This window comes from Bos grunniens, chromosome 25 (assembly GCF_055505025.1).
Source record: "Bos grunniens cultivar Pamir isolate PY7600 chromosome 25, Bosgru_T2T1.0, whole genome shotgun sequence".
In the NCBI taxonomy this organism is placed as follows: Eukaryota; Metazoa; Chordata; class Mammalia; order Artiodactyla; family Bovidae; genus Bos; species Bos grunniens.
This window is the reverse complement of record NC_141189.1, coordinates 4,582,779-4,701,971: the sequence shown is the minus strand read 5'-3', so window position 1 is coordinate 4,701,971 and position 119,193 is coordinate 4,582,779. Positions and strand designations below refer to the sequence as shown.

Sequence of the window (119,193 nt, the reverse complement as noted above, 5' to 3'; positions counted from 1 at the left end):
CCAAGGGTTGAACCGGAATCTCTTGCATTGGTACGCAGATTCTTTCCCACTGAGCCCCCAGGGAAGCCCTATTAGAATCTTTACAAACTAAAGTGTGTCTCTTCATTTAGATAGTCTTCCTTTGGGTCTTGCATGTTTTTCAAGCTTATTATTTATTCTTTAGTATTTTGTTTAGCTCTTGAGAGTATTTTTTTCTATTTTTCTAATTTGGATATTGCTATATATAGATTTCAGGCTCCCCAGGTGGCAATGGTGATAAAGAATCTGCCTGCCAATGCAGGAGACAGAAGAGATGCAGGTTTGATCCCTGGGTCAGGAGGATCCCCTGGAGGAGGGCATGGCAACCCACTCCAGTATTCTTGCCTAGAGAATCCCATGGTCAGAGGAGCCTGGTGGGCTGCAGTCCATTTGATGCACAGAGTCAGACATGACTGAAGCCACTTAGCACGCACACACGCATATATAGATTTGACTTTTTTATTGTGGTAAAATATATATAAGATTTATCATTTTAACCATTTTCAAGTGTATAGTTCAATGGCATTAAGAAAATGCACATGCAATTGACTTTATTTTTTTTGCAATTGACTTTTTAAAGTCATATAAATCAGTCACTTTTCTGAAAACTCTTCAACAGGTCTTATGTATTTTCTTTTATCCCCAAAGAGAAGTATAACATGCTAATGAGAATAAGGTTGTCTCCACTCGAATACAAATATCTTGCTTTGATGGTGGGGAGGGGCAGACTTCCAAAACCACGTTTAATCATTGTTTAGGATAGTATGCTTTCTTTTTTACAAAAATTTCTTAATATTTATTTTTGGCTGTGTTGGGTCTTATAGTTGTGGCTCATGGGCTTAGCTGGCCCGAGGCATGTGGGATCGAACGTGAGTCCTCGGCACTGGAAGTCTGTCTTAACCACTGGATCAGGGAAGTCCCAGTGAGGTCCAATCTTAGTGATCGGTCTAGCAGCCAGGTGAGGCTTTGGGGCAGATCCTGGAGAGCGCATGGTCCTGTGGGGTACCTGCCTCCTTCGAGGCTTCTGCGTGGTCTTCAGGTCGTGGGGGTGGGATGGGAGCGGGCCTCTTCTACAGGCCCCAGAGCTTCAGATGAGTCTGAGGTTCTACCACTTAGGTTTTCATCCTTAGTCTCAGGGTCCCACCTCTTCCTTATCAGAGCCCTGACTGTGGTGTTGGCGAGTAACCATGACTAAGAAGTTGACCATTTCTAAAGTTCAGCTCCTTTTTAAAAAAATTATTTTTAATGTATTTATGGCTGTGCTGGGTCTTCGTTGCTGTGTGAAGGCTTTCTCTAGTTGTGGCGAGCAGGGGCTACTTTCTGGTTGCGGTGCTCCGGCTTCTCACCGTGGTGGCTTCTCTTGTTGCCGAGCACAGGCTCTAGAGCACGGGCCTCAGTAGCTGTGGAAACACCGGCTTAGTTGCCCCGCAGCACATGGAGTCTTCCGGGCCAGGGATCAAACCCACGTGCCCTGTTCTGGCAGGCGGATACTCAACCACTGGACCACCAGGGAAGTCCCAAAGTTTTAGCTCCTTTTCTGTGAGCCTGAGCCTGGTCCTCAGAACTCTCTGCCCTCTGACTGCAGGTGACTGCTGCTTAACAGGCTGCTAAGCAGATCCTTCTGGCTTTGCTGTATATTGGTTAAGAGAGTGCCTAGAGGCAGTTGTTTTGCCTCTTTCAAGCATCAGTAGCCACCTAATTTCTGTTTTAAAAAATTTCCCCCACGTCCTCAAACACCAGAGAGATTGAATAAGCCAATGCACCCCCATCTACCACTCTCCCATCCACCTCCCCCAAGATAATGGTCATCACACAGCTGTCAGCATCCTAGTAAGCACCTGAAATCCTATCCTTAGACTCTGCTTCTTAGGACCACACCGGGTACCAACTCTTTTAAGCTGAGCCACCGAGAAGCAGGGCTTGAGACAATTCCAGTGCCTGCATTTCATGGAGGGGGAGTGTTTGGGGAGAAAGGGAATGGAGGAAGGACGGTCAGGAAAAGGAGTTAAATAAGGATGCAGTCTCAGGGAGATGAGCTTGCTTCTGATTTCATTGGCTCTGGAATGTCAACTGTATCCTAAGGTTGGTCACTGTTTGAGGCAAGGTCTTTCTGAACCCTACATCAAGTGAGCCACTGGCCTAGGCTAAAAGGGGGAGGTATGTGGGCTTAACTTGCCCACGAGACAGCCCCGCATCAGCCAAGAACAGCTGTCAGAACTGGGTAACTCTGCGTTCTTAGCGGCCAACACACAGAGCAGCTGGGAGTGGTCGGGCAATAACAGCACCCACCACAGGCTCCTTCGGTATCTAGAGGCCCTTGGAAAACCTAATTTATTCCTTTGAGACACTTTTTGCTCTTTGATCACGTGATCACCTGGACTGGGAGGCGGAGCACTTGGTGTCACTTTCTGTGCGTGCGCTCAGTCGTGTCCAGCTCTTTGCGACCCCATGGACTGTAGCCCACCAGGCTCCTCTGTCCATGGGATTCTCCAGGCAAGAATACTGGAGTGGGCTGCCATTTCCTACTCCAGGGGATCTTCCCGATGCAGGGATGGAACTCAGGTCTCCTGCACTGGCAGGCAGAGTTTTTAACCACTGAGCAACCTCGGAAGCCCCTGGTGTCAGTTTACCTCTGGCGTAAAGACAGCATTGGTCAAGAAACTAGCTAAGTAATTTGTGTAGGTCCCACAGCTTGTAAGAACAGAGGCAGAGTGAAATTTCCTTCCAGCAGCATTCACTTTGGGTTGAACTCTGGTCTGGAGGAAAATGAGTTTCTGTGGCAAAAGCCAAAGACCTGGCTGTTTGAAGGCAGGGGCTTCCTAACATCCTTTGTCAACCTCTGCACTTACATCATAGGTTTGCTACAGTAAGTGGCCCTGAAGTTCTTTAGAGGAGTAGGGCCTCTCTGTTTGTTTTCAAGGCATAGAGGAAGGAGGAGGTAGGAGAAGGCCATGGGACAACCCCGCATCTCAAAAAAATTCTGTTCTAGAGAATGCCAAAGGATTAAAAAAAAAAAAAAAAATCCCTGGGGCGAGAGAGGATGAGATGGTTGGATGGCATCACTGACTCAATGGACATGAGTTTGAGCAAACTCCTGGAGATAGTGAAGGACAGGGAAGCCTAGCATGCTGCAGTCCATGGGGTCACAAAAAGTCAGACATGACCGAACGACTGAACAACAATTCTACTATATTAAGAGGCTGGTGGCAGGGGCAGTTTGTCAATAGGATGTGAAATGGAAGATGAAATCAGAAGCCAGACTTCTCATGTGGCTTCCAAAGAAAGCATTTTGAAATAATCACAAAGCTCAGGTGACAGGCACTTGACTCCTTAATTCCTTTTCCTTCTGTATTTAATCACCTGAAAGTCATCTGGAAAAGGCAAGCAAATTACTGGCTCCATCCCTATGGCTGGTCTGTTCTTACAAATCTCTTAATAGTGTTGCCAGGACCATGCAGGTGAAATTTCATAAGCATTCTTCATCAGGAAGTAAATTGTGGTGTTAATCCCCAAGTAAAGTTGCTCAATCCTGTCCGGCTCTTTGCAACCCATTAGACTGTAGCCCGGCAGGCTCCTCCGTCCATGGGATTTTCCACGCAAGAATACTGGAGTGGGTTGCCATTTCTTTCTCCAGGGGATCTTCCCAAACAGGGATCGAACCCGGGTCTCCGGCATTGCAGGCGGATTCTTTACCGTCTGAGCCACCAGAAAGATCTTTAATCCCCAAAGTGGGTCCTGAATTTTGGAGGCTTGAAATTCACTTTTTCCTTTCTTGTTTCCTCAAACTTCAGTGTTCTGATTCCAAATGCACAGCTGATCACTTGAGTGACTTCTTTCTTAACAGTAAAATTAGAGCTACTTAGATATAGGGGGAGCAGTAAGATTCTGAAGGGCGGGGTGGGGGAGGGGCGCTAATGGAGGAAGAGGCATGGAGCGGGATGTTTGTAGGCAGTTTCGGCTGGGCCCTAAGAGCAAAGGGAACTGGAGGCCTTCCGTGCCAGGAAGAGCAGACTTTTCTGTGGGTCAAGAAAGTAGCTAAAGGCTCTTAGGAAAGGAGCGACATCTGACCTGTGTTTTTTTAAAAAGAGGATCCGGGCCACAAGTGTGAAGGTTTGAAAGTGGACAGCAGGGTGACTGGAAGGAAGCGAGCGGCCAGGCTAGGAAGGGACGAGAGTCCCCCTGGGTAGGTTCAGGTGGAAGTGACTTGGTGTAGTAGGGTCGGGAGAAGGAGAGAGACAGAGGAAGCACTCAAGTTAGTGCAGTAGAGGGCCGCGTCTGCTCATCAAAGCAGGGAACCACACGGGGAGGAGCAGGCTGGTGGTGGTGGAAGGCAGATGCCACAATCAATTCTGTTCTCTGCTCGGCCTCGCGGTGGAGACATCCAATAAGCGGCTGGATCTGGCCCTCGGGAACAAGAGCCGGTCTAGCTGCCCCCACAGAAGGCGCTCGGCTCGGAGCTGAGATGATCCCGTGGCGGGATGGGTCGGGCCGGGGTGGTGGTTGGGGGTCTGCCTCTTCTGGAGCCCGGGTGGAAAATTCTCCGCTTGCAGGAACACGGCTGGAGAAGTCCGAAGGTCCCCCGCTGGCTCCCGCGTCCTTAAATGCCGGGTCGCTAGGCTGAGGAGAATCTCTCCCGGAGCCCTGCCGTTTTAGGGTGGGGGGAACCCAGGTGTCCCCGCGTGGTCGCGTCCCCCCGGCGCGGGCCAGACAGGGCACACGCCGGGCTGAGGCGGGGGGCGCCCTCGGGCCTCACCTCCCGCCCTGCGGCCGCTGGGGAAGGACCTCAGCGCACCCGCGCCGCGCGCGCAGCCCGGCGCCGCCAATCAGCGCGTCGCTCCCGCGGCCGCCCCGGCGCTCCAGTGACGCGCGCGCCAGCCCGCGCCCGCGGCGCTTTGGGCGACGGCCCCTCCCACGCCCGCCCGGCCCGTTAGCTGCGCGCCGCGCCTCTTGTGCGACGGCCCCTGGGCGGCGGCGGCGGCGGCGCGTGCGGGGCGCGGCCTTGGCGCGCCCCCTGGCGGCCCGGCGGGGCGCTGCGGGCGCGGCGCTGACCCGGAGGCGGCGGCGGCGGTGCCCGGATGGAGGCACGTCATTGTCCCCCGCCGGGCGGCTGGGCTGTGTGCGGCGGCGGCGGCGGCGGCGGCCGAGGGGGATGGAGCGAGCGCCGAGCCGGGTCAGGTAAGCTCCCTCCTCCTCCCCGCCCGCCGCCGGCCGGCGTGGGGCCCGCGGATCGCCCGGCTCGCCCCGGCCGCCGCCGGCCGGGCCGCCTCTCAGCCGGCGCGGCCCGCCGGGGGACTGGCGCGGCCCCTCGCCCGCCGGCCCCGCTCCGCAGCGGGCCGGGCCGCCCGGGACCCCGCCGCGCGGGTGGCAGCGCCGCCGCCGCCGGCCGGCCGGGGCCAGGCCCGCCGGGGAGGGGGGCGGCGGCCGGGGCGCCGCGGGAGCCGGGCTGCGCGGGGGAGGCCGGGCTGCCCCCCGGTTGCCATGGACACTGCCCTCCCGGCGCCCCCGCCCGGCCCAGCCCGCCCCCTCAGGCCGTGGGCCGGGTCCGGGGTGGCCGGGCCGGCACCGGTCTGTCCCGGGTGGGCGTGTGCCGGGCGCCGGCCGCGGAGCCCCCCCCACCCCGCATGGCTGCCACCTCCCGCCCCCCTCCCTCCGCCCCGAGCGCCCCCCGGAGCCCCGGGCTCGCCTCCCTGGCCCCTCAGAGAGACAAACTTTCCCACCGGGTCGGCCCGCCGCGCCAGCGCTGGTCCGCTCCGCCCTCGCGGGGCCGGCCACCTGGCCGGGTCCCCGCCGGGCGTCCCGAGTTGCGCACGCCGGCCGCCGGGCGGAGCAGGCACCCACTCGCGGGGAGAGGAGGGGGCCGGCCCGGCGTCGCGGTCCCCTTCACTCCCCAAAAGCGCGTGTGCCGGGGTCCTAGTCTTTTATCTTCGGGGCAGGAAGAGCCAGCTTACCTGGAGAGGGGGTGGCGGGAGAGGGCAGTCAGATGTTTGAGAAGATTTGGCGGAACCCGAAGTTTTTACGGTCTTACTACTTTAACCTCGCTTTATGATGAATGCACTCGAGATCGTTTTTGGTGAATAGCTCTTTTATTTTCCGGGAGGCCTATAAGGAGGGCTGACTTGTTGATGGGAAAAGCACGTTGGTTGGTTAAATAACACTCAAATAACAGGAAAACTGGTTGAGAAACTCTTTAGTTAGCACCTGTTTTTCAAAGTGAGCCCCACTGTTTTAGCTTCTTCCACGTGTTAGTGGAGTCTCAAATCTTAACTTGTATATTTGAAACACCATTCTCCTCTTTTGACTGTATTTATTCATTCAAAATGGATTGGTGATAATGAATCATCTGTCTCACTTGTTTGTATTTAGAGCCAGTTTCACTTTCTTTTCTGTGTCATTGAATTAAGTCTACAGAGTTTAGTTTATAGAAGTTTAAAGATAGTCGATGTGTTTATTTACAAGTAATTAAAATACAGGTTGTCTTTTTAAAGTATATGTTTGAAAATGGAAATACAGCTAGAAGGTGGATTACATTGTCAATATATTAAAAGCAGAATGTAACAGTTTCTTTTTGCATGTGTTGATATTATTACCACAATGTATGAGGAGAGCCATAATGTTTAGAGATATGCTTATTTTTCTAAAAATGAAAAAGTAACATATATTCTATCCTCTAGTCACCACAAGGGAGAAGACATACCATAGGAGGGACAGCATTTTAAGACTTTCGAGTAAAACATTGTACTTAGAGCGAGTTACACTCAAAGGAAACACTTGTGAAGTCACCTTGTCTCATTCCTCCACACACCATCCAACCTTGATTCTTGTTACCCAATTTTTTTCAAACATGCTTTTGTAATTTTTTTTATCTGTCATCAGAAGATGTTGAGAGAAGTTTAAACTGTTCATTGAAGTAGTTGCTTAAAAGTCCTGAGATTATAGTAGTAATGTTTAAAAGCTTTACTGAGAGTAAAGAACACATAATATCTGAATCCTACACAGCATAGTTTGGCTTCCAGAAAGGTTTCTCCGTAGCAGATGGAATTCAGTTTAATGCCTGATGGTTTCAGGGTAAGAATTCATTGGCTGAATACATATAATGAAGGAGAATGGATGGTTTGGGTTTTCCCAAGTTATAATGCTATTTGGTTGTCAATGACTGAGTTGTATGTTTTACCTTTTTTTTTTTTTAAGAGTTGTTCCCCCCACCCAAGAAAAAGGCAACTGCAGCAAGTAAAATGGTTTTATTAGGTCATTAGTGAATGATTGTCCTGAAAGGGATGTTCACCCCAGAAAATCAAGGTTTTTGCTATTTAACATTATTGTAAATAAGCCTAGGTTAATTTGCTTCTTCCTTTTCTTCCTGCTCTACTCCTTCCTCTCTTGTTTTCTTAGTCTTGCTTCTTGTTTTGTAGTTTCTTTTGACTGTCAAATGAGGAAAGTGTAATTTTTATTTGGATAATGTTGCTCCGGCTTTCTTCCTGAGTAAGGATCCTGTACTGTATTTTACTTATATTGACTTAACACTTCAATTCAGTTTTTCTTTTTGTTAAGATCTAATTAACATCTTTTCTATTTCTACGGAAGATCCCCAAATTTTTTCTTTAAGGTTGTACTTTTTAGAGAGGTGATAATCTTGCTTTCATGTAAAATCACAACAAAATCAAAGCTTAAAAAAAACCCTTGTTGTGAGTAGACAGTGCATCATAACATTTGTTAAAGTGTCATATGCATGGGATTTATTTCACCGTTTTGAATATTTTTTGAAACAAGTTTTAATTCTACGTCAGAGTCCTTAAGGATTAAATGAGATACTAATCAGTCACCTGCAGCCCGGTGCTAAGAGCAGACACTGGTTTCATTCTCTCTTCACCGCTCATTCGTCTGTTCAGCACGTGTGGGGAGAGCTTTCCCTGTGCCAGGTCAGGGTGTACAAACAGGAACATGAGGGAGAGGAGCAGGGCAGGCTCCCCCAGAAACCAGCAGGGGTCCCCCCCTCCGTGCTGGGGAGCTTCCAGGAGGGGTTCTCAGCGCGTCTTAGGGGAGGGGGCTGTCCAGGCAAGTGTCCCGGAGGAAATGCCTTCCAAAGGAAGCGAGGGAGTGTTCACTGGCTGGAGGTGGCAGGGTGGGAGAGACCTGGGGGAAGACCAGCCCGTGCAGAGCGGGAGCCAGCAGCTAGGAGAGGGCCACACGTGCCTGGGGAGGCTTCCTGGGGAGGCTTCCGGGGCTGGCAGAGCGGGTGCAGGGGTCGGGGAGCTGTGAGGGGGCGAGGCTCACCTGGAGGGTCACCTGCAAGGCAGTGGCCTGCTTGGGTTGGCCGCCACTGGGCAGTCTTGGGGCATTCCTGGAGGGCTGTGCTCTGGGCCTTGGTGGAGCCCGAAGGAAGCCCAGCCAGGAATGTGGAGCCTGGTGCCTGTGCCCAGAGGTGACTAGTTTGGGTTAGGGTTGCCCCATTTCGTAGGCCCGGTGGATTCTGTCCAGTCTCTCGTAGGTCCTTACAAATATTAAGTTAGTGACTAACACAATGCCCAGCAGGTAAAGTGCTCAATTAATGGTGGTCCTAAGATTTTAGTAGGGTTCAGAGAGAAAATTATAGTGAAGTACTTTTATAACATGTGTTTGTTTTCCCGTTTGATGTCAGAAATGCCTTAATGGGCTTCATTTTAAAAAGTCATGTATACCAAATAAATGAGCCTCTTCAGAAAATATGTTTCAAAAGTGAGACTTCCTATATTTTTTTTCTTATATTTTTTAAAAAAGTAATATAGTTCAAACAATGTCATTTTGAACTTGAAGCTTAAAGTTAGGTTTTCTTTTCAGCTAGTTGAGCCTTTTCCCTGAGGAATTATATATGAATTGAAAATTGAGCCAAAAGTATTAGTGCATTTCACATTCTAGGTTTAAGCAAAAGAGAGAAAAAGATACTTCGTGAATGTAGAGAATTGGAAATTGAGGTACTTGATTGTAAATCAAAATATTAGATTTTCAGAGGGCATGAAATAGAATGACACGATCTAATCAAATACTTCACTGATGATGTTATGATGAAAAATTGTTGGCATGTGCAGATTAACACAGTGGTAAATACCCCATGAAAATTACTACAGAGCTAGAAAGATACTGTTGCTTTTATATTGGAGTGATTGATTGGAAAGTTAGCCGAACTGCTTTTAATTATTTTCAAAGATTTAATGGTAGAATAAGTAGATTACTTTTCTTGACCTTATGAAGCAAATGTATGCTTTTTGTGTTTTACAGAGTTGAACAATGACCATAGTTGACAAAGCTTCTGAATCTTCAGACCCATCAACCTATCAGAACCAGCCTGGCAGTTCTGAGGCTGTCTCACCTGGAGACATGGATGCAGGTTCTGCCAGCTGGGGTGCTGTGTCTTCGTTAAATGATGTTTCAAATCACACACTTTCTTTAGGACCAGTACCTGGTGCTGTAGTTTATTCAAGTTCATCTGTACCTGAAAAATCAAAACCATCACCACAAAAGGATCAAGGTATTACTTTTTAAAAGACGGAATCACTACAGGAAACTCCTGTATAAATACTGTCCATAAGTTGGTAGTTTCAGAGAGGGGCTTATTTTGCAAGATAAATTATTGCCACCTGAGTGGCCAGCAGAGTTACATTATTTGACGGGCTTCATTTTCCTCTGCTTCTGCTTCATGATTAACATACGTATCATAACAGGGTAAGATTATTTTTAGTTACTATTAATTTCTTTAATTATCCTAATTTTTTGAAGGATAAACTTTATTCTGGTGAGAATCGAGATGGACAAGCGTTTTGTTAACTTGTCAATTAACTACCGTGCCCTAAGTAAATGTCTGCCTCTTAAAAATTTAAAAACAGTTGACTTTTGACAAGTGAGCTCTGCCCAACATTATTTTCAATTTTTTCTTTGTTTTTTTTCCCAGTTAAAGTCATCTGTAGTCATAAAGCTCTTTGAAAGAGAGCAGATCACGTAAATATTACATTATGTATCAAACCATATAAATGTGGTTACATGTGTTAAAACTCATCCAGATAAGTAAGATGTGGACACTTTAGCTGGCGCTCCTAAAACTTGGGGATTTGATAGCTTTGAAGTTGTAAGAAAAGATTGATTCCCATTCAGGACATTGTTCACGGAGGATGGCTTGGCCCTCGGATTGTTTGAGTCCTCTTGGTACATGTGATGCTGTGATGTGGGCTGGGGGGTGCGATTTGCTGAAGGTGTTTGGTGGGGACTTAGTCTCACAGAACAGTTTTCCTGACTGTTGTCCAGAGAGGTTTAGAGACCTTTATAAGCAGGACTCTGCCACAGGACGTCTTCTCGCAGACCCAGCCTCCTCTCGCCTTGCTGGGGCCCCTCTCTCCCTCAGGACTGACTTGGTGTCGCCCCACCCAGCCCTTTTTTGGGGCCCTTGCCACACGTTTTCAAGGCTCATGTCTCTGTTCCTAATTTGGCTCTCCCTTCTTCCCGAAGCTGAAGCCTGCCTTTTTGCGTGCTTGAAATGCTCAGTATCGCTGCTGCAGGCCGAGAACCATCTAGCGTGCGTCTTGGTCTTTGGTGGCACTGAGGAACCGGCAGACTTCTGAAGGAGCGCTCTGGCTGTGGATGATTTTGGCCTCTCCTAAATAAGTTGTGTTTGAGCTGCACCTGAGTTTTATTAGCATAGTTGTCAATTCGCCATTTGCGCCTTAAAAGTATTTTTTAAAATTGTTCGTGTATAGTATCTTTACGAGTATGTTATCCTGGTGCCTGAAATCCCACTTCCTTTCTGGTAAAGTTGGGATGATGTCACTACCAGCCTCTAGAATCGAGACTGACCGTCAGCGAGTGAGGACTCGGTGAGACGGGAGGGCGGCACTGGCGGGCCGGGCGGTCCGCGCCCGCCGCAGGTGTCACCGCGTCGCCTTCCCTGCCCTTGCTGCTGTGGTGGTGTTGATTTAAGTAGACATAAAAGAGGATAACTGTAATGAACTCTCAGGCGCCCTTCAGTCAGTGTTGTTTATCGACTCCTGGCCACTCATACCTCCACCCACTTAACTCCTCTCCTCACTTCCCAACCGTTTAAAGCAAATCTAAGAATTTCTATTTCATCTGTAAATATTTTAATGTGTTTATCTAAATCATTCTTTTCTGAAAATTAGAATGTTTTCCTGTGAAAAGTCCAGTCAATATTAAGATGTCCCCGGTCGTCATAGAATGGTTTTTAACGGTTGGTCATTGAAACCAACTTCCAAACAAGGTCTACCCTTTGCATTTGGTGAAAGTCTTTTTTTAAGTTTTTTAAAATGTGTTAAATACTGTCCCGCCTCCCACACACACACTGTTGCCCTTGAAATTTATTTATCAGAAAAACCCAATCGTTTAGAATTTCCCGCATTCTGGGCTTTCTTTTAAAATGTCCCTTTCTCCCCTGCGTTTCTGGTTAGCTGGTCATAAGAATCTTGGTCAGATTCAGGTGTGACTTGTTGTTATTTAGCTTGAGAAATGTACAAAGCTTCCGTTTTAAATGTTTATTTTTCTAGCCCTAGGTGATGGCATTGCTCCTCCACAAAAAGTTCTCTTCCCATCTGAGAAGATCTGTCTTAAGTGGCAGCAGACTCACAGAGTAGGAGCTGGGCTCCAGAACTTGGGCAATACCTGTTTTGCAAACGCAGCACTGCAGTGTCTAACTTACACGCCGCCTCTCGCCAACTACATGCTATCACACGAGCACTCCAAGACATGTAAGTGTCCTGTGTCACGCTACGCGTGTGGTGATGCAGTATGCTAACCTACTTGCATTTTTTTCTCTGAAATGAAAGTGAAGAATTAAGTCAAGAATTTGGTCATCACTAAGTTGGTTTCTTTTAGAAACCACAAAGGAAGACTCAAAGGTTTGCATTCGGGTTGCATGAAAAACATTTTGCATGTAATTTAGTCTGTGGAATTATTTAAAAAGAAACGTGTTTTTTTTTCGGCATTTGGCGTTTCTGAATACACTGCTGACTTTCTACACTTGCTAAAAATCGTGCCATAAATATGTACTGCCAACAGCTTGGGACAAGAAGAGTTGAGTCTTGCCTCTCCTGGCGTCCATCCTGTGTCGAAGGCTTGATTCATTTACAGGCTTTAGGCATAAGAGGCCGGAGAAGGCAATGGCACTCCACTCCAGTACTCTTGCCTGGAAAATGCCATGGATGGAGGAGTCTGGTGGGCTGCAGTCCATGGGGTCGCTGAGGGTCGGAAACGACAGAGCAACTTCCCTTTCACTTTTCACTTTCATGCATTGGAGAAGGAAATGGCAACCCACTCCAGTGTTCTTGCCTGGAGAATCCCAGGGACGGGGGAGCCTGGTGGGCTGCCGTCTGTGGGGTCGCACAGAATCGGACACGACTGAAGCGACTTAGCAGCAGGCATAAGAGGAGCCTCTGGTCACAGCTCCTAATCCCTGGAAATTTGTGCAGGACTTTCCCTTTGGTGTGTGAGCTCAGTTTCCAACCTAGAGGGCAGAAAATTCGTTAAAACATGTAATGTCTTTAAAAGCATGTTATGTCTTTCAAAGAGCATGTTTTACTTTAACTGGGGGAGAGTCAACTCAGTGGTCAACTAGTGCAATTCAGAATTTAGAATGTATCCATTTTTGTTGAGGTTTTGAACTTGTACATGTAGTATTATAAACGCCCTTCATCTTTTATAAATGAAACTCCCTGTTCTTGGATCTACATTAATGTGTATGTGAATATTCAGGTGCCAGGCCTTCATTATTGGGGTGAAAAAAAAAAAAGCCCTTAATTTCTTTCTGAGTAGTTCTTTACTTTTTGTGTGTGTGGCTTGTGCGATCTTAGTTCTCCCACCAGGGATTGAACCCGGGCTCTCGGGAGTGAAAATGCTGAGTCCTAACAACTGAACCACCAGGAAATTCCCGAATAGTCCTTTACTTGATGGAGAATTTAGACGCATTCTTCTAAAACTTTTCCCCCCGCAAAGAGCAAAATAATGGCTGTGTAAAGAATTTGGAAAGTACAGAAAATTTTAAAGTAACCAAAGGAAAATCACTGAGACTGTCGACCACCAAGAGGTGTTTGCTCTCCATGGGGTTCAGATTACAGAACGAAGGTCTCTTTGCCCTCATTTTTTCCTTTTCCCAGTCCATAGTTGATCATTATGTTAATATATAATAATTGACATAACACAGACAGCTTTCTGATCATTTTTGCACTTAATAAAACGGGGGTGTGAATGAGAGTCCCGCACTGGCACCTGGACCTCGAGAGAGAGGGATGGAGACAAAGATGCAGCTGCCTGGGGTTCCAGAGTCAGGTGCCCGTCCTTTACAGGCCATCGGTAGTTTTCCCTCGTTATCAATGAACAATAAACTGCATATACTTAAAATACACAGTCCGATGCATCTTGACGTTTGTGCGCGCCCATGAAACGACTGCCACAATAATGAACTCTTTCATCGCCCCTGAAAGTCTCAGTGTGGCTTTGAAATCAGTCCTTCCAGCCCTTCCTGCCCCGCATCCCTTCCAGGCCATGCAGCCACTGATGGGCTTTCTGTTTTACTGCAGATGAGTTTGTATTTCCTAGAATGTCATATATGGGGGATTGCACAGTAATTGTGTTTATAACGCCTGGCTTTTTTCACTCAGCAGTTATTTCAGTATCATCCTGTGTTGCTGCTTGTATCGGTAGTCACTTTTTATTGCTGAGTAGTATTCCATTGTATGGATTAATGGACCCCAGTTTGTTTCTCCATTCACCTGTTGACGGACCTTTGGGTTATTTCCCTTGAGGGGCCATCACAAGTGAAGCTGCTGGGAGGTTTTCGTAAGGACGTGTGTTCATTTCTTGTGAGTAAGCATCTAGGAGAGGAATGGTTTGGTCCCATAATATGGGTACGCTTGACTTTAAGATACTTACAAACTGGGAAGCGGATTATGAGATTTTACATTCCCACTAGCAGTGAATGCGGAGAAGGCAATGGCACCCCACTCCAGCACTCTTGCCTGAAAAATCCCATGGACGGAGGAGCCTGGTGGGCTGCAGTCCATGGGGTCGCAAAGAGTCAGACACAACTGAGCGACTTCCCTTTCACTTTTCACTTTCATGCATTGGAGGAGGAAATAGCAACCCACTCCAGTGTTCTTGCCTGGAGAATCCCAGGGACCGGGAGCCTGGTGGGCTGCCGTCTATGGGGTCGCACAGAGTTGGACACGACTGAAGCAACTTAGCAGCAGCAGTGAATGAGTTTCATTTTCGCCACATCTTCCCTGATCCTTGGTGTGGTCAGTCTTTCTGATCTTAGCAACTCTTAACAGGTGTGTAGTGTGATAGTCTCTTACCGTGGTTTGAATTTGCATTTCTGTAGTGAATAATGGTGTTGAACATCCCTCTATATGGTTCTTCAGCAGCTGTGTGTTTGCCTTGCCCAAGTGTTTGCTCCTATCTTTGGCCTGATTTAAAATTGGGTAATTCTCTTCTTGTTGAATTTTGAGAGTTCTTTATATATTCTGGATAGAAGTCCTTTATCCAGTACATGATTTGCAAATGTTATTTCTCAAACTGGAGAAAATAGTCTCTTCACACTGTCTTTCAAATAACATGTTTTATTTACTTCAGCGTTTTTCTTTTTTTGTTGGTTGTGTGCTCAGTGTTGTATGTAAGAAATCTTTGCCTAACCAAAGGTCGCAAAGATTTCCTCTGTTTTTTTTTTTTTTTTTTAGCAGTCTTATGCTTTTAGTTTTTATGTTTAGGTCAGTGATCCATTCTGAGTTAATTTTTGTCTGTGGTGTAGAGTTCATGTTTTTCAATATGGATATCCAATTGTTCCAACGCTGTTTTTTCAAAAGATGGTCCTTTCTCCACTGAATTATTTTTGTACCTTTGTCAAAAATCGATTGATTGTATCCATATGGATCTGTTTCTGACCTGTTTTGTTACACTGATCCACTTCTGTCTTGACTCCATAACACAGTGTCTTTTAAACAGATTCTTTCTTTTATTTATTATTTGCATTTTTGACTGCACTGGGTCTTCATTGCTGCACCGGCTTTCTCTCTTTGCAGCGAGCGGTGACTGCTCTCTTGGGGTGCGGGTGCTTCTCATGAGGTGGCTTCTCGTTGCCGAACACAGCTCGAGGGCCCTCGGGCTAAGTTGCCCCACAGCCTGAGAACAGCAGTGTCTGGTTACTGTGTATTTAAAAGTTTCGAAACTAGGTAGCTTTTCCAACTTTGCTCTCCTTTTTCAAAGCTGTTTTGGCCATTCTTGGTCTTTTGCATTTCCAAATTAACTTTGAAATCGGTTTGTCAATTTCTACAAAAAAGCCTCCCGAGAGTTTGCCTGGGATTGTGTTGAATCTGTGCATCAGTTTGAGATGTGCAGCATCTGAACAGTGTTGTCTTCTGACCCACAAGCACGGTGCGCATCTCTGTTTATTCAGGTTCCCTTTGGCTTTTCTTACACTGCTGCGTAGCTTTCAGTATACAAGTATAGTGTGCACATCTTAAAATCCGATTTATTGCCAAGTATTTCATATTTTTGAAAACTATTATAAATGATAATATATATTTTGACCTTCCAGTTTTGATTGTTTATTGCTAGAACATAGAAATGCAACTGACTCTTGTTTATTGATCTCGTATTCTACAAGTTTGTGAGCTCCTTAATTTTGTATTTATTATTATTATTTTTTAATACAGTTACCTGATTGGTTACCCATGTGATTGCTTAGAGGCATGTCATTCAGTTGCCAGATGTTTGGGGATTTTTCAGAAATTGTCCTGCTACTGATTACTAATTTAATTCCATTGTGGTCAGAGAAGATATTTTTATTGTTTGAATCCTTTGAAACTTGAGACTTGTTTTATGCACTAGAATGTGGTTTAGTTTGTTAAATATTCCATGTGTACTTAATAAGGATGTGTATTCTGCACTGGTTGGAGTTTCTGTAAATGCTGATTATGTTTAGTTAGTTGATAATGTTGTTAGTTGATAGTCTTTTATGTCCTTACTGCTTTTCTGTCTACTTGTTCTGTCAAATTTTGAGATAGATACATTGAAATAAAATACATGGAATAAAATTCTTATAAATAGCCTATAGTTCTTATTTTTTAATCCAGTCTTACAGTCTCTACCTTTTATTTTAGAGTGTAGATCATTTATATTTAATGAGAGTATTGATATGATTGGGTTTTTTATTTCCCATCTTGCTATTTGTCTTCTGTTTGTCCTGTATTCTTTGCTCCCTTTTTCATCTGTTTCTGCCTTCTTTGGAATGAGTGATTCTATGATATTTCCTCTGCTTTATTGGCGTATCTTCTCAACTTTGTTTTCTCTTTATAGTGGTTGCTTTAGGGTTTAACATATATCTTTAACTTATCGCAGCTTCCTTTAAAATACGATTCCATTCCTCATGTTTTGTAAGGACTGTATGACAGTGTACTTTCGTGAGCTCTCCCTAGGCATTTGTGCTATTGTTGTCATACATTTTATTTTTGCTTATCTTGTTACCACATAGTATGTTGTGTTATTTTGCTTTAAATAAAAGTTGAAAGTTTTAAGAGGTTTGTTGAGGTTTCTTTACAAATCTTTTATATTTTCTTACTCTTACCATTTCCGCTGTTTTTAATTCCTCTGTGTAGATGCAGGTACCATCTGGAATTTTCTTATGCCTGGAGGAATTCTTTTAACTATTTTTGCTAATTTTTGCTTTGTTTTTTATTTTTGGTCCAAAATGTCTTTATTTTGCCTTTTTTGAAGTTAAGCTTTTTATTTTGAGGTAAGTTTGGATTTCCACACAGTTGTAAGAAATCACACAGAGACATCTTGTGTACCTTTTCCCAGTTTCCCCGAGTGGTGAAACTGCAGTTCAGTCTTGCAACCAGGATATTAATACTGATACAGTCAAGGTATGGAACATTGCCGTTCCTAAGGAAATGTTTCCCTTTTATAGCCAAGCCCACTTCCCTCAAGGCCCTACATCCTCCTTAATCCCTGGCAACCACTGGTTTTCAGTTATGTTACTTTGTTATTTCAAGAATGTTGCATCTATTGAGTTATGTAATAGGGAATTGGCTTCTTCACTTAAGCCTACGTCTTTGTATATTTCTTCACTTTGTTGTGTACATCAGTAATTTGTTCCTTTTTGTTGCTGAGTCGTATTCCACGGTATGGATGAACCACAATTTGTTTAACCATTCATCCGTTAAAGGACGTCTGCGTTGTTGTGAATAGAGCTGCTGTAAACATTACTGTGTAGAGCATATGTGTGATCACAAGTCTTTATTTCTCTGGAATAAGTGCCCAGACTGCTGTTGCTGGGTCACGAGGTAGTTGCATATTTGGTTTTATAAGGAATTGCCTACTTGTTTCTTAGACGGCTGACCATTTTGCATTTCTGCCATCAATGTATGAAGAGTTCCAATTGCTCTTCATTGCTGCCAACATTTGATGTAGTCACTGTTTTTCATTTTAGCCATACTTTAATTATGCATACAATGATATCTCATTGTGGTTTGAATTCAGATTTCCTTAATGCCTCAAGGTCTTGAACTCCTCTCCGTGTGTTTATCATCTGTATATCCTCTTTGGTGAGATGTCTTTCTGTGTCTTTTGTTCGTTTTCAGTTGTGTTCTTTTGTTCTTATCTTATTGTTTTCTTCTTTGTGTATTCTAGATAGTAGGTCTTCTGGGTATGTATTTCCAACATTTCCTGCCAGTTTGAAGCTTGTCTTTTTATCCCCTTACCCTTAGCAGGATCTGTCACAGAACAAAAGGTTTAAATATTGGTGAAGGTGAGTTTTTCCTTTTATGGATTGTGTTTTTGCTGTCGAGTATAAGATCTCTTTGCATAGCCCTTGACCCTAAAGATTTTCCCGTTTTTTGTTTTTTTTTTTTTTGTGAAAAGTTTTATAGTTTTATATTTTACGTTTAAATATATGATCCTTTTTATTTCAGTTTGTTCTTTTGTTTGTATGTTTGTGGACGTTCAGTTGCTCTACCACCGTTTGTTGAGAAGGCTAGCTTTCCTTCACTGAAGAGCTTTCATACTTTTGTGAAGTCACTTGGGTGTGGGTCTGTCTCTGGGCCCCCTGTTCTGTTGTTAGTATCTGACCCTCAGTATGGTCTTTTGTTATTGTGGCTGTGCAGTAAATCTTGACATCAGATAGAGTGATTCCATCCACTTACTGTTTTTCAAAATTGTTTTTCTCTATTCTAGTTCCCTTGTTTATCTATATAAATTATTCAATAATCTTGATTGTATTTACAAAATAACTTACTGGGATTTTGATAGGAATTTTTTTAAACCTATATCTCAGTTTGGGGAGAATTGACATCTTTATTGTGCTGACATTTCCAATCTGTGGATGTGGAGTGTCTCTCCATTTATTTAGATCTCTAAGTAACACTGTGTTACTTAGTTAATCAGTGTTAATCAGTGTTGCATTAGCGATCAGTCACTCAGTCGTGTCCGACTCTTTGCGACCCCATGAATCGCAGCACGCCAGGCCTCCCCATCCATCACCAACTCCCGGAGTTCACTCAGACTCACGTCCATTGAGTCAGTGATGCCATCCAGCCATCTCATCCTCTGTCATCCCCTTCTCCTCCTGCCCCCAATCCCTCCCAGCATCAGAATCTTTTCCAGTGAGTCAACTCTTCGCATGAGGTGGCCCCAAAGTACTGGAGTTTCAGCTTTAGCATCATTCCTTCCAAGAAATCCCAGGGCTGATCTTCAGAATGGACTGGTTGGATCTCCTTGCAGTCCAAGGGACTCTCAAGAGTCTTCTCCAACACCACAGTTCAAAAGCATCAATTCTTCGGCGCTCAGCCTTCTTCACAGTCTGACTCACACATCCATACATGACCACAGGAAAAACCATAGCCTTGACTAGACAGACCTTTGTTGGCAAAGTAATGTCTCTGCTTTTGAATATGCTATCTAGGTTGGTCATAGCTTTCCTTCCAAGGAGTAAGCGCCTTTTACTTTCATAGCTGCAGTCACCATCTGCAGTGATTTTGGAGCCCAGAAAAATAAAGTCTGACACTGTTTCCACTCTTTCCCCATCTATTTCCCATGAAGTGAAGGGACCGGATGCCATGACCTTTGTTTTCTGAATGTTGAGCTTTAAGCCAACTTTTTCACTCTCCACTTTCACTTTCATCAAGAGGCTTTTTAGTTCCTCTTCACTTTCTGCCATAAGGGTGGTATCATCTGCATATCTCACGTTATTGATATTTCTCCCGGCAATCTGGATTCCAGCTTGTGTTTCTTCCAGTCCAGCGTTTCTCATGATGTACTCTGCATAGAAGTTAAATAAGCAGGGTGACAATATACAGGCTTGATGTACTCCTTTTCCTATTTGGAACCAGTCTATTGTTCCACGTCCAGTTCTAACTGTTGCTTCCTGACCTGCATACAAATTTGTCAAGAGGCAGATCAGGTGGTCTGGTATTCCCATCCATAGAAGAATTTTCCACAGTTTATTGTGATCCACACAGTCAAAGGCTTTGGCATAGTCAATAAAGCAGAAATAGATGTTTTTCTGGAACTCTCTCGCTTTTTCCATGATCCAGTGGATGTCGGCAATTTGATCTCTGGTTCCTCTGCCTTTTCTAAAACCAGCTTGAACATCAGGAAGTTCACGGTTCACATATTGCTGAAGCCTGGCTTGGAGAATTTTGAGCATTACTTTACTAGTGTGTGAGATGAGTGCAATTGTGCGGTCGTTTGAGCATTCTTTGGCATTGCCTTTCTTTGGGATTGGAATGAAAACTGACCTTTTCCAGTCCTGTGGCCACTGCTGAGTTTTCCAAATTTGCTGGCATATTGAGTGCAGCATTTTCACAGCATCATCTTTCAGGATTTGGAATAGCTCCACTGGAATTCCATCACCTCCACTAGCTTTGTTCGTAGTGATGCTTTCTAAGGCCCACTTGATAGGCAGTGTTGCATAGTTATCAGCATATTTTGTTTTGTTAGTTATACATCTAATTCTTTTATTTTTTGAGGAATCAGAGGCATCGTTATATTTTTAATTTTGGTGTTCATGTGTTTATTGCTGGCATATAAAAATACATTTCATTTTTGTAAATTTTTATATACTGACTTTGCTGACTTCACTTACCAGTTCTAGGCTTTTTTTTTTTTTTTTTTTTGGTGGAGTCCTTGTATTTTTCTATCTAGAGAATCATGCCATGTGTAAATAGGGGCATTTTTAATTACTTTTTACTGATCTGTATCCTTTTTTCCCTTTTCTTGCCGTATTTCACTGGCTAGAACTTCTAGCACTGTGTTGAATCAGTGATCAGAGGTGACATCCTTGCCTGATTTCTGATCTTAGGGGAAGAGCATTCAGTTTGATATTAGCTGTAGGTTTTTGATGTATCCTGTTTATCAAGTCAGGGAAGTTCTTCTCTGTTTCCTTTTTTCCCCCTGTTTTAAAAAGTTCCTGCTTTTTATCATGAAATAGTGTTGATTTTTGTCAATAGCTTTTTCTGTATCAAATTGATATGATCATGTGAATTTTTTCTTTTCCTTATTATGGTAGAATATTCTGGTAGATTTTCCAGTATTGAGTCAGCTTTGTATTTCAGGAATAAACTACATTTGGTCATGATGTTTAATGATTTTTATATTTTGCTGAATTTGTATTAAGGGTTGTTACATCTGTTCATGAGATGTATTGGTCTGTAATCTTTTGTTTTTATACCACCTTTGTTTGGTTTTGGTATTAGGATAATACTAGCTTTATAAGATGGGCTCAATAAAGGACAGAAATGGTATGGACCTAACAGAAGCAGAAGATATTAAGAAGAGGTGGCAAGAATACACAGAAGAGCTGTACAAAAAAGATCTTCACGACCCAGATAATCACGATGGTATGATCACTTACCTAGAGCCAGACATCCTGGAATGTGAAGTCAAGTGGGCCTTAGAAAGCATCACTACAAACAAAGCTAGTGGAGGTGATGAAATTCCAGTTGAGCTATTTCAAATCCTGAAAGATGATGCTGTGAAAATGCTGCACTCAATATGCCAGCAAATTTGGAAAACTCAGCAGTGGCCACAGGACTGGAAAAGGTCAGTTTTCATTCCAATCCCAAAGAAAGGCAATGCCAAAGAATGCTCAAACGACCGCACAATTGCACTCATCTCACACACTAGTAAAGTAATGCTCAAAATTCTCCAAGCCAGGCTTCAGCAATATGTGAACCATGAACTTCCTGATGTTCAAGCTGGTTTTAGGAAAGGCATAGAAACCAGAGATCAAATTGCCGACATCCACTGGATCATGGAAAAAGCGAGAGAGTTCCAGAAAAATATCTATTTCTGCTTTATTGACTATGCCAAAGCCTTTGACTGTGTGGATCACAATAAACTGTGGAAAATTCTTCTATGGATGGGAATACCAGATCACCTGACCTGCCTCTTGAGAAACCTGTATGCAGGTCAGGAAGCAACAGTTAGAACTGGACATGGAACAACAGACTGGTTCCAAATAGGAAAAGGAGTACATCAAGGCTGTATATTGTCACCCTGCTTATTTAACTTCTATGCAGAGTACATCATGAGAAACGCTGGACTGGAAGAAGCACAAGCTGGAATCAAGATTGCCAGGAGAAATATCAATAACGTGAGATATGCAGATGACACCACCCTTATGGCAGAAAGTGAAGAGGAACTAAAGAACCTCTTGATGAAAGTGAAAGTGGAGAGTGAAAAAGTTGGCTTAAAGCTCAACATTCAGAAAATGAAGATCATGGCATCCAGTCCCATCACTTCATGGGAAATAGATGGGGAAAGAGTGGAAACAGTGTCAGACTTTATTTTTCTGGGCTCCAAAATGACTGCAGATGGTGATTGCAGCCATGAAAGTAAAAGACGCCTACTCCTTGGAAGAATAGTTATGACCAACCTAGATAGCATATTGAAAAGCAGAGACATTACTTTGCCAACAAAGGTCTGTCTAGGCAAGGCTATGGTTTTTCCAGTGGTCATGTATAGATGTTAGAGATGGACTGTGAAGAAAGCTGAGCTCCAAAGCATTGATGCTTTTGAACTGTGGTGTTGGAACAGACTCTTGAGAGTCCCTTGGACTGCAAGGAGATCCAACCAGTCCATTCTAAAGGAGACCAGTCCTGGGTGTTCATTGGAAGGACTGATGCTGAGGCTGAAACTCCAATACTTTGGCCACCTGATGCGAAGAGTTGACTCAATGGAAAAGACCCTGATGCTGGGAGGGATTGGGGGCAGGAGGAGAAGGGGACGACAGAGGATGAGATGGCTGGATGGCATCACCAACTCAATGGACGTGAGTCTGGGTGAACTCCGGGAGTTGGTGATGGACAGGGAGGCCTGGTGTGTTGCAATTCATGGGGTTGCAAAGAGTCGTACACTACTGAGCGACTGAACTGAACTGATCTTTATAAGATGTGTTTGGGATATGTTAACTGCTATTTTTTGGAAGAGATTGTATAGAATATTGATGTAAATTTTTATGTAAACATTTAGTGTAGGATCCATCCGTGAAAATATTTTGGCCTAGAGATTTCTTTTTTGGGGGAGTTTTAAAGTTGCAAATTTAATTTCCTTAGTAAGTATAGGGCTATTCAGATTATTTTATTTTCGATGGGTTATGGTAGTCCACTTTTTTGAGGAGTTGGTCCGTTTCTCTTAGGTTGTCAAATTTACACGTTTCAAGTTAATTACAGAATATATATATATTCTCTTGTTTTTCTTTTGGTGTCTGCAGGGTCTGTGTTGATTTACTTGTTTTTGTTTCTGATATTGTTATAAGTGTAAATTTCCCTTTGGACACTGCTTTAACTGTGTCTCCAAACTTTTGATATGCTGTCTTTTCAATTTTTATTTTAACCCTTCAAACCACGGGTTGTTCAGAAGTGTTACTCAGTTTCCAGGTATTTATAGACTTTCTTGTATTCTCTCTATCACTGATTTTTAGGATTTTCCATTCCGCATTTTTTATGATTTCTGTTGTTTTATCTTTTGAGGTTTGTTTGTGGCCCAGGATATAGTCTGTGTTGGTGTATGTTCTGTGAGGCCTTGAAACACATGTGTATTCTGTTGTTGGGTGGGGTATTCTATAAATGTTGATGGAATCGCATTGGCTCTTGGTGGTGTCGAGTTCTCCTTGCTGGTTTTCTGGTTACTTGTTCGGTTGTTGACAGAAGGATGTTGAGGTTTCCAGCTGTAGTTGTGGATTTCTTTGTATGCATTTTCAGTCCTGTCAGAGTTTGAGTCATGTATTTTTCAGCTTTGTTGTTTGGTACAAATACATTTAGGATTGCTTGTCTTTCTGATGGATTGATCCTTTATATAACGTCCTTTTCTCTGATAGCTTTCTTTGCTCTGAAGTCTACTCTATCTGCCATTCATATAGCCATTCCTGCTTTCTTCGGGTTAGTGTTTGCATGACATATATTTTTCCATCTTTTTTCTTTAAGCCTGTTTGTATCACTACATTTGAAGTGAGTTTCTTACAGGCAAAATAGTTGAATCATGTTTTTAAATCTGCTTTATTAATTTAGATCTTTTAATTAGTAAATTTATTAATATTTAAGGTAGTCGTTTATACATTAGGACTCAAGTTTGCCATTTTGTTTTTGTTTTCTGTTCAGTTATTCATTTGTCCTGTCTCTCTGCCTACTCGTGGGTTACTTGAGTATTTTAAACTTACGTTTAAAATTTGTTTTTGTGTTTATGAGTGTATCTCTTTATAGTCTTCTTAGAGGTCCCTCTAGGTTTTCATTATGTGTAGCTTTTCACAGTTTACTCATGGTGTCATTTTACCAATTCAAGGGAAATGCAGAAACTTTACTTTTGTCTCCTTTATTCTTCCCTGGTTACCGTGTAATTAAATATTTCCTTTACGTACATTTAGAACCACATTTAGAGACAGTGTTATAATCCTTATTTCAATTGTCACATAATTTAGAAAACCCAAGAGAAGGAAAGTGTATTTGTCTATATTTTTGATTACCATGTTTTTTTTTCTTCCTTCTTGATGTTCCAGGGTTGCTTTAAAAAAAAAAAAACAAAAAACCAAAAACCCAAATCACTTCCTTTTTGTTTAGAGAGCTTCTGACTTAAGGAAGTCATTCATTAAGTCGTTCCTTAAGTCATCCTTTTAGGGTAGGTCTGCTGGTGACAGATTGTCCTCGTTCTGCTTCTCCTGAAAGCGTCTTAATCTCATCTTACTCCTGAAGGACGTTTCCGCTGGCCGTAGCATTCTGGGTAAAGTCCCTTTCTTTCAGCACTTGAGAATTTTTGTGCTACTTCCTCTGTCCTCCATGGTTTTTGGTGTGAAATCCATTTCTATTCAAGTTTTCTCTTACAGGTAAGGTGGTGTTTTTCTACCACTACTTCCAAGGTATTTTTCTATGTCTTTAGTGTTCGCAAGTTTGATGTGATGTGTCTTGGTGTCTATTTCTTTGTTCTTTTTCCTGTTTGGTGTTTGAATGCTTCTTGAATTACATCCTTTGCCAAGTTTGGGGAAATTCCCGCCCTCGTTTCTTACACTGTGAACCCAGTCTTCTCTTGTCTCCTCTGGGACCCTGACAGCATGTGCGTTAGATCTTCTGTTGGAGCCCCGCAGGCCCCTGGGCTCTGGCCGCTTCTCTCTCCCAGTCTGTTTTGCTCTCTCGTTTAGAGTGCACGAGTTCTGTGTGCATGTTCACTGATGCTTTCCTCGGTCAGTTCCAGTCTTCTCCTTAGCTCATCCACAGAGCTTCTTACTGCGGTTACTGTGTTTTTCATTTCTAAACTTTCCATTTGGCTCTCTCTATCTTTTGTTTCTTTGTTGAGTCTTTCTATGTTGCTTTATTTGTTTCTGGTATATTCATAACTACCTGTTTAGGCATTTTTGCCATGGCTGCTTTAAAACCTTTGTTACATAATTCTAACATATCTTATTATCTTAGGGTTGGTATCTATTCATTGTCTTTTATTCACTTCTCCAGCATTCAGAAGTTCTTGGTTCTTAGTATGAGTGATTTTCAGTTGAAACCGGGACATTTTTGTGTTATGCTATTAAATATTGGATCTTATCTGACCTGTGTTTTGGCTGGCTTTCTCTTGACACCATTCTGGCAAAGGAAGAAATATTAGGTGGAGATAGAAGTCCAGATTCCACACTCAGCCTCTGTTGACATCTGAGGTGGGGGTGGGCTCCACGTTCTTGCTGGATGGGAGCAGGGCTTTCCACTCCCCCCGCCCCCGCCCCGGTCTCCAGGGAGACTGCAGTGGCTTTTTACCACTGGCTGATGGCGAGAGTCCTAATTCTGACACTACCCAGTGGGAAGCTGGACAGATGCTTCTTTCTTTCCCTCTCTTTCTTTCTCGAGGTATAATTCATTACAGTGTTACATGTTGTTGTTCAGTCACTAAGTTGTGACCAATTCTTTGCGACTCCACGGACTGCAGCACCCCAGGCTTCCCTGTCCTTTACTGTCCCCCGGAGCTTGCTCAAACTCATGTCCTTTGATTTGGCGACGCCATCCAGCCATCTCGTCCTGTGTTGTCCCCTTGTCCTACTGCCTCCAGTCTTTCCCAGCATCAGGCTCTTTCTGAGTCAGCTCTTTGAATCAGGTGGCCAAAGTAGAGCTTCAGCTTCAGTTCAGTCATTCCACTGAATATTCAGGGTTGATCTCCTTTAGGATTGACTGGTTTGATGCAGTCCAACGGACTCTCAAGAGCCTTCTGCAGCACCACAGTTCAAAAGCATCAGTTCTTCCGTGCTCAGCCTTCTTTACCAGGTGTACAGTATAGTGATTCCCAATTTTAAAGGTTATGCTCCATTTATAAGCACACTTGTACACTATCCTTACAGCTTATTTTATGTATAATAGTTTGTACTTCTTAATCTCTTACTGCCGTCACGCCCTCCCCTTCTCTCTCCCCACAGGTAACCACTAATTTGTTCTCTGTAGCTGACTATGTTACCTTTTGTTGTATTCACTAGTGTGTTGTATTGTTTTGATTCCACATGTGTTACCATAACAGCGTTTGTCTTTCTGTGTCTGACTTACTTAAATTTAGCAGAATATGGAGGGATGCTTCTTTACTACTGGGTTTGGGGGTGGAAGTCCAGGCCCCTCTTTTGATCCTCACTGATGTTGTGAGGTGGGGGTGTGGTTTGTTATCACTCAGCATGGATTAAAGTTCCCATTCCTAATCTCCCTTTTTTTAACTCTACGCCAGAAGCTTTCACTGTGGCATCGTTCCCTGCTTTTATTGGTATTTCCAGGTTGGTGGCTCCTTCTGCTCCAAGTCGGAAATATATGAAGCAGAAAGAAAACCAGAAAACTCACTGCCATGTCATTCCTTGGGCTCTGAAACTGTGAATTTGTCTTTTTCTCTCCACCTTTCCCAGCTTTCTTATGTCTGCTTCATATGCAATGTCCAGAGGGTTTGTTGTTGTTGTTGCACTTAGTGGGAGGAGTAGGAAAAAGTACCACTAGTCATCTGAGAAGTGGAACGGCTCATCTTTGTTTTCGAAAGATGTCTTCCTGGGGGATGGAAATCCTGTGTGACACTTTTCTCTCTATGCGTGAGAGTTGTCGCTCTGCGCTCTTCTCTTGCTCGTTTCCAACAAGTCTCTTGTCAGGTTTACCTTTGTTCTTATACACGTCATTTATTTCCACCTGCTTTAAATGTTTTGTTTTTATCACTGTTATAAGTAGCCTTCTGTTTGGGTTTTGTTGAAGTTGATAGAACTTAAATTTACTCTTTGCGTTTGTATGCCTTTTCAGTCATTAAAAAAAATGTTTATTATAATTGTGCTAAGTCACTTCAATTGTGTCCAACTCTTTGTGACCCTGTGGCCTGTAGCCCACCAGGCTCCTCTGCCTGTGGGATTCTCCAGGCAGTAGTGGAGTGGGTTGCCATGCCCTCCTCCAGAGGATGTCCCCAACCCGAGGGCCGAACCCGTGTGTCTTACAGCTCCTGCGGTGGCAGACAGGTTCTTTACCGCTAGCATCACTTGGGAAGCCCCCATATTTATTAACATTAATAAATTAACATTTGTAAGAATTATTATAATTACTATATGGTTAACGTCTTTACTGTACATTCTGTTAATTTGGGGGGTCAGTTTTATGAGTTTTAATACAGGTACAAGTCCACGTAAACCACCACCTGTCAGAATGCACGACTGTTCTGCCGCTCTTAAAACTGCCTTGCGCTGGCCCTTGGAAAACAGTCATCTCTTAAAATATTTGTCCTGTCTCTTCTCCTTCAGACTCCAATTGCATGTGTACTGGGGATAGCTGGAGGTGGTCCCATAGGTCACTGATACGCTTTTTTGTTCTTGTTATTTTGAGAGGTGTTCTTTTTTTTTGAGGCTTGTGTTCCATAATAGAGAACCTCTGCTGCTGAGTCTTCACGTCTGCTGGTCTTTCCTTCTTTTGTTTCTAATCTGTTATTAAATCTACTTGTTGTGTTTTCCATCTCAGAAACCCTACCTTTCATCTGTAAAGTAGATTTGGTTTTATTTCTGTGTCTCTCCTTAACATGCCCTTTTTTCTACATCCTTGAGCATGGAAATACATATATATATATATATAAACTGTCTTTTTTTATTGTCCTTGTTTTGAGGACATTTCCAGGTCTGTTTCTGCTTATCTGCTCCCTGTTATTGGTCTTTACTGCATTATTGCATGCCTTGTGCTCTTCGGTTACAATTTTATATTGCTGGGTGCTAGATTTTCTTTTTATTCCTGTAAATATTTTTGAGCTTTACTCTGGGACGCGGTAATGTTAACTGGAAATAGTTTGGACCTTTTGAGACTTTACAAGCTGTGTTAGGCAGGACCGAGCTGCCTTCAGTTTTAGGCGTTTCTTGAATTCAGTGTCATTGGCTTTTGGGGCCGCATGATTCTTCATTGTAGAGGCTGCTTACTGTAGGGTGTTGAACAGCATTTGTGGTCTCTGCCCACTAGATGCCAGCAGCACCACTTAGTATGAGCTAAGGTGGTTTTCATATTTTTAAAAAGCTGTTAAAAAATTACAACAGAGACCTCTGTATGTGGAAAAGCTAGAACACTTGAGATTTTGAAAGGAGACATTCCTTTACTGTTTGAGACAAATGGTAGCATAAGGAAAGAAACTTCTAACTTCTCTAGTATAGACAATAGTTAAGAGCACAGGCTTCAAAATTAGAAGGGTATGATTTGAGCCCAACTATGTGCCTGCCCCTTAATCACTATTTGGCATTGGGCAAATTTTAACTCTCTGAACCTCAGTTTCCTGTCTTGTAAAATAGAGCCAATATACATTTATCACTTAGGTTTGTTGGAGAATTAAATGGAAATGAGTAAAAGTATATAGCTCAATAACAGGACACATAGTTCTGTTATCCTTGTTTCAGGAGTGTGCTTGTGTTATTTATAATACCCCTTGGTGTACATACAGTGTCATATTTTGCTAACTTGGAGGATTATCATCTGTTATCTTTCAGGTCATGCAGAAGGATTTTGCATGATGTGTACAATGCAAGCACATATCACCCAGGCACTCAGTAATCCTGGGGATGTTATTAAACCGATGTTTGTCATTAATGAGATGCGGCGTAAGTATCCTCTGTAGTAGTTCATATGAATATTTGTTAGCCAGTTGGTCTTAATGATCTGACTGGTGAATGATGAGCTCCTTAGGTATTGCAGCAAACAGTTTATTGTGTATGAATATGTCTTTAACAAATAACAGGTTTTTAGCAAACCATTTATTATGTCAAAACATTTTGAAACCTAAAGCAAAAGATGACAATATAGTAAAGAAGGTGGTATTCAGTTTGATATATAAACAAAATAAAAATTATAAAACCCATAAATTTGTTAATAAAATTGATAACTTTTGTAGCATTTTTCCTAGATATTTGGATTTCTATGCTGAGTAATACTAACTAACTATTGTCCCACCGATTTCTTTAAATAGTTTTCAGTTAGCTTTAATTCAATAAATAAGTATTAACTATACATAGTGACAGGAATTATCAAAATAAAGTTAATTATATTCTTAAATAACATTTTATACTCAGAACTTAGCAGATTTGTGGATAAATTTCACAAGTTTCTATATAATTTTTAATGACTTTACAATCTCCTCTTGCATTATAATGATTCTGATAGGTTGCATGAAATTTTTTATGCACTTTCTGCATGTTTTTTGCAGTAAGCTTTTGTATTATTTTAATTAACTGAGTTGGAATAAAAAATGCTTAAAAATAAAAACCTGACTCTTAATCTGGTATCTAGCTGGGTAATTATAGGGATGGATAATTACACAGTGACAATTTATAATCCTTTTGCCTAAAAAGCTGCTGAGGATAAAGAAGTGTTATCTTGGCCTTTGGTACTATTAACAGGCTAGAGAAGACCATGAAAATTTTTTTTTAAACATTGCTGGGTCTTAGCAAAATTTTAGCCAGGGGTGATTTTGTTTGTTGAATTATATGTCTATATTACATATACTGATATGCACATGTATACAGACATGGACACATATATGGCAGACATAATTAATTTTTTTAAACCTAGTTCTTTAAGAGAATGCTATTGGTGTGTGTATGTACATACATCTACGGACACACCCCCCCCCCAACTCTAGACATATATGGTTAAATAATGAAATTGTCATTTTTGTAGGTCAGAATTTGTGGGATGTGGTCAATTTCATATGATTCAAGTTAATACATATCTATATATTCGTTCACATAAAATTATATGAATATTTATACATCTGTATTGTTTTTCATTGTCATTTTGGCTTGTGGCTATTTAGTCAATTAGAAATAGGACTGAGATGTTGCTGTGCAGTGGAGAATATAATATGTTCTCTAGGTTATTGGAATAGAATTAGGTAGGTTCACACTTTGTGTTTTATATAGATTCTCTTAGGGAATTCTAGCACCCAAGTTAAGATATGTGCACTAACATAACATTTGAGACAAATTTTTGAAACAATAACAGCTAAAGTTGAGTTTATTCAAGATCATTTTATTGCTGAAGACAGTCTCTGGGCTCTCAGAAACTCCAGCCCATGTGGGCTTTTAGCGGTCTGTAGGGCTCATCCTAGGTGTTCTCAGGGGGAACTTATTAATGCTGTTTCCTCATAAAATAGTTATCTAACCAGTATACTGTCATAAGATACAACCTCGAGGGGGAGGACAGCCTGCGCGTATGATAGGTGATGATAAGGCTTTGTCTTTCCTCAAATTCTACAGGCATAGCCAGGCACTTCCGCTTTGGAAACCAAGAAGACGCCCACGAATTCCTTCAGTACACTGTTGATGCTATGCAAAAAGCATGTTTGAACGGCAGCAATAAGTGAGTCAACACAGCATCAGTCGCCCGCCGCCCCACCCCGGCCGCCCTGCTGGCTGGCGGAACTCAGCGCGGCCTTCCAGGAGGGGTGCGCCGCTCCCTGTCAGCTTCACCTTTAGACTTTGTGCAGCCTCTTCCTCAAGTGGTTTGCCTTATTTTCAAATGGTTGAAAGTTTAAAAGGTGTACTTCCTATCTCTAGCCTTTGAAATCTGTGTTTGTTCCCTTTGTCATTGGGGTCAGTTACCAATCCCTGCAGTTTCTTCTTTAAAATCTAAACGTGGGCTCAGGAGAAGGATGGAGAAACAGACACGTCGTAGCCCACTTGCTGTTGCTTCGACACCCCTGGCAGGCCTGCATTCCCTTCCTGCGGCTGAGGGGCCGGGCGCTCAGTGTCTGGATGGTGCTGGGCTGCAGAGCAGGGTCCTCACACTTGGGTCCCAGTCCTGCTCTGGGTGACTGCCTCTTGCTGCCTGCTTCAGGGCCAGAGTCCTGCCCTGATTTCCGAATCCCTTCTTAATACCATCCGACCGCTTCTCCTTGCCCCAGACATCTTTGATTGGGCAAGGCTGTTCTCTGGCTGTCCCCATGTCGTGCGACTCTCTTGCGTGAATTCTCATTCTTTTATGGATGTACATGGTTTTAGCATCAGTTACAGCACCTCTTATTTTTGCAGAATGCTTCTCTCATCTCACTCTTTGATTTTTTTTTTCAGATTGGACAGACACACCCAGGCCACCACACTCGTCTGCCAGATATTTGGAGGCTACCTAAGATCTAGAGGTAAACTCTTGGTTTTAAAGGTTGATAACTGTGGTCTGGCATGTGGTGTAAAAGGATGCAAGGGCTCCGAAAGGCTTAAGAAGGGCCCGTGTGTCTCCCTGCTGGCCCAGACTCCCATCCCCATCCTCCGTCAGCCCCTGGCCCAGCCTGTGGTTATCCTCCCAGGAGCTTCTTGTGCTTGAACAGCCTGGGTTCTTCTCACACCGGAAGCTTTCTAGCGTTTTCCGCACACGCAGGTCTAACACGGCCTTTCGCGGTTGCAGTAGTGCTCCGTCCAGTCACCAGGGAGCTGTGGGTGGTTTCTGACTGTCGTCGTCGTCACCACTAGTGCTTTATCGAGCACCCGCGTCTACACGTAGCTTTACGTGCACGTAAAAGTGTACGCACGACAATTAGTTACAATTTTTGTATCGAAGGATATGTGATTTCAAATTCTGGTTTTGCCATATTGCTCTTCCAAGAGGTTATACCGGTTTACACTCCGGCCAGCAGTGTGCGTGCACCAAATCAGTGGCTCCCACTGTGTAGTAGGAACACGTTTTGCCCAGTCTGATAGACGAGAAAAGTACCTTATGGTTTTTGTTTTACAAGTGTGTGTGTGTGTTCTGTCATTTCAGTAGTTGATATTGCCATGCTGATTATACTTTGCTTATCCTTTGTGTTTTATTTTTATTTCAGTCAAATGTTTAAATTGCAAAGGTGTTTCAGATACTTTTGATCCCTATCTCGATATAACTTTGGAGATAAAGGTAAGTTTGGTAGTTGTGGTGGTAGTCAAGTTAAACAAAAATTAGTCATAATTTATTTATAGTTTATTTATTTATAGTTCTCTTACAATTTAGACTACACTTGTTAGAGAATATGAATTGAAAACTTTAATATGCTAAGACTTAATTAGAGGAGCTTATTGAAACTTTGTATTAGGCATCATAAAAAACTTAAAACATTGAATAATTTTATTAAATGTTTGACCTTTATTAACATTAAAGGGTTAATGTTTATTAACCCTTTGACCTTTAATCTTAATAAAACCAGATTATGATGCCTATATCAGCCAAATTTAGGTGGTGGTTATTTCTTTAGAAACTGTCTTTTGCTTCTTGCATTTTCCGAACTCTCCCATTTTTTGTTGTCTGAAACTTTTGTTTTTCTGATCTCAAGTGTGGTACATGCTAACGATAAAAATGAGAAACGCTGCAGAGACATGTGTGAGCCTGTCCCCCAGAATGAACACTGCTAACAGTGTGATATAAACTGCTCCAGAGCGTCTGTTTGCTGTTGGCACTGACGGGATTACCCCTTCAGTCTGTTGGGCCACTTGCTATTTTCACTCCATTTTGCTGGGCCTGCTGCGTGTCGTGCGTCAGCCAGTTTCCATGCCTGTTTCCTTCCTGGTAGATACTTTGATTTTGTCCCTGTTTTATGCTACTGTAAATAATGCTGCGGTGGGCAACCTCTGTTTTTTTGTTTTGGCCACACTGTACGGCTTGCAGGATCTTAGTTCCCTGACCAGGGATTGAACCCAGGCCCTCGGCAGTGAAAGCACGGAGTCCTAATCACTGGACCACCAGGGAATCCCCTGTTGTTTTTTTTTAATTGGGGGTGGGGAGGGCAATAGCTTGGTGTGCACATGTGTAAAACTGAACACTATAATGAAAAAAGCCTTTTTACATAAAATTTGCGCTTGGCTTTATCCTCTGGAGGCCTCTCTTCTTTTGCTGACAAGCGGCGGTGAGTGGTCACGTGCTCTCGGTGCTCTTCTGTCCCCAGGCTGCTCAGAGTGTCAACAAGGCCTTGGAGCAGTTTGTAAAGCCGGAACAGCTCGACGGAGAAAACTCGTACAAGTGCAGCAAGTACGATGGCGGTGCTGGCGGGTGGGGAGGGCAGGCTTGGGGTGACAGGGCTTGGCGTGTCTGCCTGACCGGCAAGGTTCCTGTGAGCTTCCAGGACCACCTGAGAGGACCCTGGCTCTGTTCCCCGAGGGCCAGGGCACCCGAGTCTCAGTGTTAACACTCCTTAGACCCGGGGGAGGCGGGGCCTCAGTCCTGGGGAGCTGGGTGGAGGGGAGGGGTAAGACCATCCACACGTTAGTGCCCCCGCGTGTGAAGGTGCCTGGGGTGGCACGTGTGTGTCACAGCATCTCCAGGGACCCCGGTGTGAAGGGTTGGGGCGGGTGGAGCATTGCTTTCTCCCAGAGCAGTCAAGGATCTCTCTCTTTCATGGTTGTTTCCCAGGATTTGGGGCAGTACCTGCCAGAATCCTCAAGTTTGAGTAGTTCTGTTGTTTCCCCATGAAGTCAAGAGGGCCTATTTTAAGAAAGCCCTGTTTCTTATGGTTTAAGTAGATGTTCCCTTTAAGGGATGGCCGCGGGTTTGGTTCCAGACCAGCACAATAAAGCAAATCTTGCAGTAAAGCGAGTTGCATGAATTTTTTTGTTTCCCAGTTTATAGAAAAGTTACGTCTACCTTATACCGTAGTTTTTAAGTGTGCAGTAGCATTGCGTCTAAGAAACAGTGTACAAACCTTAATTTAAAAATACTTGTTTAAAAATGCCAAAATAACTAGAAGAGTAACATCAAAGGTCACCGATCAGAGATCATCATAACAGATACAGTAATAATGAGAAAGCTTGAAATATTGCAGGAATTACCAAAATGTGGCACAGAGACCTGAAGTAAGCAAATGCTTTTAGAAGGATGGCCCAGTAGACTTGCTCCACGCAGGGGTGCCACAAACCTTCAGCTTGTGAAAAATACAGTATCTTCATAGGGCAGTAAAATGTGGTGCCTGGGTTCACTGTTTTGGGGAGAAGGCCCCCTTTCCTCCTAAGACCAGAGGGATGCTTCCTTTGTTTTAAACCTCACGGACGTTTCTAGGCTTTTCCTTGCTTCTGTATCTGGGCTTTGTTTTCACAGAGTTCTTCTATCAGCCGGTTTTTCAGTTTGTTTTGAATTGAGAGAAACTTCTATAAATCTAATTTTTAAGATGTCAGTGGCCTGATATTTCAGAACTGCCCTGTGGCTTTCACTCATGCTAATTAAGCCATCTCCCAAATTTCAAATTTTAATATTTTCACTGTTGGATGAAAAGGGTGGTATTTCTCATCCAGTACCCTTCTTTTGGACACTTAATTTAGACTGTTGTAGAGAAATAACAAGGGTAAGACGAAAAAAACAAAAAACAACCAACCCACATGAATCTTCTTAAACATCTGTTTTTGTTTTTTTCCCCAAGGTGTAAAAAGATGGTTCCAGCTTCAAAGAGATTCACTATACATAGATCTTCTAATGTTCTTACTCTTTCTCTGAAACGTTTTGCAAATTTTACTGGTGGAAAAATTGCTAAGGTGGGTAGATAATATTATTAACAACTGTTTATGCTGAGCCTTTCAAGGCTTAACTGTCCAGCAGCTACATGGAAGTTTTATTACCTGATTTTCTAAGTTCTTCCAGCACTTGTTAGTGGAATAAAATGTCAAAGAACTGAGCTCAAAGTTTGCTGTGTGTGTTTACAGAGTGTGTGTGTTTTCGTCTGTATCCCTTAGCTGACTAGACTTTCTGAAGGTCACACCTGGTGCTTATTATCCGCGTTTGGGCGTCATAGTTGGTGAAGGTGCTGAGTGGGTTCAGGGAACGCTTATGGCATTTCAAGTCCAAAGATTTCCCAGCCAGACCTTGCCATTCTTTGACCAGAGTTTGTTTGCTTGTTTATTCGTTTGTTTTCTGATTGGTAGTATACTGACCTTTCCCATTTTCTTCCCACTTTCTGAAACTGAAAGTGGTCAGAAATCCAGTAACACGCGGAAGAAATAACCTGCTCCTGAATTGTTAAAAATAAGCAATGACTTCAAGTCCAGACTTGTGATTGTTAACTGTCCACTTTGATGGGTTTGGAGAACTCACATAGTCTGGATCCTTACTTGCGTAAAGAAAACGAATACAGGGGGATTGCACTAAATACACGTAGAGTCAGGCGTCTCCGGGTTAGGTCTGTCTTCCAAAATGAGGCCGCGGTGTTGGGTCCCTGCTGGAGCACCACAAGGCGCCATGTGCCCTGAGCCTCCCGCCCTGCCCTGCGTGTATGGACGGGATGATCTGCACCTTCAGAGATGATGTTCCTTTTTTCTCTCTTCATACTTGTGTAGGATGTGAAATACCCTGAGTATCTTGATATTCGACCGTACATGTCTCAACCAAACGGAGAGCCGATCATTTATGTTCTGTATGCAGTCCTGGTACACACTGGTTTTAATTGCCATGCTGGCCATTACTTCTGCTACATAAAAGTAAGTTGTGTGGATTTTCTTACTCTATTTACAGTACACTGTAAGATACCACTGGCATTCTTGGGAGGGAAGGGGGGCTTTTCCAGTTGACCTGTGGTAGCCCCTTTTTCTTACAGGTCTCTGGATTGAGGTTCCTCATGTACCTGATCGAATCTGATATCTCTTTTGTTGGCTGTCTTACAGGCTAGCAACGGCCTCTGGTACCAAATGAACGACTCCATCGTGTCTACCAGTGATATCAGATCGGTACTCAGCCAGCAAGCTTACGTCCTCTTTTATATCAGGTATTGTCAGGAAAGTGCACTTCCACCTTTTCTGTTAAGTCAGAAAGAATGCTTTACTTCATCAGCATGCTTAAATTCCATTGTTTGGTTAAACAGCATCTCGGTGGTGGGGAGAGTAAGGAAGGTATATTTGAGAGTGGGCCATGCGTTTACTGTAGCTCTCAGCTCTTCGGCAGGTTAAAGAAATGCACAGAAGAAGGGACGGGAGAAGCCACAGAGGGCTTCTGCTGCTGGCAGCAAATCGGGTGGGCTGGCAGGCCGGGGAGGCAGTGAGCAGAGGCCCTGTAAGGGGACTCCTGAGTGCCCGGTGTGGTCATCTCTCAGCCCCGGGCACCAGCAGCCAGCCATGCCCCCGGCCAGGCCCGGGCCTGCCCCCGCCTGCTGCTGCGTGTTACTGATTCGATAATTCCTCCTGGAGATGTGGGGCCTTGGGGCAGTCCGTTGAGTGCTCCAAGGTATATCCATTGGTAGTAACTGGAAATTCAGAACATCCTCAAATTGCCAACAATAGCAGATCACATAAATGGTAGCGTGTGCATGTGACGAAATACAATGCAACTGTTAAAAGTGGTTTTTATGATGTTTTTTAAAATGCTATGAGAAAGTGCTCTATATATGGAGGAAAAGCAGTTTGAAATTTTACACGCTGATGTTGAGGAGATCAGTCCAGGCTAAAGCCTGGAGGAAAATCCACAAAATCTGGATAGCAGGTTCCTTGAAGGGGTGAGGGGAGGCAGAATGTCTTTGTTTCTTTCTGACTTTTCAGGATAGCACAGATCTCAGTGATATGTATTTAGAATTAGAAAAATGGAAAACAAAAGAAAAATAGCTTTAAAAAAATTACCCCCCCCCCCAAAAAAAAAACCTTTCAGCTAGAATACATAGATATCAGATCAGAATCCACAGTGGCCCTTTGTCTGCTGACCTGAGCTCCCAGTGCCAGCCTGGGCTGGGCCGGGACTCTGTGCACTTCCCCAGGTCGCGTCTCCTGTTGCCGAGGGTGGGGTGTGCGTGAGCTCTTTGGGGGGTGTCCCATGTTACCCTGAGCATTGTCACTCTCTGTCCCCAGGTCCCACGATGTGAAAAATGGAGGCGAACTTACTCATTCCGCCCACAGCCCCGGCCAGTCCTCGCCCCGCCCGGTCATCAGTCAGCGGGTTGTCAACAGCAAACAGGCAGCCTCGGGATTCATTGGCCCACAGCTCCCCTCGCACATGATGAAGGTAACCTCCCGAGCAGAGGGTCCAGCCCTCTACTCAGTGCTGCAGTGGTGGCCCTGACCTCGTCCACAGCTGAGTTTCGTATCCACGAAAATGGATTCAGGCCGTTTATTAGAAAATACTTCAAACGTAGGGGAAATCTCTGAGGACGAACAATGTGATCCAGAAGGAAGTAGGGGTGTGAGTCTGTCTAAACACTGGGGATTTGATCTCCCACCCTGGACTCCGTTCACTTCATGGAGTAAATATTGAGGGGTTCTCGATTCATGCTGGCCTCCAGGAAGAGATGCTTGTACAGAAAGAACACTCGCGTTGCCTCCATTTAGCCCTTTCAGGGGTGTGACGTTTTCTGCCTGCTGTCTGGCTGGGCCCTATCACACCCCTGAGGGCTGCTCAGAGCGAGCAGAGGGTATGCTCTCTGGTTCCTGTGACATCAGCGTCCTCAGTGGAGGCCTGGCTTTTGCTTGACGTAAATGTTGAGACCGCAGACGTGTTGACATAGCTTGTACACACCGTGGAATAATCCTGCCACCTGTGCCATGGTGTCATAACAGCCTTTCAGTTTGACAGGGAGCCACAGCCTCAGTGCTGTAGGGAGCTGGCCAGGCAGCAGGTCCTGTGCTGGGCTCGGCCTGAGTGACGTGGGACAGGCCAACTGCAGAGCACCTGCCCTGTGTGGAAGGGCGGCTGCTGCTGCTGATTTGTCAGGAAATGTTTTTGCTTAACTATGAAGCCTTCCCTTGTAGCTCAGTTGGTACAGAATCTGCCTGCAGTATAGGAGACCTGGGTTCGATCCCTGGGTTGGGAAGATCCCCTGGAGAAGGAAATGGCAACCCACTCCAGTATCCTTGCCTGGAAAATCTCATGGACAGAGGAGCCTGGTGGGCTGCAGTCCATGGGGTCTCAAAGAGTTGGGTACAAATGAGCGGCTAAGACTTCCAGTGTGAAAGTGAGTCACTCAGTCGTGTTTGACTCTTTGAGACCCCATGGGCTATACAGTCCATGGAATTCTCCAGGCCAGAATGCTGGAGTGGGTAGCCTTTCCCTTCTCTATAGGCTCTTCCCAACCCAGGGATTGAACCCAGGTCTCCCACACTGTAAGCAGATGCTTTATCAGCTGAGCCATTATCCAGTGGTAAGTTAGCAACTAATTCAGATACTTAAGAAAACATTTTGAAGGCCAAACAAAGTTCCTCTGTGAGGCAGAATTCACCCATGACCACCGGTGTGCAATTTCTGGGTTTTAGCAGCAAAAGCTGGGATGTGGAGTGAAATAACTACTTGAGTAAGGGTGGGAGGTCAAAGAGGCAGGGATGGCTAAGCGAGCGTGTCCGTCCACATGACTGTCGCCGCATTCCTGGGGCCCTGGGAAGTCCCCGGGGCTGGCCTCCTCCTGCCTGAACTGCCAGGGGCTCCCAGAACCACGAAGGAGAACCTGTGTGACGCCATGCCCAGGAGGACCTGCTGCTTTCTGCCAGAGCAGTTGTTCTCCGACAAAAGCCATTGTCCCTGTTTACCAGAAATGAACTCCCAGAAAACTGGGGCCTGTGAAAGGTCCGGGGCGGACAGGCCCGCGTGAGAGGGCGGTGTTGCTCATTCCTTGTAGAGAGAGAAAAGAGGGCCAGAGTGGGAAAGGCCCGCCGCCTGAGGTCTTGAGTCTGGTGGTTTCTGGAGCTCTCACCTGACTGTGGTCTGCTTGTCCCCAGAACCCCCCTCACCTGAACGGGACGGGACCACTGAAGGAGACACCGAGCAGCCCCATGTCAGGCCCCAGCGGGAACTCCAGCGTCAGCAGGACTGGTCCTGTGAGCGCCTCCCCGTCTGTTCAGAACTGGTCAGTTAACAGGCCCTCAGTTATTCCAGAACACCCCAAGAAACAGAAAATCACGATCAGTATTCACAACAAGTTACCTGTGCGCCAAGGTCAGTCTCAGTCTAACCTTCACAGCAATTCTTTGGAGCACCCCAACAAGCCCGCCCCCTCTTCTACCATTACCACTTCTTCTGCAATACAGTCTACCTCGAGTGCCCCCACGCCGCCCGCCTCTAGTAAGGTCCCAAAGCAGATGGCCCCGAGGGAGGCCTGCTCCAGGCCCATGATGAACGGCAGGCCCAGGCTGAGCGCTGGCGTGCTGGTCCCCTACGGCGCCGAGTCCTCCGAGGAGTCTGACGAGGAGGCCAAGGGCCTCGGCCAGGAGAACGGCCGCGGGCTGACCGAGAGCGCGTGCTCCCCTGCTCCGGACGCTGAAGACGGCGACGCCTCCCCGCACGAGCTCCAAGAACCTGTGGCTCTAAATGGTGCTACTGGTCTGGACAGCGACCCGACGGAAAACGGCCTGCCCTCGGACGGGGCCCCTTGCCCAGGCCAGCCCGCGCTGCACTCAGAACACCCCTTTCCCAAGGCAAACGGCCTCCCTGGGAAGGTGAGCGGCTGTGGGGTGGCGGGCAGGCGGGCTTCCCTTCTGCCCTCGTGTCCAGCGGGTCACATGGCTGGGTTACAGGAGGCAGAGGCGTGGCACTCACTGCTGAAAAACATCTTTTTTTTCTATCCTAGTTGATGCCTGCTCCTTTGCCACCTCTTCCAGAAGACAAAATCTTAGAGACCTTCAAACTCGGCAGCAAAGCCAAAGGCTCGGCAGAGGAGACTAGGTAAGACGGCTGTCCCAGGGCAGCAGGATGTGGGACCAGGGTGCATCCACTCGCAGAAGGCCTGGAATGAGCCTTCTTGAATAATCATCTGTAGAACTCGTTGATTTTCCTGGTGGGAAAGTCAGGTAAACAGTTATCGGGGCCTGTTAGTCCAGTGCCCACCTCCTCTCCCGCAGAGCCTCCCCCTGCCGGGGCCTTGTCGGTACATGTCTGACCAGCCAGCACGTCCCACTCAGCGCCCCCAACAGGCGCCCGAGGGTGTGCAGAGGGGCTGGGCAGGGAGTCTTGCTCTGTTCAGGAGCAAAGGCTTTGTTATGCTCTCTCTAGAGCTCTGAGATTAAATTAAGGGTCAGTGTGGTGTGTCTCCATGCTTAAAAAACACACGTCAGTGTCTTGACCTTAGCGTACATAACATGATGGGAGTAAAGGCAGGGCCGTGAGGCGGCGGCTGCGATCACCAGATGGACAGCCCGGGAGCTGGCACCTCATGTCAGTGCCGTGACGGCCTCCTGGAGGACAGCTCTCGGCCAAGGTGTGACTGTCTTTAGCTGGACACCTGGGGGTGTCTGTGAAGCAGCCAGTAACAGAGCTGAGGTTTTCTCCACATGGACCTCAGGCTGTGGGCGCCTGGCTTGTTCTGCAGAACTGCCTGCCTCAGCCCCTCCCTACTGGTGCTGTGGTCTCCCCCATCACAGGGACAACCCCCATGCACCCCATGTCAGAAGGGCCCTTGCGGGGGACATGCCCTCAGCAAGAATCCCAGTCAGGAATGTTCCCAGTCGAGCCTAAAAAGGGGGCAGCCTGAGCACTCAGTCCCTGGCACCACGGCTGTCCTCGTCTCTCCCCTCATCTGGTTCAGCTTGTCTTCAGATGGAACGTGCGTGAGCAGAACAGATGACCTGTGACGGTCACACCCCAGCCACGTGCGCCCCAGCCATGCGCACCCCAGCTGCACATGCGACCTTGAGCCTCTGTAGTGACCTCGCGTGTCTTCTCTCTCCCAGACCAAAAAGGGGGCCCGCTTTAGGGTTTTTCTTGTTTTCTGGCAGCTTTCCTTAACTTGAGGAGTCCGTCAAAAGCATAGCAGAATTCGTTTACTGCAGCAGTGATTCCTCAGTTTATTGGTAATTCAGGGAGCTCTTGGCTCTGTTGGGAGGTAACTACTCTGCCTCTGAGGCTCCAGGAAAATTTGGAGAAAAGGGATCCAGAGAAAAAGTAAGCGCCCTGTCATTATTTGACTTTTTTGATGGTCTGGACTTAGTTACTGAGAAGAATTAGAAAAATATTTGAAAACCAGAGGCACTTAGAATTGCAGAGTTATTAGTGAAAAATGAAGTAGGCTTGATAGAAATTTTTACATTTATGTACAATGAGAAAACTTGAAGTTTCCAAAAATGATAAGCCCAGTTTTAGGTTTCAGCCAGATACAGTAAAGCCATAAAATATTTAGTAAATAAATGAAGTGTTTGTCCCTGTAGCCCATTGACAAAAACCCAGAGAGCAAATGAGTAAATGACCCCTGTCCTTCTCTGTCTCTGCGGGGCTGCAGGACACCTGGCTCAGAGGAGAGGCCTCTGGAGCATCCGGAGGCGGAGCTGGAGGCTGGCCGCTCCCCTCCCGGCGATGCCCGGGACAACCTGGAGTCTGTCTCGAATCTCAGCAGCAAATTCAAGAAGGCTTCGCCGCCCTCGGACCCCAGCATCAAACCTACCAAAGAAGAAGTCTCTGAACGTGTTTCGGCAGAACCTGAGGAGGCTGTACAGAGTGCCAGCACCTTTTGTAACCCCGACAAGGACGCCCTCGGGGACGATCAGCTTTTGGCACCCTGTGACCCTGGGAATTTAACAGACGATCAGAGCAAACCGTCCCCGGATGTGGGAGGGACGTTACCAGAGCGGCCCCAGGACCCGGTGGCTGCGGAAGCCGCAGGGAGGCTGAGCCCGGGTCCCTCTGTGCCTTCTGAGGGCGACCATGAGCCCGAGCCCTTGGGTCACAGCGGTCGGGACAGAGGCTCGGATGCGGAGGGTCCCTCTAAGAGCACGGGGGTGTCCACAGATGAGGCGCCTTCTGCGCAGCTAGACACGATCACAGAAAACCGTCCTGAGGGGCCCCCCGAGCGCAGCAGCAGTGAGAGAGGGGAAGACAGTAAGGCCGGGCAGAAGGCCCCAGAGCCGTGTCTGGTCCAGGAGAAGGTCAGCAGCCTGAGAAAGGTCGACCGAGGACATTACCGCAGCCGAAGGGACCGCTCGTCCAGTGGCGAGCATGCACGGGAGAGCCGGAGCAGGACCGAGGTGCAGCATCGGCGGAAGCGGCCCCACCGGGAGCACGAGCGGCCGCGGCCTGAGCGGCCCCGGCCGGAGCCCTGCGCCCTGGCCCCGCAGCCCCCCTGCCCCAGCTCCCTGGCCAGGTCAGGCCACCACCACTCCCGGAGCAGGGGCGCCCCTGACCAGGAGTGGGGCCGCTACCACCACGCCGAGGGCGAGCATGCCTGGACCCGGGAGAAGTACTACCCGGACAGGCTGCGCTGGGAGCGCTGCCGGTACCATCACGACAGGTCCCCCCTGTATCCCAGCCGGGAGCCCCGGGACTGGCGGCCCTTCCACGCTGAGCGAGAGTACGAGCGGGCCAGGCCCTATGGCGGCCGGCCTTACAAGGACCACTACAGAGGCCGCAAGGGCTACGAGCTGGTGGCCAAAGAGAGGGACCGGCACCGCTTCAGCAGCCCCCGGGCGGGCATGGCCCACGCGCCCCCTCCACACCCTGCCGCCAAGTACACCCACGACAGGCTCAGCTTCGGGGCTGAAGACGGCAGCTGCGACCTGGCCGCACGGTTTCATGAACATGACAACATTAAGTCACGGAAACGGAGATACGATAGCCTCGAGAATGAGAGTCACGTAGAAAAGAAAGCCTGGAGAAGCTTACAGAAGGACCCTGTAGAGGAGCCCAAAGTGAAGAAGCACAAAAAGTCGAAGAAGAAGAAGAAATCCAAAGACAAACACCGGGACCGAGACTCCAGGTGAGGGGCGGCTATGCGTGGGGGGCGCGCCCTCCACACCCAGCCTGGGGATGGGTGAGGGCTGTGTCGTGCGTAGCTTTCATCTCGGTGGGTTTGGGACTGCCCTGTTTTTATAGATTCCTTAGCTCTGTTTTAAGCTGTATCTTATTACGCGGTTTTAGAAAACACCTAAAAACTTGGTCTTTCAAGATGTTGCTGCGTTCAGTTGGTGCTTTGTAACTGAGTACACGTGCAGCATTCGGGAGGTTAAAGCTTGGGATTCTCCGACTTCACGGTGGTGGTGGTGGTTAGTTGCTCAGTTGTGTCCGACTCTTTGCGACCCCATGGACTGCAGCACTCCAGGCTTCCCTGTCCTTCACCATCTCCCAGAGTTTGCTCAAGCCCATGTCCATGGAGTCTGTGATGCCATCCAGCCATCTCATCCTCTGTCGTCTCCTCCTCCTCCTGCCCTCAATCTTTCCCAGCATCAGGGTCTTTTCCAATGAGTCTGCTCCTCACATCAGGTGGCCAAAGTATTGGAGCTACAGCTTTAGTATCAGTCTTTCCAAAGAATATTCAGGGTTGATTTTCTTTAGGATTGAGTGTTAACCTATTTATTCACAGATGTAGTTATAGTTCTGTGTCTGTTGATAATCTCCAACAAACTGTCCAATGAGATTTCAAACTGAGTTTCCATTTCTCAGTTTGAAATTTCATTGGGAAGTTTGTTCTCGTATTTTTTAAAAGCTAAATTGGTCAGCAGTTTTCTGGAAAATGACTTCTCCGTGATGACAGGACTGAGCACAAACACAGTTACTATACACTGGTGTCTCTTAAGATCGAAACCCTGGGAAGAGATTACCAGAAGCCACAGGTGAAGAGTGGTTACTTGAAGGAAAAGGAAATCAAACCTCCTTCCTCTGTGTGCCTGACACACCCAGCAAAGATACTTTTTCCTTCAGCCACTAACTAGTTTCAGGATAAGTTGGTGGAGTCCTTTCTTCCTCTGGTGTTTTGGCCAGAGCTCTTCTCCCCAAAGTTGAAGGTTGCGGTGGGGACAGGTTGAAACTGGTGAGTTTATGACCCTGGACTTAAATTATTACAGTGAAAACCGCATGTTTAATTAGGAAAGAGTTTCACTTGTGTGTGTGTAGTGAAGGTCCACAGAACGGGGTGTGAGTCAGAGAGGACCAGTTCTCCTTGGGGCGGTTTGCTTTCCTGGTGGTCCTAGTCCTGGCTTTGTCTTCGACAGGCATCAGCAGGATTCAGACCTTTCCGTAGCGCACTCTGACGCTGACCTCCACAGACACAAGAAGAAGAAGAAGAAAAAGAAGAGACACTCGAGGAAATCAGAGGACTTTGGGCGAGATTCAGAACCGCGCTTGCCCAAGGCAGCCAGCTGTGAGACTGTGGACCATTTCCGGAAAGCCGAGGGCGCCTTCCCCCTCGCAGACGGCCTGCCGCTGGAGGGCGCGGCACCCTTCTGTGAGAAAACCAAACACTTCAGGATGGAGAGCCGGGAGGTCAGGTGTCGTCTGTCCCAGTGCGACCAGGGTAAGGGGGCGCGCTGGGAGAGCGGCAGTGGTGAGGGGCGCGCTGGGAGTGGTGGCCTCAGGCGCCCTTCCCTTGGGGAGGAGGCGGTCGCTCGGGGGAGGAGCCTCACAGGGCGGAGCAGCTGTCAGTCTCGCTGAGCCCCGCCTCACGTCCTCACCCGGCTCTCGCGAGGCCTCCGCGCGGCCCCTCGAGGCTGGTGGGAAAGCTGAGCGAGGTAGAGCCAGGAGGCTGTGCAGTGTGTGGCTCTGGGCGTCTGATTGGGGACAGAACTGTTCATACGCCATGTTTGACAGAAGTGTTGTGGTACCTCCTTTCTCTCCCGGGTCCTGAACCTCTGCCCGTTGTGAGGAGACCCTGGAAGTCTGTCTGGTGACCGGTGCGCAAGCATCACGCCTCGGGCCCGGGTGTCGGGCACTGGCTCCCGGTGGGGTTCCCAGGTGACCGCAGGCTGCCGAGCGCTGGGATTCTTGTCTGCCCTGCAGGGCTTGGCCCACTTGTAACTTCCTAGTCTCTCCTGCTCTGACCGCTCTGGAGGCAGCCCTTCTGGCTTTCTCAGGTGTTCCCCTGACCTTCGACCCTAGAAGGAGTGCTGAGCCTTGCAGGGGGCCGGGCCGAGGGCGGGGCGCCGCTTTCACGTGGCCTGCCGGTTGGGAAGGATTGGACGTTTTTAAATGGTTGCTGCTGCTGCTAAGTCACTTCAGTCGTGTCCGACTCTGTGCGACCCCATAGACGGCCGCCCACCAGGCTCCGCCGTCCCTGGGATTCTCCAGACAAGAACACTGGAGTGGGTTGCCATTTCCTTCTCCAATGCGTGGAAGTGAAAAGTGAAAGTGAAGTCGCTCAGTCGTGTCCGACATTTCACGACACCATGGACTGCAGCCCACCAGGCTCCTCTGCCCATGGGATTTTCCAGTCAAGAGTACTGGAGTGGGGTGCCATTGCCTTCTCCTTTAAATGGTTGGAAGAGTCCAAAGAAGACTTTCATTTCACATGAAAATTTTGTGAAATTGATGTGTCAGTAAAGCTGCGCTGCAGCCCAGGCCCCGTCCGTGGCCCTGCGGAGCTGGCGGAGCCCGGCCTGGGCCTTCCATGCGTACCCCCCACCCACCCCGACCCCCGAGGTGCCCCCTTGTGACCCTGCCTGCCGTCTGGGAGCCCCAGAGGCCATGGGTTCTCTACCGTGTCCTGGACCCAGGGAGGAGTCATGCTGGTTCGGGGAGGACCCCCTCCAATGGCCCACAGTCACGTGATGGTTGGTGGAAGAGGGACAGATGGCCGCACAGCGCACTGGCGTTTGGGAGAAGCAGAGATCATGAGAGGTGGGGTGTTTGGGGAGGGGTGGATGCCGGGGATGCTTGGAGCAAATGAGAAGACTCGTGGGGCCGTTAGGAAAGGGAAGCTATGTGTCCTTTGCTCTGTTTGTTAAGATGGCAACAGTGTGCATTTCCACCTTGGTTTCCACAAACATTTCCGCAGTTTGGGGCGGGGGCTGGGTGAGATGAGTCCCTTCTGACTGCGTGGGGTGAAGTGGTCCGGGCAGGTCCTCGGGAATTCTGCCTGAATCTTCCCCTTCAGGCTGCAGGTCTGTGGTGAGGAACACAGCCAGAGGCCGCCAGCCCACCATGGGCGTGGCTCACCCACAGAGCTGGCTCAGGGGACAGTAGGTGGCACGCGAAGCCCAGTAGTGGACATGTGGTGGCCCACATGCAGGTCTCCAGGGGCTGCAGGCGGGGGGACCCTTTCCTGTCTTCGATCTGATGGCATCTGATGACGCTTGGACGCCCATACTGTCCTGACCTCCTGGCAAGGGCCACCCCCGAGGGCCCAGGCTCAGCACCGCTGTCAGCTTTCAGAGGACGGACCTCTTTGCCTGCCTGCCTGCCTGTGCTGGCGCCTTGACCACTCTCCTTTCCTCCAGACTCCTGTTCTGTGGCATCATCAAGCTCTGGAGGTCTTTGACCCAACGTGAAATGCTGAATGGTTTGCTGGGATCAGATTGGGCTGTTCCCACGGGGACGTGGCCCTCAAGTCACCATGTAAAAGCGTTTTCAGTGAAACCCTTGGAAGCACAGCTCGTGTAGGACTGACTTCAGGCAACAAACCTGTTTGAGAACTGCTTCTAAGTTAATGATGTGATACGCACAGAGCACAGGCACTAAAATTTTTGCAAAAACATTATTAAAATGTTTCCTAACCTTTGCTTTCTAGGTGATTGAAAACTTGGCCTCAAAACAAAAACTTCACTAGTTATGGTGAGCTCTTTTCCTCTCTGCATGTTTGTCCTGACCGTCTGTGGAGCCGCTGAGGGGCCTGAGGAGGGAGCTTGGGGCTGCAGGGGAGCAGGTGGGGAGTCAGCCCTTGAGGGGGGTGAGGTTCAGGCCCTTAGACACGTTCTCCCTCGCTGTAGAAAACGAGGGCAGGTCAGAAGCTTAAGTCATTTGAAAGATGGAGAAGTCATTTCTTCACACAGCCCTACCTGAGGGCCTGAGGGAGGGGGCCCTTCCCAAGACCCCTGTCCTTGAGCTTTGGGTGCCCCGCTCCTCCCCACCCTGCACTTGTTTCAGACAGTAAGGGCTTGGCTTGATCTGAATGAGGTTTGGGTGCTTTTTTACAGCAAATCAAAGCCTCTAGCCTCATCTCCAGGCCTGGTGCTCAGTGGCCCCGGTGGGGGTGGGGGTGGGGAGTGGTCATGGGGAATGGGGAGGGACTTTCGTCCAAATGTGTGACTTCTCAGCGAGGTGAGGCTTGAGTGAACTGTCTACAGAGGACCACCGTGCGGTCAGTGAACACTTAGCGAGTCCTCAAGGGGAAAGCCCTGAGGCCCGTTAAGGAATTCGCAGACTTTCTTCCTAGGGCTGCGGCTCCGAGTGCCCAGCAGAGGGCGCTCTCCCCGCTGGCCTCCCAGCTACTGCCTGCAGGGAGGCCAGGGGGCTTTCCTAGAGACCTGGGGCACCTGCAAAGGGGCGGGAGGACGGGAATGGAAGAGACAGCCCACCTGGGCTCACCAGGCCCTGGGTTCCACTTCCTGCCTCTGGACCACTGACGCGGCTGCCTCTTGTCTTTCAGATTCACCGTGTTCAACAGAAGCCATCCCCAACCCAGCTTAAATTATAAATAGAGAAAATAACTTTGTTCAAATCTGCGTGGTGCTTCTTTAGTAAATACTGTACAGATTTTACCATGGAGGACTTTTTTTTTTAGTTTTTACCTTTTCTTAATTACCCTTATTCCAAACGGATGAACACTTTCTACAACTGCTGACCATTGTAAAATACTGTGTATATAAATCACATTGAAAATAACGCCCTGGACTAGAACATCTCAAATGCTGCTTAATCACAGACTCAGGTTGACCACTCGTATTCCATGCAATGCTCCTCCAAGGTAGACATCCGGTGCAAGGCCAACCGGGAAACCGTGGGATTATTAAAAGTACAAACTGACAGCGTGTATATTTAATTTAAAGACGTATTTAAAGATTCACAAGCTCTCGACCAGACTTTTGAGAGCAGCCTGTTTTCTGTAATGTCTGATACTAGAAACTAATTTGCTTCATATTTTAGTTGTATTCAAGATTTGAAGATGTATTTTATAGACAAGTTCTGTTTTTGAACTTTGTGGAACTATTCAAATCAATTTACCAGTTATGATGAGTATTTACATTATGAATGTATAATCCAAACATTATTTGTAAGGCCTACAGTATGTTTTTATTACATAACACTTTTTTATACAGTGTCTCGTCTTGACTATGATATTGGAGTCTGAGTTGTCAGCTTGGTCCCTTAAAGTTTCTAGTTACAGACAAAATCATACTGTGATTTTATTTTTAATATGGATATGCTATCAAACTGTGATACACTTATAATTCACTGGTCCTGCATCAGGAGACGGAGTGGGGAAAACTGTATTTAATACAGTTTGTATCTGAATAATCTGTATGGTTTATACAGTTTGTGTTGTTCAGAGATGTCTAAAGTTTGATCTTTGTTTTTTTAAAGATTAAAAAAGCACTTGCCCCACTGTAAATATACAGCATGTAAAATTTATATAGTATATAAATGGCAGCAAATTAAACCTTTTGTGTCTTATTTTTTTACTGCTGTTTCCGCATGTGCTTGCAGACACTTCTCACCGACTTCTTTCTCTGCATTTACTTTCTTAAAAACTTCTAAAGCTCCAGCCATGGGCTCTCAGCCCCGCTGGTGAGAGAGAGTCCAGCGTGGGCTGCTTCACCCAACAATCCCCCCGTTTTAAAGAACCCAGCTGTGAGCAATCTTATTTTAACAATGTGTTTTTATTTAATGAACACAGTATTTGTCATTTGACAGCCATACACTCTCCAGGCTTACCATTCACTTTACAACAAAATTATCAATAGATAAAGGATATTTCTTCATGCACATTGTAGGAGTATATACATTGTAACAAACACTCCAGAAGTCAACATATATGTACATTATTTACATATTAACTATTTACCGTAAATAGAAATGTTTTCTAAGAAAAAATAAAACGAGAAATCACAATGTGTGGTTTCTGGTCTACAACAGACCTAACTTCTCAGCAAAGCACATCTATGTAGATATATGCATTTTAGCTTGAAAAATATGCATTGCTTTATATGCAGCATTAAATGCTGCTTCATCTATACATAGCTCCTATTTGGACTTTGTTTGGTACCACGTTAAACTGCTCAAGGATGCTGTGATCCTGAGGACACCTGCCTGTGTGGGCCCAGGGTTGTCCACTTAAACCCCCCATGTCAATGGGGGCGAGTGGGGCTGTGGAAGCCATGCCTCCCACCCAGCAGACCTTCCCTGCCTCCAGCCCTCTGTCGCTGGAGGGAAGCTCTTTGGCCAGAGTTGGGACAAGGCGAGTAATTCAAGCACTGAGTGCAGACGGGAGGGTGGCAGGGGGGCGAACAGGATCACACTGAGATCCAGGTAACCAGGCCCGCCAGCCACAACCTGTCCCCGCACAGCCCTGACCCAGCGGGGCTTCTGGACCAGGCCATCTGAGGGCTTAGTGGGGGAAGACCTTAAGCCTGTCAGGTTAATACTGTCAGAACAAAACCTGGAATTCCATGACTTCATGTAACACTTCTAGGGCAAGGGACAGATCCTGAGCACCACGGCCTTCTGCATCATCCCAGGCAAACAGCCGTCCGGTGAGGCTCCTTCACAAGTGGTCAGAGAAAATTTCTTACAGAAGTTTCCTGCTCACTTCTCTCAACCCCACCCTGATGCAAACCCAAAAGACAAAGTTCTGATCCCCAGGGTCCTACCTGGATCAAACAAAGGAGAGAGAGATCGGTTGTCCCACGCGTAATACTGATGGAGCTGGCACCCCAGGCAGCCCAGGAGCGTGGCTGGCCCGAGGGGAGGGCGCTGCCGGTTGTTGTCAGCAGTGTTTGGTCGGGTGGTCTGGGCAGCGTCTCTTCATGGAAGACTGGGGCCAGAGTTGCATATATGCCAGTCAGGCGTTTTCAGGAATGCTGACTTGCCTTTCTCAGAACTAGAGGTTTGAATCTGAGGTATCGGTACAGTAGCAAAGCCTAAATGCTTGGGAATGAACCAGAACAGTCAGTTTGATGCCTGGTGGAGGGTCCTGGGCGTGGCCCCCTTTGCAGTCTAGTGTGACTTTAAGCTGCACGAGGCTGGGAGCCAACAGCCATTCCGTCTCAGCATCGAGGCAACTCCCAGGAAACGTTTTCTCTGTTTCACCTCTCCATGCATAGGCTGAGGTGGTCTTTCTTGAACTTGGCCTTTGCACAGGAGAGGTGATGACCTCTCAGGCGTACAGACTGAACAAGGTGGGTGTCTTCGCAGTAGGGCAGGGAAAGAGGTCCCCCAGGGAAGGGACCCTCCACCGAAACAGCCCATGTGGGCGAGGGGGTCCTACATATAATGTGCGGGGGTCCTGGTGGTGGAAATGAAACTTAAAAGGCATGTCACTGGCCCGGCCCTGAATGCCCCACCTGTGCACCCTTGGGCCATCTCTGTGGCATGGTGGGCCCAGCTCCTCACTGCACGCTTGAGCACCTCTCCTTCAGCCAGCGGCACCTGACAACCTCCTGGTCAGGAATCTTCTCCAGTCTGACCACCAGTGCATATTTGGGGTTTTAAACTATTTACAAAAAAGCCTAAGTGCTATACACCTTCATTCCCCAGCCTGCTCTTCCCCTTCCTGTAACAGATCAAATCTCTCAAAACACAGCGGAAGATTATCTCTTGTTCCTTATATGTCTACACATTACATTAACATATCTGATCATTATAAGTATTCGTTTGGCCAACAGGCCTTAAGTAGTGAAGACAGGGGTCGCAGCTGGCCTGAACCATGTGTCTGGTTGGACCACGTGACACTGCTGTTTGTGGGTATCAGAAACGGGTCAAATGTGAGCAGTTTCATGTGGTTCAATACATACACTGTCCGTCCTGGGATTCAGCAGTTACAGGATAAACACCCCAAACCAAAATTTATGATTTGTGTCTTTAGAAAAGTTATCTGTGGGGCCACGAAGACTGAGCTGGATGACTCACAAGACTGGACCCCTGGAACCCTACCCTGCCCAGTGCGTGTCCTCAAGGACACGGGCGTCTCCCTCCACCAGGGGGCGCCCTCGGGTTCCCCTTGAGCACGGCACCCAACTCCCCAGTTGCTGCATATGTGTGTATATGTAACTTGTTCTCAGTGCACAGTATATACGTGTGTCCAGAAGTTAAATTTATAGCTGCCATTCTAAAAATACTACTGTTAGAAAGTATCTTTCATTATAATTTCAGAATATAAAAAGGCGTATAAAAGCTATAATCCTATATATCTGAGAAAAAAACTCAATAAAAAAGTGGTAGCTTTTCCTTTCCTGTTATGACACAAAACAGCGGCTTCCAGAACGGCCAACACCGCCACTGCCACCAAGGAGCACGTGGGGCCCCTTGTCTGCCCGCGGATATTCAAGGCTGGACCACCAGGCACAGCTGCAGGCCGGGACTTCGAGAAGGATGTCCTCGGAGCCGGGAGGGCGGCGGGGGGAAGGGGTGACGTGAGGCCTCTTGAGATCAGCAGGGGCTGCTGTCCCGGCAGAGACAGGGCAGGCCGTCGGGGTGGTCCAGGGTGTCGCGGGGAGCCCCCAGTCACTCTGCTGTGGGGTTTCAGTTTACTTTTACCTGCTGCTCAGACCAGGAAAGCTCTATTTCTTATTGGCAATCCTCCTTTTCCTCGTGGCCAACATGTCATAGAAAGGATCCCTGCTGATACTCGCTCTGGGAGAGAGGGTTAAAAAAACTGGGTTAGGATGGGAGGGGCAGTCCTACACACAAGGCCCCGTCAAGAGCGCCCCTCGCCCCAGGCCCCGCCCCTCTGGCACAACAGCCCCACCCACCACGCAGGCCCCGCCCCTCTGACAGCCCCAGCTCGGGCCTTACCCGGCCCGACACGCCCACAGACTAGAGTCCGCCCCTCCTGGCTTACCAAGCGCACAAAGCCCGCCCCCTGACACGCCCCACAGCCCAGGCCCCGCCCCGGTGGGCCCGGGCGCACCTGATGGACTTCATCCACTCCTCCTTCTCCTCCGGGCTGGGCGCCGAGATGCGGTATACCACGTGGTTGCCCTCCACTACCCGGCCGTCCGCCTCTGTCTTACAGGCTTTGATGACCTGCCCTTTGTGGCTGGGGTTGTACAGCTCGAAACAGTTCTGGTGGAGACAGATAGGGCTGTCACCAGGCGCTGGGGGAGCGGGAGGGAAGGACGGGTGGCAGGGAAGCCAGCTTACGGGTTTCCGTGGGTCCTCCACCTCCCTGATGCTCAGGTTCTCCAGCGGGATGATCCCCCGGGGCTCCTTATCCTGCGGGACAAAGCGCTCAGCCAGCCTCCCCCACACCCGCCGAGGGTCCCGCGACCTGGAGGACCCCCAGCCCTGCGCTTACCGTCGTGTATTCAAAGTAATAGAGGCAGTTGTCGGTGAGGATGAACCAGCGCCGCTTCCAGGTCTTCACGCGCCCCCCTAAGAGCAGAGGGACCCCGTGAGTCTGGGCAGAGCAAGCCCTACATGAGCTACTGTGCTTTTCAGAAATGCCACTGGGGCTGAGCTGGGTTTTACACTTCCTCTTTCGTGAAAACGTTTCACATTCTGCCCCATGTCCTGGCCACAGTGCGCGGCCTAGCCCGCCTGTGGCTGCCGGGGGGCCCACATGCACCCCCGCCCGCCTGCCGGGCACCCAGATGACCCGAGTGTTCCCCAAGTCTGCTTCCTGGAAGAGTTAGTCGTGATGAATGGCCTTAATTTCCCCACATGGAAATGACAACAGGATGAAGTCAGCGCCGCTGCCGGTCTGTCCAGGACTTAATCCCGTTACGTCAGGGCCGTCATCGCATTACTGAGGACTTGGGGCGGCCCTGGGATCCATCAAAATCGATTATGGCCTCGGCCCAGGGAATTATTAGATTGAATTAATCTCTTAATAAGATCTGGGACACACATGCATGCATACACACACACACACACACACACAGAGTTCATCTGCACCTACTCTCCTTAAACTACAGAAGAGAAAATCTTTTACTCTCAAATATTCAGTAGAAACCCACTGGCTTCCACTTCTATTTCTAGTCTCTGCTTCCGACATGAAGTTTAAGAACAAAAGTTGAAAGAGAGAACATGCGCCTGGCGACAGATGGCTGCGATCCACTGGCACGAGGTGAGCAGCGGCTGCCCCGCCCCCTGCTTCCCCGGGTGCAGACAGGTGAGACCCTTGTGGCTGAGGGTCACGGACCTGGTCCCTGAGATTGAGGAGCCAAGACGGGGACATGAAGGCTGTCCGGAAATCAAGGCACAGGGGCTGACATTTGGGGAGACCTGGGGGTAGGAGACACTCGGACACCTGGCTGCAGGGAGGGAGCCCCGCCTGCGGTTTCAGTGCCACTGAGGGGTCCTCGGAGACTGGGACCCTCACCCTTGGGTCACTGACGAGACGTCTGTCCTCATGATGGCCACATGCTGCTGGGCAGGCAGGGCAGGTATGTGGGGCGGCAGCCTCAGTCATGCTGTGAAGAGGGTCCCCAGATTCCCCCGCTCCCCTAATCTCACTTTCCATCCCCGTCAGAAACATCTGTCCAAATTCCACTGTCCTTGGGGGCCCTCAGACCCTGAGGCCCCTTCATGCCTCCAACCCCCAAGGCCTCCATTCCCTCGAGGTGTGTCTCGAACCATGGGCAGGGCTCTCTGTTCTCCTGGAAGGCCTCTGACTCTTCTGCACCTAGACTCCTGCCCTGCTACACCCAACTTCAGCGGCACGTCTGGAGGAGCCCAAGCCCTGGTCCAGGTCTTGCGACCAGGGGAGCCTCTTGCGCGGGGGGCAGTGGGCATTGAGACAGAGGTGTGTGGTCAGGTGGACCCCTGAGCCTGGCCCAGCCCCAAGCCCCCTTTCAGGGTGGTGGCGGTGACACTCTTGGTCTCTGAGCTCCAGCAGGTTTTGCTGCGGGAGACGGACCAGCTCTGCTCAAGCATGTGTTTGTGGCTGGGCTTCAGGACAAGGGGACACACACACATACACACCCCTGCAGGAAGGAGCCTGGCTGCTCCTGACTAGAATGGATAGAAGCAGCCCTTTTCTCTTTGTAAACGCCTGCTGCCTGCATGGTTGTTAGCAGACACAGGCTCTCGTGCATACCACGCAAGCCTGTTCTCGACGCCAGCTCTGTGCCAACCACACTCCTGTGTTAACACATCTGACTCACTCTCAAAACACAGTGACTACACAGTATTTACAGGACCATCATTAAGCACCACCACCAGGCTCTCTGCTCTGGCGGGGCACCCTGGCCTCCTGAAAGCACGGTCTCCTCTAAGATTAACTTACGACAACCAACCCCCAAGCAAGGTCACGCTAGGACCTCCGGTTCCTAACTTAGCACATGCATGGCCACAGTGCTGGCTTCTCTGCCTGTGTGTGTAGGCTGTTCAGGAGCCCAGGGCTGTGTCCTCACTAAGTACAGGTGTGCACCCGGGCCCAGCCTAACACGGCCTCAGCACCCGCCTCCTGGGTCCCTAGGGGACCGACACCCAGGGACCCTTCGCGGGGTCAGAACCGTAGGCAGGAGTCTGGCGCGCTGACTGGCTGGCCGTGTGCTGGACACCCCGGGGATGCTAACAGCTCTGAGAGCAGAACAGCCCCAGGGGCTGAGGCTCTGGGCTACAGGTGCGACCTGTGCCATCACCAGCTCTGTGGCCCTCAGTCTTAGGTCTGAGGACACAGCGGGGGCTGCGGGAACGGGGGAGTAGCAGGCCCCGGGACCCTGGGACACCCCTGGGCACCAGCCGGCCCTGTGCCTGTTGGTGCTCTGCCGCAACGCTGTGGTCCGGTTATCTGCTCGACCAGATGACAGGATGGAACACAAGCCCTGGTGTCAGACATCTAGTTCAGTCTTTAGAGTCACCCAGCTGGCACTGGGGGCGCCCTGGCTGCCAGGCAGGCCTGTGCTGTCACCATCCTGGGGGGGCACTTGCTGGCAACAGAGAACAGGAAGGGCCCAAGTGCAGCTGCTGCTCTTCTGGGCACCTTCCTCATGCCCTCATCCCAGCCCCACAGGCTGGAAGGGATCTCAAAGCCAGGTGTGTCTGGAAGGTCACTCGGGCATTACTCACGGCCATTGCTACGGTTCTGGCTTTTTAGGCCAAGATCCAGAAGTCTTCCGAACCCTGGCACAGCCAGAAAAGGTCAGAGCTAGATCCCCAATCAGGACAGCCGCCCCGCGCTACACACCCTGACGCCGGCCACACTGCCACCAGGCCCATGTTCGTCCTCTCTGGGTTAGACTCAAAACACCAGCATTCCTGTAAGCCCTGGTGTCTGACACTGTCTGCAGAGTGCCTGCCTCATCTGGCTCATTTCACAGGCTCTAATGTTACCAGAAGGAGGAATCTCAACCCCCACCAGAATGATAACTCCCTATGGATCCCTAAGATGGCCCAGTATATATAAATGCGCTTCTGCTTGTTTGTCAATAGTCAAGAGATTCTTAACACGCTTCTCCCATCCAAATACTAACCAGGCCTGGCCCTGCTTAGCTTCCGAGGTCAGACGAGAGCACCCGCGTTCTAACACACGCGCCTGGACTCTGCACAGGTGGTGCAAACACGCACTGCCTGGTTAGCGGGCTGGGCGGCGGGCGATGCGCTCGGGCCCAAGGACGCGGAGGGGCGAGCTTGTCTCCGCCCGGCATCTCCACGCGCCTCGGTCCCTCACTCCTCGCCCAGCCGCGGAGGGGCGACGCGGCCGCGGCACCTTGCCCTGCGTGGAGGATGAAGTGAGCCCGGCACGTCTGAAGCCACGAGGGCCAGATGGATGGCAAGCAAGTCGGAGCTTCACACGAACCGACAGAGAGGAGAGGAGAGGAGAGAGCAGCTGGCAAGGGGCAGGAAGCCGCTGGGTACGTACCTCCTAACGCAGGACAAGCAGGGACAGCCCGTCACAGAACAGAAAGGTGGGAGCCACAGGCAGAAGGAAAACAACAAGAAGGCACATTTAAACCACGCATCGAAAGTCAGCCACACCGAACCAAGAGAGGCGGCGGGCGCCCGGGGGCGGCGCTGCCGCCGGAGCAGACCCCGCGCGGGCGCGCCTAGCCGCTAGGGGGCGCTGTGCGGGGACCTCTGGGAGCCGACGCCTCCGGCCGCGCGGGGAGGCGCTCCGGGCGCCGCGGGGGCTGCGGCGCGGGCGCAGGCAGAGGGGCCACGGCGGGGTCCCGCCCCCGGCGCCGCCGCTCACCCAGCTTCAGGAGCCAGCCCTCCCGGTCGGGGTTGAAGAACGTGTGCGTCAGGTCGTTGCCATCGTCCTCGGGGATCTTGAACGGTTCATTCTTGATGCTCTCGTACAGGTTCTGCGCAGGGAAGGCGGCCGGGGCTCAGGCCAAGCGCCACAAGCCGCCCCGCGAAGCCCCCCAGGGCGTGCCCAGGGCCCCTCTAAAGGCCGTCGACTTGGGCGCAAGGGCAGGGCCTGATGCTCCTGAGCCCAGAGGTGGGGACGGGACGAGGACGACACGGACCGGTGAAGAGGAACACGGGGCGGGGGGAGGGGGGCGGCTACCTGGGGAGGGGACGGGGGACATAGGGGTACACGGGGAGGGGGGCACGGGGAGGACGGGGGCACGGGGAGGAGGGGGGCACGGGGAGGAGGGGCGCACGGGGAGGAGGGGCGCACGGGGAGGAGGGGGGCACGGGGAGGAGGGGAGCACGGGGAGGAGGGGCGCACGGGGAGGAGGGGCGCACGGGGAGGAGGGGGGCACGGGGAGGACGGGGGCACGGGGAGGAGGGGCGCACGGGGAGGAGGGGGGAACGGGGAGGAGGGGCGCACGGGGAGGAGGGGCGCACGGGGAGGAGGGGGGCACGGGGAGGAGGGGCGCACGGGGAGGAGGGGCGCACGGGGAGGAGGGGCGCACGGGGAGGAGGGGCGCACGGGGAGGAGGGGCGCACGGGGAGGAGGGGCGCACGGGGAGGAGGGGCGCATGGGGAGGAGGGCGCATGGGGAGGAGAGGAGCATGGCGGGGCGGCTCACCCGCAGCAGCTCCTCGGGGAGGTCCCCGCCCTCGTTGATGCCGCGATTCATGGTGACGAAGCGCTCGGCCGTGGGCTTGTCGCGCACGTTGTGGTTGTGGAGGCTGGTGTTGAGCATGATGATGGCGAAGGACAGCACGTAGCACGTGTCTGGGGGTGGTCAGCGCCGCGGGCCATCAGCACAGGCCCAGCCCGGGCGCCCCCGCGCGTCACCCACCCGCCGCGCACACTCACCCGTGGACTGGAAGACACCGGGGTTGCACAGGCAGTAGCGAGCAGCGAAGGCCTCCATCATGCGGTCGATCTTCTGCGCCTCGCCCGGCAGCCTGAAGCTCCAGAGGAACTGCCTGCAGGGGCGAGAACAGGGGGGTGGGTGGGCATCTCCGAGAGCAGAGGCCCTGTCCGGGCGGCCAAAGCGCACTGACCCCCTGGACACCGAGGTGCGCCCGCTGTCTGCGCTCCCTGCCCACCTGCGGGAGCCCCCACGGCTGATGAAGAGAACAGGGTCCTTGTGGGCGCACCCCAGGCTCTCCAGGCCTGCCCCTCCCCAAGACACCGTCTTCAAAACGCTTAATTTAAAACTGGACCCACAAGCGCGGCCTTCAGCCAAGGCCAGGGGCTGAGCCCACAGCAAGGCAGCGGCCACCTCAGTCCACAGCTGGGGGAGCAGTCACCAGGAAAGCGGGGGGAGTTGGGGGGAGGTGCTGCGGCAGAGGAGACGGGCTGAGACCAGCACCTACCAACGAGGCTGGGAACACGGGCCAGGGCGGCCTCCCTGGGCACAAAACCCACACCCTCCTCGGCACACGCTAGGCCTCCACGTGGTTAGTGGGCAAAGCCAAATGTGGCGTCAAGTGGGCCCAGGCCTAGCGGCACTGAGACTGCACCCAGAAGTGGGAAGGCGGAGGCACCCACAACTGCCAAAGACAAGGCAAAGAGACAGAAGGCAAAGCGACAGGGAGCCGAGCCAGAACCTGGGCCACAAGGAGGCAGGAGAGGCCCGTCCCTGTCGTCCCCGCCTCCCCCCAACCCCGTTTCTCTCTCTGGTGGCTGGAGTTACCCACAGGGTCACCGCCCAGCCACTCGCCCAACCAGCCTCCCTTCACACGCAGGGGATGAATGCTCACCTTAAGGCTTGTACGAGGTTGAGATCAGCAAACTCGTGGAGTTCCACAAAAGCCTGAAGAACTTTAATGTTAAATTCATCCCTAGGAAAGAAAATGGACTTTACAGCCTCACTGCATGTCATTTCAGTCCTTTTATTAGACATTTCCTAAAGCAAGTGAAAATTATGACCAACCTAGACAGCATATTAAAAAGCAGAGACATTATCCGTCTAGTCAAGGCTATGGTTTTTCCAGTGGTCATATACAGATGTGAGAGTTGGACTATAAAGAAAGCTGAGTGCCAAAGAATTGATGCTTTTCAACTGTGGTGTTGGAGAAGACTCTTGACTGCAAGGAGATCCAACCAGTCCATCCTAAAGGAGATCAGTCCTGGGTGTTCATTGGAGGGACTGATGTTGAAGCTGGAACTCCAATACTTTGGCCACCTTATGTGGCGAGCTGACTCATTAGAAAAGACCCTGATGCTGGGAAACATTGAAGGCAGGAGAAGAAGGGGACAACAGAGGATGAGATGGTTGCGTGGCATCACCGACTTGATGGACATGAGTTTGGGTGAACTCCGGGAGTTGGGGATGGACAGGGAGGCCTGGCGTGCTGCGGTTCATGGGGTCGCAAAGAGTCAGACACGACTGAGCAACTGAACTGAAAGCAAGTGTTCAAGAGATTTAATGTCATATGATTAAAAGACAAGTTCTTTTTCATGGTGCGTTTGTTTTCAAGCTTAGCTCAAGGGAGACGACCCAGTAGGATGTGGAGTTTACTTCACAATCAGTACGAGTCAGGGAAAGACCCCAAATACGAGCCCGACTGCCAAGGTTGAGAGTCCCCTGTGCTGAGCACTAAGGCACCCACCCAGGTGTGTGGTGCAGAGTCTCAACCTCAGAGCCACCACGAAGCAGGCGCTAGTCCTGTTCCCGCCTCCCAGGAGGGATTCTGAGGCTCAGAGCCAGGAAACGGCTCATCCAGGGTCACGAGCTAAAAAGCAAGGTCCTGGGCTCAGAGAGGAAGATGGTTTGGAAGTGCTGCCTCCATTAATAACTAGCTTTTAAAAACTAAACCGAGTAGAGTTTAGTAGAATACCAGTAGAGTTACTGGCTCACACGGTAAGGTCACTATTTGGAAGAACTGCCAGTGAGTTTCCAAAATGGCAGCACCCTTGTTTTTTATAGCCACATATGAGGGTTCCAATTTCTCCACATCCTCACCAGCATTTACGATCTTCTTTAATGACAGCCATTCCTAGTGGATGTGAACGGCTACCTCGCTAGTTCTGATTTGCATTTCCCGGATGACTCATGATGTTGAGCACGTCACCATATGCTTACTGGCCACTGTGCCTATGGCCTTGTCGTAACGCCTGTTTATTCTGGCTGCACAGGCGCTTTGCTGCGGTGTGCAGGAACAAGCTTAGCTGCCCCACGTCACGTGGGATCTTCGTTCCCCAAGGAGGGACTGAACTGCATCCCCTGCACTGGACCACCAGGCAAGTCCCCTATCATACGCCTGCGTATGTATATCCTCTGGATGAATGTCTACTCAGACCCTTTGCCCATCGACGACTGTCTTTTTATGACCGAGTTGTAAGAATTCTCTTTATATACCGGATACAAGTCCTGATCAGATTTCTGACCTGCAAATATTTCTTCCTATTCTGTGGGTTGTCTTCTCCCTTTCTTGATGATGTCCTACGAAGCAACTTATGTTTTGGAATTTAATGATTTTGTTTTTCTCTTTTGCTGTCATATCTAAGAAACCCTGGCCTAATCCAAGGTCACAGATTTATTACTAGGTTTTCTTCTTAGTGTTTTATAGTTTCAGTGCTCATATCTAGGTCTTTGGTGAGAGATCCAGTGCCATCTTTCTGCGTGTGGATATCCAGTGGTCTCAGCACCATGTTCTGAAAGGACTATCTTCCCCACCGAACAGACTTGGCATCTCGTTTGATGGTCTATGTGAGGGTCTATTTCTGGATTCTCAACTCTGTTCCATGACCTATATGTCTGTTCTTACACCAGCACACCAGACTGTCTTCGTTAGTGGAGCTTTAGTCTGTTTTATAATTGGGAAGTGTAAGTTTTCCAACTTTGTTCTTCTTTTCCAAGACGGCTGTGGCTATTCTGGGTTCCTTGAATTTCTGTATGAATTATGGGATGAGCTTGTCAACTTCTACAAAGAAGTTCGCTTGGATTTTCTAGGGAGTATGTTAGATTTGTTTATCAAGGTGCAGGCAGTTGCCATTTTTGCAACATAAGTCTTCCTCATACCCCCAACTAACGGGGGCAAGACGACGACCGAGAGAGCCGAGGCTTCTGTGCAAAACGTCCCAAGAAGGTCACGATGGTTTCTGGGGCGAGCAGCGGCCTCCTGGGTTCTGCCCCCATCCCCAGGCTGAGCAGAGGGCCCCAGAGGAGCGTAGACGCCACCTGGCCCCAGGACCGCCCCTGCCCCTGCTCACAAGGACACAGGGGAGGATGTGGTTCTGCAGGGCTCGCTCGGTCCTGGGGAGCACGGGCAACCCCGGAGCCCACGTGACAGACCCCGATGCGAGGGTCGGCCTGGGCAGGCAGGTGGCCCTCTCCCCTTGAACTCACCTTTCACCCAGGTAGTCCCCGATGACTGTCTTATTCAGGCCTTCCCCTTTATACAGGAACTGGGCCACATCCTCCGGGGAGCTCTGCAGCAGGTCGTTCTCTATTAGAAACTGGATTCCCTGGAGAGGAGTGTGAAGGAAGCAGCGCTGAGGAAGGTCCAGAGACCACGTGTCACCGCCTCGCTGGTTCGGACACAGCCGAACTGACACGAGAGCACAGTGGGGTGCTCCCATCACCGAGCTCATCTCACCCATCAAAGAAAAGCGCTTCCAGGCCTCCTGGGAAGCAAGCGGGTTAAGGACAGACAGGCTGCGGAATAAGCCCTCCTAAGTGTCACCAGACATTATAAAGGCAGAAGGAGCTACAACACAGAACTTGCCCAGCTCAGGAAAAGGGTCTGTCCTGTGTGTAAGAGGAGCTCGTCGTATGTGGCTGGCCAACCCAACACCGGTCACAAGCACCCCCTTCCCCATGCTCCCTTGCAACTTGAAATGACTTTGTGAACAGATCGGGTCAAAAAAACAGGTTAAGTCTGTGAGGAGGACCCTGGAGAGCTGCTCGTTTTCTGATAAAAGGGGACTCCTGAGGAGCACGGCTCCTTCCTCCTCCTTCCTGCCGTGAATGCAGATGTGATGGCAGGAGCCCTGGCAGCCGCTGGCAACACAGGGAAACGCCAGGAAGAACACAGAACCCTGGGTCCTGGGAGCCACTCGACACCGTGAGGTGTAAGCCTGAGGTGTAAGCTGTCTTCCTGGATGTGGCTGAACACATTCATCGGTCACCGTGCCACTGAGCTCAGGCAGTCAAATCCACAGCCAAGGAGGGACCTACGGAAACTGGCCAACAGTCTCTACGAGTGCCTGCTGGACCCAAACTAGCAGCGCTCGGGCTCGCAGGAAGCCCTAAGGAGAGCAAAAGTCTACCTCCGACACAGCTTCTGAGCTGGTTTCAACACACACATTAGGAAGCTTTTAAAGGAGGAGGGAATTCGGCTGTTTGCCCAGAGATTGTTTCTACAAATGCAGAGATGGCCTTCTAGCTAAAAGCCTAAAGGCCCAAGGCCAGGGCTCCCTTGCACGATCCATCTGAAAAGTCTATTAATTTTTTAAACACATGAACAGCCCCAACAGCCTCATGTGGAATTTTTAAAAACTGGCAACAACCCAGCAGTCAGTAAGAGAACCATCAAGTACATTCTAGCACATTCACACGATGAAAAGCCATAGGACCAGATGGAACAAACACAGGCACGGATAAAATCTACAGACGTGACACGGAGTAAGAAGACTCGGTGTACTGTAATTCCACCTATGTAAGCTTTTAAAAAGGCAACACTCAGGGGCCCTGCATCTTGGTCTGGGTTGCAGTTACACGCGTATTTGCATCTGTTAAAATTCTTCAAGCTGTACGTTTAAAATCTGTGCACCATGTTATTCTTCAAAAGAAAAAAAAAGTTTACTGAAGAAACCAAGTCTGACAATCCTAAATTAACTGCCCTATATTTCTGGTGGGAGCTTAAGTGGGTACAGCCACCTGGGTACCATTTTCAGAGTGTGAACACACGCTGGGACAGAGCGTTCTGATGAGAGGTGAGCACAGTCCTCACCCAGATTCCTGGAAAACAAGGCCGGGGACAAGGGCGGTGCCCGGGTGAGGGACGGAGTGAGGCAGGGTAGGCAGGCTGGGCAGAGGCTGCCTGACCTCAAATCCATGCCAAGGGGTCAGGGGCAGGGCCGCCCCCCACGGCCTCGCTGGAGTCCTCATCGTCAGGACTTGACGGGCTGTGGGCGAGACAGTAGACTCTGTGCCCCCAACACTGCAGGGAGCGGGCCTCTGAGGAGCCCGAGGTCCAGGACACAGAGGCAGAAGCTCCCTGGGGATGCAGGCCTCTGTGACCACTGTGGCTGTGATACTGGCAAGGGTGGTGCCCAGTGGCCCACCCGGGCCAGCCCCCTGCAGTGGCTGCCTCCCCTGCTGAGGGTGCTCGTGGCCGTGGGCCCATGGTGGGGCCGTGGCTGCCAGACTTTACTGGGAGCTCTGGTTTCTTTGCTCTCTCTTTTTTAGCTGTGCTGCCGCGCATGATCTTAGTTCCCCTAGCAGGGATTGAACTCTCGCCCGCCGCAGTGGATGTGTGGAGTCTTAACCACTGGACCACCTGGAAAAAGGCCTTTTTAATCTGGCATCTCACCCATGGGTTCGCTTCTGGCTTAGACATGTACTATCCCAATGACTCTGTTTCTGAAGACCACAGAAGGTCTTAGCGGTGAACGTGAATCACTTTTCCAGAGACTGTGGAAAACATTATTTCATCCTCGATTCAGCAAGGCTGAGGACAAGCTGGCTGTGATTTTCATTTCTTCTTAGAGAGGCTGGTCTCTCCTTCCTGGAAATTTCCTGAGCTTCTCTTTATCCATAAGTTTCCTGATATTTCACTCGATACAGTGACGCGTGCAGGCCTTTTAAAACCGTATATCCCGCTTGGCATTTGGTGAGCCCTTTGAGTCTGAGAAGCTGATCTTACTCCAGTTCTGAAATGTTCCAGTAGTTCCCTGGAACCAGGAGGGTGTGGTAGGGACTAAGTGCTTCCTCTGCACAGCTCCTGACAGAGTCACTTCTCAGCAAACCTTACTCCTCGTCATTGCAGGTGTGATGCAGGGTTCATCGGATTCCTAGGCCCTGACAGCGAGCATCTCAGGCTGAGTGCGGACACCGCCCTGTCTGTTCTGAGAGAAAACCGGACTCTCTCTGTGAACTGGACAGCCTCCCCGTGCAGCACCTAGAACTTAAAGCCTGGTCTTGAAAACTTCCCCCTGTTAGATCATCGCCCTCTAGTGCTTGATACATCTACTCTGTAAACCCAACTTCCAAAGGGAAAAAAAACAAAAACCTCGTTACAAATCCCAAATATCAGATCATCAACAAGTTCACAAAACTACTGCCCTGACGATCTGGAGTTGACTCACACCTTGTAAGCAGAGCATCAGGAGGCAACAGGAAAACTCTCACAGGGGCCTGAACACCCAGCTAAATGAGACTCTCCTGTGCCTACAGACGTGCTGTATCTGAAGAAAACTCCCTTTGGAGACCCTTGAACAGGGACTCATGGTGTGGATATCTGTAAATAACACGTGCAGCCGTGCTCGTGGCTGGCCACTCACCTTTCTGGGATCCATGTTGAACTTCTTCCTCCCCATGGCGACCTGCTTGTTCCTCTGAGTCGTTTTGCTGTGCGTGTGGAACAATGAAGAAGCTGTTACTCGAAGTCTGCACAGAGCACAGGGAGTTTGTGTCCCCTCCTGACAGGACAGCTCGGGAGGAAACAGGCACAGCCCCCCAGCGCCCCTGTCCGAGGGTCCCCCAGTCTCCCAGGTGGGCTCAGATCAGGGCGGCCACAAGGCTCTTTCCCTTCATAGTGATGAACCACTGAGCGGAAGCAGAGCTCCCGGTTAGAGAGAGGGCACGTCGGGGCAGGGTGCTTCTGAGGGGTGTGTGCCCGCGTCCTCAGCGGCAAGGCCGGACAGTGAGGGGTGGCGGAGAAGGGCCAGTCCTGCACAGGCACCCCCGGCCCGGCCCTCTCCGCTGCCGTCACCACGGCGGCCTGAAGGGGCAGCCATGGCCGCTCACCTCTCCTCCACCGACGTGAGGTTGTCGATCTCCGTCATCACTTCCGCAATTTCATACTTCAGCCTCTGTAGAGACAGAGAGCGCACGCTGTGGGGCTGACACAGGGGCCTCTGCCTCCCGGAGACATTTCAGGCCCCTAGGTGCAAGCCGCCCTCGGGTGCGTCGGGACAACACAAGTGTGGAGATACCAGGACCTCTTCTTGACATAGAGAGCTCCCAGTCAGAGCCACCCTGACTCGGGAGCAAACAAAATGACCACCTGTCCACCTCCCAGCAGAACGAGAGCAGAGGGGCCCAGTAGGCAGAGCCTAGAGTGCGTGTGTATAAAATCAGGGGTGAAAAGATACAGACGGCAAAAGGGAGCAACAGGCCCCGCCACGCCACCACACGCCCACCTGCCAGCGCTGGCACCCAGGTCCTCAGGATGGCCTGGGCCAGACACACACAGGTCAGTACCAGGCCCCAGCCACCGTCTCTGGATGACTTCTGTCACCCGGGGTTCGATGCGGCACCATGGACAGAGCCCAGGAGGCGTCGAGGCTCTCGCCTGTGGCCTCAGGCAAGCCCAGGCCTCATGGAGGGACAGGTCCTCCCCAGTGAGCCGGCTCTGAGCTCCTGGGCCTTGGTGGCCTCAGCTCAGAAGTGTGGTCATGAGAACCACACGAGGCTCCGGGGGCACTGCGATCACTAATGTACACTGGAATGTTAGCCTTAAAATATACTTTCAACCAAAGCACACATTCTGGGTTACCTGATTTTTCCAAGAATGACAGGTAACCATAGAAGAAAAAGTTTCACAAACTCTCTCTCAACTACAAGGAAATTTTTATCAAGATCCTATGATTCTTACGTGCCAAGAAACTCCAGACTCAAACTGTGAGCACCTAGAAAGGAACTGCTGTCTGGACATGGCTCAGTCCCACGGCCAGTGGCCGGGGAGCCAGAGCGGACTTGGGCTCGCCAGTGGTTAGGAAGCTGCTCAGAGAACAGCCGCACGTCCGATCGATTTCTACAAATATTACGAACACACCAACTCGGAGACTGTGGCTGGCTCCCCTGCACCTCCCGTGGGAGCCCTTTACCCGCCCTCTGATCACACAAGGGCAGAAGGTGCAACGCCCGTCTGTCTGCGTTTATCCGTCATTCTACACCCACCAGCTGGTAGGTGCTGGGCGCATGGCCAGAACTCAATATAGGTTTAGCCCTTTATTCAAAAGATCCCTGCGTGCCAATAACATGCTAGGCAGTGTCCTAAGTGCTGGGGACACTGGTCAACGAGACAGGGGCTCGTCCTACAATTTCCAAGGGCAGCACGTGTGACGCCCTCTGTGACGCTGGAGTCAGGAGTCACTCGCTCTAGACTCCAGTCGGGCCTTCTCCTCCACCCCAGAGTCTGTCTGCCTGGCGAACACCAGTTCTGTTCCAGTAGCCTGGGTAACTCCCACTCCCTGCCTCCCTGTGTGGTTCGAATATGCACACACTAAATATCCATTTTTTCACATTTTCAGGAAGCTACTTGATTTACAATTTTACCTAAGAGCAAAAATGAAAAGACATTTTTTTTTTACCTCAATGTCATCAATAAGTTCCTTTTTTCTTCGACGGATGTCTAAAAGTTCTTCTCTTTCTTCTAGTGAAAGGTCTTCAGGCACTGAAATTTAAAAAAATAAATCAAATTAAACAACTCTGGAGAACAATCTGTAGACAGCCACTGAGATTGAAGATGGGCATATGTGCAAGCCAGCAATTCTGTGCCCAGTTATTTATCCAAAGGAGCCAAGGAACCCCCGCTTGCAGACCCCATGGAGGACACTCGCAGCAGCGCTGTTTTGAGAGAAAAACAATCGGAGTCGCCACTAATAAGAAAATAAACTGTGGTATAGTTATGGAACAGAATCCCACACGATTACCAATGGCTGAACCCAGTCCTTCACACAGATGAAACTCACGATGGACGAAAAGAAGATAAAAGCAGCAGACAGACACTGGATGTGGCACCCTCCAGGGGGGTGACATGTATGTACAGCAGAGCATCAGTAAATGCACCACACTCCCGAAACCGCTTCCTTCTGAGTAGGCTGGTGTGGGAGAAAGTACATTCCAGAAGGATACTGTGTGTGTGTGTGTGTGTGTGTGTCAGGAGCTCAGTCATGTCCAACTGCAATCTCACAGACTGTAACCTGCTAAGCTTCTCTGTCCGTGGGATTCTCCAGCAAGAACACTGCACTGCACTGCCATTCCCTTCTCCAGAGGATCTTCCAACCCAGGGACTGAACCCGGGTCCCCTGCACTGCAGGCAGGTTCTTTACCATTGGAGCTACAGGGAAGGAGGATATCAGGAAGCATCAACACAGCGGGTGAAGGCTGGCTGTCGTGCGGATACTTGCTTAATTTTAATTGACAGAGTTCTTCATAATATCCTGGTATTAATGATTAACCCCTGCAGCATTTTCCATTCTTACGTCTATATTCTCTTTATTTTATGCTATAATTGACTTATTTCATAAACCTTATCAGAAAAACAGCCTCTGATTTTAATAATCCTCTACTGTGTGTTTAACTTCTATTTTATTAATTTGTATAAAGAAACAAAAGATTAAGAATCTGAGCAAATAGCAAGAGAACACACAGAGCTTCTACAAACAAGTTAAGATAATGGGATCATGGCACAGGGACAGACAACTGGACCAGTGAACTGGAAGACAGTGGCCAGAAAGATACACACGGGCTTACAGAAACTGATTCAGCAGAGCCAACACTGCAGTTCAGAGGCAGGGCGGACTCCTATGCACGACACGCGCCGTGTCAGTTATCTCCATGTGAAAAAATGAGACTGAATCCTGATGATCGTCATATTTTTAATCAGTTCCAAGTAGAAATAAAGGCTTAAGTTCACATAATTTCTTATAAAGAAAGAATGTATTTATAAATTCAGAGTAGGAAATTGTATCACACACCCCACACCCTCCCCCCACACCAAATAACTTTGAGAGCAGCCATTCTTATCCTAATTTTATAATTAGGGAAACAGGCCAAGAGACATCTAATGATCTCCCCTGATACAGAAAGAATGTTTGAAGAAGTAATGGCTTAAATGTTCTGTATTTGATAAAAGACGTGAACATACATGTCCCAGGTGCTCAAGCTCCAAGCAGGATAAACCCAAAGACCCACAAGGTCCCAGAGTGTGTTACACGTGGGCCCAGCAGCTCAAGAGTGTCACCATGGACACGGTCTTTCCATCCTGGTGTCCAAAGTGTCAGCTTCATCCTAAAGCTGCTGCTAGTGGCTTCCAGCAGCTTCTTATTTATGCATGGGGAATGGGGTGGGGAAGTATCCAGATCAAGAGGAAAAATAAGAACCAGCAGAGAATGATGCTTCCAAAACCAAGACAGCAAAGATGTGCCAATCCTTGAACTTTCCAAGGAATTACTCCTACCAGCAAGCATCTTAATGTAATTAAGAAGGAAATCTGAAAGCAACAAACCAACTGGTTGACACCATCCTGTTACAAAAGAATAAACACACCTACAGAGCACAGACTGGGCTCCCAAAAGGGACCTCATAATGAAAAAAAAAAACCTGTTGTTCTGCTGAGTTCACCTGTGCAGATATATGAGAACAAGAGTCTGAAAGGGTGGGGCTGTAGTTCAATCATCAACAGACTTTCTGGTTTTAAAAAACCCACCTCCAGCTTCTCCCCTCCAACCCTGATGATAAATAGGGTTGGCTGATAACAGAGTGAAGGTACATCCTAAGAGAGTCTAAACACAGGGGTGATTCAACTCAAGGTCCTGAAGCTTCTAACCATGATCACCAATGGACTTCCTTGACCTTCTCTCAGTAATGCCCATCTTGTCCTATACAATTAAGGCCCTGAAGAGTTAAAGCAAGAACCATTTACTTCACAGTCACTCTGGCCAGAATTTGCACCTCTAAAAGAAAGACTCTGTGAGGTGGGACAGTGACACTGACTATGTTAAAAAGTGTCCTTATTCACACTGCAGAACTGATGAGCTGTGATGTTATTACATCCATACTTAGAAACAACTCAGCCAAAAATTAAGCAAAACGGTAACAACTGTTAAACCTACTGGATTGATAAATGGGTGTGCATTACCTATTTTATACTCTAAGGGTTTAGAATTTTTCATAAGTTAAAAAAAAAAAGGTTTCAAGTACAAATGGCACCTTTTCAGGGTGTTTGGCTAAAGTATTAATGAGAAATAATGGGATGTTCCCTGGCACACTTGAAAGAATTAGTAAATAGAAAGAATAGAAGCAGATAATGAAATACTCAGGGCCAATCTCTTCAAGCTCTCACTGAAATATCTCGCTATCCGATTATTTCTGCTGCTGCTGCTAAGTCGCTTCAGTTGTGTCCGACTCTGTGCGACCCCAGAGACGGCAGCCGAAACATGCGGTGAATACCAACGTTCTGCTGGTAGTCAGAGAGAGCCTATCGGTATCTCTTGGTGTGCAAAGGAACTTTTCGGTCACAGACTCTGGTCATGCACAGGTTACCACTTGCAAGTGCCATGGGGAAAAAATGGGGAGATAAGCCATGTTCAAAGAAAGTGTTCTTAATTATCACCACCTCTCCCACAACTCAGCAGCCTTCTCCCAGTGAAGGCAAAAATTGGGTTTGGCTTGCTTATCATCCACATTTTGTCACTTTGGATTTGTTAGGTAAGATGAAAGTCTACAGCTGATTTTTCTCCTAAGAGCTAGTTTTTTTTTTTCTTCACTGAAAAAGTTATACATGGATATGGTTACACAGAGGCACAAGCTCTCTGAACATATACAAAAGGGCATGCAATGAGACATTTCCTTCCAATCTCAATAAAAGCTTTTTTTAAAAAAAGCAAGTTAAGTGAAACCTGCTGGTAAGAATTCTTTGCAATTCACTGCAGCTGAACGCTCCAATCATGATCACAGTCTTCCTGATTTTTCAGCAATAAGGGTCTTGCTCAAGTCTCAACACAAAGACGGGGGAGGCGGAGACACAGGGTTATTCTTCACGTCCCTTCAGGCCAGTTCCGTTAGCCACGACCAGCAGGTGTGGTTTCTACAAATACAAACGTTTTCACGGGGGAAAAGCAGTGTGGGAAGGTGGTGAGAAATGCCCTGTTTTAGTACAGAGGTGCTGCCAGTGAGGTTTCAGATTAAGAATCAGGAGCAATTTGTGTAATTCAGGCCAGGCACCCACCTTTCTTGACAAGTCACTCAGTTCAGTTCAGTTCAGTTGCTCAGTCGTGTCCGACTCTTTGCGACCCTGTGAATCGCAGCACGCCAGGCCTCCCTGTCCATCGCCAAGTCCCAGAGTTCACTCAGACTCACGTCCATCGAGTCAGTAATGCCATCCAGCCATCTCATCCTCTGTCGTCCCCTTCTCCTCCTGCCCCCAATCCCTCCCAGCATCAGGGTCTTTTCCAATGAGTCAACCCTTTGCATGAGGTGGCCAAAGTACTGGAGTTTCAGCTTTAGCATCATTCCTTCCAAAGAAATCCCCGGGCTGATCTCCTTCAGAATGGACTGGTTGGATCTCCTTGCAGTCCAAGGGACTCTCAAGAGTCTTCTCCAACACCACAGTTCAAAGGCATCCATTCTTCGGCGCTCAGCTTTCTTCATAGTCCAACTCTCACATCCATACATGACCACAGGAAAAACCACAGCCTTGACTAGATGGACCTTTGTTAGCAAAGTAATGTCTCTGCTTTTCAATATGCTATCTAGGTTGGTCATAACTTTTCTTCCAAGGAGTAAGACAAGTCACTGCTGCTGCTGCTGCTAAGTCACTTCAGTCGTGTCCGACTCTGTGTGACCCCATAGACGGCAGCCCACCAAGCTCCCCGTCCCTGGGATTCTCAGGCAAGAGCACTGGAGTGGGCTGCCGTTTCCTTCTCCGCAGACAAGTCACTACCTTCCCACAAATGGAGGCTCTCGGGGGGAGGCCGGTGTTTGGGGTTCGGGATGTGTGATTTAATTAAAGGACTGGAGTGAGAACTTCTGCTTTCAGCCCAGACGGAGTAACAGGGATAGACTTACCCTCCTGTCGGAAACAACAGCAACAATGGACACACTGTGCACCCTGCCAGGTAGCTTTCAACACCAAGGCCAAACAGCCGTCTTGAGGCAGTAAAACCTTAAGGAATTTATCACGAGGTGACCTGAGGATGTGGTGGTGGTGTAGTTGCTCAGTCGTGTCCAGCTCTTCGAGACTCCATGGACTGTAGCCCGCCAGGCTCCTCTCCCCAGGGGGTTTCCCAGGCAAGCATACTGGAGTGGGTTGCCACTTCCTCCTCCAGAGCATCCTCCTGACAGGGCCTGGACCTGCATCTCCTGCACTGCAGGCGGGTTCTTCACTGCTGAGCCACTAAGGGATGTTTAAAGTCCTTTCGATGGGACGGGGGTTACTGCTGAGCCACTAAGGGATGTTTAAAGTCCTTTCGATGGGATGGGGGTTACTGCTGAGCCACTAAGGGATGTTTAAAGTCCTTTCGATGGGATGGGGGTTACTGCTGAGCCACTAAGGGATGTTTAAAGTCCTTTCGATGGGACGGGGGTGGGTGGGGCTGGACAGATACCAGAAGAAAATCTGCATCTACATGGAAGAATGGAAAATACTGTAAATGCCAACTATGAGAGTAGACCTTTTCCCCACATGATATGAATCTCTTAAAAACATTTACAGCTACTGTTTAAGGCAAAAATAACAAAAAAAGTGTGTCAGGTTGAGAACACATGAGCACAAAGGCTGGAAGGGGAGAAATGCAACTGCACTGTGAGGAGCTCCTACCCTGGATGTGAAGTGGCGTGATATTATTTGATAGTAGAGTCTGATAAACTAAAAGTATCTAATATCCAAGAAGAACTACCGATTAAAAACTAAAATAAACCACAAACATAAAGCATGCAAAAATAGCTTATTAATAAGAGTGGCTCAGTCGGTAAAGAATCTGCCTGCAATGCAGGAGACGACACAGGTTCAATCCCTGGGTAGGCAAGATCCCCTGGAGAAGGGAATGGCAACCACTCCAGTATTTCTTGCCTGGGAAATCCCATGGACAGAGGAGCCTGGCATGCTACAGTCCATGGGGTCACAAACATCAGACACGACTTAGTGATTAAATCACCACTTTATGACGTTTTCACTCCAGTATTCTTGCCTAGAGAATTCCATGGACAGAGGAGCCTGATGGGCTACAGTCCATGGGGTCACAAAGAGTCGGATATGACTTTGCCTGTGTGTACTGAACTACAACTTCCTCCAATTTTAAAGAAAAACTAGAGAAACATGACAACAAGTGAACAAAACTGGGCACAGCAGTCATTGTTTTTACACAGAACAGTTTTTAAAACAAGTTTAACCATGGAGTACTTTTTGAAAATAATATATTGATAAAATATTTTAAATGTATTAATACAGCCTTAAAATATAGCAGAGAAATGGTTTCACATATTGCCAGTAGAAATGACCAAATTTTTATTAACCTAGTATGCAGTAAATGGAGAAGGCAATGGCACCCCACTCCAGTACTCTTGCCTGGAAAATCCCATGGACAGAGGAGCCTGGTGGGCTGCAGTCCATGGGGTTGCTAGGAGTCGGACACGACTGAGCGACTTCACTTTCACACTTTATGATGTTTAATAAGACCTCAGATCCCATCAAATATAACATCCATTTCAGTGATGTCAAGATTTGGAAAATTTTTGCAAATCAGAATCATTGGAAAAGGGAGATTATCATATATGCTGATCAAAGTATAAGCAGATGGTATCTCCAAGTATGTTCTAATTTTCAAATTATATTAATAACCTATTTAGCTAACAGATTCCAATCCACCAAGAAGCTGCAATTTGGTTTATTGCTATAGTTATCTAATGACTGCCTTACAAATCTTACACACACACACACACAACACTCTATGAGGTTAATCAGTAGCTCTCCTAGAAGATGATAATGCTCCACAGATGTGGGCTACAGCCAGAAACCCTCACTGTTTTAGCCACTCAACATCAAACTGATAATTTAATAAATTTAACAAATTTGATAATAGGTGATAAAACAGAGTTAAACAAGCATGTGCAGATGCCTCGCAACTGTGTACTTTTGGTACCTAGCCCTAATGGAAACTGATGTCACCTAAACCTTAATGTTACCTTGACTACTAATCAATGCTAACTTTTCTGTTATGATACGGTATTTTTCAGAGTTTTGGTCAATGCTGCAGGCACTAAGAATGCTGGGAAAGCAAGGGTTTGGCCTCTGGTCCCGTTAATTCATTCGATGAATGAATTCGATGAATTCCCGAGACTCTGTAGGGGAGTGTGGTTTAACCCAAGCAAATGACACCTCCCTGGAACACTATAAAGCGCGATAGACAGTTAAAGCAGGAGGGGCCCACTGCTCTGACGGTGTGGCTGCACTGAGAGACACTGTGGCCGTCGGCAGCTGGACCTCCGGGTCTGGTCACCCTAAGGACTGGCTGCCCCTCGTGTGGTGACGGAGGAGCCCACGTGGCTAGCGGGGCCAGCAGTATGTCAGCCACATCAGGGTCCCGGTCAGAGGAAGCCACCGTTTTGCTCATCCATTCATCTACTGATGGATGTTTGGGCTGTTTCTACATTTTGGCTGTTGTCAACAATGCTGCTATGAATGTGAGAGTAAAATTTTTGAAATTTAAATCCACAAACATGGATTTGCTCCATAATCCAATGTCATACATCACTGCTCTGAGGATATCATGGTTAGAGATGCCATGAAATCTGTAACCAGAGCAGCAGCACCAGCAAAACTATTAAACTAAGAGAGTTCTTTATTCTGTACATGTTTTAAATGTATTTATTATTACTTTTGGCTGCGCTGGGTCTTCGTTGCTGCGTGAGGATTTCTCCAGTTGCGGTGAGCGGGCTTCTCACTGCAGTGGCCTCTCTCATTGGGGCTTGGAGGCTCTAGAGCGCGGGCTCAGCAGTTATGGCGCACCAGCTTACTTGGCCTGCGGCAGGTGGGATCTTCCCAGACCAGAGAGGAAACCTGTGTCTCCTGCATTGGCAGGCGGATTCTTAACCACTGGACCAGGAGCGAAGTCCCTAAGAAGATTCTTAACTGACTTGATTGTGGACTCTTTTTTTTTTTTTTTTTTTAACAAAACAGGACACCTCTATGCTGTGTAGCCTGTTGAGTATAATTAGGGACAAACTCGCCTGGTTTCTTTTTTCTTTTAAAATTAATTTCCATTGGAGTATAGTCACTTTACAATGCTGTACTAGTTTCTGCTATACAGCAAAGTGAATCGGCTATGTGTATACATATATCCCCTCTTTTTTAGATCCCTTCCCATTTAGGCCACCACAGAGTTCCCTGTGCTGTGCAGCAGGTTCTCATTAGTTTATGGCACCCCACTCCAGTACTCTTGCCTGGAAAATCCCGTGGACAGAGGAGCCTGGTAGGCTACAGTCCATGGAGTCACTAAGAGTGGGACACGACTGAGCGACTTCACTTTCACTTTTCTCTTTTCATGCACTGGAGAAGGAAATGGCAACCCACTTCAGTATTCTTGCCTGGAGAATCCCAGGGACGACGGAGCCTGGTGGGCTGCACAGAGTCGGACACGACTGAAGCGACTTAGCATAGTGTATATACGTCAATGCCAATCTCGAAATTCATGCCATCACCACATTCCCCCGCCTTGGTAACCGTTAAGTTTGTTTTCTACATCTGTGACTCTATTTCTTCTTTGCCAATAAGTTCATCTCTACCACTTAGATACAAGAGGCTTATTTAAAACATAAGAATACATGACAATTGAAGGCAGAAGGGTAGGGAGTGATACACCAAAGGAAAGTTGGCCCTGCGACAGGAACGCAGGCAAAAGAGACCAAAGATAAAGTCACTAGATACTGACATTGTTCCATTAACCCCCAAATTAACAAGTCTGAAACCTACTCATCTAACACGCCAGGTTCAAAACATATACAGCAAAAACTGACAGGTGTACTTGTAAAAATGGACTCTTCCTGAAGGTGGAAGAAAGAGCTATAGATGTGACTAATTAACCAGCTGAACTAACAGGCATCCTCCGCTCCGTCAGTTTTAAGAGGCACGTCTGCGCATCTCTGAAATCCAATGTGACACATACAGGTCACTGCCTTCACGTCTGGGAGTGAGCCTCCCACCACCCAGGGCACTGCTGATGTGCCAGTCCTTGATGGTTCTGCGAAGAACACGACGTAAGAGCCATCTGATGAAGAGATAGGAGGCTGGAGACTGCTCATGGGTACCCTCTGGAAAGATCCCCCAAGTCTAAACATGATAACCTGCAGAACTGGAGAACTCCCCGAGACAGCATGAGGAGGAGCCCTTTAAGAAGGGTCGGGTCAGCCTCCCCTTGAGCAGCAGAGGACGACATGGCTGTGTGTGCCCGCAAACACCTCCTCTGCGTGGAGTGCGGCTCTGATCGTGAGTACGTTTTAGAACCACCTCAACCAACTTATTTTGGTTCTATTTCACTTTATGTATACATGATAGTAAAGGTTATTAGTAAATAACCTAATCTACTACTAATAAAATAACTATTAGTAAATAATTAGTAAAGGCTATTTAAAAAAAAAAATCAACGCTTCAAGAAGTTCCAAGAACTCTTTCAATTAGTATAAATTTAAAAAATCCTAAGGGAGAAGAAATCATTAAGTCTAGTTTGACAGCTTTTTCCTTAATGGAACATAAAATGATGATGCATCTTACAACGACTGGAGACAGAGGTTCAATCACACCCCTGCAGCTGGGCGGCATGCAGTCTCGCCGGGGGATGTTTATGCAAAAGTGACTGTGCGCTGTCCATCAGCAAAAGTTGCACGAACTCTCACGGGACCAGAGTGGTGGAAACAATGAGTTGGCTCTGCTCCACTGAAAGGTCAAAATGACACCCGGGACTCGCTCACGTTTAGACTTCTGAAGATGAAGCGGGCTCTCTGCGTGGGACGCACAACCCAGGAGTCCACAGAGCAAAGAGAAGCAGGGGTCCTCCTGCATTAAAGAAGGCTTCCCGGCCTGCCATTGAGGATGTGGAAGCAGAGGGTCTCATCTACAGCCTCCTCGAGCTCCTTCTCCAGGGGCTGCTAGGAATCGAGGTGGGGCTGCAGCAGAGAGCTTCCAGATCCAGGCTTGTGGGCCCACCCCCGGCGGACCTCAATGGTTCCAGGGGCCGCCTACCAGGGTCCTCATTAGTGACTCAACTCTGGAGACCTGGCCAGAGCCCAGTCCTCCAGCCATTCCAGGGCTGTGAGCAGCACCTGATTCCCAATGACATTTTCTCTTCTCGCTCCAGACACTCGGCCGGCTTCACCTGTCTCAGGTGGAACTCACTGCAACAACGCTGCCTGGAGACCATGCTCCGGAGCACAGAGCAATTCTGTTAGAAATCAGTAACAAAGTGACTAGAAAAACCCATTAAACAGACGGGAAGTTAAGGAACATAATTGTAAATAATTCCTTGGTCAAAGAAGATACCATAAGATAGCATTTTCTCAAAATGAGAAAATTCTGAGAAGAGAATGATGATTAAAAAAACTATGTATCAATACTTATATGCTCCAGCTAAACCAGTCCTTAGAAACTCACAACCTAAAATGCTTCTTTAAGAATTAAGCTGAAGATGAAAAGATAAGCATTCACCTTAAAGTAACAGTTTAAAACCCAAAGGAGAAAATAAAACAGAAAAGAAGTTCATTTTAAAAAGGCAGTGAAGTGCAGCCACTCTGGCAAACAGCCCAGCAGCTCCTCAGAAGGTTCCACACTGAGCCTGCGTGGGATCCAGCAAGTCCCCTCACAGGTATTCACCCAAGAGAGCTGAACACGTGTCCACACAGACACCAGCGCACGGCCGTTCACAGCACCAGCACTCACAAGAGGGCAGAAGCGGAGACAGCCTAGGTCCACCCAGTGATGAGTGGGTACACAGTGTGACACACCCACAGAACGGAATATTGTGCAGCCACAAAAGGAGCGAAGTCCTGATACTTAGACATGGTATGCTCAAGGGGAAAGACGCCAGCCACAGAATACCACATACCGTATAGGTCCGTTGACAGGAAATGTCCAGAACCGGCTAAGAACAGACAAAACGAATTGGTGGTAACAGAAACCAGAGGAGGGGTTCGTCTGGGGTGGGGGGAGGTGCGGAATGAGAAGTCAGACAGGAGAGCCTGCTGCGGGCAACGCGCGCTCCGTGTCTGGGCCTGGGTGGCAGGGGCACAGTGTGTGTGCTTACACGTGGAGAACAGCCTGACTCTGCTGCACTGAACGCTGGGCATCGTGCTCACTGCCCTGCAGGTCTGCTTCTTGGAGAAGTGGCCCCGTATAACCCTCAGTAGAGAGAAGGAAGAATTTCCTTGAAAAGACCCTGGAAGAGCATTCGCACCTGCCGTGCCGACAGAAACGGATGCGCACCCACCCGGGACGACAGCAGGGCAGGCTGGTCTGAGGTACAAACCCGAGTCGGTGGCCTGGCTGCGATGTCTCCAAGGTTAGCCTATTTCAGAAAATCGAAAATCCATCATTTTTTAAATTCTTTTTCTAAACTTTTAAAATTGGAATATAACTGCTTTACAGTGCTGCATTAGTTTCTGCTGTACAACAACCTGAGTCAGCTATTTGATATGTATAAATATATACATATTTTATTATATATATGTGTGTGTGTATATATATATACACGCATACATCCCCTCCTCTGGAGCCTCCCTCCCGCCCTTCCATCCCACCCCTCCAAGGTCATCACAGTCCACTGATTATTATTTTGCGTCCTGTGAAGAAAGAAAAAGCCCTAAGACTACCAAGTTTAATTTTAAGATGCCCAACTGTAAGACGCATTCCAGTTTTAGAGAGGTTGAAATGTGCATCCTAGAATCAATGGCAGAAGAGCTATGAAGAACGCTTACTTTATAAAGGAATAGGATTTCTCAATTCTAAGTTGCTTTCAGAGCAGATAAAAACCACTGCTAACAGCTCTAGAAGGAGAAACCTTTGAAAACGACGGCTGTGAATCCAAAGGCCCCCTCCCCTCAGGCGTGCGCATTGATCCTGGGGTGGGCCCATTAAGAATCACTGCTCAACAGAGACGACAGGTCAAGTCAGCAAGAAGCTAGGAACGAGAGCAGGTTCTGCGAGCTTTTTGAATACATGGGGCTGCGCTTCATCAAACAAGCCTCGACACTCATGTATCAACGTCCTCTGGATGACCACTTGCCAGCCCACAATGGGCGCTTTTCCTGCTGGGTGAAGGGCCAACCACCACCATGGGACGGGAGGGCTTCCACAGTGGCGTGTGTACCACTGAAGGCAGTGGCGAAGGGCAGTGACCCCCCTGGCTCCATCCAGCGAAAGTACACATACAGCCAAGGACTCAGCCAGCTCTCTGGAAGCCTTATCAGTTGGGTCTCATCTGAATCAGCAATCCCAGCTCATTATCTACAGCTGTTCTCCCTCAACACGGTCCAGAGGCCTTCTCATCAGCAACCTGTGAAGGCAGTTGGCTAAAATAGGGTTACAAGGCCCTAGCTCATGCTTATCAAATCAGAACCTCTGGGTAGGAGGCGAGGGACTCTGAATTTTAACGAGCTTCCTAAATGATTCTGTTGAACATTGCTAAAATGTAGCTATGCACGGTAAGTCCTCAACACAAACCAGGAATGCAATGCATTAAATACAGACAACACCGTTAGGAGCCCAGGTCCTGCAGCCAGGCCGCCTGGCTCAAAGCTTGGCTCTGCCACTTACTAGTGTGTGACCTTGAGCGACTTACCTAATCTCTCTGTGCCTCAGCTGCCTCACTTGTGATAGGATAGTCCCCACATTACTCATCAAAAGCTAATCAAAATTTAATGCTCTTCTTGAACATTACTTGAAATTTCAAGATAAATATTGCATCTTGAAGCAAGAAGCATTTAAAGATCTTGAAAGACACATTTTAACCTCAATCACGAATAACTAATAATAAACAATGAGACTTTTTATTTCTACCCTGGATAACTGAAAAAGCAAACAACTTTTCACATCAAGCCTGCAACTGATTCTTTTTTTTCCCAGGCAGAAGCTGTGATCGGTGGTGGAGGACAGAGTGGGAACAGCTTCACAAATACGCATGAATAAAAATCGTGTGCAAACAGTTCGGCAGCTCCTGACAAGGCTAACCACCACCTTACAATACGACCCAGCAATCACACTCCCAGGAATTCGCCGACTGAGCTGAAAACTCCCTGGCCACGTGAAAACCTGCACACGAATGCTTGCAGCACCTTTATTCAAAACTGCCCCAGGGAGTTAGTGCCCCTGGAGATCCAGTGGTTAGGACTCTGCACTTTCACTGCTGAGGGCGCAGGTTTGATCCCTGGTCAGGGAACGAGGGTTCTGCAAGCCAAGGGGCATGGCCAAAAAACAAAACAACTGCCCCAAACTGGAAACAACTAAGACATCCTTCAGCAGGTGAACAGGTAAACTGTGGTAAAACAGACAATGGAATGTTACTCAGTGCTCAGAGGAAATGAGGATCCAGCCGTGGAGAGACACGGAGGAATGGGAAAGGCACCTTACTAAGCGACAGAAATCAGTCTGAAAGGGCCACTCACTGTGGGATTCCAGGCACGTGACCTCTGGGACTATGGAGACAGTCAAAGCATGAACGGTTGCCAGGGGCTCAGGGACGGGGGGAGAGGTGACCACCGGATGTTCAGGGCAGCGAATCTGGATGATGCCCTAACAGCGGAGACGCGCCATTAAGCATTTGTCAAAACTCCCAGGACCGGACAGCACCAAGAGCGAACCCTACTGACAACTACGGACTTCAGGTAATGAGAGTTCATTGGTTCATCAACTGTAAGGTGATCACACTGAAGTATTAACAGGATGTTACGAACAGGGAAACCTGACAAGGAGGGGACAGATGGGAACTCTGTACTGTCTGCTCAGTTTTTTATTTTTAATGTAAATCTAAAACTCTCCCCCAAAAAACTCTATTAATAATGTTTCTAAAAAAAGATCATGACATCCAAAGCTTCCAAATAGTATTCTTTAAACAATTTTATGGGCGTCAGCGCTGGCATTTTAATCAGCCCCGACTTCCAAAAAGTTTCTCTAAAGATCAGACAGAAGATGAAAGAAGCATCTCATCAGATTCCAAACGAGATTTTCAACCATGATGTCAGAAGAACATCACCTAAAATTTAAGATGCCATTTTATTCTTTTCACTTAAATTCTTTTCAAAAACTCTGCCTTTGAAAGCTTCATTAAGTTGGGAAGATAAGAACATTTTTATAACCAGTTTGCTGAAGCCATAGGTGAGTTCTGGCTGAAAATGCATAAAATTTGCATCAAGTAAGTATGTCCCCAAAATAAATCTGCCTACGTCCATCTTCTTTCCAATCCATCTGACCGGTTCTGAGGAATACTGACACCACCTCAGACTCCACCTTGAGCAGTGGCCCCCATGCTTAAGGAAAGCCGCTTTTCTCCTTCCAACTTTACGTATCTTTCAGAAAGAAATGGATGAGACTAAGTGCTTTCACTGGTAGACTGCTGACTGGCAGATTCACCACACTGAAATATGCTCCAACAGAAACTTCCCTGGTAGTCCAGGGGTTAAGAATCTCCCTGTCAATACCGGGGGCGTGGGTTCAATCCCTGGTCTGAGAAGATCCCACATGCCGCAGAGTAACTAAACCAGTGCTCTGCCACCAGAGGAGCCATCGCAATGAGAAGCCTGGCACGCAATCAGAGAGTAGCCACCACTTGCCCCAACTAGAGAAAGCCCTTGCGCAGCAAGGCCGACCCAGTGCAGCCAAAAATAAATATATGTATTTTTAAAAATAAACAATCCAATTAGAAAACAGGCAAGCACATAAAGAAACATTTCGCTGAAGAGGATAAACAGCAAATAAGCAGAAATAAAGATATTTAACATTAGTCATTAGAAAAATGCACCACACTGATTAAAACAGCTAGCATTGAAAACAGGATGCAGGACTCTGGGTCTCTCTTACGTGGCTGGTGGGACTATAAATTGTTACAGCCCTCTGGAAAACAGTTTACCAATTTCCTCCACATGACCCACGCTGAGCATATGACCCAGCAACACCACTCTTGGACATTTATCCCAAAGAAAACTTATGTTCACACAAAAACCTATACACAAATGTCCGGTTTCACTTACGACATTTACAAGTGAGAAACAATCAGTGTCCTACAATAGGTAGGGAGATAAACTTGGTGCATCTATACCATGCGATACGACTCGGCAACAAATATGAGTGAACTAACTGCTGATCCACGCAAGTCGGACGGAACTCAAGAGCATTATGCTGAGTGGCGGAAAAAGGCAATCTCAAAAGGTTACTACTGTATGGTTCCATTTACGTGAGGCTTTTGACACAACAATACTATAGAGATGGAAAACAGATCAGTCACTGCCTGGGCAGGACTACAGGGGCAGCAGGAGAAAGATACAGATCTCTGTGGTTTTGCATCTTGATGGCACCAGTCGCTGCATCAACCGACACGAGGGTTACAATGACAAAGAGCTACACCCACATCATACCAATGCCCACATCCTGATTTTAATATTGTATTAGCTACATGGGACGTAACCAGTGAGCAGGGATGGGTGAAGAGCAAGTAAGATCTGGCTCTGCAACTTTCTGTCAATTTATAATTAGTTCAAAATTAAATGGAAACCCACTCCAACACTCTTGCCCGGAAAATCCCATGGACAGAGGAGCCTGGTAGGCTACAGTCCATGGGTCGCAAAGAGTCAGACACGACTGTGTGACTTCACTTTCCTTTTCCTTTCTTTCAAAATTAAAAGTATTTTTTTTTTAATTACATCACCTAGAGGGGGAAAAACAGGTGTTTCTATACCTATGTGACAGGACAGAAGGAACTCGTTATCCCCTTGATCTCGGTTACCCGGGTCCCGCGAGCCACCTCAGGGAAGACTGGCAGGGGGTCCGAGAAGAGCTCTAGAGCAGAAAACCGCAGGCCCCCATCAGCGCTCATCCCAGTCTCTGAATGGGGTGGGATCGGAGTGCTAAGGAAACGGCAGGCAGACCTTCAACAGCAGAACTGTCAAGGTCACTGAGGGAGCAACAGGTCTCGCTTCCTTTAAAGATGCTCACTCCATCAGATGGGAACAAGCCGGTAACAGAGAAGCCCCGACTCTACTAAGGGAGGCGAGAGCCTGGCTTTCCTCCCCTGCAGCGCAGTCGGTGAGGATGCCCGCCCAACTGGAGGAGCGTTATCATCTTAACATCCAGGGAAGCAGCAATCCAGACAGAAGTCACTACAAGGGCTCGTCACCTGAACTGATTTTAAGTCCTTATAACAAAGAAATGTTGCAGATTTGGGGTGATGGTTAATTTTTATCTGACAACACAGCTAATATAACAAAAGAATATTTTATAAAGTAGTTCCATACAACACTTCGGTTAGCCGGGTTCAAAATAGTCAATGAATCTAGTAATTAACAGGAACTGAACACCTGCTGGCAGTCTTTACTGACAGGCAAGTAATGTTCTCCATTATTTGAAGCAGGTAAAAGTGAGTAAGGATATTCACTTCTCCACTTGCATGGAGAGTAGGTATTTATACACAAATTAATTCTCCAAAGATTTCAAGAACAGACAATGAGTGTGACTTACAGCAGTCAAATCATTAAAACCTGTGAGTGGGGCAAATACGGTCTTCTGTTTCCATGCATAATTCTCACTGATTCACCACTCTATCCCCATTCACCCATCTTTAAAATCTTTCTACCTCACTCAAAGCAAAGACACATGCTCATGCAGAAAAAGCAAATGAGAAGCAAAAGAAAAAGCAGTTACAACCCCCCATATAGAGATAACCACAATTAGCATTCTAGATTCATCCTTCTAGGATACAGATACACAGGTATACATAGACAGAAAGAGAAACGGAAACCTTTAAGGATGTTTAACGGGATGATACTAACACGACAGACTGACGGCACAGGCGACCTGGGGTCCAGGCTGCACTGGGGTGTCTTGCTCCACTTTTAGTGCTGCTTACTTTCTTATAATTAGCACCTCTCTGTATCACTTCTCCTCCTGGCCACACAAAGCAGCACTACACCATTCCACCCTTTGTAAGAAATTTTGTAATGATACGATAAGCAATAAAAACAAAACTAAATCTCATATCATAGGACTGAGACATGTGTTTCAGGTCAAAACTAAGTTTGGTAAGTCACAATTTATTTTAGTCCTTCTTAGTTTATTTTAAATCGAAACTCATTCCCCATAGAGAAAGACTGTACTGTACTCGTTAAAGGAAAAACTAATAGCAATTCGAACACAGAAAAGAATGACTAGCTTTCACACAGCCACTTAATTTCAAATACTTAAATTTAGCCCAATTTTCAAGCCACAACCCCCTACCCCCATCTAGATTACAAAAACCAAAGCGTGTTACTGTTCCACAGTACGACATCTCTCGCTTTCACAGGGCGTAAACAGCATCTTTCAGTACACACAAGCCCATGCCTTTGCCCTTCTTCTTTTTTGGCTGCAGTGTGGTTTGTGGGATCTCAGTTTCCCAACCAGGGACTGAACCCAGGCTCCCGGCAGTGAAAGCGTCAGGTCCCAACCACTGGACCACCAGTGAAATCCGTGCCTTTGACTTTAACTCCTTTCCTCCTCCAAAATCTTGCTCCCAAAGCCACAGCCTCTCTCTCTTTTATCTTTAACCTTTATCTTTCCGATCCAGCTTCTTTGGATCGAATCTCTCCAACCCCAGCCCTCTGAACTACTGCTGTCCTTCAGCGCTGTCACACAATCTCCTTTCTCCTCACATAAACTGTTAGAAAGAGTAGCCTGCACTTTCTCTCTGGTTCTTAAAGACACAGATAATCTGAGTATTATTAATAAGCTTGTATCAGTAGGTATATCCTGAAGTCTGTATGCCTTCATTGAAGCTCTAATAACAGTGTGGTACTGGTACAAAAACAGATCAATGGAACAGTATACAGAGTCTAATGACAGAATTGTGCATAAAAAGTATTTAAAAGAACAGTCTCTTCAACAAATGATGCTGGGACAACAAATGATGTGGATGCAAAAGAAAGAAGTTGAACCCCTACCTCACACCATATACAAAAGTCAGTTCAAAATGGATCAATGAGCCAAATATAAGAGCTAAAACCATTGAACTCTTAAAAGAAAACAGGAAGGGGTAAATCTTTATGACCCTGGATTTGGCAAGGCATTATTTAAATACAATACCAAAAGCACCAGCAACAAAAGAAAATAAATTGACAACAAAAGAAAATAAAAGATAAATTGGACTTTATCAAATAAAAACTTTTGTGCATCCAAGGAAATTATCAAAAAGTGAAAAGCCAACCTGCAGAATAATGGGAGAAAATATCCGTAAATCATGTATCTAATAAGGGTCTAGCATCCAGAATACACAGAGAACTCTTATAACTCAAACAACCCGTGAAATACAAAGGACTTGAACAGACATCTCTCCAGAGAAGACATATAAACACCCAAGAATCACATGGAAAGATGCTCAACATCACTAGTCATTAGGAAATGCAAATGAAAGCCACGATGAGGTGGTACTTCACACCAAGGAAGTGCCTAACAAGGAAGTGTTCTAACAAGTGCTGGCAAGGATGTAGAGAAATTGGAACCTTCTTTATATATTGCTGGTGGGAATGTAAAATGGTTCAGTCACTCCAGAAAACATTTTAAAGGTTTCTCGAAAAGTTGCACACACAATTACTATACGCCCCAGTAACTCCACTAGGAATACACCCAGAAGAACTTAAAACGGGTATTCAAACAAATACTCGTACACGAATATTCCTGGAGCACCGTTTACAACAGCTGAAAGGCAGCAACAACCCAAATGTCCAGCTACCAATGAACAGGTTGTGATACAGCCACAAAATGGAGTATATTATTCAGAAAAAAAAAAACACAAAAATTAACAAACAAAAAACCCCACTACTGATTCCTGCTACTAGATACGCTAAGCAAAAGAAGCCAGCTACAGAAGACCACACACTGTATGATTCCACTGATGTTAAATGATATGAGGCTTGCAAAAAAACTAAAGGCAGAGAAAACCTGTGCTGAAAATATTTTTTTTTTTAAAGAAAAAAGGGTAATTCTGTCCTTTGCTTTTCAAAGTCCCTGAGACGACGTCAAAGGGCAGCCCAAGGTCAAAGGGCAGCCCGGGCATAGGGATGCGTGCTTCCCTCTCCCCTAAACGAGTGAAATGACAGGAGAGGCTTCTGGAAAAAGAAGAATCACGAACAGTCTAGAAATGCAGGGATCACCTCAAAGTGGAAAGGAGACAGGTACAGAATGAAGGAGAAATCAAACTCGAGGAAAAACATGCACAGTCACACAGTCAGGGCTCTAAAGGCGCTCTAAGCCTTGGGTGAGTGGGTGTACTACGCGCAAATGGCTTTTTGAGAAAGCTGACCAGTACAGAAAGGCGCCTAATGGAAAACACATGACTGTCTCAGACAGACAGAAAAACAGCACTTGATAAAATTCAACAGCCCTTCCTGATTTAAAAAAAAAATGCAGTAAACTAAGAATAGGAGATTTCTTAACCCCGGCAAGGGATCTCTGGCAGAAACCTACAACGCTCAGCAGACCTGGAAGCGCTCCCGACAAGGACGGGCCAAGAGGCAGGCGCGGCCATGTCGGATGCTGCCTCCGACCCACGCAGCTCCGAGGGGCTTCCAGAGGGAAGGAGCACTGACATCAACTAAGTTTCCAATAATTAGCAGATTTGTAGTTCTCCACCCAAACAGGCTGTCAGAGTCTTTGCGCGTCTTCCAAGACAACATCATCTCGTAAACTTTACTGCAAATGTTTCTGAGACTGATATTGTGACTCCTCCAGCAGAAAATTCCACCATGCGTGTGAACAAGTAACCTTACGGGACCCCGGCTGAACCAGGGGATAAAAACTCTAGCTTTCTGGAGAACGAGAGCCGCTGACTTGCTTCGGCTCTGTGTCTTTAATCAGAAAAACGTGGGAGGTGGGGCTGATTTCACAAACCAGACCACAGCTCAGGCTCGTTCTGACTCAGATTCTCCTATTAAGAAAAAAAATCATGTAACAATGAATGTAAAAATGTGACGCTTCCCTTATTTTACGTCCCCATTTCAGGGTTTGACTGCTAAGCCCAGGCTCACAGAACAACGGTTTAAGGACCTGTATCCTTGGTTCTCCAGCCCCCTTTACGATCTCACACCACCGCGGATCACCTTCTTTTCAGTTTCAGAGATAAGCAGCATATAGATCACACAGCTTGGCACATTCATAAAACCGTGTGCTCCGGGCTTGGCGGGACATTTCCATGTTCATACACACATGCTTTAAGGAGCGGACTTTTCCGTTGTCTACGGGACAGAAGAACATACATACGTGTCCTCTGGCCATGCTCTGGTTCATAAGACTCACTCCAAATATGGAGTATTTTGAGGGGAGGAAAGGGGCTGGGAAGAAGTCTTTGTGAACAAAGAATCGAGTTCTCAAGCTGTGTGGGAGGCCTTGGACTCGGGGGTCAGGCCACACTGAAAGAGCCAGGCTGCAAGTGGAGAGACTGCCCCCAGATGACCTTAAAAATAAAAAATGAGGGTTGTAAACCAAGTCGAGGAGGCAAAAGAACTTCTTATCTGCATCCAAGCCATGCTCAACTTTAACATTTTAGCTTCTGGAAGCCCCGGCCCCTCTCCCCCTCGGCCACCCCTCCAGCAGCCCAGATCCACAGAGGATTCCCTCGCGTTGGAGAACACTGTGTTCAAGAATGTAAAATCCGTCCTTTTTTAATGGGAGATTTCCTTCCACTTTGTCTCATCTTTTCCTCTATTCCTGCGATGGAGAAAGGCCCTTAACTTTGTCAGACATCTTAATGGGCGGTGGCAGCGCCTGTAGCTGGGTGATTGAGGGAACAGAAGATGCGGCCCAGCGCCCCTGGAGACCCTTCGGCTCCCGGCGCCGATACTGGCCAGGTCAGAGCCGCTGACACATCCGTCCACCGCATCCTCAGCAACAGATGTCCAGCAGCTGTCCACCGACAGCACAGACCAGAGGAGCGGAAGGTGAAAGCGGCCCGAGCCAGAGAGAGCGTGGGGGAAACCCAGGAGGAAACACGCGGCTGGGCGCCGGATGGCCCTGCTCTCCCCCACCGCCTCTCCAGCCAAACAGACGAATCAGCCACACCTGGATTTTAAATACGCTCCCCCAGATGTTAAAACACTTCTGCTTCTCTTTTTACAGACACGGTGTCTTTAAAGTCTTTTTAATGTCACTTTACAGAGAAACTACCTCTCAGGGCCGCCAGGTGAGCTCATATTCCTGAGAGGTACCGAGTGGGGTGTGGTCGCCAGGGCGGACCCCAGGAACACACAACTGCGGGGGGCCACGGCTCAGCACTGCCCTCCCGAGCCGCAGGCAAGTCATCGCACCTGGTCAGGCCTCGGTTTCCTCATCTGTGCAATGGGGGCCGGTAGCACCTATTTCAAGGGCTGTTGAGAGAACCGAGCAGCTCCTTCTCCAAACACAAAGTGCCCGTGCAACACGGGGCCCATCGTGGACAACTAATAACCGACCACCAGAACCGTCGCTGCTGCTGCTGCGATTCTACCGGCTATTAACATCCTTCACCTAGACAGGGACTCACAGCGCGTTTCTCCTCCTTCAAGCAGAGCCTCAGGCACCTAAAGCTAAAATACCTATTTCCCTTCTTCTTGGACGGAGAGGGGCACTTTTTTGGGGATTTCTGGCTCTACAGAGGGCATCAAATGACTCATGCAAAGGAGACAAAACCGGTCAAAAAGAAATGCTTAGAGCCCAGTTTGCATTCTACTCCACCCGCCACCAGACTCAAGGAAGGTTCTGTCTTGGAGGACTGAAATGACAATCTGAAGACTGTTCATCACAGTGCAATTTACATGGCCAAAAAAAAAAAAAACACCAATGTAATCTACACAACTGCAACAGGAGACAGGCTTGCATTCCAATGACCATACCATGCAGCCAATCCAACGTGGATCTCGATGACACAGAAGGATGTCTACGACGCAATTAAATGAGAAGAGCTGGGGAGGAAACCATAAGTATATGCAATTGTGTTCGTGTTCTGAAAAACATATATACTCACCCACAGAACAGTCAAGCTATACAAACCAAATGGTGATAGTGGTAGAATTATAGATGGCTTTCCTTCTCCTTTTTGTAATTTTCTGGAATTTTTTTTTTAGGAGCTTATACTTTTATAATCAGAAAAAAGAAAATCGATGATGTTATTCCACGGTTCAGAGGCACCTGCCCCCACGACCTTTGGCGGGGTTTCAGCTCACTCCTCGGATTCCTCTCGAGGTCTCCACCCTCCCACCTGTAACCGCCACACCCAGGGCTCTATTCGCTGAGCAAACACTACTCAACACCTGCCCTGAGCAGGGACTGCTGCACTAGGGGGCCACACACGTGAACAAGACTACAGGCCTCAGCCTGGCTCACACATTCTGTCCAGTGAGGTAACACTCCTCCCCTACACACACACACATTATTATTATTATTATTTGAACAGTAACAATAGTTCTACGAGGGAAGAGAGAGAACAGCAGGAACTTTAGACTGAGGGTAGAGAGGGCTGGGAGGAGGCCCGCTTATAATGGAGAACCGCTGTGTGCCCAAGAGGCTGAACTGGGAGGGAGGCAGGTTAAGGGCCTCAGGACCTGCCCAAGTGCCCTGGAAGCTGAGCGGGACGGAGCCAGACTGAAGGGTGTTCTGGACAGGGGGCCCCGTGGAGCAGGGACTCAGGGCTCTGCAGGAAGTAGGAGCCCTGCTCAGAATTCACGGGACCCGGTGACAGCGTTCTGCAGAGGGGCACCCTCCCACCAGCAGCCTCACCCAGGGGTGCTCGCCACCAGAGGGCCCCTGCAGCCCAGAAGCTGGACTTGTTTATGTGCCAGGAGTGGGCCCACCTCTCAGGTCCAACACAGGAGTCACGCTTAAGCAATTTATGTTTCAAATCGGCATGCCCGATTATCCATTTACAGTAAGAAATGTGACTTTCATCGCTTTCATGCTGACTGGCAAGTTCAGAGGTTAACTATGGACCTATCCCAGGGGACAGGCAGTACTAGAATTAATATGCTCACCATACCAGCTCCCTGGTGAGGAGCCTGTTCATAACGGAAAACCGCTGTGTGCTCACAGTCGACCCAGGAAGGGAGCAGTTTAAGGGCATCTGGACCTGGCCAGATGCTCCGTCCCTCCACAGGAACTGCTGACACCCGCTGCACACACCCTCACACTCGAACGGGGTCTCACCGAACCGGACCCCGGGGACCAGCAGGCAGCTCTGCCTCTGCACCCAAAGGACACAGCCCTCCTTGCCTGTTTTACCAGGAGGGGACGGACTGACTTCACAGTCTGTAGCCCCGAGACAGGAATCAACCTCCCCCTTCATGAAGGCCTTGAGGACACGTCGTTGCTGTCCTGAGACGCCCCCAGGAAGCCCTCTTCCGGAGTCTCCCTCCCAGGTTCTCCTCTGACTTCGACCCAACAACCTGGGCGCTCCGCTCTCCATTGCCGTCTGCCTTCACCAAACACCTTGTCTCCTGGTCTCTCCACGCGCTCCAGGTCCCACGTGCCTTGCTCAGCGCAAAGACGTACCTTTCTAGTAACTTCTTTCCTTTTCAGCCCTTCCACCAGACCCACTGCCAACTCCACTCTTGGATAAACTCAACCACCCTTTAATCCAACCTAGTGACAAGCGCATTCCTGCACTTGTACCACAAACCAGGAGGCAAATCAGTTCTCCAACCGTGGTAAACCCACAGGCAGAGGCAGGCGGGCCCCAGGAGTCCAGGCTGCAGGGGCAGCCATAAGCCCCCAGGGGTCGAGCGCACTCCAGCCCTGACGGCCGGGCCCTGGGGCCCAGGGGTCTCCTTCCTCCCACTGGCCGTTTATCCTCCCAGCTGCTGCTCTTGCCCCTGCTAAGCCCACCAGGAGTGCGGTGCCTGCCGACCCTCCCAGCCTGCCTCCTGGCCTGTTGTGAGAGGCCCCTGCCATCAGGGAACCCACGGAGCCTCCGTGAGCTGCCCCTGAGCAGGGCTCCGGCTCACAGAGCGTGCTCCAGAAGTTTAGAGATGGCTCGCCAGTGCCAGCAGCGGCCAGGACCTAGGGGGTGGCAGTGGCACCCGCGGGCACCTGCCCAGGCAGGGGGCTCTGCGGCCCGGCCTCCTCCAGCCGCGGCCGGCCTTCTGCGTGGGGCACTCGGGCTCCCGCAGATTCCGTGCCCTCCCCGGCGTCTTCCCAAACATTGCCTCTGGTCACTTGAACCCGCGGCCCGCTGCCTCCGCCCTCACTCTGCCACCCCGGATTCTCCTCTCCCCAAGCTCCCCACGCAGGGCTGCTCCCTGCAATCTCGGCCCTTGGGCGCCCCCGCCCCCGCGTCTCCTGACAGCTCAGCGCTGTCACCACGGCACACGTCAGTGAGGCGTGGGCTGCTCCGGGATACTCAACTGCCTGCCAGACATCACAGAGATACCCCACCGTGTCCGAAGCCACCCCACCGTCCCGAACTCCACGTGTTCGGCTGCCTGCTTGCCTGACTCAGGTCTTCACTGGGCAGCGCGCTAGTTCTCCCTACCCCCACCCAAGAGGTCACCAAGTCCTGCCAACCCCACCTCCGTGTCAAGTGCTGCTTCTGTTTCAGACAGTAAGCCTGTCTCTTCATCTCTAGTCCCAGCGGTACCCTATTTCAAGACCTCCTCGCTGGTCTAAATATAACACACACAGTTATCTTCCTACATCACCCAGCTGGTCAGCACGCCTACCCTGCCCCCCCAACCACGTGCCGCAGGAGCCTGGGGCAGGGTGGGGTCGGCCCTCCCGTGCTGCAGAGCTGCCAGCGAGGGGCGCGCCGAGTCCCCAGGATGCAATTACCAAACAGGACGGGCGCCCAGGACACACGTGACTCCTGGGTCCTGACCAAGGTCTGCTTTTCCAGGAACTCAGATGCCACTGGTCCACTCTGCATCTGGGCCAAGGGACCTCCTGGAGGAAAAGCAGAGAGGCCCTTGTCCCTCGTGTTGGAAGTTCTCAGGGAGCCTGACTGCACAGGTCAGCCAGCAGGAGACACCTCAAGCCCCCACAAGGGGGACACCGTGACAGGGGCTCAACACCACGGCCGGGCGCTCAAGGACGGGGCTGGTTTCAGCACAACTTGTACTGAAGACCAGAAGCACGGGGACCCAGCAGTCCCGCCACGCAGCTGTGTGCAGGGAAGGGCAGCTGCGTGTTCAGTGCCCACAGACCGCGCCTCCTCCGGCTCCCGGCCCGGCTGCGGGACGAGCCCGGGGTCCAGTAGGGCCATCCTGAAGGGGACGCGGGACTTCCCTGTGCTCGGGAGTGGGAGGGCTGGGGCGATCTGCGGGCAGAACAAAGGCGTGCCATCACTGACGGTCCTTCCCCACCGACGCGGCACAGGAACCAGAGCCTCCCGGGAGCCGTGCAGCACCTGGCCTCTGGTCCTGGCGGTGGTTCCAGCCTCCCCCCGACCCGGCCCCTAGGCTCAGTGCGCTTCCCTGCCATCGGGGGCACGTGTCCCCCTGGCAGGAGGACGGCCCGCTCATTCCCCCAGGCTCAGGCACCTCTCGTTCCATGGGGTCGGCCCTGGTCCCTGTGGCCAGAACCACTCACCCGCAAGGCCAGGCCCCCCGTGGCAGGGCTGCTGGTGCTTGTCCTGGGCTCTGGGTGCCCCCACCGAGCGCCCCACTCTCCTCCTCACACATGGTGGTCTCCTACCACATATGAAACCTGAGACGCCACACCATAGATGGCAGCGCTGTGTATACACTGATCCTCATTTCGTCTACACAGCCTCCCAAGTCGGCCAACCTGCAGGGACAGCAAGAGTGGAAACTCTCCGAGACTCAGCCACGCGCATGGGTGTGTGTGTTCCACGTCTCCAGAACGCGGGCCGCACCCCCGGCCGGCCGCGAGGCTGAGCTACGAGGACAGCGTCACCACGGCCTTCCCTCACTGTAACATTCCGATAGCAGAAAATGTCTTAAATACCTCAGACAACCTTCCGACCCTATGAAGTCTACTCTGCCGACAGTTACCACTCAAAATGACTACACAGCTTGTACCAACCAGAAGAGTGAACTATTAACATTCTAGGAACCAGTTGTATTTTTTTAAAGCTGTTTTCTTTTTAAAGGAATTGCTTTTTAAGTTCAGGTCCATGAAAAAAAAAAAACAGCACTGAATCCTAAATATGTATTTTATTGCTTCATCTGTCACCAAAAGGAAGCAAGCACCCTCGGGCCGCCGTTCAGGCACAGTTCCCCCGCAGGTAACTGTTTGAACAATTCCCACTGAGGGAACTTCTTTACTTTGATATTAAAAAGAATAAAAGAGCTGAGGGGAAAATAGTGAAAGATTAAATAAACGACTGCTAATGAACAAGACGGAGTTCAACAGACTAGGCGGAGTCGTGTGCTTAGTAAAGAAAACACAAGGAGCAGTGCAGTAAGCTGCGCAGGGTGGGTGAGCGCCGAGAAAGCCAGAGGGAATTCTCAAAGGGAGCCTTCTGCGGAGCACTTGCGCTGGACACGAGCAAGGTCACTAGACTTACGCCCAGACCCACAGGGTGCCCCAGGCCAGAGCAGACCCCGGGGTGACCTGAGACCTGCCTGCCATCGCAGGTGACCACTCCCGGAGGTGCTGTCCGCAGCAGGGGCGGAGAAGCAGCGGGCACACGGAAACCTCTGAAATTTCTGCTCAGTTTTGCTCTGAACCTAAAACTGCTCTAAAAATAAAGTCTACTTAAGACGAGGGGAAAACAAGAAGAGAGCCAGCCAGCCCTCCCTGCCTGGGCTCTGCGGTCTCTGCCCATCATCGCCCACGAGTCGCCGCCGTTCCGTCTCCAGCTCTGTCCCCATTCCCCACTGCACTTGCTCCCAACTTCTTGTTGCAAATGTGATTCCCAGCCCTATTATCTGTCTCCTCAGCTTCAAACCCACGCCTCCTCCTCCTCCTTATGGAGGCCTCACTAGCATTTCAAAACGCACAGTTTCAAAACAGGACTCAGGGCCAATGCAAATGGACAAGAGACTAAAATCACAGGAATAAAATCTGGAGAGCAGATAAAATGATCACTTGCCAAAGAAATAACTATGGAAGTAGAGAATCTAGGAGAACCAACCAAAACTCCTCGTGTCTAGAAAACAGTAATTTGGTAAGGCTAGTAAGGCACAAAGTTAATACACAGAAATCAACAGCTTACATAAATCCCAACAGTAACTAGTTAGATAATAAAATGGAAACAAACTGGAAAGAACACCTCAATTGGGAGAGCAATAAAACATCGAACATCCAGGAATAAATTTAATAAATGTGTAAAACATGTGTGTAAGTGAAAGGAAAACTTTAACACACTCTTGCGTGACCTAATGGACTTAAATGAGAGGACGTATCACGTTTCTGAATATAAAGATGCAACATCAGAAGCACGTCATACTCTCCAAGGTAATCTATAAATCTAACACCATCTCAAAGTGGCAGCTGTTTATTTTCTGCTGTAGACAAGCAGATTGTAAAGATCATAAGGAAAAAAAAAAAAAAAGCAAAGAAAAAGGGACAGGAAAACTCTGAAAACTGAAAAGGGGGAAGAAACAACCCTAAACAATAATAAAACACCAAGGTCAATGAGGAAGGGAAATCGGGGAGTACTGACATAACAGACAGACCAAGGGAACAGAACAGTTAAGTCTAGAAGGACTCAAATCAGATGGAAACTTAGCTTATGACAAGGCAGCAAGGTAAAGATGAACTTTTTAATAAATGGGGACAAAACAGTCCTCTGGGCGGAAAGGCGGGTGCGGCAGGGAAGCTGTATGTACACTTCACATCATACACCAAAAGCAACGCCAAGAAGTTCAAAGACTTAAATGTAGAAAGGGAAACTATAAAATAAAATTCAGATACAGTCTTTTATAATCTTGGAATGGGGCAGTCATTTCCAAGTATGACTCAAAATTAAGAAGCCGCAAAAGGAAAAAAAACAAAACATTCGGCTACACTAAAAAATAAGATTTTCTTCATGACAGCAAAACAAGCCAATAAAATGTCATAAGCAGAGTCAAAAGAGAATCAGCAAACCGGGAGACAACATTTGCAGATCATGGGAATGAATAGCCCGAACAAAGACAGACCTTCTAGAAGTTGAAAAGGAAAAGATCAATAACCCAGCAGACAAACGGGCACAGGCCAGCATTCTCTGTGGATGAGACTTCAGGGGCTTCTGAGGTCTCCCACGTGGTTGGTGGGAGTTAAAAACAGCAAACAGGTATGGAAGCAAGGCTGGTAACCTCTACCAACCTCTCAGATCCATTTTCCCTTTGGATCCAGAACCCCACTTGTGGAAATTTCTCTCTCAGATCAATCTGCAAAACTTGAGGACCCCTAAGAGGAGGCTGAGCCGGGGATGCATGTGGTTCGGGTTCTTGGGATACTTTACGTGGCTCTCGGTCACGCCTGCGGATCACGTGGCAGGACACGTGATCGGACGGCTGACAGACACCTGAGACTCCTTACCTGATGGAACAGTGCACGGTGGGCACCAGGCAGAGGGGTCTTTACTGCAGTCAGGCCTCTTGGTGCCTGAGAGGGGAGGGCAGTGGAGGAGAAATGAGGTGGGAACTGTACCGAGTCAGAAGGCAGTCTGTGGAAAGTGGTTCCCATCACTGGATACGTACCCTTTTTTTTTTGGCCTTGCCCTGCATCTTATGGGATTTTAGTTGCCTGACCAGACACAGAACAAACCCCGGCCCTCAGCAGTGAGAGTGGGGGAGTCCTAAGCAGTGGACCACTGGGGACACCCCGAGGACACTGCAGATAAGGCAGACTCGATTCTAACACTGAAGTCCAATCAAAAGGGAAATGCTATCCTGTTAGGAACACCCTTGACGATTACCACAAGTCACAAGTACATGTTTTTCTTCTTTGGTGATTACTGTGAAAAACAGTATCTGTGAGAATTCCGATGCGTACAGGTTTCTACACCTGCAGTCCGGAACCAGCAGGTAAGTCTGTGTTGAACATGCATGCCTGATACAGCCCAGCGAACCACAGTGAATCTGGTGCATCCCGTCCTGATTACGTCTGGCAGTGTCACTCCACAGATAAAGCAGCACACAGGCTACCATCCAAGTGACAAAACAGCCTGAAGAATCGTGGTTTCAGGTGACAAAATTCTAAACCCGCTCATGAGTCAACTATGTACTTAACACAACTTAGCGGGAACGTTTCCATGCATTCCGACTGCATGGTACCTGCATTACCTTTAGAATAATTTGGTATGTTTTTCTGAACATTTCATCAATCAAAAACTCAAATATATGAAGAGGTATCCTGATAAAATTCAAAACCAGAAACTGAAAGAAAGAAAAGACTGGAAAAAGCTTCGAAATGTCAAAAAAATAATTCTTGTATTACAATGAAAACTTAAAAACTTTCAATGGTCAAAATCTTGAAAGAAACCTTCCTAAATTATCAGTAATTTAAATTTTTCATTCAACCATCCTGGGGGAAAGACTGAATGATCTTGCTATTCCTTTTTTCAGTAAAATACATTATTGTTATGTGCAGAAGTTATCAATTAGCTAGAGCAGGCAACCAAAAATGCAGGGAAAAGTATAAAGTTGTGTCAAGCACAGAAAAGAACTGTGGGATTTGTCTGAGGTCTGACTTGTTTGTGGTTTTCTAAGCTTTCTAAAATTTCTAAGTTATGAATTCTTTCTCATTGTAAGCAATTTCGCTTTGATACTCAATTCTGTGCTATTTTTCTTGAAGAGGGTGTTCCAAATGATGAATTTCATGTCCCACAAAAGCTGGCTCCTCCCCAGCTGGCCAAGGATGTTCGGATGGGGCAGCTCGCTGGGCTCTCTCTACTTCTCCTGGTCCTCACCACCCTCGGAAGGTGCACCTTTGGGAAACCGCGTCTAGAGGGGGCCACTGCCACACTAGACCCGCCTCACCACCTGCAATCACACCAGCCCTTTTCCCCAAGCCTTTCTGCCTCAAAGACCTTCCTAAAGATCTGTCCAAAAACATTTCAAAATAGCATGGGGATGAGTCACGGAGGATCTAAATTTCTAAACAAATACATTCCACAGAATGGATAATCTCCCACTAAGCCCTACCCCCCAAAAGGCATTTACTTCTTAAAGATTTTCCCATATGTGGGCAGAAGAAAAGCAGGTAATTCTCCTCTAAATAAATTCAAAAGCCCATGACAAAAACAAAACTAGACTGGGAATCCCTTGGCAGTCCAGTGGTTAAGACTGCATCTTCACGGCAGGGTGCACAGGTTCAATCCCCAGTCAGGGACCTAGGATCCCACATAACCTGATCCTACTCCATGAATTAAACTTACCTGTATTTTTCTCCCTCTAGTGATGTGGAATGTATACCCTTCAAATAGTCTAGACGTTACTTGAAGTTATTTTTTAAAAATCACGCTACTAACTATATTTTTCTATTTTTCAAGATCAAAAATAAAACAGTAAGAGGAAAAGGCAGGACTTTTACTTTGCACAACCTCCCTGACTCCCCCATCACCTACTTCTTGGCTTCTGTTAGAGTTCAATCCACCTTTATTATTGCTGCCATTATTACTGAATTACTGTGGGGTTTTTTTCATTACATTATCTTCTCTGGCAAGACTTACAACAATTGAATTTTGATTTGTAACCAAATCTATAATTACATACACTTAAACTTATGTTTACATGATTTCAATTCCATGTCGATTTTATTATAAAATAAATCACATTATGAATCATATTATAAATATAAGTCACAACTTTCTCCTTCCGTAGTTATTCTAATTAATCTTTTAGTAGATTGGAATATATCTTTGAAAATGTGCCCCCCCACCCCACCCCAAGAAAAATTCACAGCTGGTCTATCAGGAAGATATTTGGTCCAGGTAGCAGTGGGGATGGGGGGTGGGGCGGGGGGAAGCTCCTTAAAGAGTAAGGAAATGTGCTGGCCCTGGTAATTCTTAAGTGCAAAAGCAGGGTGAGCTCAGCAGAAGGCGGGGTGCTAGGCCTGACTTCTGTACCTTCACAGAACATCTGTTTGTTGCCCTCACAAATGAACAGCAATTAGTGTAATTATTTAATTCTTGGTTACAATCTTTCAGCCACGAAACTCTTACCCTCCACTCTATCTTCTGGCAGTGTTACAGTAAAGCCTAAAGTCGTCGTGATTCTTCCTTGTTAAGTAACCTCCCCCCGCCCCCCTTCTGACTGGCTGGCTGTACAGTATTTTATCTTTGAGATCTAAAACTTTTACAAGCACATTTGCTCTTTCCACTAATTTCATCTTAGCAGAATGAGCCCTTTCAATACACAGAAGCAGCTGTTGTTTTTTCAGCTCAAAGATAGGTTTTTCCATTGTATCTCTGATTACTGTTTCTGTTCTGCTGGTTTGGGTAGGCTTCCTCAGGAACAACTTATTTAGATCAGAGCACTGATTAACTTGCTACATTGGAATGATGTTCTTCCTGCAAATGCATTTAGTATCATTAAGGTTTCTTCCTCTCAGCTCATTCATTTCATCTGCCTTATCTCCTCTTTCAATCACGTTATTTCAGAGTCTTCCTTGAATTTTATTTAAATTGAATTTTATTTTTTAAAAAGGCACAGGGCAGATTCAACCTGAAACTGACTTAGTTTCTACGGTCCTCCTCAGAAACTACACTTTTGCTCTGCCTCAGAGCCTGTCACTGTTGCTTATTTTATCCTTGCAACATGTTGCTTCTTTGCTTTTTACTTATCATGGAACAAGGGTATTCAGGTGCGATTTGCCCTCAAAACGATGGCTGGTACTGCTTAGGAAGCTGAGTTTGGTGGGCTTTTTTTTTTTTCCTTCCAGATCTAAGTTTGTGAGCTGAAGGGCTGAGGCACATCAAGTTGCGTCACCCATTCGAGAGTGGTCCAGCTTCTCCATGAATCCATCATGTTGCTTCTGTGACCTAGTTTCTGTACATCGCTCTCCATCTGGCACAGCTTCTACTCCAGAGTTGGGGTGCTCCCGCTGCATGGGGGGTGCGGCACGACTGTGGAGCCGGGGGGGACCCCTCTAGTCTTGAGCACACTGCAGCTGTCTGTGTCCTCCGGCCTCCAGCTGCTCGGAACACCAAGGCTGCGCGGGGACCCACAACCCTGTGCCTGCGGCCCCGCAGCCTCACTCTCCCTGTTCTCACTGCAGTCGGCAGCGCCGAGAGCACATCCTCTTACACTTCTAACCCTGCACCGAGCCCTTGAGAAGCAGTCAGGAGTCAGCCCCTGGGATCTCTTCACCCTGATTTCAATTCTCGCCATTCGGTTTTTTCACCTATTTTTTTTTTCCTCCATCACTTCCATCAGAACCTACTGACCCAACGGGGAGGAGAGGCCGGAAGTCAAACACCAGTGCTCAAGTCCCACCTTCCCTCAAGTTTCCAATGATCCTCTTCTCAAGGGTTCTAGCTTCTGAATCCTCCTCCTTTGGGAGGCAGTTACCCTCTCCATTAAAATTTTGTATTACATTTTCTCTTTCCCGTTGTTTTTCCCCATCCGTCTGGACATATTTACAAGTAGACGCAGCTGTGCAGCTTCCTCTCGCACTGGGTTAGGTACCTTCCCTCCTCGACTTGCATCCTGAACGGGAAGGTTCGCTGTGCTCAGTCCCCGGCAAGCTTCACTTTGGGATGAAAAGCCCCATCACACAGCGGGGGAAAAAGCTCCAGTTGCGTGCTGGTACCTACTGTGGGAGCCCCAATTCTCCCCAAGAGAATTCCATCTCCATGAAGAAATATTTGCCTAACGGCAAAGTGCTATCGCCTCAAAACAAGAAGGGAGAGCTGGGAATTCCCCGGTGGTCCAGCGGTGAGGCACTTCGACGGCTGTGGGCCCGGCTCTGATCCCTGGTCGGGATGAGAGAGGGAGCGCCCCCTGGCGGACGGCCTGAGTCCTCGACCACATCCACGACCACACTCGATCAGCTCAGGGGCTGCCCGGGAGCCCTTTTGCTCACGCTCAAGCTGCATCCGGTTTTCATCTTCTTGTTGAAAGGTTCAAACTTCTTGTCTCTTTCAAAGGTCTGTAGAAAACTCTCCCCTGCTAAAAGGTCCCTCTCCCAGTCTCTGCTGCTCTGAGTTTCCTATTGCCTCCTTTCTGATTGTTTCCTGGGATCTCAGGGTGAATAGGAGTTTCCCAGGTGGTGCTAGTGGTAAAGAACCTGCCTGCCAATGCGGGAGACTCAAGAGATGTGGGCTCGATCCTTGAGTTGGGAAGATGCCGTGGAGAAGGGCATGGCAACCCACTCCAGTACTCTTGCCTGGAGAATCCCAGGGATGGAGGAGCCTGGTCCAAAGGGTGGCAAAGAGTCAGACATGACTGAAGTGAGTTAATGCATGCAGGGTGATCAGAGGACAGAAGTCTGGTCTCAAGCGTCTGCCGCTGGGATCGCATTTGCAAAGTCTCACTGGATCCCCACTGGGAGATTCTCTGTGCTTCCATTAACACATTTCAGTACAGCTCACTGGGAAAGTCGGCTTCTTGTACCCATATGTTGGTTTCCAGCGTAAAAATCTTCTACCGACAACGTGGTTCTGCTCTGAAGCAACCATGCAGAGCATTACAAACATTCTAAACCAAAGCATGACGACAGCAAGCCTTCAGTGTCGTCCTTCTTCAAATAAAAATGTCAAAAATAAACTTCAGCTTTCTCAATGGGAAGAAAACACATGCCAACTTAAAAACCTTCAAGGCAGCACACAAACCACGCTTCAACCACGTGACAGAGGTGAGTAAAATCTCTCCAGCCAATCCAGGGCCCCTGCACTCCCAGGCAGAGTGCAGGCGTTCCACTGAATCATTCAGGGTGTGGATGAGCTCGGAAAATGGGATCGTGCTACAACGCGGAGGGACTTGCTCCGAGAAGGGAGCCAGCCACAGATGGCCATGTCCATGAAACGTCCAGAACAGGCAAATCCACGGCGACAGAAGAGTGGGGCTGAGTAGGGAGGCTTGTGCCAACAGAGACGGCGCGCTCTTTCAGGTGATGAGAATGTTCTAGAACCACATGATGGCTGCATAACTCTGTGAATATACCAAAACCCACGGAATCGTATAACTCTAAAAGGGTGACTCTTCAGACACAGAAAACAAAGTTGTTACCAAAGAGGGGGAGTGGCAGAGAGGGATAAATTAGGACCTTGGGATTAGCTGATACAAACTAGCATCTATAAATAAACAACAAAGTCCTCCTGTATAGCATGAGAGCTATATTCAACATCCTGTGATAAACCATGCTGGACAAGGATATGAAGAAATGTATATTAATACATGTATAACTGAATCGCACTGCTGTATCCCGGAAACACAACATTGTCAATCAACTATACTTCAGTTTTTTAAAAAAGGAAAAAAAATCACAACACTTGAAAAAAATAAAGCTTGAAAAACTTTTAAAACCTAAACAGTGAAAATAAAACATAAACTTTTTTAAAAGGGTGACAAAATATTATGTAAATGACAGTTCGGTTTCTAAAAAGAAAAGAAGAGGTGCCGTAACACCTTCATTACATCAGTCACTTCAGGAGAAGAGGGTCTCCGGTGCTACACGAAGCAGCAGACCAATCAGCTGTAAATCTAAGACACTACCAGACTGTTCTTTTGTTTAGCTGCTAAGTCATGCCCCACTCTTTTGTGACCCCGTGGACTACAGCCCGCCAGGCTCCTCTGTCCATGGGATTCTCCAGGCAAGAGAACGGGTGGGTTGCCATTTCCTTCTCTAGGGGATCTTCCTGATTCAGGGATCGAACCTGCATCTCTTATGTCTCCTGCACTGGCAGGCGGGTTCTTTACCACTAGCCACCTGGAAGTTTAAAAAAAAAGCAAAAACTATGACTAAAACTGGGACAGAACAGAGGCAGAGGAAACTAGTGCGAAGTCTCTTGAAGGGTCATTAAAAAAACGCTTCTGTCAGTGGGAGGCAGAAAATAGTAACTTGTGAGAACCCAGGAGACTGAACTGTCCAGCGTAAAGTGGGTGAGGGTTCTTGAAAACAGCGGTCCCGCGGGCACAGACACAGTAAGGGTCTGAGGGACAGGGCAGGGTGCTCTTCAATGTGTTAAGCAGCACCCATTTCTTACATCCACTGAAGTGTCACGGGTTTATTTTTCTTATAAAGTTTACACAGCCTTAAGACAATCGACGGTATTTCTATGCTAAATAATAAATATATTTACTACTGATGCCCTGAACCTCAGAAATGTAGAGAGATTATCTAAAAACAGAGTACAGAGTTTCAAAGAAACCTACCCAGCAAGTCAAGTCCAGAACCCACAGCTTGGACGATCACCGTGGAACCCCAGGACTTCTTCACAGGCCGTGCGGGTCTCGAACTGCCCCCAGACAAGATGTCTGCTACAACTGGAAGAAACCTGAGAAATCTGACCTCCGTAATATTAAAAAAAAAAAAGAAACAAAATGCTCAAGATGCACAAGCATGTGAAAATCACTAGTCTTGTGATTACTACATTGATCACAAAAAGTATTATCTGGAAACCTATAATCCATTTTCCGCTACTGGGTGACATTACGCGTGCCTCCTGCTTTTAAGGTAGCGGTGGCTCATACCATAAAGAATCTGCCTGCGATGCAGGAGACCTGGGTTCAATCTCTGGGTTGGGAAGATACCCTGGAGAAGGAAATGGCAACCCACTCTAGTATTCTTGCCTGGGGAATCCCATGGACAGAGAAGCCTGGCATGGGGTCACAAAAGAGTCGGACACGACTGAGTGATGAACACTTGTAAGACAGAGCTGATCATGGACGAGGGCTTTTACAGGAATTATGTGGAAGCAGACAGGCAAATTTGAAATCTAATTTTACTGAACTGCTGATTCTATACTAACTTGCTCTCTGGCAAATGAGTTAAGTATGACTTCTACGGAACAGACCTAAGGAAAGAAAACACCACTCTTTCCCCAGATTGCTGCCCCCTCCAGGGGAGCATGAACAGCACTTTGAGGGGTCCCTGCCCTGCTGAAAACATGTCAGCTTCATGCTGTTCACCTAACGTGATTAAAAGGGAGAGACCAAGACGCCTGCTGGACTCCTCGCAGACAGAAGGAGCACTTCAGGGCAGGTCTGGCAGGGAGACTCCTGGAACCAGTCACTGTCTCTCGAATACTTTTGCAGAGTGTCACTTTTTTTTTTTTCCCACCCTGCCCTTTCCTTTACTGAATTTTCATACAGTGAGTGTGCTATGATCATCACCGGATATACTAACAACAACAGAAAAAGCTACAGCTGGATCCTGTATTAGCCTCAGCCGCAGCTCAAGTCCACAAACGTTTAAAGCCAATAGGAAGGCGTGGAGGGAAGGAGAGAGGAAGAAAACGACTTGTTCCTGAGAGCTGGAAGGTCTGCTCTTCCTCCAAGGTTCTGGCAGCAAAGACATCTCTTCTGTGTTATGTAAATAGTTTGTCTTACTAAGTTTTCCAATTCTAAAGCTCGTTTCTTTGTGAAACCAGGGCCAAATATTAAAACAAACTCCTCAGTATGTTAAGCCAGATAACTAATCACCTCCATATGGGGGTGGGCTAACCAACCACCCTGTGCGTTGGTTCCAAGTCCGCCCACGCGCATACTCCACTGACATCTGAGCCGGTTAGTAACTCCTTTTGGTTACCAATCTGATCCACATTTACCAAAGAACAAGAAAAATGAATGTGGCTTTGACCTTGAATCAAGCAGATGACTTTAACATATAGTTCTTTAAATGACAAAGAAACCAAAGCATTCCTCTCTTCTGTTTACATGTATGTCATCTAGACTACAGGATACAGATAATGGTGTGAGGCAACCAGCCTGGGCTCTCTTAAAAAGTCATTGTAGAAAACAAAAAGTTGTGTTTTTTTTTTTTAAGACTGAGGATACAGAACTAAATACAAAGTGTAAACCCTGATGGGAATCTGGATAGGTAAGAAAAAAGCTATAAAAGGCATTGTGGGAACAAACTGGGGAAAGCAGAATTTGAATGACATGTGAAAGCATAGTATGGACTCACTGCTGGGTCCCTTAAGTGTGGCAATGGTTGTGGTTAAGTAGGAGACTGTCCTCGGGAGATGAATGCTGTTTAGTATTCAGGAATAAAGTGTTACATTATACATAACTTACTTTCAAATGGGTTAGCCAAAAAAAAAAGTAGTATTAACAGTGTTAAGAGATAAGGCACATGTGGCAAAATGCTAGCAATGAGGTTACAGATACATGGATATTGACAGCACTATTTCAACTGTTCTGTAGACTCAAAGGTTTTCAAAATACCAACTTGAGAGAGAAAAAGAAACAATAATCGTCCTGCCAATCACCAGTTATTCCTAAGCCCAAACCCACAGGATCCGCCCCTCTGCTCTGCTGTGAATACAAACGGGGGCAAGGGGCTGGCCTCTCTGATGACTAACGGCTTTAAATGCCTACTGATTGGGATTTTTCATTAATTTTTCAGGACATAATTTCACATGGGCTTTTTCATGTCCATTTTACATATGAGAAGACTGAGACTTAAGGAGATTAAGTAATCGACACAAAGCCTCAAGGCTGGAGGTACCACAGCTGCAGATATTTGCTTTAAAATGTCAACAGCAAATAACCGGTTCAAATGTTTAAACAAACCTCCCTACTAGACTCAGATTCTCAGAACAAACCACTGACGCCACGGTTGACTATCTCCTGCCTTAAACTGGGAAATCTGTCAGAAACATCCTTCAGTGGCTGACCTGATGGAGCAAACGGGCAAACCCTGGACTCTTAATGCCCAGATTTCACAAGGGAGAAGGGGGCCTCTCCAATGCCCTGGGACTGAGGTTATCAGTGCAGCAGCAATTGCGTGGTTCATCCCAACACAGCAGCCAGGAGGAAGCATGGCCAAAGACAAGGAAGGCCACCCGCCACAGCGCTGAATCACCCCACAGCCCCCCGATTCCAATAAACGGATAAAAGTAATGGTCTCTGGATGGATGATGGATGAGGGGTGGGGGAGTGTAGGGACATTAGGGAACAAGAGCTTCAATAAAACATGCAGAAACAGCCTAAAATGAAGGGTTTATACTAAAAGACTCCCCTCTCCAGCACTTGGGGAAGGTGATCAGGTTAGCTTTTACCACCAGAGCTCCGTCTTTCATCTCTAACTAGTGAATGCTGGATGGGCCCTGGCTGTCAATTTATAGCTCTTTTAATTAAGGAAATGGTTTCTGAAATTCCCAGTCGCCAATCTGTTTGACTGCTAAAACCAAGATAAAACTGCCCAAGCCAAGCTCATGAGATTAGAGAAGCTTCTAGGCATTCCCTCTCCGAAGGGAGACAGCTGGGGCCAGCGACCACCCACCCGGAGGGCAGTGGGCCGGGGCGCACCCCTGACTCGGGGCTCCCGGGCAGGCCTGCCACAGATCTCCGGGCGCTGGAAGGACTAGGTGAAGCGGACTTTCCTCTCAAGGGTGCAATGCTTTTACCCTACCCCCAAATTTTCACAAACCCCTGGAGAGGAGAATGGCAACCCACGCCAGTATTCCTGCCTGGAGAACTCCATGGACAGAGGAGCCTGGAGGGCTACAGTCCCTGGGGCTGCCCACACACATTTTCACCAACAGAAAAGGGAGATAAAATTTCGAATGGAGAAGCAGCCAGAACACTTCTGAAAGCCTTTCTCAGCGTTACACACAGGCGAGTCTGCTCTGTATGGAAAACGTGACACAGGCTTCAGATGCCCCTCCGGGGGAGGGGGCAGAAGGGAGGCCCCCGAAGGTCCCAGAGACTGAAATCCTAAAGCCAAACACCTCAGCAGTGACAGCAGCAGAGCCCCTGGGGAAGCATCTTGACTTATGTTCTTTCCAGATTATAATAATCATGTTCTGCACATCCGGCCAAAGAACCGGGCATCTGGGAGGCAGAACCACCACGGGGGCTGCCAGACGGGCATGGGACCCACACACGTTCCCCCGGGCTGCCCCGCCGGCAGGAATGTTCTCGTGAGCAAGATTCAGAGCCCCTCAGGACCAGTCTGACCCGAGGAAGGAGGGAAGAAGGCATGTGACTTTTTGTCAAAACATCACAGTAACCGTCTGACGGGCACAGAGCTTAACCTCGATTTTCGATGAAAAGGCTCAAGCTCCAGAAACGGCGTGTCTTGGGGGAGCCCACGGCAGACACTCTGTGATTCCGGGGGACACGCAATGTTTCAGAAGAACACTCACCCGACATTAATATTCCTGTTGCGCAGGCGATGAAAGGCATCGTTTTATTCTCAAGACGGTTCTCGCCCTCTGAGTGCATCACACACTGCATCAAAGTCTGTGGCCACTTGTCCTCCCACACTCGGGAAATATGGCCTCATCGTGTGAACAGGCCAAACACTGAAAAGTCACTGAAATCCTCCCGTTTTCCCATACTCTAACACACACAGAAATGAACTCATCTGACTGTCTCAATTCAAAAAAATTTTAATCTAATTACTGCAACTTGGAAAAGGACATTCTTGATGGCTTTATTTCCTCTCCGAAGAGCTCAAAGGAAGTCCTGTCTTCTAACAGAATATTAAATGGCCGATGCCTGCCACTTCTGACTGCTGTGTTTTTTAAAAAAAAACCCTTCTGTGTTAAAATAAATGTAGTCATAAGGATGTGCCAAATGAAACTGTTAATGGATTTACGAGCATGTGAAAATACATTTTGTTTTATTCAATGTAGGAGAAAGTGTTCATCTCAGAAAGAAAGTATAACCTAGCCCAGTTCTTAAAGGGATAAATATATACACCCAGCGAACACGCGTGGGAGAGAGATGAGGTTTCCTCCAGGCCCTCAGTGGCCAAGATGAGATCCTTACTCTTGATAATTAAGAGACTGAAACCCGCCTGCTGCTCCAGCCAGCATCAGGCGACCTCGCGGCCCCTGGCTCCAGCTACCTCTCCATAGCCCCAAAACAAGACAGGTATGTCCCATGAGACAGGACACGTGGAGACGGGAGGGGAGAGGGCCCTCCTGGGTGGATGGGACCCAGCAACTCCACCGAGAGCCCAGCAGACCATCCTCAGCGTGAGGGCCTGGAACTTAACAGATTTGAGGGGTACCATGAATACAGGTCGGAGAAGGCAATGGCACCCCACTCCAGTCCTCTTGCTTGGAAAATCCCATGGATGGAGAAGCCTGTTAGGCTGCAATCCATGGGGTCGCTAAGAATGGGACACGAATGAGTGACTTCACTTTCACTTTTCGCTTTCATGCATTGGAGAAGGAAATGGCAGCCCACTCCAGTGTTCTTGCCTGGAGAATCCCAGGGATGGGGGAGCCTGGTGGGCTGCAGTCTATGGGGTCACACAGAGTCGGACACGACTGAAGTGACTTAGCACAGCATAGCACAGCATAGCATAGCATAGCATGAATACGGGTTGGCCACCACCAGGGCCCGACAAAGGCCACGGTAAGAGGAGAAACTGTTTCTTCCTTGAGTATTCCTCCAAAAAGGAAAACAGTCTCCCAAGAAGTCCCCCTGCAAACTGCCCATCACAGCTCATGATGAACTTGGCTTCTATATCCTTCCTTCAATCAATAAGGAAAACGGGATTACCTTTACTGGTTTAGACGGCTTAAGCAAATCAGAGTTGTTAAGCAAGCAAGAAAGGGAGGATTTATTTGGGATATGGAGCAAAATGGGCCACTACAGACTCCAACTCAGCCCTACAGACGGCCAGCCTACACGCGGTAGGCAGCAGAGAAATAACCCAGTTGACCTGTCTTTCCCCTGCTGCCCCAAAATGTCTAGGTCCTGTTTTCTGGTTTAAAATCAAGGGTTGTCATTTAAAAGTTACATGTTACAGAAAGCAAAAATTTTTTAAATACCTTCAAAAGTCTATGCAGCCACCCTAGCACTGAATCAATAGAGAAATAGCTAAGTAGTGACTGCTTTAATGAAGCCTCATATTATCAAATTGTGGTTTTAAAGAACTTCCAGAATGTAAAATAAATGCAACCCAGATGTTCTCTAAAAAAAAAAAAAAATGAAAACAAGATTGTTTTTACTTCATAGCAACCAAATAGGTCAACCCGTTTCCTCCTCCACAGAAGTCTCAGAGGACCACAAACCCCACTTGAAGAGCATGTGTTTCATATGCATCTGTCCAGAGAAAAAGGAAACTCTGCCGTCCAAGATAAACAGAGGATATTATATGTTCCCATGAAAGTGAATTTGAAAACTGCAGTAGGACTGTGTCTACATGTTGCCAAACATCTGGATGAAAACCGGAAAAGAAAAATCGCTACTAGCCAGATATTGGGAAATACTTTCCAATTATCATTAAAATGCCCAGTTTTATAGCAAACTGCCATTTTTTTACAGCAAACTGCCATTTTTATTAATTACAGGAATAAGTTGCTCAAAAGAAGAGAACGATAATTTTTAAAAATGGCCCTGCTACAAGTTTAAGACAGGAACTTATTTCTCCCTATTTGAACAGTGATCCTGGTGACATTAAGTCAGCGAAAAGAGCAAATTTGCTCTAGCAAAATCACAAATATTCTTAGCCAACTGAATTGACTCAGGTGAGTCTTTTCTAATATTTACAGAAAACTGAAAGACATTTACCCAAAATAAACACTTGCTGAACTGTCTCCAGTCACATTACAAAGCATGACAGGATCTCACGTCGGTTCTATCATGTTGACCGGGAGACTGACATTAACTGTGAAAAGTTGACAAGCTTGATTCACTTCAAAATTAGGATGCAGGGACTTCCCTGGCGATCCAGTGGTTAAGACTCCACGCTTCCAGCTCAAGGGGTGTGAGTTCAATCCCTGGTCAGGGAACTAGGATCCCACTGGCCACATGGCCAAGAAAAAAAAATCAGGCTGGAGAATCATGTACTTTTCTACTCTCATTTAAATGATTTACTGTTTCCCCACAAGTTTGAAATATTTAATATGCTTCATGCAGCTTTTGGGATACTATAGTAAAATTTATTTTTTCATTTCATTTCACTTCAGAAGTTTTAACAATCCTCTATTACAAACTGATAAACCTGCTTCCTGAAGGATGTGCCAATAACTTTAAGAAAACAATTTATCTCTCCCAAAGTTATTTATAATAAGAGTGGGAGTGTGCAAACAGCGTTACTACTCTAACTCGCCTGATGGATTACTGCTGGTCCTCCGTCAGCAGGATTTACTTGAGAAATGCTTACCTTTCTCATCCTAAACTCCTCTCCCCTCGCTTTCCCTTTGTTCTCATCACACAGCAAACTTCTAGGAAGGGCCATGGCCCAGGCTACGCCTCCACGAGGTAAAATCTCTCCCATTCACTTTCAGCCCTCTCCGGTCTAAAGTTATCAAACCCTGTAGACACGTGCCCACTCTCATTTCAGTCCACCTCTCATTCAGACCTGGGCTTCCCTGATGGCTCAGACGGTAAAGCGTCTGCCGGCAATGCGGGAGAACGGTGCTTGATCCCTGGGTCGGGAAGATCCCCTGGAGAAGGAGACGGCAACCGACTCCAGTACTCTTGCCTGGAAAACTCCATGGACGGAGAAGCCTGGTAGACGACAGCCCATGGGGTCGCAGAGTCGGACACGACTGGGCGACTTCACTGCACTTCATCCAGCACAGCTGGCCACTCACTGCCTCTGCTTCAAGCGCTCCTCCTGCAATTCCATACAGCCTTCAGGATGTTCTTGACTTTGCTGGCTACTCCTTCTTGGTCTCCTTTATTGGGCTGTCTGCAGTCCTGGGATTTTCCTCCTCTCTCAACTCTTTCTCCTGAGGGATGTCACTCATCCATTCCCATGAATTAAAATCTTCCTAGCAGACTACACAGCTAAGCATCTTCCTACCATCTCTACCAGGACATCTCACAAACAGGTCTGATTTTAAACACCAAAACTGAACTCCTGAGACTGTTTCCAGTCAAACCTGACCAGCTTGTTGCAGACAACCCTTCTGCCAAAAAACAACTAAAAAAGCTGAGCACGTTGTAAGAACTGACTGTGTGAAAGTATCAGAGGACCTAGGAGGCCAGGATCCTAGAGAGAAGGTGCAGTTTCCTCCTCGAGACACTTGCCAATTCAGGCAGAGTGAAAGGCCAAGAAGCTAGGCAAAGACAAGCAGTTGAGTATCTGACGTCAGCAGAATCTCCAGCAGTCTGATGGGACTGGGAGACCAAATTAGAACTCAGGGGCTGCCAAGCAGAAGAGGCGCTGGTAAACACCCCAAGCTTGCAGCTGGAACCACTGAAGAGCCATACCCTAGGAGAGGGGTAACCACAGGGGGACCGACCCTCACGGTTTTAAAGTGGTATTTCCCTATCCTAACTGCCTGCCAGAAGCCTCTCTAGAGGAAGACAGTCCCAAACTACCCCTACCATTTTTCATACCCATCATCCAGAATTTAATTAAAGCTTAACAGGCAATCTAGAAAACCAAGGGTGAAACAGACAACAGAATATACTCACAGGATGCCCAGACGTTTATCAGACCCAATAACTGATTAATACAGGAAGTCACAGACAAGATCAAAGTTTTTCATGGAAAACTGGTATCTAAAAAACAAAATCAACAACACTGAAAAGGGCAATGACTGAAATTAAGAATTTAACACAGAGTAGACAGAGATGAAGAGAGGATTAATGCACTGGAATGTAGGTCAGGAGAAAATTATGCAGAGTGAAGCATGGCAAGATCGAAAGGATGAAGGACAGGAAAAACGTCGAAGAGATATAAGGACATGATGAAGAGGTAATCAGTGTCCCAGAGGAGAAGAGACAGGACATGCAGCCAAAATAATAAACGTGGAGACAGACGCTAAGACTTCTCCAAATCTAATTTAAGAGTAAGTCGTGTCACTACCCTACCAAAAAGAACCACCACCACGGATTCCCATAAGGACCAATTCCAAGAAAACCCCCTCTGGACCCTGCACAAAAACCTGATACAATGAAGAACCAGAGGCAGAGAGAAAAGTCCGAAAAAGCAGCACAAGGCGGTGGGAGAGATACAGCACCCTCAACAAAACAAGCCTGATACAGCCGGCTGTCCAACAGAAGCAATGGAAGGCAGAGAGCAGTGACTCCACATGTCGAAGCACGGCAAGGAATAGCCAGCCAACTCACAACGGTATACCCAGAGAAACTGTCCTTCAAAAGTGAGAGCAAAATAATGACACCTTGGACCAAAAAAAAAAAAAAAACAAGTGGACCCTCCAAACAGTTTTCTCTCAAGACTTGCCCTTCTCATGAAGCTGCAGCACCACCTTCGGTCATAGGAGCCAGAAACCGAGGAGTCACCTCTGGCTTTTGCAGTTCCTTCTCCTTTAACCTCCAAGCTGTCAGTTCGTTTTTCTGATTCTCCAAAATACATCTAGCAAAGCCATGCAGATTAAAACAACACATCCTTTCTTACCAGGAGACGGCAAGACATTTTAAAAGTCCCACACAGGGCAAGAGCTGATTAGAATACTGATAATACACCTAGTGGGAAAGGAACCTGCCAACATCTGGGGAAATGGAAAGCATACCTCAACCCACAACTGCGATACTTGCGAAAAGCTTTCACACGCTCGTAAATGGAGGTGAGCACCCGCTCAGTGCTGTTTGTAACGATCCAAATTCAAGGTGACAGTCCAAGTGCAGGAGAAGAGAAATAACACGTAAACAGGGTCTCTGTGACAGCGTGGAGAGCCTCTACCTGGAGCTGCAGAACACCACACGCAGCGCAGTGCCATTTTTAATAGTTTTTAAACCAAAAATAGATCCATGCATCGCTTGTGGGCACACACACACACACATGTTCAAGCATGAGAACCGTTCCAGGGGGGCCCACATCACATTCATCATGGTTGCCTCGAGGAAGTACAGAAGGCAGGCAGGGAACCAGAACTGCTCAACAACAGCGAGTTCCACTCGCTCAGTTTATGAACAAGTATTTACCGGTGGCCTGTTACACACAGTGGCCCAGGTCTTGGAGACACAGTGGCGGGTAAAAGCAGACCACAGTCCTGCGTTCACAGAACTCACATTCTGAGAAAGAAGACACCAGCCATGACCGGGACGGGAGCAGGTGAGGAGTGATAAACGCCAAGCAGAAAAAAGAAGGCTGGGAAAGGGGACAGCGAGGTGCTGCTTACGACAGGCCGGTGGAGGAAGACCTCTGCGGAAAGGAGACACGGGAACAGAAGCCGGAAGGAAGGAAGCCAGGGCGTGCCCAGCCATCCAAGGGGAGACCGCCGCGGGAAGAGCAGGGGCCGGGGGCGCTCGGTAGGTTCACGGGAACAGCAAGGAGACCGGCGAGGGGGCACAGGTGAGGGGACCCGTCAACGGAGGAGAGAGGGCAAGGACAGGCCGAGATAAGAGTAGTCTATGTTTTTAAAGGGTTATCAGCAATTCCCAGGTGACTCAGTGGTAAAGAATCGCCTGCCGGGCAGAGTTGCAGGTTCAATCCCTGGGTGGGAAAGATCCCCTGGAGAAGGGAGAGGCCAATCCACTCCATTATTCCTGCCTGGGAAATCCCACAGACAGAGGAGCCTGGCGGGCTACAGTCTATGGCACCAGAGAGAGGCAGACACGACAACCACCACCAGGGCTACCAAGGAGAGTTCGTGAGAGCCCGAGTGTGGTGCACACAGCAGCAAATGCCTCCTGTCGGGCCTCTTGGAGGCAAAGCATGCAGACCCCCGCAGAGGGCTCGGGCACCCCAGACCGCAGGTCCTGGATGCAGGCAGCAAAGGGCTCTGGGATAACCGAGGACAGCGCGGACGTGGAGAGGAGCGACACGACCTCTGGCTGCCAGACACCAAGGACAGCATCAGGGAGAATGGAGCCCTAAGGGAGGGCTAAAGCAGCAGAAGGGGACCCCGCCTGAGCAATGGAGGCACGACGCTGCCGGGCACAGAGGTGAGACATGCGTCTGAAATGCCGTCCTTGTTTTTTGTAAAGACCTGAAATCAGGCGACAGAACACGGAACAGCTACTATATGGACCCTGGGTAATGGGAACATGAGAGTTTCACTGCTTTCTGTGCTTTGCCTTCACTTCTGCCGCTCGAGCCGCCTCACCCTGGGGCCGGGCCCTGGTCCTCGCCACCCCTCCTCCCCTCCGGCACAGGGCAGGGTGTCCAGAGGTTAAGGGCAAGGCCTCTGGAGCCAGCATGCCAGGGTTCGAGGCCCGGCTCCACCACTTGCTAGCTGTGGAGCCTGAACCAGGTTACCTGGCTTCCCTGTGCCTCCACGGCTTCCCTTTTCATCCATAAACAGTGCTGATGGTAAGTCCCTACCGGGTTTATTGTGCAAAGTAAATAGGTTAAGATCCGTAAGGCAGGCGGGACAGAACCGGACACAGAGGCCATTCTGTAAACATTAGCTACAATTATTTAAACATAAATCAAATGTCATTCCCCAGGTTGAAACCCTTCGTCGGCTTCATGCACCTCGAATAAAATCTGAATTCCTTACCTACTCAAACTGCCGGACACGTCCCAGCTCCCTCTCTGCTCACACCACACGGGGCAGCTTTGGGCCCTCTACTAGCCAGGCCCTGGACCCCTTCAGGCCACCCCTGAAAGAGTTTTCTCCCCAGAGGCCGCCTGCCCCCACCCCACCCACCCCACTGACCTGCTCCCGCCCCCATCCCGCTCACCCCCAACCTCTCTTCACACATCAGCATAATCTGCAAGGACTTGATACATCTGTTTACATTTTTCATCAGTCTCCCATCTAAACAAAAGTCCGAGGAATGCAGGAAATTCAGCTGCTTTATTCATCATATACATCCTTTCGCACAGGACCGGGCATTTGGCAGGGACAATATCGATGTCTGCTGAATAACTTGTTCTAGAAAAGAGTACTCTGAAAGCACCCATCAAGCCACTTTTGAAGCACTCAAAAGAAAGCGGTTTATTTCTTATGCATAGGCTGAAAAACAAGTAATGTATTCCACAACTTTCTACATGCTATCCTGACATTTTAATATAGCAAAACTCTACAAAATATTGAAGCGTTATGTGGTACACCCGAAACTAATGTAGCATTTTAAGTCAACTATGTTTCAACTTCAACAAAGGGTGTTTCCTTACCAGTGTACTATTTTTCTGTGAAACTGGTTTCCAGTTTGGGAAACAATGGAGATGGACAAGCCTTTTTTTGAACACCAAAAACTAAACAGGCATAGAGAGAGGTTTCGGTTTCCCTGCCTCCATCAGCCTCCCCTCCAGGTAACCACTGCTATGAGTTCCTTGTTGAGCCTTCCTGAGAATTTTCATGCAAGCACTTCCTTTTTGCCCCCTTTTTGAAAACGGAAATGGTAACAAACAATGCACATTTGCTTACAATCTGCTTTTATAACTTAGTAAAACATTTGGAAGTCTTTGCCCCTCAATTCCTAAGGAGCCTCCTCATTCCTTTCTACAACCTCACATTTTCACTTGCCATCTGGGTATATAACCTGCAGCACACACTCTGGTGACTCCCTATCTTTTACTATTACAAACCACACAGTGAATAATCTTGCATCTCACACAGGTAAAAATACATGTGAAATCCCTGAACTAGCACTGCTGCCTTGCTTAAAGGATATGTGTGTGTGCATGCTCAGTGGCTCAGTCGTGTCTGATTCTTTGCGACCCCATGGGCTGTAGCCCTCCAGGCTCCTCTGTCCATGGGATTCTCCAGGCAATACTGGAGTGGGTTGCCATTTCCTCCTCCAGGGGGTTTTCCTGACCCGGGGATTGAACCCGCATCTCCTGTACTGGCAGGCAGGTTCTTCACCACAGTGCCAAGCTGCTGTATCTCTTTTGGGCCCACCCAGAGAAAACCTCTGAGGACCTGAAGGAGAGGGAATTTAAAACAGGGGGGTGGTTACACATGTGACAGAAAAGCCAAGGATCATACAAGAAATAGTGAGACGATGCAGAGATAGCAAGAGAAACAAGCGGCCACCATCTCTACACTGGAGGGTCAGAGGAAGGATGGCTTTCCAAAGCTCAGGGGCTGGGTCAACAGGCAGGAGCTGGAGCCAAAAGCAGATCAGCCGCTAGACACACACACGGCTGGAGGCAGAAGGCTGGAGGCAGGAGGAGCAGGCGGATGATAACCTGGCGCCTCCCTGAGCGCCTGCCATCCGGTCACCCAACGGCGCCTCCCATCGGCCAAACTGCGCCCGAGGTGAGCCCCGCGGCGGGCGCAGGGCAAGCGAGGGATCCACACCCACCAAACCGTGGCCGGCGCTGCCCCCTTAAGAGCGGTAACTGATGGATACTCTGGCCCACAGATGGTTTCAGGTGTGGGGGTTATCGCTCGTCTGACAGGCGGAATCCAGGATCTCAACCTGGTCTTAATTTATGAGTTTTATTGAAGGAGGTGGAGCAGCTGTTCACCTAAAGCGCAGATTTCACTCGCATGTACACGGGCTTCGGTGCAGGGTGGGCGTGGAGGGCTGGAAGAGGGAGGGGCAAGCCCAGGAAAGTTATTCACTTCATCTGCCACAGATGGTCCACGCAGGAAGTTCAATCAGACGGGTTCCCAAACTGAGCCTTAGGACGGTGGCAACCAGCCAGACGAGCCAGGCACCTTCCAAATACAGACGCGTCTCAAGAACTGGTTGAGAACTGAAAGGCAACAGGGCCCCCGAAGGAATCAAAAATACCTTAACTGCACTCAACGCTCGGTTATAAACTACAATGTACTCTAGTCTCCCAGTACCCACTATGTGTTCCTCCTGAGAAAGGCCTTCCAGCCATTCCTACCACATCCTCTCCTTATCCTACATTTAAGGAACAAATAATGCCCTGGAGGAAAACTTCAATGATCCAAGCAGCAAGCAGGAGTCTCCTGTGAAGTCTCCTAACCCGACCAAGATATTAGCAAAGAAGATATTCTAAATCCTTTTGCCCCTGGCATGACTACTGTTTGAATAGATTATTTACCCTCTCTTGTAAACAAGCTGAAACTGACTTCCCCATATACAGTTCAAAGTTCTGTACTACACTCTTAAAAATATGCCAAAAAAACCTTACGTTTGCAAATGACTGGCACGCCAAATTATTCTCTTCCAAAGAGCTGAACTTCAGTTTTAAAAACAAGAATTTTAAAGTGAAGCAATTATTTTTTAGAAATCTATATGGTGATAAAAACTAGCGAACTGTAAAGAGGTATGTTAACTTCAAAACCCCCATCAATACAATTAAATATAAGCATACCAAATTTATATAATAATCACTGTATAATGACTCTTCTTTCAAAACTCTTAAGATTTCCACTTACTCAAAAACATATTCATTCTAAGACTGCCAAACATATTTTACAAGTGCCTTTCATAAAGCAAGGAAGAAAGATTTTATAAACTGTATCAATACCCGTTAATGCCACAGGGACATTTAGCAGTATAAGTATCTGTTCACTGTTGACTGTTCCAGTGAAGTGAATTAAAAAACACATACATTAAAAACAATCATAGCCCTTTTCCCACTGCAGGGTAAATTTTTAATAAGTTTTTTCCCCAAATTTGAAAGTAATATATACCATTCCATAAACTTGGAGAATAAAAACTGGAAAAATAAAACATCTGTATATCAGTTTTTACATTGTTTAGACCATAATACATAAGACTGCTTATTTTTTATGCTGGTGAAATATTTCATCCAAAAATGTCCCATAATTTACTTCACCAATCTATTAGGCACCGCAATTTCCAATTCTGTATTATGAATAGTGTTAATGCAAGCCTCCTGTGTGAGATATTTTTCTGACATCTCAAGACTGTATCCCCAGAAAGAGCTATGTTAATAGCCCAAAGTTTTGAGACTTTTGAGATGTAATACTATCCTTTGCTCTAGTCCTCAAGATCTATACTGGCTTCCGTTTTTACAAACATGTATACCTGCTCTGACCTTCAAGTTTTCATTTCTTAATTCACAGAATCCGAAACACCTTCGAATGAAATTGCCAAGCCAGCATGCTTCCTGGACGCGAATGTTAAACATTTAAGTATTATAGTGGTTCAGTCTTCATTTTCTAAGGAGGAGCTGCTTGTCTGCCTGTACCGTTACCCCAGCTGTGACAGGCAGGAAGCAGGGCGTCCAGGGAGAATCCATCTCTTGGACGCTTCAGACGGCAGTCTGGCTGGAGGAGGGTGTGCACCTGGGCTCCTTCTTCCCACAGAACTTTCCATCATAAACAACACAGCCACTCGGGGCCACAGTGCTACCCCTAGCTTCAACCAGGAGAAGTGAACTCCGCAAATGCCAGGGCTCGGGCCAACTTCCCACCCTCCCAGCCCCGCCGGCTTACTGCGAGGCAAACATCTCCCCCTGGAGCATCGCTTAAATTCTAGAAAGCACCTTGATTAACTACTTCATCCCGAAGCGTTCAATGCTGCTGATTCTTACAGGCAGCTGCTCCGGCAGCCTGTAATTAAGATTTTTTTTTTCTTTTTCCCAAACGCTCCCTTATTACAAGAGATTCTGATGATTCCGTCTGTCAGCATTTAGGAGATCTTTAGCAAAAACACACACAGAGAGATCCTTCACTTCCAGTGTTCCTGTAAAAAACAGTGGTATTAACCCTTTGTGTCCCAAGCCAACGACTCACTCCATCCATAGACATTATGCAGACGCCTTATTCGGTTTGAAAGGCGTAATTCGCAGCATGACACGACAGGAATCTGTATTCCACTAAACAATTTACAGTCAAAGCGAATCTTCCAGCAAGAGGTGACTGAACGTCGGACGGGCAGCCTGGTTCTCTCTGGTCCCACCTGCGGGCGGGCAGCAGTTCCCGACTCCGACCCTCGTCTCCTCTGACTTTTTACTTATTGTTTTCCGCTGACTCCGTCACATTCCCTTACTTTCTAACACGCGTGTGCCCTCGCTGCCCCCTCCTCACTTAAACGACCCCCGTGACCACTTGGACCTAAAGCCAAGAAAACTGTCACGATGCTCAACCTTCTCTCCGCGGCCGCCCTTCCTGGACCCGGGGTATCCCCAATTCCAAACTTTGCCCTCCCGGTTTCCCGGGGTCCCCCCTGGCAATCCGCACCACCTGGGGAAGACGCCAGGAGGGTGGTCACCGGCGGTTGGGCTCCGAGGGCGTGGACGCCCTTGGCGACAGGAGGCGGGGAAGGTCGCCCCCAAGGTCCCCCGCCCCGGGGAAAGCGACCGCCGAGTCCCGGCCCGAGCCTCCTGGCGACCGCGGCCGTTCCGGACGCTCGCCCGGCCCGCGCGTCGACCCCGCCGGCCCCCGCCTCGGGGTCCCCAGCACCCCCGCCTCGGGCTCCGGGGCCCGGCGCGCCGCGGGCCTCGGCGGTCGCCAGCCGGCAGCGCTGTTACCCAGATGCGGTCTCCTCGGGCGGACCCGGACCCCCAGCCTCCCGAGCCGGGAGCGGCCGTCCCCGCTCCCCGGCGGTCCGGCGCGTCCGCGACCCACCACCCCCCCCCCCCGCCCCCGCCGCCCCAGGCCGCCGGGCGGGCCGGCCACACCTCCGACACTCACCGCCGCCGCCCTCGCCGCCGCCGCCGTCTTCGTCCATCTTGAGGCGGCTGCCGCAGCCGGCGAGCCCGGAGCCGGCGGGCGAGGGGCCGCGGGTGCGGAGCGCGCGGGCGGCCAGGCGGCTCCAGCAGCGCGCGGGCCGGGTCGCGGCCCGGGCCTCCTCCCGCGGGGCGGGGCGCTCAGCGCGCCGCGCCGCCGTCACGTGGCGCGCAGGCCCCGCCCCGGGCGCGGTGGGCGGGGCCCCGCCGGCCCCCCTCGGGAGCGCGCGCGGCCCCGCCCGGAGACCCCCGCGCGTCTGAGACTGGGCCCTCGCGGGCAGGGGCCGGGGAGTGAGGCGTCGCGCCTCGCTCAGCCCCCGCTTTCCAGCAGCCTGTGGACCGACGTGGGGTCCGGAGCACAAAACCCGGCGACGAGGGGCTTGGGGGGGTGGTCCGGGGGGGTCCTCCTCGCACGTGTGCTCAGCGAAAAAGCTCAAGAAACATATTTAAAAGTCAAGCCTTCCTCCTTGGTCCGGAGGCATTTCAGAGTCATTCCAGCCAGAGTCATTCCAGCTTTTCAACCCTTTCTGGGGTGTCATGGAGGCTCTCCTTTCCTGGCGATGAGTGCGCTTTGACATTAATAAAGTGTAAAGCTTGTGGATGAACGTTATCTTAAGGCTGGAACCGAATCCCCAGCCGGCACACCTGGGGCCCACCCTCAGAGGGGTCGGCCAGACGCAGACGCTCCTGCCCTTTCGCGCAAGCCGCCCTGGGCAAGCTGCCAGCTGCCCTGGATTTACGATTCAGAGGGAGCTCTGAATTCAATTTCCCGTGGGCACAGCCAGGGTCCTCGGCACAGGCCTTCTGGGCAGCAGGCCTCCGCTGGCCCCTGCTCCGGACCTCCTTTCCCATTTCATATCTTGTTTCCAGTAAGTTCTCTGCTTCCCCCACACCACCACCACCATTGAATGTGACCCCTCCCAAGCTTTTCTGTTCAATTTGCTTGGACTAAATTGCATTAAAGAAAAGGAAACATTGTAATGGAGGAGATAATTCATCTCTAATACAGTTTACCAGCAACTGTTTTATATCTACAGATGGCCCATTGATTTGAAGGAACTTTCTGCTGTCATTTATCAAAACGGGCCATTTTCACTTTCTTTGTTCGAGGTTGTTGGATGATTCCAAAGAATTCAATCTCCTAATAATCTCAAGAGTTATACAACCAGCATTTGGGTGCTGCTCAAGGCTCCCCACATACTTCTGGGTGCAGATAAGATGTGTGGCTGCTTACGTGACAAGGGCACAGCAGAAAAGGGGTCTGGGTATCAGGTCTCAGCCCTCAGACTTGGCTTCCTGATCTTGTTCCTGTAGCCTTGGTTATCTTGGAGATAACAGCGTAGTTACTGAGAAAGAATGACAGTATACTTTGAACTTGATAATGTGACATGTGCAGCTTTGAACTCAATGATATTATCAATTTTAAGTACTTTTCAATGTCAGTTCCGAATTCTTTAGGTTTCTTAGAGTGTGATCTGTAGATGCTTCTCCCAAGTTTGACTCTGAAAATTGCTTCTCCAATCACCACCTAAGCTCATTTCCATCAGAATCAACCATAGCCCCGTTATTTTTAAGCAGAGAGTTAGATCAATATTATCCCCACAGCTTAGCCAGGGCCTCCATTTCCACAAAGCCTGCAAAAAGTGTTGGGAGAATAAAGGCTTAAGGTGTACACCTTTATTTCTGCACTTGAATGGTGTAATTGGAAGACTTAAAAACCTGCAGTGTGCAAAGGAATGAATATCTAATTGAAAAATTAGAATTTTTTTTTTTTAAAAAAGGAGCTGCCTTCCAGTGTCTCTTAATCCCACCAAGATGTGCTGTGCTATACTCAGTCACTAAGTTGTGTCCGACTCTTTGTCCGACTCTCTGTGCACTGTGGACTGTAGCCTGCTAGGCTCCGCTGTCCATAGCATTCTCCAGGCAAGAATACTGGAGCGGGTTGCCATTTCCTCCTCCAAGGGGTCTTCCTGACCCAGGGATCTAACCCGCTTCTCCTATGTCTCCTGTATTGCAGGTGGATTTTTTACCACTGAGCCACTGGGGAAGCCCCTCCCACCAAGGTAATAGACTTTTTAATCTGCTCACAGGCAGATTGCTCCTACAAAGGAAAATTAAGTATCCTAGTTATCCACTGAGATAGGCACTCACTTTATGCCCATTTATGTTACTTAGATGTTGAAAGCTTTATAAGTCAACCTGTAAGGAAAACAATTCATGTAGCAGACACCACTCCAAAGTAGCAAGTGTTAAACCCAAAACCTTGTTGCAATCTCATTCCATCAGACAATACATATTTAGGGACTTGATTGGTTTCAAGCACTGCCCAGGTGCTGGGAATAGGATGATGAAAAGGATAGATTCCTTTCCTGCCTTCAAGGGCCTTCTGACCTAGGAGGAATGTAGCCATTAAGCAAATAATTACTCAAATAATTATTTAATTGAAAATTTGATGTCCTGCTCTATTTATGGCATCATCATCTCAATGAACATAAGTCTGAGCAAACTCCGGG

The 119,193-nt window shown here is 48.2% G+C and overlaps 2 protein-coding genes across 8 annotated transcripts; one reads left to right on the top strand and one right to left on the bottom strand.

Moving 5' to 3' along the window:
* Positions 1 to 3,934: 3,934 nt before the first annotated feature.
* Positions 3,935 to 48,189, top strand: USP42 (ubiquitin specific peptidase 42). Of its 3 annotated transcripts, none has more exons than XM_086373859.1 (18): positions 3,935 to 4,201; positions 9,271 to 9,520; positions 11,541 to 11,741; positions 28,478 to 28,588; positions 30,242 to 30,344; positions 31,055 to 31,122; positions 31,801 to 31,871; positions 32,893 to 32,975; positions 34,357 to 34,468; positions 35,267 to 35,407; positions 35,591 to 35,691; positions 36,761 to 36,914; positions 38,618 to 39,334; positions 39,466 to 39,560; positions 41,110 to 42,579; positions 43,811 to 44,112; positions 46,321 to 46,364; positions 47,179 to 48,189. In XM_086373859.1, the coding sequence occupies exons 2-17, from the start codon at positions 9,280 to 9,282 to the stop codon at positions 46,326 to 46,328; spliced, it is 3,978 nt and encodes a 1,325-aa protein (XP_086229985.1). In that variant the 5' UTR covers positions 3,935 to 4,201; positions 9,271 to 9,279; the 3' UTR covers positions 46,329 to 46,364; positions 47,179 to 48,189. The 3 variants fall into 3 exon arrangements, with proteins under 3 accessions (XP_086229985.1, XP_086229984.1, XP_086229986.1); XM_086373858.1 differs by lacking the exon at positions 3,935 to 4,201 and adding an exon at positions 5,055 to 5,193; XM_086373860.1 differs by lacking the exon at positions 3,935 to 4,201 and adding an exon at positions 5,946 to 6,088.
* Positions 48,190 to 48,390: 201 nt separating this feature from the next.
* Positions 48,391 to 116,814, bottom strand: CYTH3 (cytohesin 3). Of its 5 annotated transcripts, none has more exons than XM_086373919.1 (13): positions 116,646 to 116,814; positions 65,580 to 65,662; positions 64,012 to 64,076; positions 63,546 to 63,612; positions 60,388 to 60,506; positions 57,797 to 57,877; positions 56,904 to 57,016; positions 56,671 to 56,819; positions 55,885 to 55,996; positions 52,045 to 52,121; positions 51,891 to 51,962; positions 51,658 to 51,812; positions 48,391 to 51,380 (listed from the first exon to the last, which is right to left on the bottom strand). In XM_086373919.1, the coding sequence occupies exons 1-13, from the start codon at positions 116,680 to 116,682 to the stop codon at positions 51,308 to 51,310; spliced, it is 1,203 nt and encodes a 400-aa protein (XP_086230045.1). In that variant the 5' UTR covers positions 116,683 to 116,814; the 3' UTR covers positions 48,391 to 51,307. The 5 variants fall into 5 exon arrangements, with proteins under 5 accessions (XP_086230045.1, XP_086230046.1, XP_086230047.1 ...); XM_086373920.1 differs by lacking the exon at positions 116,646 to 116,814 and adding an exon at positions 115,746 to 115,917; XM_086373921.1 differs by lacking the exon at positions 116,646 to 116,814 and adding an exon at positions 115,496 to 115,695.
* Positions 116,815 to 119,193: the final 2,379 nt, after the last annotated feature.

Coding starts and splice junctions, on each gene's coding strand:
- CYTH3 (XM_086373918.1), bottom strand. CDS start 104,472: ATGCAGTGTGTGATGCACTCAGAGGGCGAGAACCGTCTTGAGAATAAA. Junction 64,077..65,579: donor AACTTATTGATGACATTGAG/GTAAAAAAAAAA, acceptor CTGTCTCTACAG/AGGCTGAAGTATGAAATTGC. Junction 55,997..56,670: donor TCCCCGAGGAGCTGCTGCGG/GTGAGCCGCCCC, acceptor TTCCCTGCGCAG/AACCTGTACGAGAGCATCAA.
- USP42 (XM_086373859.1), top strand. CDS start 9,280: ATGACCATAGTTGACAAAGCTTCTGAATCTTCAGACCCATCAACCTAT. Junction 30,345..31,054: donor TGTTTGAACGGCAGCAATAA/GTGAGTCAACAC, acceptor TTTTTTTTTCAG/ATTGGACAGACACACCCAGG. Junction 32,976..34,356: donor AACTCGTACAAGTGCAGCAA/GTACGATGGCGG, acceptor TTTTTCCCCAAG/GTGTAAAAAGATGGTTCCAG.